Source organism: Bacillus rossius, chromosome 7 (assembly GCF_032445375.1).
Source record: "Bacillus rossius redtenbacheri isolate Brsri chromosome 7, Brsri_v3, whole genome shotgun sequence".
Classification (NCBI taxonomy): domain Eukaryota; kingdom Metazoa; phylum Arthropoda; class Insecta; order Phasmatodea; family Bacillidae; genus Bacillus; species Bacillus rossius.
This window is the reverse complement of record NC_086335.1, coordinates 72,694,203-72,838,381: the sequence shown is the minus strand read 5'-3', so window position 1 is coordinate 72,838,381 and position 144,179 is coordinate 72,694,203. Positions and strand designations below refer to the sequence as shown.

General features: G+C 39.2%; 4 protein-coding genes across 4 annotated transcripts in view; 1 reads left to right on the top strand and 3 right to left on the bottom strand.

The window, feature by feature from the left end:
• LOC134534389 (uncharacterized) overlaps positions 1 to 42,535 on the bottom strand; it is a 72,666-nt gene extending 30,131 nt beyond the window's left edge. The window contains exons 1-4 of the mRNA XM_063372853.1: positions 42,349 to 42,535; positions 20,608 to 20,709; positions 2,726 to 2,829; positions 476 to 627 (exon numbers count right to left, since the gene is read on the bottom strand). Coding sequence (XP_063228923.1) covers positions 476 to 627; positions 2,726 to 2,829; positions 20,608 to 20,709; positions 42,349 to 42,430 — 440 coding nt within the window. The 5' untranslated portion in view covers positions 42,431 to 42,535. The remainder of the gene's footprint in view (positions 1 to 475; positions 628 to 2,725; positions 2,830 to 20,607; positions 20,710 to 42,348) is intronic.
• Positions 42,536 to 50,823: 8,288 nt separating this feature from the next.
• Positions 50,824 to 56,972, top strand: LOC134534634 (uncharacterized). Its single transcript, XM_063373122.1, has 10 exons — positions 50,824 to 50,832; positions 53,261 to 53,595; positions 53,740 to 53,983; positions 54,034 to 54,261; positions 54,336 to 54,529; positions 54,649 to 54,996; positions 55,102 to 55,437; positions 55,555 to 55,869; positions 56,165 to 56,512; positions 56,618 to 56,972. The coding sequence occupies exons 1-10, from the start codon at positions 50,824 to 50,826 to the stop codon at positions 56,970 to 56,972; spliced, it is 2,712 nt and encodes a 903-aa protein (XP_063229192.1).
• LOC134534388 (chaoptin) lies at positions 53,090 to 95,780 on the bottom strand. Its single transcript, XM_063372852.1, has 13 exons — positions 95,600 to 95,780; positions 88,660 to 88,919; positions 85,738 to 85,907; positions 82,796 to 83,151; positions 76,905 to 77,151; positions 75,380 to 75,634; positions 73,086 to 73,700; positions 71,867 to 72,050; positions 70,194 to 70,294; positions 68,524 to 68,719; positions 66,081 to 66,344; positions 61,950 to 62,181; positions 53,090 to 57,398 (listed from the first exon to the last, which is right to left on the bottom strand). The coding sequence occupies exons 2-13, from the start codon at positions 88,910 to 88,912 to the stop codon at positions 57,050 to 57,052; spliced, it is 3,222 nt and encodes a 1,073-aa protein (XP_063228922.1). The 5' UTR covers positions 88,913 to 88,919; positions 95,600 to 95,780; the 3' UTR covers positions 53,090 to 57,049.
• Positions 95,781 to 100,265: 4,485 nt separating this feature from the next.
• Positions 100,266 to 142,010, bottom strand: LOC134534633 (thrombospondin type-1 domain-containing protein 7A-like). The gene is made up of 14 exons (XM_063373121.1): positions 141,851 to 142,010; positions 139,794 to 140,034; positions 136,029 to 136,167; positions 133,532 to 133,707; positions 128,364 to 128,517; positions 124,442 to 124,689; positions 123,712 to 123,836; positions 116,221 to 116,391; positions 115,987 to 116,188; positions 115,672 to 115,928; positions 110,257 to 110,436; positions 106,431 to 106,682; positions 102,262 to 102,352; positions 100,266 to 102,109 (listed from the first exon to the last, which is right to left on the bottom strand). Exons 1-14 carry the CDS (start codon positions 142,008 to 142,010, stop codon positions 102,037 to 102,039), a joined length of 2,469 nt encoding a protein of 822 aa, XP_063229191.1. The 3' UTR covers positions 100,266 to 102,036.
• Positions 142,011 to 144,179: the final 2,169 nt, after the last annotated feature.

The following is a 144,179-nucleotide window of genomic DNA, read 5'->3' as shown; positions in this document are numbered from 1 at the left end:
TACCACAGCTCCACAACAACAAACCTTTCTACACTCACGGGTTTAAGAATCTGTAAGTTGAACATGATGCCCCGACTGTCGCATGCCCTCCCTCAGTACGCGTGGTGGAGCCATCTCCGCCAGCACTGAGGCGATCTCCGGGTCTCTTTAGCGAAACATCTCTCCTTCACACCACATCTCCAGAACATTAACATTTCCACACATGGATTTGAGAAACTTTTAATATGTGACCAACCAAGGAATAAAACAATTAAATGAATTTCATAAAACTTGACGATTCTTCCCTCTAGTAAGAACTGTAGAAAGTATTTGTTACTACTTATAGATTTAACAGTATTTATTTGTGAGACACTTTTTAATGATTTCCCCCATATAATTTAAATTTACGAACCGTGTAAATGCCCATGTTGAATTAAGTTTATGACATCAATTCTATTTAATAATGACTTTCTAATAAACCATTAATTTTACTTACTCTGGCTCCTGGAATCCAGCGGGCAACACATTACGCCTGAGTACTGTATGGTTATGGCTCATGGGTCCCACCACACACTTCACCAGCAGCACCTCTTTGGGCTGTCCCGAGCTGTGTTCCACCACCACTCTGTGGTAGTATATCCTGCGGTTCTGAGAAATTGTCACAAGGCTCATCCTTTTGCTTACATCTTACATCATACTGTTTATTGCACATATTCACTTCACAACACATTTATACTTGTAGTTGCTCTTAAACGTTAGAACCATTACTATTAATTTTTTTACATATACATCAAATTATTATTAAGGTAGAGCTATGGGTTCCATTAGTTATTGCAATATTACTTACTGAGATGTTTTGTAAAGCTCTCTCTTATACATTCCCATATAAATTTACATAAATGTGTACAGCATTTCTATATGTGTAAAAACTAATTGAGTAAATTAATGTTTATTTAAAATGTAAGGATATAAGAGGGATACTGGTTGATAAAATATAGCATTAATGCTTTAATTTCTACTTATAAAATAACTGATTTTATTATTTTAGTTATTTTTATTTGTAACATGCCACACCAACAGCACAAGGCTCCAACGGTGGGCACAACATGTAGTACAAGTACAAAACAAATACAGTAACAGAACAAAAACTAGACCAAAACAATTTTAAGAACACAATAAATAGTAGGACAAAACAAAGACAAGACAATACAACATACAAATATCCATATGAATGCTATATATATATATATATGTTAATTTAACCATGTTACTCTCATGAAACTTTTTGTTAGTTTAAGTAATTATTAGAAGTTAAGCATTCATATGGATATTTGTATGTTGTATTGTCTTGTCTTTGTGTATATATATATATATATATATATAAAATTTTTAGATTAATTAAAAATTACAATTATATAAAATTAATATACTACATGTAACTAAGGTAAGTATGTACCATAAAGATAATCAATCTTTGTATGCCGAAAAAATAATTTTTTTAACAAGTTTTTTCTCTGCGGTAGGTTGTAAGTGATTAACATACATATTGAAATTATTAACAAGTCTATATATAATATAATTTGTATTTAAGAGTGTGCACAAAAAAGGTAGGTTACGGCTATTAAATGAAGGAATTTTAATGCCAGTAACATAAAATATATATGAGGACAGATAAGATTACCATAATAACAATTGAAGACAAAAATAGCATCTAAGATCTTTCTTCTAGTTGATAATGAACCGAGGAGGGAATTTTAATCTATATTATTGATGGTATTTAATTTTTTGTTAATATAGTCAGATACTTTAGATTGAAACCTATCAAGCTTTTCAATGTCAGTGTTATTGATGCTATTCCATATAATAGAACCATATTCAAGTTTCGATCTTATTAGAGCTGTACAGAGAGAGAGAATAGTCGATATTTGAGGTGTTGAAGGTGATAAATTTAATTAGACCAAGTATTTTATTAGATACCGGGATAATGTTTTCAATGTGAAGATGAAAAAATAATTTTTGATCAAGTAAAATTCCTAGGTATTTGACATGTTGAGATTTTGTAATAGACGAGTTATTAAGTTTGTATTCATATTGCAATGGGTGGATTTTTCTAGAGAAGGTAATGATACCTAGCAGTTTTTTTCCATTTTTAGATTGACCAAATTATTTGTGCACCAATTAGAAATTTCTGTAATATCACATTGTAGTAGATAACTGTCATGATATGAAGTGACAACACCCAGAATTTAAGATGACTCCCTCTACCAGACATAGCTGGAACTAAATATGGCGACCCCCTAGCAGATGACACTACAACTATTGCTTCCTATGGCCTTGCATACTTTGAAAAATTATTTAAAAGCATTTATTCCTTATTTATTCCATTATTTCCCAACTGACCTCTTAGCCTTGAGATAGACTTCACAGTTAAACCACTGCAATCAATATTTTTTTACAAAATACATATAAGTGACTCTGGCCAAACCTATGTGTAGTACTCGAAACTAACAGTATCGTCGTACAAAATGGCCGCCTACTACAGAAGACACTAGCATGTTAACAAGGAGAAGGAGGACGACGAAGTGTAGGGAATGGAAAGACTGAACCCATTTGCATTATATGCCTAGGAAGAATTGGGAGGTGTGGAGGAGGTGTCTGGGCCGATTTTATTCTTTTGTGTGGATTTAAAAATATCCCATAACGCCAGAACTGGCGTACTACAGCTCTCGATGCAGCTAGTTCTCACCGTGAGGGCGTTGGAGATTCTGGTCACGCCACAGCGGTACACATCCGTCAGGGACAGTTGGAATGTCACCTTGCTGTCCTCCACAGCTGGATGGCAGGCCTTGTCTGTAACACAGAGCTCAGAGCTGCTGTGTGCCACGTGATACACTTCCTATCAGGCCACTAGTTCATACATTTCATTCATATTGTCACATCTCACTTTCATGGGGGGGTTCTCTCCTTAAATGTGTAGCTCAGATAAATAATAAAATAAAAACTTTAACTAGCCATAGAGCTTCTCGGCACACGAATAATTTTAGTAGGGGTAAATCTGTATTGTACGGATTAGCGCCAAAAAAAATCGTACAAATATGAAATAACTTTCATTATATGCTATCTTACGTCCTCTTTTCAGAACCGCCTGCGGAGATAAAAAATTCCAATTACTTTTGGAGATATCAAATTTTTTAATATTCATTTTTTGGCGATTTTTTTTAAAAAAATTTTAAAAATCCGAAAATACCTTTATTCTGTGCTCTTTAACTTCCTCATTTCATTAAACCCGACGGAGATCAGAAATTCCAAATACTTTAGGAGATATGGAATTTTTTAATTTTCATGTTGTGCACTGACGCGGTGTTTCAGCGGGAAGCCTACGATTCACACATCCTTCGATCCTTCTGGACATACCCGAATACTCACGTTGGCAAGCATTCTTTTCTTAAAATTAGCAAGAAGTAATTAAAAATACTTTAAAACATTGTAGATGGTTGGTTATATTAGGTAAGTATAGCTACATTAAAAAAACTGTAAAATCATTTTATGGTTGCTTAGCAAATAACTTTTTAATATGTAGCTATCCAGCGCTAGGAAACCGTTTTCATGATTTCACAGTATTTTTAATGTAGCTATCCTAACCAAATCAACCATCCACAATGTTTTGAAGTATTTACAATGAAGCTAACATAATCAATTGACCATTAGTTTTCATTAGTTGCATATTTATTTACAATAAACAAAAAAAAACCGAAGATGCACGATCGGGCGTTTGCCTCTCGTCTGTTGAAAGAAGGCTTGCCAACGTGAGTATTCGGGTATGTCCAGAAGGATGAGTGAATCGTAGGCTTCCCGCGTTCACCATTGTTGCTTGTTTACAAGTATGATTTTTTTTTTTTTCGCGACGTAGTTGAACGACTACATCACGTAAAAAGAAAATTACGTGAGTTCCTACTGTTCATCCTTTTTCCCGGTTTGTTGGGTCAGGTCAGCTACATTATAAATACTTTAAAACTAAACAACCATTAAAATTAATTTTTATTATTTTTAATGTCCGTTCAGTTTCAAAGTATTTATACTGTAGCTGACCTGACCTAATCTACCTTTGTCCCGTTTTGTTAGGTCAGGTCAGTTACATTATAATTCTCATCAAGATTCAGTCCCAGTAATTTTGCTGTTTTTACAGTATTAAGAATATTATTGCCAATAGTCACTTCAATATTATTTAATCTCTTTATTTGAGAGTTAAAATATATAATAGAAGATTTTTGAATATTTAGAATCAGTCTATTATCAGCAAACCAAGTTTGCATTTGGTTGAGGGTTATGGAAATTCTTTTTTGTAGTTCCTGTAAAGTCTGGCCTGTTACTATAATGGAGGTATCATCTGCAAACATGATAGTCTGGCCATAATCTAGAAACAAAGGTAAATCATTAATAAAAAGCAAAAACAAAAGTGGACCGAGAATTGAACCTTGGGGAACACCAATACCAATTTTCATAATTTTTGACCTAGAAGTAGTGGTAATATTATTATAAGTCACATTAATACTAGTAATTTGTGAACGATTTGATAAGTAAGATTTTATAATATTGTTTGCAACACCTCTTATACCATATTTACTTAATTTTTCTAATAAAATATCATGACTTACACAATCAAATGCTTTGGTTAAATCTACAAGTATGCAAGCTGTCAAGACTTTATTATCTAAATGAGAATAAATACTATTGAGTAGAGTGAACAATGCTTGTTCCGTTGACTTGCCTTTAACAAAACCATACTGATTACTGGTAATTATATTATAACAATTTAAGAATGAAAGCAACCGTTTTAATATAATCTTTTCAAGAATTTTTGAAAAATTTGGTAATAAAGCAATTGGTCTATAATTATTAATGCAGGTAGTATCACCCTTTTTATGTAGTGGAATAATTTTCGCTATTTTGAGCCTATCAGGAAATATGCCATTTTCTAAGCATTTATTAAATATATAGACAAGGGGCTTTTTAATGTGTTCTGCACATGATTTTATTACAGAAATAGGAACATCATCAAGACCAACAGAATTTTTATTTTTCATACCTCTTATTATTTGAGTAATTTCATTTTCATCTACTGGTGTTAGGTACATTGAATGCAAATGCAAATGAATATCACCTGTATTTATAATGGTTGAATTGTTTTTTATTAAAGAGGCTGCAATTTCCGTAAAATATGCATTAAACTTATTAGCAATTTGGAAACTGTCAGTGATTGTATTATTATCATCATCAATTAAAGAAATGTTATGTTTATTATTGAAACATGTAGGAAAATGATCGTGCTGCAAACGAATTACAGAGTTTATAATTAAAAATAAAAACTTAGTTCTGACCTCATTAAAGTTTGGTAAAACATTGTTCAAAAATTATTTAAGAGCAACTACCACGCCAAAAGTGAATTTTAAAGTTAACTACGAAGAAACATAAGTTGCGGAAGACTCCCATTTCACTCACCTAACCCACTCCTACAACGCACGGCCGGGCAGCATAACAGCCTGTTACAGGATTACAGCCACGAGGAAACATTTCACGTCCCTTTTAACAAAATTACTTGGCCCCAAAACCCCTACGGGGTAAAAAAATTCCTGACGGGAAGTTTTCCTGTGTTTTCCAAACACGTAAAGTTAGTAAAACAAGCCGGCCGCGCGGCAGTGATGCCAACTCCTACAAAATGTTCCCCCTAGGACCAACTTCAAATACCCCTAAATGTCGATCAAAAAACCCTAAAATTTTTGTTGTACACTTGGTTTGAGATTACTAATTTCAAATATGAATTAAAAATACGTTGAAGTAGTAAAACATAGCTGTTGTATTTATGTGAGTACATTTTACATATTTATATATGTTAATCAATGATTGATATATGTTACATAATCAAATTAAATGAGACAGAATTAAAATAAAAAACGAATTGCTTCAATGTCTCCTTTTTTCCTTCTAACACAATATTATTAAATGTCAGTGGGATAAGCTTCTAATATTTCGTTGAAGGCATCGGCCTGGATATCGCGCTGCGTTTTGCTGTTGCTGATATTTTTGAAATCGTACATATTGACGTTAAATGATTTGATCATACGGTCAGAAGGAACAAATTTGAGACATGATCCGCCGTCTCTTTGCAAAGTGAATCTCACCATCATTATGCTTTGCAGCAATTCGAGAGATAATCTATTCCGTAATTTATTTTTAATTACGTTATGAGTTGAAAAAGCACGTTCAACACTTGCGTTTGACGAAGTACGGCATTAGTTTAAACATATTTTCAAGGCAACCGATGATAATTAAGCAAAAAGTGTGTTTTTAGAGAAAAATAATTCTTGAATAAAGTACTCCCTAAAAAATCCCCCAAAATAAATATACCCGCTAAAAAAAACCCTGGACATCTTGTTTCCCCCTAATTTGGGGGGAAAACCCCCAAGTTGGCATCACTGCCGCGCGGCCACGCGCCGTGATCTCCACGTAGTCAGAAACCGGGCCGCTAGATTGCGACACTCGCCTGTGCTCTCAGCGGGGGGAAGCCTTCCTTATGGACATACCCGAATACTCACGTTGGCAAGCCTTCTTTCAACAGACGAGAGAGCCAAACGCCCAATCGTGCACCTTCGGTTTTTTTTCCCATTGTAAATAATAAACAACTCATGAGAACTAATGGTCAATTAGGTTAGGTTACCTACATTAGGGGAGCAGCGGCTAGTATGGCCCACTTAAGTAAAAAAGACAATAACATAATAAATTACAGAAATAATTGTGCAACACTCTGTAACAAGAATACGTGACACATTTACTTTACATCCATGCTGAAACATAAACTCAAATTCATAAAATATTACATATTTTGTGTCATTTCATGAATGTATGCATTCACCATTAAGCGGTTGATGTAGGGTAGTATGGCCCATTACATAAAGCCATACCATATTAATGGAATAAAACACATTTTAAGGTACAGAAGTGCTAAAACACTGTACACTGTTTACAAATGAAGCCATTACTTAAGCAATTAAGTGTTACGTTTACAATAGTCGCTGTAGTAATACAAAGTATTGTCAATATCTGCACAAAGTTCATGTGCCCAACCTTCACATGTAGGACACTGAATCCAATTTTCATCAAAACATTCTCCACAAACAATACAGTCAACATTTTCACCATTCGCTAAGTCCGACGAACCCTCAAAATGAGAGTTATGCTGTTTACTTTTCTTCTTTACCATCATAAACACATTTGATTTAGATTTTGCTCCTTTTTAATGTCCTGGCTGATCTCTGTTCTTTTTCCAATTTTAGTTGTTTCTTTTTTTTTTCTGAGCTTCTTCTTTTCTGATTTCTGTGTTTTTCTTTTCTATAAGTGCATCTTTTATTGGAGTTGAGGTCAATATCTCACTTATTTCTGCCTTCCTCTTACGACTTGTCAGTCTTTTATCACTACACGATGGTAGAGGAGACAATTTTAGGAGGTTTTTCACAAACTCTGAACAGCTAACACTAAGATGTGAATGTGTGTGTAGTTTCAAAGAAGTCTCAACAATTGGTAGATCAGCTGACATGGGCGTAGATCCCGGGGGGGCCAGGGGGGCCCGGGACACCCCTGGAATTAATAGGCCCCTCCTTGGGGGGGGGGGGGCACTTCGTGATTTTAAAGTTAATGGTGTACACAACATATATATCAGATTATTATTTACAACGACGACAGACAATTTGACATGCTTTACATTCCTACCTTCGAGTTCCGTAGTTATTTTCCCCTACCCCTTCTGCGAAAGCCATGGTATGGAGTTTTCCAGTGAGAACTTTGAAACCCTTAATTCCTAGAAACCGTTCATTCCAAAGGACGAAGCTAGGGTAGGGTTCCGTTAGCATTTCCTCCCCATTGTTATCCACACTACCTTGTCCTCTGAAACGACAGTATTATAGGTTTCAGGTAGTCTGTTTTTAAAGTGGTTTTGCTCTCGTGTGCGCCAGTCTTCTGCTTTCTTGGCAAACATCAACATGGATAATTTCGTGACGCGGAAGAAACGGAAAACAGAATCTGATTCTCACCTGGTAAGCTTGATTGTTTTATAAGTAGTGACGATTATTTAGGTAATATATTTTATTTAAGTGATTATGTAACGTTATTTTTTCCAGTAAATAAACAACTTAATACTTTAACAGTAATTATAGCAGAATTTAGTTTATTTACGAACTGAAACTTATATACCATTTTGTGGAATTTTTTTTAGCTCATCTCCATTCTGTAAGGCTAGCTGCTCTGTACGTTACATGTGAATATACAGGGAATAATTTTTTTCCTCGTCAATATGGAATTTAAAATCACTCCCCTTTTATTATCAAACGATAATTTTCACAATTCATGGCTGATAATCACTTTATAACATTTTTTATTTGATAACTGCAACACTGCACGAGTAAACCGAAGTAAGATTGAGAAAGAAGTCTTTAAACGTTACACATCCGTATTTAAGTTAATAAGGAAGCAAACGCGTCTCTTTAATAACTAATCAAGTGGTATATTTTAACTAAATAATATTCACTGCCAAAATACTGATTATACTAAAAATAAGCCGAGAAATGTATGTGGTTCAATTAGCTGTAGGATAAATTTCATAGTTCTATCTCCGAGATTTTTCATTTGTGTCATTAAGTTCTTTTTTTCTTTTTTACCTGGTTGATGCCTTTACTAAATAAAAAAGTCTTTAAGGGTTTTAATATGATTCGATCGTTCATTTGGTGTTGATCCGTTTATTAGCTTTGGAGATTTGGGTTTTTAGGGCGCATCAAAAACTGTGAACAAAGAATTTCACGAACAGCATTTGAATCGCAGTAATTATGTGATGTGGCATAAAAAACCCGACAAAGTGCGAGTCGAACTCGCGCACGAAGGGTTCCGTACCATTATCTATAAAAACGGCAAAAAGAAATCATGTCTGTTGTATGGGATTGGGAGCCCCACTTAAATATTTATTTTATTCTGTTTTAGAATTTCTTGTTATAGCGGCAACAGAAATACATCATTTGTGAAAATTTATTCTGTTTTCACGTTTGTTGTATGGGAGCCCCCTTAAATATTTGTTTTATTTTAATTTAATCATTTATTTTAAAGTGAATATATAACTAAATATTCTGTGAATATTTCAAGCTTCTACCTGTTGCCGTTTTCAATATCGAGCAAAAACGAACAAAAAAATCACGTTGGTTGCATGGGAGCCTCCTTAAATATTTATTTTACTATGTTTTTAGTATTTATAACTAACTATCACGGTTCATGAGATACAGCCTGGTGGCAGACGGACAGACAGACGGACGGACAGCGTTATATTCACGTATATTATTTTAATAGATTTTTTCATGGATATTTTATGTATTTAGGTTAGCAAATTATTCAAACATGTTTGAGAGATCATTTCTTATAGTCATTAATTAATAATTACTAAAACATATGTTGCTCTGCTTTATTGTTAATATCACTTACGTAAAAATAAAGTGTATAACATACGAGCTTATCATCCAGAGAAGACTTGTTTCGGTTGACCTCTAGCGCAAAATTCTTAAACCACATAATTCACGCCCCCCCCCCCCCCCCCCCCAGGAAATCCTACAGATTTGCGCCCATGTCAGCTGATACTTCAGGCACCCTCGATGTATCAGGAGAAAGCACAGCAGACATCGGAACAGCAGCTGCAGCAGAAGTTACAGCAAGCGATGGTACTGCAGCTGGGTTGCCAGGCACCCTTGATGGATAAGGAAAAGACACTGCAGATGTTTGAACTACAACTGTTGCAGAAGTTCCAGTAGTTGGTAGAACAGCTAATAGGCCTACGTCAGTCATCCTCGATGGCTGAGGAGATTTCATGGTAGAGGTTTGGACAGCAACTGCAGCTGAAGTTTCAGGTGTGATTGATTTCGAGTGGCTGAGTGATATGTTGGTTAACTCACTGCCCATGAAGTCCAAATCAGTGAATATTTGTGAATTCAAGGGATATATTCCTGTGCATCTGAAGCCATTTTCTGCTATTTCCAAACGGCTGGCTTGCCTGTATGCATCTGCGACCAATTTTGCGATGTCATATTCGTTTATCCTGAGTCCAGGATTGGCCCTCATCCACAAACGGCAAGCGACTTGGTAGGCACTCTTAAATGGTTTCATGAAGGTCCTGTCCAAGGGCTGAAGTTTGTGAGTGGTATGTGGGGGGATACTTAGCATATGAACATGGTTTTCACGTGCATACATGATGACATCTAGTTCTTTGTGGCTGCTGTGCCCATCCAGGATAAGTAAAACTGGATCATTTACAGTAGGCTTTGTAAATTAAACAAAATGTTTCAGCCATGACAAAAATACTGGACCATTCATCCATCCGGTGGGGGTTGGGAAATGACTACTTTCTGTAGGAGCAACAATCATTTGTCGATCATTTATCCTCTTCCGGGGGAATATAAAAAGAGGTGGTATGAAATTACCTGTTGCACTCATACAAAACATGAGTGTTACTGTGCGACCTTTCTCCCCCGAAGTCATTTTCCCAACTTGGCACTTTCCTTTAACTGAAATCACCATCTCATTTTCGTGAACGCATGTAACCCCTGTTTCATCTGCGTTATACATTTTAAATGGACGAAAAGAATAGTCTTCTTGAAGCTTCGTAAGTTGATCGAAAAATCTTTCAACTTGGGGTTTGTTAAAACCTACTGATCGCATTAAGCTAGTTGATTGTGGTTTTCGATAACTTAGCTCGGAGTGTCGTTTCATGAAACCCATATAAATATCTTTCCCCGCAACGTTACTTTCCCTGTTGAATCTATGAGGCAACTTCAAACTTTCTGCTAGATCGTAGGCAAGCTTTAGGAATTCATGTCTCGATAATGGCATAAGTCGTGCATCCAAGTCTTTCATATGCCTTACAAGCTCGTTTTCATACATCTCATCAAAAGTTACTTTGAAGCTTCCAAGCTGAGGTTTCATTTCCACTTGCGATTTTGTTCTTACAGCCAAATTTTTTCTTCGTAAAGTTGTTCTAGGAACATTATGACGTTCTGCTGCTGCCCGAACCGCTATTTTGTTTTCCAAAACATCTTGCACAGCTGATTTCATCGCATCTTCAGACCATTCTCCTCGCCCTTCTCCAGCGGACTTCTTCTTAAATTTAGGCATCGTCCCTGTAATGAATTAGGCCTTAATGAAATCAGCATGGGCTATGAATAAACACTGCCCGATACTAAAAGTTTAAATTTTCTAACTCTTTCTAACTGCAATAATTTACCGAAAATTAATGTCTTACAAAATTTGTCCCTGAAATATTGAATCATTCTGCATATTATTTTCAGACTTAATAAACCTTCTGAACAAAAAAACTGTTAGGGACAAAAGAAAAACGTAGTCTGAAGTAAACCAAAAGCAAGGTTAAGATTTTCTTAATTCGGAACAGCCTTAATTTTGAAATAAAATACAAACTGCGCTCATCATTTAATGGGGTCAAGAATTTGATATTAACTATTTTTGGTATATCTTGCGACTCTAAAATATGTTTTAATGTCCACAAACTTTGAATATGCACTGCTATTTTAATGGCCCATACTACCCGCACACAGCATGCTCCATACTACCCGATCGACATTACTGGAAGAAAAATAGCGCTTAACTTAAAGGAACAAAAATATCTCTTTAAAAGTCTGGGGATATTCCTTACACATAGTGCACTACAATCACAAGTTAAAGTGATAGTTAAAATCCTTACCTATTTCCACTCAGTTAATCTCAAAACTTATTCGAAACAGCAGCCGAAACGAGTAAAACACACAAAAAAAAGTTTCTTCTGATGCACAGCAATGACAACTACCAACAGTTCGCAAACAGTACACAGGCGTGTGCTCTGCATACACACCTCTGTACCGTGCTGTATCTAGCGGCAAGTGTGTGAACTAATGACTGGGCCATACTACCCGACGGGCCAAACTACCCGACGGGCCGTACTACCCGCCACTCCCCTATAAATACTTCAAAACATTGTGGACGGTTGATTTGGTTAGGATAGCTACATTAAAGATACTGTGAAATCATGTAAACGGTTTCCTAGCCCTGGATAACTACATATTGTTTTATTTCTTGTTCACACCTTTATTTTCTATTCCACACGATACATCTCCACCATCTTTATTCTACCTTCCTCCTCTTGCCTCATTGCCTCTGCACCTCCATGTGGCCATGATGGCCACTACAATATATATTACATCCTTCCACCTTTACAATTACTTCTTTAGCTCTACATAACTTAACATTACATGATACATATAACAATACTCCACTGCATTTACCGATGACAGACACCCTCTCTTACTATTATAGTACATGACATGTTACATCAAACAAACATATAAATACTTTATTAAATGACATGTTACATAACCTCACCATCTCTTACTGCAACAGAAGATACTACTAATATCACTCATTACATAACAATACTCCTCTCACTTCCAGACCTGTGTTTACTCATATTCTGCTAGCCACCTAGGTTTATGTACACATCTCCCCGATCTCGTCCACCTCTCCTTAGGTTGCTCCTTGCTTGGGGTGGTTCCCTGTTCACCCTCTTCAATATTTGGCTCATTTAATTCCCCATTGTTATCCACACCTACACTGGTCTGTTTATCTGACTCATTCATGTCCCCATCGATATCTACATCGACACTGGTCTGTTTCCTTCCCGATTCCTTTAAATCTATCCTATTTCTTCTGAATTCTCATCCCCACCTATCACTCACAACATAGGACCGCGGATATATACTTTCCTTTACTATTCGACCTGGCTGCCATGTACCTGTAACCTGCTCTCTCATCACGACTTCTTGCTCTGGCTTTAGAACTGGCAACCTTTTACTCCCCTTATCATAATACATTTTACTACGATCTGATTGCTCCATTTTTTGCTTGATCACCTCTGCTGGTTTGATTGTGCATGGCTGTACAATCTCTGAGTGGACTGGCATCTTCGTTTTGCAAACTCTTCCCATCAGTAACTGAGCTGGCGAGTGTCCCATATGTTTGAGTGGCGTATTCATGTGCTCCAATAACATGCTCCAGATATCCCCAGAGTGCAGGCCTAGTTTGCGACACATCTGTTTACAGATTCCCACCCCTTTTTCCGCTAGCCCGTTACTCTGCGGGTAATTTGGACTTCTGAGTTTTACTTCAAACTTCCACTGCTCTGCAAACTGCCTGAATGTGTGACTGCCAAATGGTACATTGTCTGCACTTACCACATCTGGAACACCATGTGTTGCAAATATCGACTTGCACTCCCCTATTACGCTAGATGCTGATTTGTCTCTAATTGCCCGCATCTCCACCTAGTTAGAATAAGCATCTATAACTACCAAGTATGACTGTGTCCCGTATGTAAAAAATGTCAGCTCCTACCCTCTCCCACGGTCGTTCTGCTATTGGCCATGGGTGTAGTGGCTCTTTGCAATTCTGCCTACTGACCCTTTCACATGTTGCACAATGTTTCACCCATGTCTCCACATCTGTACTGATTCCTGGCCAGTAATATAATTGCCACGCCCTTGATTTAGTCTTTTCAATACCCATGTGATCCTCATGAATTTGCCTTAATACCTCTGCTCTACACTCTTGTGGTACAACTATCTTGTTTCCCAACAACACTATTCCTTCCCACTCAGATAGAGCCTCCCTGTTTTTCCAATATATCTCCACCTTCTGCTCTACCCCTTTTTTTTATTCTGGCCATCCTTCTCTAATGTAATGGAGCACCTTATTTAACTGCGCATCCGCTAGTGTATTGTGTTGTAATTCTTGTTTTTGTCTGTCTGCTACAAGAATGTTGTCTACTACTACTTGTACTGCATGTGTCACCTCCATATCTTGATTCTGCTCCAGTTGTCCCATGCATGTCCTGGATAATGTGTCTGCTATGTATTGCAACTTCCCAGGGAGATAACAAACATTTACATCATATTCGAGCATTTTTAACCTCAGTCGTTGAAGCCTGGCCGACAGTTTGTTCAGATCCTGCTTGCAGATTGATACAAGAGGCTTATGATCTGTGAACACTGTAACCTTGTGATGGCCATATACAAAGTTGTGAAACTTAGACATTGCAAACTGCACAGCCAACAGCTCCTTTTCAACTTGTGCATAGCGCTCTTCGTGTTCATTAAGACTGCGTGAAGAAAATGCCACAGGGTGGTCTTTCTGCATTAGGCAGGCCCCCAGCCCATCTTTGCTAGCATCCGCAAACACCTGTATAGACTCTTTCGGATCATAAAATGCAAGCACCGGTTTTCTACACAGCAGCACTTTTAGTTTCTCAAAGCTCTCCTTGTGCTCCAACTCCCACCTCCACTCTACCTCTTGCCTCGTTAACATCCTTAAGGGGGCCGACACATGAGACAAGTTGGGGATAAATTTCCCTACATACTTCACCATCCCCAGAAACCTTAATACATCACCCCTACACTGAGGTTCCTTCATCTTCAATACTGCCTGCACATACCCCTCATCTGGTCTAATACCTTCTGCACAAAATGTTTGCCCCATAAACTTCACACTACTACTTTTCATCTGCACTTTCTTTCTGTTAAACTTAACATTGTATCTCCTAGCACGTTATAGCACTGTAACCAGTCTGCTGTCATGTTCCTGTTCAGTTTTTCCCGCTACTATGATATCGTCAAAATATATTTGGACCCCCGGTAAGTCACCAAACAATTCTACATTTTTCCTTTGAAATACTCCCGGGGCCGACTTGATTCCAAATGGCATACGCAAAAATTGGTATCTGCCAAATGGTGTCCCAAACACACATAAATCGGCACTACTCGGATCTAGCGGTACCTGATAATAGCCATTCTTCATGTCCAACACTGTAAAAAAACTGTTGCCTGCCATTTGAGCTGCAATGTCATCCCCTGTTGGTATGACAAAATGTTCCCGTTGCATTGCTGCATTGAGGTGCACTGGATCCAAACATAATCGCAATTCTTTATTGGGTTTTTCTACAATTACCAATGCATTAACCCATTCAGTTGGTTTGTCCAATTTTTTAACTACACCTAACACTTCCAACTCCTCTAACTTGCTTTTCAGCCTCTCAACTAGTCCATATGGTACTCTCCTCGTAGCCTCTATGTGTGGACGTGCACCATCAGCTAGTACAATTTTATATGTGGACGGAAAACATCCTAGACCTGAGAAGACATCTTCATATTCATGAAGTAACTTAGGCATGATTGGCATACTTGTGCTACCATTATTAATTAAATGGACACCTTTAAGTAAATTCAATTTAACACAGTCCCCTAAACCCAGCAATGCTGGCTGACCAGCTTCATCTATAACTAGAAACGACACACCTACATTACTCTCCATACCTTTTGATTTACATTGCAAGACCCCAATTCCTAACACATTTGTCTTAAATTCTGGATTTCCATATGATAGAATGACAGTGTTGGTCTGTTTCAAATCATCAACACTGAATCCTAACTGTGTGTACATTTCCAATGGTAATACAGATACATCAGCACCCGAGTCTAACTTTACTAGTACCCTCTGCTTATCATTAACTAAAATGTGTTCATACCACGCCCTTGATGTTGTACTGCCATCAACTGAGCTTATGCACACGCGCTGCCGATCATCGTCAGTATCCTGCACCTCACGCACGGAGTTGACTGTCTTACCTTCGTTCGTCCTTAGTCCCTCCTTCCCATCACATTGTCTACATACCTTGGCAAAGTGATTTTTCCTGTGACACTTCGCACAAATTTTATTATATGCCGGACATCTTCCCTTCTGATGATTATACCCACAATTACCGCACCATGATTGCATCATGGGCCGCAGCTGTTGTGGATGAAGTGATCTTGTTGAATTAACGGCTGATGTTATCTCCGCACTCTCCTGCAAGATCCTCGTCTGTTGTTTGCTTGTCTCCGCTGCTTTACACAACGCCACAGCTTTCTTCAAATCCAGCGCCGGTTCCCGTAACTGTCGTTCTTGCATCATTTTGTCTCCAATACCTATTACCACACGATCACGAACCATTGCCTCCCCATCTGTATATTCACACGTCTTGACTGCTGTTTTTAACGCCGTTAAGAAACTGTCAAATGACTGTCCTTCCACTTGTATTATCTTTCCGAACTTGAACTGTTCCACTATCACATTTTTCTGTGGCGCACAATACTCTTCAAAGGCATCTACCACTTGCTTATAACTATTGCCAGATGCCTCATCAATGTTAAACGTATTAAAATTTTCCAACCCGTCATCTCCGATGCAGTTCAACAGCAATGCCACTTTCAACCCATCATCTGCTTTGTCCTTGCCAGACGCTCGTATAAATATTTCAAAACGCTATCGGAATCTTTTCCAATTCTCAGCTACATTTGATGACAAGTCCAGCACCTCCGGTAACCTATAAGACCCGTCCGCACTTTGAGTCGCCATGTCTCTCTGCAAATCTACGTTAGGCACAAGCACAATTCACATCTGACGCCATGTTTTATTTCTTGTTCACACCTTTATTCTCTATTCCACACGATACATCTCCTCCATCTTTATTCTACCTTCCTCCTCTTGCCTCATGGCCTCTGCACCTCCATGTGGCCATGATGGCCACTACAATATATATTACACATATTAAAAAGTTATTTGCTATGCAACCCATAAAATGATTTTACATTATTTTTAATGTAGTTATACTTACCTAATATAACCAACCATCCACAATGTATTAAAGTATTTATAATGTAGCTAACATATCCTAATCGACCGCAAAATTTAATGCCACACCTGTTTATACAATAAGACGAGAACAGGTGTGTTCATCGTGATATGGCCGTTGGCAATTATACAATAAGATAGAACGGAATAAAAGTGAGCATGAACTTCGAGGAACTTCGGGTTTGGCTCTCTCGTCTGTGAACAAAAGGCTTGTCAACGTGAGTATTCGGGTATGTCCAGAAGAACGAGTGAATCGTAGGCTTCCCCTCAGCGGGAAGGGGAAGCCTAAATTCCACATTGAGTTGAGGACCTACCCGAACGCGCCCGAAGACATCACCTTCGGCCAACTTCGGGACTGTTTTTATATTCATAACAGTACTCAGTGCAACCACTCACCACCAGGGGCGCTTGCATCCCTGGTCACTAAATCCAGTACTGAACAATTAGCAAGGCGGACCACGAGTCCAAGTGCCCAACCCCCGCATGGTAGACTCTTTTCTACTCTGTCCAACACTTAATCCAGACCATCCTCTGTCTCCTGTAAATTCCTACACATAATGCATGCCAATTTGCATCCCGCATGAATGTGCCCAGGGTTTTCCCTGTGTCTATGCAGGTTTTACATGAGCCCAACCTATCTCTAGTTATAGTCTAGATTTAAGAGTGAGGGGAGTTAGTCATGGCGTCAATCGCTGCCATGGCTGGCCAATCCCCTCCTAGCACACGATGCATGCGACCCTCTTCCTGCATGGCTAATCCCAGCATGACTAGGTGTATAGGCTTCGGCCTGAGACGCACCTAGGTCCCTCCCTAACCCGGACCCCTCCAAAATACATTTAGTTTTACTTAGGTTAGGAAAAAAAATCATAACAGCACGGCCATGTTAGTGGATGTCAAAAACACTTAAATAATAATAATTGTGAGGTTAAGTGTTTAATTCATAGATAGAAAGTGTATATTTAGTAATCATCTTAAAATTATTATTCATGGTTATATCACAAGTATTTGTTATGTTCAGGATGTTTCAACGCACTAAATTAAAACAGCAAGCATCATGTATCTCAGATTCAAGTGAAAAACTTGGATACGTGATACTGAACTTTAACTTGCTCTCAGATTTGCGTTTAAATTAAGTGATATTTATCGTCATTTAGTTCATTTTTTCTCTCTACAGGTTTTAAAGTTTAGCCTAAGTTCACGTAATTTTTTCGTTTCACGTGTCCAAATTTATCCCTTGGTTTTGTGGTACAAAATGTTTGCTGTTTTAATTTGTTACGTCGAAAGAGTATGGACATAACAAATACTAGAACATCACAAGAAAAACAAATTATCTCAGGTGTTGTGAAATAATTTCTTTAGTAACTGTTTTACAGTCATATATAATTGCAATATCACAAGTTAGTTATGCCCATGTTCTTTCAATGTACCAAATTAAAACATCAAGCAACATGTACCACAGGAACAATGTATACAAGATCATGCCATCTGGGTCAAGGGATGAATTTGAATACGTTATACAGAACTTTTACCAATTTCACTTTCGGGACCAGTACGTATCACAATATCATTATCACATTAATGACATCATTAACATGGCATGTTTAGGTCATTACCATATCTGCATTATAATGTGACTAGCACGATTATATGGGGGTTTTAGTTGGGAAATATTCTAATGCTTGTTTTGCACATAATATGTTTGTGTATTAAACTAGCTCTCTGGTTACGTATTTTACGCTATGGCCATGCTTATTCTAGATTTAGAACATACTACAGTATATATTTTACCTGTGGTATCATATTCTATACCTACTTAAGTACAAGCCCTAAGTACCTGTACTAGTATAGAACACCATACTGAAGATATATTACCTACATGTCATTGTTATTTCTCAATATATATATCTGGTGTAAAAGAAGCATATGAATCTCCTCCGTCCAAAAGTGTTTTTTTCCAGTGTTTGTACTTTAAGAACGTAAAAAAGTCTGTTTTCAGGGTAAATTCAGGGCTATGTCTAGTGTCAAAAGAAGGTTTTTGTCTAATATTTTTTAAGTTTGTGGAAAAGCCACAACCTAAGATTATTACCCACCTCTCTCCTAATAGCAAATAAAATGCACAAAGTAATTGTATTGTTTTGCGGCTTTTAAATGAATAAAGAAAAATTCCGCAAACTTTTTTGCACATCCTGACATGCATCAAAATTTTTCCCAAGAGGATGTTGAGGTACTTTAAGTATTTTATCGTTTTTAAAACTGCACAAGATTTTATTAAGTTTGTTTTAATCAACAAAAGTAAGAAGAGTAAAAATTATAACTTGTTTTTTTACTTCCTGATATGTTTTTGAGTCATTACCCAAGAGAGCAATACTTGCAGCAAGAAACTAACATAATTACGTTACACAATACTCTTAATTCATTTAGCTGAAGGCCGCAAGGGGAGCACTCACAAATGTATTAACGTAACTTCACACGTGAGTGACCCGGGCACTCCTACTTCGCACTTCCCTTGGACGGGGTTTTTAATAAAAGGTGACGTTACCATTAAATTGTGTTTGATTTATAATTGACTGGGGTCGAGGTGGCTGGTTAATTAGGGCATGGTCTTTGATTCTACCTGTTCCGGTGCTCGCCTGACTCGGGTGGGCCATGGCTAGGGGTGCGTTCCGTTAGCGGGGTCGGATACTGGCGGTTGCAGGTCGGGCTTTAGGGTGGCCTTCGGTCGGACGACGTCAGTATAAGGTATATTCAAACATGGAGGTTGAATCTGAAGTCAATATACAAACGTCGGCTGCACATTCATCACGACTAATTAAGTTAAAACCAACAATACTATTCATTTATAAAGTGCTGTTCAAGTATACATCTTTGAAATTGGTGCTGAAAAAATATTTTATTGTAAATAATACATCAAGAATCTAAGGTGAAACACTGAGCGTCTGAATTATGTTTAACTAGATGAAGTTCTTCAACAAACAGCAAAATGAGTTGCTTTAATAAAATTAATTCATTAAAATAAATCGGGGATAACACATTTATTTTCCACATACTTTTGAAGCATTCTATTTTCCATTATTTAAATAAAATAATTTTTTGACAGCAACAGTATTCATGGTTTGTTGTAAAACTCGAATTAAACATAGTCCAGACGCTCAGTGTTCCGTACTAGTTTCGATAAAAACTTTGTTCAATTCCATCTTCAAAGACTAAAACCAGCTAGTAAAGCACTTAAGATCATAAGTAACTTAATGTATATGTTTTCAAATTATTTGGTCGCGATAAAACAGAAGTCGAAGTGTATATAAAACCATATGATGGAGTAAGTGGCGATGCCTCAAATATCCGCCCAAACTACAAATATGTAGAGTAAGTTTGGAGGTGAAGTCCTTAATGGTAGTAAAGCTCCCAATGTAGGCCCTGCCCCCAAAGATCGAAGCGAGTAATTAGATACAACTGAAATGAATTTGTTTTAGCAGTTCTTGAAATGTAACTAATATAAAGTACATATATATTAGTCCATAATAATTATTTTTATTTGTAATAAGTAGTTTAGTTGGTCAACCGAAACGAATATTGTAACCGCAGATGATAAATCAAAGGAAGTCACGATTTCACATAGATAGATAATTTATTATAACCCTTTAGCTATTAGGATAGATACGAGATAATAACTTTATATTTTGTTATTGAAAATTACAACTTTGTTACTCTAAAAACAAACACAGTTTAGCCATAATTAGCTCATAATAAAACCTTTTATAGTTGTTAATATTACGACACATAAATTGTTAAGAACTGCGGGAGAATTTGGTCTATGTAGCCAAGCCCATAAAGACTCACCTGGAAAGTTCTTCATGTTCTCCAAGTAGATGTCAGAGAAGTTTCTTTGCCGCATCATCTCCACTTGCATGGTTTCGTCGGAGCACCTCACCTTGAATGGAACTGTAACACATTCACCCAGTGCTACACTACTACTAACTAACCAACAGGAACAATTTTCTTAAAGTGTTGAAGCCCTTACGTTGCTTAGTTTTATGTCTCAGTTAAGCAAACATAAGATAACAAAACAGTGTTTTTTATGACACTCAATGAAAAAAAAAGAACAAATAAAACTGAATACGATTTCTCGATATTGCATAAAAGACACATATTCGGATATTTTTTTCTTAAAATCAAAACTTACCCTATGTTAATATTAAATTCGAAAACATTTTCAGTTAACGTTCCAGCGATTAGAATAAACATTAAAGGTAGTGGAACTTATGCGTCAGAGGAAATAGGGAAAAATTCATCATCAGGTACTAACAGGGTAAAACACCTATGGTTGTAAGCAAGCGGTAGAGTCCAGTATTAAGACACCCAGTGACATCTGAGACTTGCGAATGAGCGGGCAGTCGGACATAATTTGGGCAAGAGGTGTTGAAGGGATGAGATGTTTGTGGTTGTGGACAAGTTGCTGAGTCTACGACTGAGACTACTAATGACATCAGGTACTTGTGAATGAGCAGTTAGCCGAACACTAATTGGAAATGAGGTGCTGACGGACTAAGACGCCAGTGTTTTTGGGCATGCTGAAAGATCTAGGACTTAGACAACTAGTGACGTATTTTACTTATGAGTGAGCAGGTAGCCAAATATAATTTGGAAATGAGGTATTGACAGACTGAGACGCCTGTGGTTAAGGGCAATTCGCAAAGTCCAGGACTAGAACTTCTAATGCCGTCCAGTACTTGTGAGTGAGCAGGCAGCCGAACATAAATTTGAAATGTGGTGCTGACGGAATGAGATGCCTAGGGTTGTGAACAATATGCAGATACCAATACTTAGACTAGTAATGAAGGCTGGTAGGTACTTGTGAAAGAGCATACAGCCGAACCCAAATTGGACATGAAATGCTGGAGGACGGAGATGCCTGTGGTTGTAGGCAAGCTTCGGAGTCGAGAACTGGGACTTATAGTGAGAACTCGTGGGGCGAGAAGTTTTAGTCAGACGTACAAATGTTGAGTCGGATCCTCTGCCTCTTTGAGGGGCATCCATTGAGTACTTTGGTCTTCATATGTCTGTGCTGCTAGATAGCATTGCAACTTGCTCTTAAGATGGTTGATGGCAGTGTTACAATAATTTTAGGATGACTTAGGAGTCAGGCTCTGCCCATGGTTACTTTAGTGTGCACTCTACCATACTTACCACGCAAGTTACATCAATGCAGCTAATTCAAAAAATTAATCTGTCTAGAAAACTACTTCTGGCCTTGTTCAAGCATTCCCTTGCTTCTGGAATTACATATATATATATATATATATATATATATATATATATATTGGACGAGAATTAATGGTATATAATCTTAGATGGTGTACTATGTAGTTAAATAATTTTTATTTATTTTAAGACAACCTTAATAAAAACATCTAAAGAAGTTTGTAATGGTATGTATATAATATAAATTTTAATTTAAAATGTTTTAACCACCAGGAAGCACATTATCGGCGACGTCGTAGCCCGTTCAGAGTAGGCAGCACGCGGCCGACGTTACAAAACCCTGAATCATTCATGTTGTAAAAGATTACATGCTGCACCACTGTTTACTTGCTATCCCATTAAGATTTTTTTAAAAGCTTAGAACTCAGGCAGCAATAAGGCTGACACCGAATTCCACGCCTCTAAGCGCAAGGCACTGAACTGGCGCACTGTGCATGGTCATATTTACAAGGTGAAGTTAGGACCGTGTGCACGGCTGTAGCTTGTGCAGCCCTGGGCGACAGGGTTCACGCCCCGTCAAGCACGACCATGAGCTGACCTCGAGTAAGCCATTCGCGCCCACATCACATGTCACTTCGCCTACAAGCACAGAATCCTTGAAGCGTGCGTCACAGATCACTGCTGCACGCGTACTGCGACGAGATGGTTCAATTGGACGCACCAGAGTTCCCATCGAGTAAAGACCAATTAAAACTGTTGAGAAACACACGATTCACAGCAACAGATTGCAGGCTATCTGTTGAATAAACAATATTCTTTGCTACATACACTATGCAGTTCATTGATCATTGTCACAGTTTCTTTCTTTCTTTTTTTTTTTAATAAAATGTACCACAATGTTGTAGTTCTTCAGCTCCTGCAGCTGCAAGGTAGTCCTACCTTCTCTGAAGAGAAGATTTCAATTCAGTGTTCTAACTGCCCTCCTCTTTTTATCTCCTCATCACCTAAGGCGCAACTGTCGTTTCATGTCTGCCACATTTTGAAAAAATATTAGTACCAGTTCATGTAATTTTTTAAAGTTAGTATTCATAACCTTATCTTTATCTTCAAGTTTTCAATTTTAATATTTATTTATATTTAAATTACTTGTTCTGGTGATTAAATAGGCTTCATGTCTCCAGATATCTTTGTGTATTAAACTTACTTGGAAAGAAATAAGTTTTTAGACTATTTTAATGGCATGACAATTTCATATTAACATTTCTGAAGTTATACTTATTTAGCTGCATTGAGTGTGGAGGTTAAATCCAGATAAGCATAGGCGATCTGCTTCGATAGAAAGTCCCATCACCAAATGTGTTGTCGTTTAGGTGAGCCTATAAGTAATTCATACGTATAATTTTTTGAAACCGTAGCAGGGCAGTTAAAGAAGTACGAAAACAAAAAAATGTTATAGTAAGAGGCTGCTTTTAATTTTTTCTTGACCACAACTTAACATAAAGAAATGACTCCAAAAACATCGAAAAAGTGAAATTTCTAGAGAATAGTATGCGTACTTTTCCTCTGCAAATATTCGTAATTAATAATAATTAAAAAACAACTTAAAAGTTTATCTATAGGTTTCTCATAAAGCGTCCACATTCAAAAATACAATAAAATCATTTTAATGTATTTTACTATAGTGCAGAATTTTATCACAATACGAGGCGGATAACACAGTGAAATATAATAATAACAGATTTGTATTGTAATAAAATTAAACTTTTATTAAATGACAATATTAGAAAAATAATCGTTTCACAAGTGCAAATACTCATCATTATTATCATGTATAACAAATTTAATGTTTTAAACAGGAAGGTTATCAACTGGTTCTTTATAATATTGAAAGGTATATTGCATGTAAAAGGTAATAAACAACTGCTGATAAATGTAAATAACCGCCCACAGTTCGATTGCAAGTGAGGCAATCAGATAAATTTCGATAATTACTTTTATGAAGAGTAGTTTACTTTTGGCAGTCATGGAACCACAGGGCAATTTCTGCAATAGTTGTCCTAAAAATACTTATGAAAATTTCTATAATATTAGATCAAAAGTATATAATTTTCTAAAAATTCATTAGTACCTCCATTTTTTTTATAAACGTAAAGGATTTTTTACTATTGTGGCCATAGGTGGCATGGCCACTTGATTTTATATTTATTTTAATTAATGTTGAATTATGGCTGTGACGTAATTTTAGTTTTAGTATTTGCCCTTTTCCTTTTTTTTATAAGTATTGGTCTTTTATAAGTTTTGTTAATCTTATTTTTAAATATGTTTTTATATTATGTTTTTTTTAATGGTTTAGTTTCTTGATATTTAATTATATCGTTTTGGACTTTGAATCATAATACGGTGTACGACGCTCACCCCCCCCCCCCCCCCCCCCCCCCCGTGAAGATTGAAATGGACTGTTCCAAGGCAATAAGGTGGTGGGGGAAATACGTCAAGAGGGACGGAATGAGCTGTATGAGGGAGTCGTCAGCTGATCGCCGTGGTGGACGTGTATGCGCTTCGGGCGTGACGAGCGCGGTGATGGCTTGTGGTATTGGGCCGGCGCGGACTCGTGAATATTTTTTAACATAAATCAGCTGACGTATATTGAACTTCGGGAAATACTTAGATTGTGGCGGGTGCTGCCAAGAGGATGAAGAGTCCACGCTACATTTTTCGTTAATGAAGCATTTAGCATGTGTGCTAAAGTACAGCCGGCTAAACTCCGGGCCAGGAGGTCCGGGGTGGGATGCGACGTACAACGTTCAATCCAAGTAAGTGATTCCGGCTCCGAACTTTTGCCCCTGTAACCCCGGGGCGTTGATATAAACTTTGCCCACCATAACAGTGAACAATTTAAAAATGACTTTTGCCAAAAGACCCTAATTCCCACGTCGAGTGTATGTTGCGTCCTCGTACTCATTTTTACCGAACCTTCCATCAAGCATGCCATGAAGCGCCGTAAAATAAAATCACCCGGGTGTAATCAAGATTTTTTAGAGAGACATTAATTTTCACTAACTTTTATTTGAATAGCATTGTAATTTATTATTTATACATATATATTTTTAGAACGGTTTTTGTATCAATGTCTGAATTTATTTATGCGTTTATTGCAGTATTTATTATTTATTGGTATATATTAAAACGTGGCTATATTAAAAGCCTCTGTAACTTTATAGGGCAAATGGTTTTAGATATAATTGTAATTTTTTTGATATTTGGTCGTAAATTAAATTCCTTACCATGCTCATGCGCAAATGGTCTCATTAAAGTTTTTCACATTTTGAGTAATTACGTTCTTTTCATTTTAAATACTATTAATCTGATCTCTTCCTTTTCTAAAAACCTTTTGAATAATTTATTTATGAATTTTGGGGCACTCGTTTTTCGGAGCAGCGTGAAAAATAATAATTTAAAAAAGATAAACAAGATTGGAGTGTTGAAGGCTGTTCCCAGACGGGTGTCTAACTTGTGGTGGTGTGACACCGGGAGTGTCAACCGCGACACTATTGAACTTTTAGTCTTTTCTCTTTTTTTTAAACATGAAAAACACTCAAACGATAGATTATTCTCAAACAAGGACAAGCGTGTAAAAAACAACTTCAAAAAAATACAATTTTATATAGCTTTAGCGTCTAATATAACTCAAATATCAATACCATCAAAATCAATTAGAATGCATTTTATTTGCTTAAAGCCAAAATTACCTCTTACACCGTTTAAGAGTAAAAGTTTTGCAAAATGGTAATAAAATAATGTGTAGATTATTATTTTGTTTATTTGTAACAAATTTTTTACGTCTAACATCAGTTATGGAGTAGGTACGATTGTTAAAATAAATAAAAACTTCTTTTTTTCACCCACTAAAAGTCAAACTAAAAAAATAATAATAAACACAATTAGTTAATCTATATTAATGTTGTTCATTCATAGTTACTTACCTCGAGTTTAAATTTATGTACTTTGAATTTTAAAACAATAATATCCTTTTTACACTTCTTAGTGGCTGAATTTTTCAAAATGGTAGAATTGTGGTTGGTTGTTTTGGTATTTATGATGTACATATCTTTCCCTGTGTTTCTTAAGCTTTGGGGGTATAATTTATTATCTGAAAACTATATTAATCCCCTTTTCACCCCCATTCCTCCTTAAGGGTTACAATTTTTCAATTATATACAGCTCAGTGTTTAAGTTTGTCAACTAAAAATTTTTTCATCGAAATCGGGTCAGTGGTTTTCGAGTGATGCTGGAACACACAAACAGAAAAAAAAAAAAAACTAAAACAGACAAACTGATCAAAATTCTAAAAAGTGTATTTTTGAGTTCTCAATAACATAATTAGCCATTAAAAATAGTTTCTTCTCCATAATTTCATTAAATGTACACATTTTTTTTTAAACCTGAAACAGCTCTCATTTAGAATAGATTTTTCCCAAAGTTATAAGTTTCATTTTAGTAGGTGCTTAATTATGATTACAAAATGTTTCAGTCATCGTGTCTGTGATATCAATTTATGTAGTCTGGGGTTTTCAGGATATTACGCTTGTCTGAATGAGATTTTCTGAAGTTCATAGTGCATTCCTTGTCTTTGACTTTCTAGTTGTAGTTCATAATAAGCTAGTTGGAAGAGTCTGCAGAACGGCGGTCAGTCGGAGGCTATGGTCGAGTGGCAGCAGATGGAAGTGGACTGGGACCATCAGGCCCGGAACCTGGTTCGTCTCCTTGAGTACACGTCTCGCAGGGGATGTGCAGCCTGAACACGTTTCATTGATGATTACCTGCTATGGGCGTAGTGTAAGTTCAGTTGTTGCCACATTTCCTTCGTCGAGACCAGCAAGATCGTCTCGTCCACTCGCATTGGCGGTTCGTTTTCTACTGCTGTGTTACGTCAGCCTGCTTGCTCGGTGCGGCGTTGTCATCACGAGATTGCCATCACCTCAAGCTGAGATAGCTGATGGTCCCGTGTAGAGACGAACGTTCGAAAATGTTCTTGAATTGGTTTCCTTTTGTATGTGGTGAAATATTGACGTAGTATGTGGCACCATAATACTGCTCGCTTTTCCTGGTAGATAAAGTGCGTTGATTTTCGCAGAGGATAGCAATCCTCTATTTTATTTTTACTTTGGGGCACGCTTAATGCATGACACATTTGCAAAATTTGAAGTTTGATTGCTTTACAACGGTGTTGGAAATAAGGCAGTCAGTCAATGGGTAGAAAATTAATTCGGTAGAACGATTCTTAAGAGAGTCAAAAAAATCTGTAATAATATAGTGAGAGAGGAGCAGTCCAACGGCTGCAGGATGCAGCATGAGACGTGGCGCGATGAGCGAGCTACAGGAAGTGTGCTGACCCACGCCTGCGCTGCGGTGACCCCCCCCCCCCTCCAACACTGACGGCAATAGCAGTGACGTCACCCCACAGTCCGCGTCTTGAGCTGTTCGACAGGCCATGGCAGTCGCTAGCAGTGTAAATTACTTTCGCTGACAAAAATATTGCTTTGGATCAACAAAATTCTGATTAAGAAAGTCATGAACACTTTTAAGATACTAATTATACGATTAAGTGAATAAATTCAGTTTGATTATAGTGGTTTATTTTGTTCAAAGGACAAATATGAGATTCAGTATGTTTGATTAGTGGTTTTGTTTGAAATAAAACCCTATTTCCAAACAAAATATTTTTATGGCAAAACTTATGTATTGCCAGTCAGTATTCAACAAATACCTCGGAAGAAAAACGTTTTACACAATTCGATCTTTTTTTGTTAAAAGGCGTCTTTTTTTTTTGTTAAAGTTGTGTCCAAATATATATCCTAGATCACATTGGCATCCAATGTGCGTCATTTTTGTTGAAAAGGTATTAAAATATGTGTCATAAATTAATTTACGTATTCCAAGTTAGTAGTTGGATTGAATATTTAATAGTTCAGAAATTCTTGACCTTGCAGCAAGCATAAAACATATTTTAAGGGCGCTTGGTCATATAGTAAGCGTAAACATACCTGTAATAGGTTGTGTCCATACTGTAAGTCTGGCAGTTCAGAGACGCTTGGACTATATGCTTGACATTGCTCATGGCTTGTTTGAAAGGCATTCCAAGTATCAAAGGCCTCGTGGTTCTGAGACGATTGGCCTATATGCCTAAAATTGTATATGGCTTGTTTAAAAGTCATACTATGTATCGAATAAGAAGGCCGCTGTAGTTTGGATATGCTTGGCTTATATGCTTGTATTTGGCACTCTAGTAATCATAAGGTGAAACAAATATGACCTCGTAGTAGGAACAGTGATATTGTGTAATATATTTATTGAGTCAGCCAGTTATCTGGTAGAGATCCTTGTTCATAGTAATGAATATTAATAAACTCGAAAAAAGGTAATGGTAAAAACATATAAATGATTTTAAGCTTTAATTTCTTTAAGCACTAACAAAAGATCCAAATGAGAACGAAAATAAATCGAATCAATCAATTTATTAATAGGTAAAATTTTTAATTGTTTTTAGAATTTTCCCCCGTATTTTTAGGTTAATAATTACAAATTTTAATGGTGGCCGACAATATGACATCAGCTGCTTGGCAGTTGTAAGATGGGGAATTTAAGTAGCTTTTAGAAATTTTAAATATTATACTAATCAAGAATTTTTAGGCCTTAATTACCTTTTCCTCATCAGCCAAGGATCGAACCAAGGACCAGAATCAATGAAATCAATCAATGTATTTTAAAAGGTAAATTTTAAAATTTTTATTTTATTTTATTAAAATATTTAGGCTTATAAATTATGGAATTTAAATATAGTGGCTAAGATTAGCGGATACTACACGAGCTGACGTTCTGGTGAGTCACTACTACACTCTAGCGGGAAGTAAATACACAAACATGGCGATAATGCATTCTAGCAGACGTAGTGTGCTATATGCGACACTAGAAATCCTAATAGCCAGATCTCAAAACGAAAATTATGACTCGATCTCGAAGGAACCTACTCATCTTATGAGAAATAAGCAAGCACTGAATTTGAATATGGGACTGCGTGCGCACCCTACTACCAGCTGCTGGAACTAAAGCTAGCGACCATAGCGAACCCAGCAGACGACAATGAACACACACACACATATATATATATATATAATGAAAGCCTCATATTAAAACTATTTTACACATAATCCTTTCTACATACGTCAAAAATATTTGTTTTGGCTTTGAAGTATGCAAGTAGTAACTATTTTGTCCCTGCATGCCAGTGGCGGATCCAGGATTTTGGTTTGGGAGGGGCTTGACCCAGCTGAGGCTAGGCTTTATCAAGGCAAACACTAAAACAATAGTGGACCCAGATGCTTTTGGAGGGGGCTTGAGCCCCTTAGCCCCCCCTCTGGATCCGCTACTGCTGCATGCTCTTATATAAAGTGCACTTTTCAACTTACTATGTCCCGTTGATTGAGTAGTATAAGATTAGACTACTATATTTACTTCTAGTAAAATTAGCGTGATTAAAAACAGCAATATTTTAAGAAAAAATGGAATTTAACTAACTACGCAAAAGCTACCATAAAGGTCATCACGCAAAGTTTTCTAAAAGCGCATGTGTCTCGAAAACATTAATCTTATAATTTACGAAAATTAATTTCTAAAAAAAAGTTTATAAATAAATTTAACGTGAATAACGAATTGTCCTTCAGTCCAACAAGAAAAAGTGCATGCTTAAGACATCTGGGTGCATTAGAGGCAAATAAATTTATGCAACAAAAGATTTAATTTACTATTATATAGTGTAATACTTAGTTCAGTTAAAATAATCTAAAAATGAGGCACTTATATCGGCAAATATTTGTGCATTTTCAAGAAATATACATAATATGCTTTCAAACTAATTCAGAAATTATCGCCTTTCAATAGTGTCTGAAGATGAGAAGCATTGGGCAGACAGTGGCTTGCCTCGACGCTGTGAAAGCAGCCGTTCCTCTGTTTACGTAACACTTAGCGACAAAGGGAAAGCTGCAGCTCGTGCAGCAAGGCCTGCTACATCTAGGCCACTAGTGAACCGACAGCCTAGCACAGGGCTTCCCAACGTTTCAGCAACTGCGTACCACTTGACATTTTTAGAAAAGTTGGTGTACTTAATCATTTAGTTTGAAATTATTTTTGAAATGTAGGAAAAAATAAAGTGTCTATTGCAAAGATGCAGGTTTTCTTTATAACACATAACTCTAAAAACAGACAATTATAGACATTAAATAAAATTGAACACCATTAAAAAAAAAACAAATTTAGACAATTATTTCAAATTGAGTCCAAAAATCAAGATTCATAAAAAAAAACAGCTATTTTTTAGTGGGAAACTTGTTGCTGTTTGTCCATTATCAAAATTTCAATATCAGGGTCAGTGGAACATAATTTGACTATTTAGTCCTCTCCAACAACAATTATGTTCCTAATTTCATTTTAAATGTATAATTGTTCAGAAAGCCCACTCTCACACAAGTAGCTGGTAACAAATGGCATCAAAAACAGGATAGTTTGCCGGAATATAAAGGGGTATTCAGTTTTAGTTCCTATCCAAAATTAATTAAAGGTTTCTCTCAGAAAGCGTCTTTCATCGAACTATAATTAGTCATATCAATGAAACAATATTTTAGTGTTGAGTCATTTGGTAACGTTAAAAAAACTGATTTCTCATCCAGTCAAATTTGGAAAATTCTTCAGAGGAATATTTATCAAAACTTACTTGAAGCGCTTCCAAGTGAACAGTCAAATAGCTACCACATCTGGCATGGGAGGTATTTCATTGTCTTCAAAAAACGATGATAGAGTAGGAAAATCAGAAAAATAATTTTCCATTGCTTGTGAGCAAAACGATTATGTTTGGTCCTTGAAGTGTAATGTTCAAAGTGTTAGGCCTATCAAAAATATTAGCAAGACATGCCAATTTTAAACATTTCATCACTTAACAAGTTCTACATGTAATATTTTTTTTTACTTAGAAACATAAAAAATTCTGGTCGCAGTTCGAATAACCGGGTTAGAATTTTACCTCGAGATAACCACCTGACTTCAGTTTATACGAGCGGAGTCTTAACTTACCACCCATATCTTCACAGGCCAAAGAGAATAATCTTGAGTGAAGAGCTCTAGCCTTTATAAGGTTAATAACCTTCACAGCATCTGACAAAACGGAGTTTAGATTTTCTGTCATTCCTATAGAAGCTAGTGCCTGTCAGTGGATAATACAATGCGTACTGTGACATTGTGGAGTTAAACTTTATTTATTTTAGCTGCTAGCCTTGTCAAATTTTCCTGATATAGCTTTTGCCCCATTTGTACGCAGACCAAAACACTTGGACCAGGGAATGCCTACTTTCAGCACATACAGATAAATGACGTTAAATATGTGTTCTGGTGTAGTAATTTATTCAAGTGGTTTGCAGAATAAAAACTTTTCTCTTACGTTTTCACGATAATCAAATCGTATGAACAAAAGTAGCTGCGCCATGTTTGTAATCTACTTGGAGTGCAAAATAATTGCATTCTCTCAGTTGTACAGACATTTTCTCTTCAATACTCGAAGACATATAGTATTTTTTGAATTGCACTGGCTGCCTTTTCTCTTCATACTGATTGAATAATTATCCCTAGTGACCGGCAGTAAAAGAGCCTCACCAATTGTGTGAGGCTTTCCATCTTTTGCAATTTATAACTAGCTAGATATGACGAGTTTATCAATTTAGTGTCAGTATGAACACATATTGTCATACATTGATTCTCCTTTTTACATAAAAACTATTTTCTTTTTAAAAATTCAATGGGTTACCATCATAATCACAGTGCTTAGTATTTTGATGCCGCTTCAGTCAGGAAGGCTTCATACTTTGACTTGAAAGTGTTTCTAAACACACAACACATCGAGGAACTGGGTTGTCACTGTATTCTGTGCAAGGTTTCACTATAAATCCGTACTGTAAATAACTTTAATCGTATTTTAGGTTGTGTTGTGGTTTAACTTTTTTGAAGCCATCTTTAGAGGGAGAAGGCATCGTTAAAAATAGCTTCATAATTTACTATAAATGCACAACATTTCAATTTACACAACACAACAAATATATTGCACAATCATGTAAGCTCTTTACGCATAAAAAATGTTGGTGTTTGAGGAAACTGACATACGCCATCCGTTAAGTTCAAGACTACTGCTTACACTGAAGTCAAAACATGACAAAGGGAAGTGGAGTAGTCACTGATCACTAGAACTGAGGAAGTAGATAGCTGAGAGGGCAGGGGTAGGGGCAGAGGTAAGTGCGCGCACCTGCACACACAGTCACCTTGAATACTTATTGCTCATGTCAAAAACATAGACTTGTCATGTAAATTCTCCTGACGATATGTCAGTATGTCAGCATTTAATCGCATTCCACCTGCAAAGTTGCCACATACCACTAGTGTACGCGTGACACCAGTTGGAAAACTCTGATCTAGCAACATCATTCCATACAAATTAGCTACAGCTAAGCTGCAAGTGGCCTGACATATCGGAAACTACACAACATAAAGGTTAGCTACAACCAGAATGCTAGAGAACTAACGTCATAGCAATAACATACCATACAAGCTACATCTAGGCCACTACTGAACCAACAGTCTTGCAACAACATCCCACAAAGGCTAGCTACATTTAGGTCACTAGTGAACCGAATACTCAAAAACAACGAACTAGCTACAACAAACAAAATGCTAGCTACATCTGGTCCTCTAGTGAACCGAGAGGAAAGCAACAAACCTCGTAAAGGCGAGCTCAATCTAGGTCACTAGTGAATCCAGCCTAGCAACAACACAACATATATCTAGCTTCATCTAAGCTGCAAGAAAGTAGACTGCATAGCAACAACATCCTATAAAGTCAACTATGTCTAGGCCACTAGCAAACGGACTTCCCAACAACAACAAAACATACTGCAAGCAACATTAAAGCCACTTAAGCCAACAGTCTAGCAAACAATATTGTTGCGGGTCGAAATTTTCCATGGTTCTTGAAAACAAATTTCAGGACTTTACTGATGGAACTCTGTCTGGCTACTATGTTTACTCGCCGCGCGATAATTGTGGCATGGGGCTGACGCGGTGAGACCCTTAGCCGTGGGCTGTGTTTCAGACAGGGAGGCCATAGCCCCCTTCCTCCTTGTGGAGGTGCTCAGGCTCAGATAAAACGAGCGCATTTTATTAGTTGTATGTGTTGTCATGTCGTATTAGAGATTTGGGTTATCTAAATTGAGGAATGTTGTGTTATGTAAATATTTTAAGTGTGTATTTTTTAAAAACATTTTTGGCAATAAAAATTATTAGTGCAGTCGCTTCCTTTATGGTTAGAATAAATATCCAAAGGGAAAATGTAATTATATGTTTATACTAAAACACTGGGAACAAAAAAATTATCTTAATATTTTTGGTAAATATTTACTTGGGCGGTATTTCTGAAAAAAAATGTTAAAAATACGAAAATACCTTTTTTTTTATGCTCTTCAACTTCCTCTTTTCATTAAAAGTGGCGGAGGTAAGAAATTCCAAATACTTTAGGAGATATCGAATTTTTAAATTTAATCATATGTAGTTGAGCGGTATTTGCGAAAATAAATGTTAAAAATCCGAAAATACCTTTATCATATGCTCTTCAACTTCCTCTTTTCATTAAAAGCGGCGGAGATAAGAAATTCGAAATACTTTAGGAGATATCGAATTTTTTAATTTTGCAATACAAGACCTGTGGAACCATTCGAGCGGCGCCATTTTTGTTATTTTGCCGTGTGTTCGTGAATACGTGAATCGTGAATGCGTAATTAATAAAATGGTTGATTAGGTCAGGTCAGTTACATTATTAATACTTTCAAACTAAGCCGACATTAAAAATTATTTTGTGAATTAATTTTAATGGCTGTTTAGTTTTAAAATATTTATAATGTAACTGACCTGACCAAACAAACCCGGACAGAGGGTGAACAGTAAACTAAAATGGTCGATTAGGTCAGGTCAGTTACATTATAAATACTTTCAAACTAAGGTGATATTAAAAATAATGTGAATTAATTTTAATTATTCTTTAGTTTTAAATTATTTATAATGTAACTGACCTTACCTAACAAACCCGTAACAAAGGATGTACAGTAACAACTCACGTAAATTTTTTTGTTACTTATTACTTGCGCAACAATATCAAAATAACAAATAAGACTTTAAAATTAGAAACGTTAAAAACTCACCTAAGTTGGAGGCGGTAATTAAACACCGTTTTAAACAATTATTCAACTAAATAATCACGTATTAGTTCATTTAAATTCTGGCCTATCACGAACAATCACGTGACATCATTATCCAATAAAAAAATAGATACTCGTACGTAAACAAGAAACAATGGTGCACGCACGCCACAGGAATGCGCTGGTTTTGTGCTGAAATTTAAAAATTCGATATCTCCTAAAGTATTTGGAATTTCTAATCTCCGCCGCTTTTAATGAAAAGAGGAATTTGAAGAGCATATAATAAAGGTATTTTCGGATTTTTAACATTTTTTTCCGCAAATACCGCTCAACTACATATGAAGAAATTTAAAAATTCGATATCTCCTAAAGTATTTGGAATTTATAATCTCCGCCGATTTTAATGAAAAGAGGAAGTTGAAGAGCATAAAATAAAGGTATTTTCGTATTTTTAACATTTTTTTTTTTTTCAGAAATACCGCCCAAGTAAATATTTACCATATTTTTTATATCTTTTTCACGAGTTAATTTAAGTAATTGCTAATATTTTTGACGTGACGTCTAATAAAGCGATGAACGCGGACTGCACGCACGAAAAAGTGTCCCGTAACGCACATTGTCCCACTACGGATGTGTCCTGATATGCTCATTGTACGCATGCGTGGCCTCTCTCTTCCACTCGATTGGAACAACCTTCAATATGACTTTTCAATTATATTTTCGTCGTTTGAATTATTAATATTATGTAATTTAACGATCGTCCACCGATTTTCAGCACAATCGGTACGGTTATTTAAAAGTAATGTTGAATATTCAAATACGTTTTTAACGAACAATGGTGTTTTACAGTTACACATAATAATTCAAATTACACCCGGGATCTTTTGCACAATGTTTTAAAAAATATTGTAACACATTATAAATAAGTGTGGTGTATTTGGGATGCGTATTTGTTATAAAATCGTGTTATAAAAATGAAATAATATTATTCCCCTACCGTGAACAAAATTTTTATAAATATATGTATATAACATCTGAAACTATTATTTCTAATATGGCCTCGTGGCCATGCGGTTAGCATAGCTAACTACTGATTTAAATATTGACGGATCGAATCCCCGCCGCCGCTATACTTTCATTTTTATACTTGTAAAAATAAATATGGCGCACGCGACACTACAAAAGTAATAAACATATTTGAATTAATGAGTGCAAACAAAAGTAAATTTATCAATTAAATTGTAGATTTAATTTCACTCCTTCTTTGTATCCATACAAAATAGTGATTATTCAATAAAAATGATTCAATTTTATTCATAAAAGTATGCAGAGATAGCTTTTATCATACAAAAGATAGAAAAATTAAAAAAAATTACTTCCTCAAAGAATAACATATTTTTAATGCCTAAATGGTTTGGTTGCAAAAACCTATTACGGCTCAGTCTCAGGCCGAATTGGATATTTAATTTTCTTCTGGATCAATAATTTCATCAATGTTTTGTTATGACGTTGTCAAGATAAACTATCGTCCGTAAACTGACTTTACAGACAACCATTTTTTTTAAAATAGGAATTGTACAGAGTAAGGTAAAATTAATTTTAGAGATAACTATTCTATATACCTAATTGAAATTAACTGGGTCATTATATAAGTATTACAACTATGTCTTTTACGAAACAAAATAATAAAGTTCACTTACTGTAATAAACAAATGAGTTTTCGTAAAACATTAAATTCTTGTATAACTGCTTTATTAACAAATACCTATTATAAACAATAAATTGAAAATATTTTTTGAGTACATTATATATTTTAAAGTATCAAATTGTTTCTGTATTAAAAAAATAATAATTTTTATTTTACATTTTTATTAAATTTCCAACGCAGAAAAAAATGGCGATGGCACGTGGTCTTAGCACAAACTCTATTTTTAATATAAATATAAAGAAATAAAAAAATAATTGTAGCTAAGGAGTCGAGACTAATTTTTAAGAAAACATATTTTCTTAAAAAATACATTTTTTAATATATTTAGGATATATTGTATCATCTTACTCGTCGTAAAAAAACAAACAATTTGAGTTAAAAAGTTTAATTTAAACTTTTGGTATCTGAATAAATAACTAATTAAAGAGTTATTTGTTCGACACACACTAATCACAAATCCAGAATTATATTTTGGCAAGATATGCCATTCATATAAAAATTGCTTCCTCTCCTTTTCCACTTGAGTGAAGGTCTAGATACGCAACTGCTCTCAGTGCGAATTTTTTTCCTTTATCAGCTTAAAAACCCGTATAACTAGATATTAATATCTAAAAATTTATTCATATTAAAATAAAATAATTAAATTAACTGTTGCCACACCTCCTAAAAATGTAATTGACTGACCCACTTCTTGAGGGCAGACGGTTCTAGCCACCCGCCTCAGCATGAAGACAACGACTCTGGAAGAAAATGAACTTCTGTGTGTTCTTTGGCGGTAGCATTACAGCCCGCCAACTTTCCTTCAAGAAAATTTTCGTGCCTGCTCTGTCAGTTCAATTCAAATATGGATGAAGTAATGCTAAAACTGTGATGGTATGCATATTTCCCCTTAAACTTACTTTTTTTTTCTCCAAATATGTTACTAACGACGTTTCTACGACCACTATAACAGCAAATACTAATTTACATAGGCAATCTGTGTGTGTGTATGTATGTAGATGATCACTGACTGTCTAAGATAAGATGTCGATAAACCACCAACATTCTAATTTCCCACTCCTTAATCCAGAATTTCGGTACTTCTTGATGAAATTTTGTACAATTGACATTCAGTCTAATATGAATGTTACTGTCTACATCTACAGACGTTTTGGACAGACAACTTAAAAACACCGTGTACCCTCAGGCTTTGTAATCAAGGAATATAAATATACATCTCTAGTTATATTCAAGCTTGGTAAAATTTTTCACTATTGACCTTGAACCAAAATAAAAGCAAATCACTCTCTACCTAAGATTGTGAAAAATATACCTCCATCCCCTTAATTAAGCTTAGTTACTTTGCGTTAAAGCCTGGCAACACCGAGTATTTTAGCTATTTAATAAATTAAATAATGCTAAAATTGTGATATGTATTAATGGCATTTGTCTATTAGAAGCTTAATAGGTACTTTAATTGCATTTTATTAAGTTCTCAGAATTCTGAGGTATTTCTCCGTATGTACTTTGCTAGCGTATCCACAATATATGTAAGCTGTAAACTCGAAATAGGAATCTGTTAGAACAACTGAAAACTCATTGGGATTTCACCGGAAGTCGGTTTGAAAGTTTAAAAAGAGATTAAGAAAGAGCATTTTATTAATTTTCCAGGTTTATGGCACTGAATCGCAGTAGTTGAAACTGTTTCATGTTTAGAGTATATTGACGGTTGTTTAAATTTATTGTAGTCTGCCTTGAACGTGTGGGAATTTAATTGTTTTATTTATACTTACATTAAATTAATTATAAGGCATCATGATTTTAGATAATAAAAGTTCATTGATATATAATAAGGCAGTTCAGCTGACAATAATATTTTTAACAGTCAGAACTCGTAACTACGCGTGACACCACTCCCCCTTTTGTAAGTCATGTTCTATGTTCAATGAAAGAATATTGCAGTGACTGTATAAAACTGATTTCTAGACTTTTGAGATTCACCAATGCAGAGTCCTGTTACAAATAAATGTCAGGTGTTACTAGGTTCCTAGTGAAATGCGGCAATTTTATCTAGCTTGATGTCGGATGGTATCTTGGCCAGAGATCACGTGTTCGGCTAAATATATTATCTTTGAAAGATTTGTGCAATGGGAGTGCATGACTTGATGTAAGTTTTTGGACATACGCCATTGCTAAGAACTTTTTCTGTTGAAGAAAAACTAAAAAAATAAAAAATAAAGAAATAAATAAATAAAACCCTAAAAAGACAAAAAAAAACACAATTAAGAAAAAAATTGCTGTTGTCAACAAGGATATAAACACCACAAAATATTCCGTAACAGGAATATGGTCAACAAAACAAATAAAAACAAAGAAATTGTTGACCATATTCCTGTTACGGAATATTTAGTGGTGTTTATATCCTTGTTGACTACAGCAATTTTTTGTTTAATTGTGTGTTTTTTGTCTTTTTGTGGTTTTATTTATTTATTTCTTTATTTTTTAGTTTATAGTTTTTCTTCAACAGAAAAAGTTCTTAGCAATGGCGTATGTCCAAAAACTTACATCAAGACTTCGGCTAAAGAGTTACCACCTCCAAAGGACAAAGCCGCTACCCAGTCTTCTCGAGGAAATAAACGTGCGGTGGAACTCTCAAGTGAAAAAAGTAAAAGTTCTTAAGCTACCACCAATTTCCAGTATCATTACTTGATATTAGTTACCTGTTAGAAACTGTGTAAAATAAGTGTATTATTTCCCGTACCAAACAAACATTTGCTTATAGTAATGCTGCTCATGATTTGAGCGGCGGTGAAAGAACTGCGCCTAGCTTCGTCGACCTTTGCCCGGTCGTGAGAGTGCAGTGTTTTGTTCTCCTCACAGTTTGTTTCTCTTACTTGTTTCTCTGCGAGCGTCCGGCACTATCATTCGGGCGACTATGAGAATAGTTACATGTCCTTGACTAGCTGGTCTGATCAGGTTTGACTCTACTGGGTGCCTTGTGGCTGATGCACGAGGCAGCGAGCCACTTAAATCAAATAATTTCTTAACTACCCTTTTTCGTAATTAAGTTTTCGCTCCACCTTTTAAAATTTCTGGCTTTACCACTGCCTACTTTAGCAGTTCGTAAATATTAGCTCAAGAGTCTTCATGTTGCGAGGGCAATCCTCGAAGTGGATATGATTGTCTCGATACTTGCTTTTAAATTTAGCGTATTGATTTACAAGCTCAAATTAAGTTTGTGATTTTCGTCAGGCTATAGTAAGGTTCGTTGTCTGGTGTGTGGAATGAGCTGTCACAGTTGGTCATAGCCTCCAGGTTAAAGGCACCATGCGTGCGAGTCCTATTTACTTGTTGCGTTGTGCTGCAAACCTACATTTCATTATGTTTAGTATACCTTTGTGCCCTTGAATTTTATAATTTAAGCTATTTGCAATAACCTTAAAATATATTCTAATGTTAAATTTTTGAGAACTATTGTTTGGGTGCTATAAGCTAAGTTAACTAAATATTGTGTGTGCCCTTTAGTTATTAATGGAGTATTTGTTTAGGCAACATAGCCTTGTATTTTGCATGAGATGTAAGAGCTCTTGGAGATTTCTGAAACCGCTTTCATTGTAATAAAGACGCTTGTGTATTCTTCGATAATGAGATGTAAAATTTTCTGGTAAGCTCAGTGCAGGTATTTTCTGATTAACTTAACGTAATAAGTGCGGGAGTGCTATCACTGTTGTAAATTTTCGGTTAAATTGTATTTACATATTTTGCATTGTTGTTTTAATATTTTTTTTTGTTATAATAAGTATTCCCTAACGCCTATGTGATAAAAATCGAAATTTTGGCTGCTTTTCTGTTATAAAATAAAGTTTTCACCAAACAAATGTACATATGTTAAAGTCTAACCGAAAACCTCATAGCAATTGTTCGTCTAATGGTTTGTTGGATCACTTCATATTGGTTACTCACACGTACTTACTAATATTGATGCATTCCCGGATATTGACTTATAGCTATGTAAAAAAATGAAAATTAGCATGAATAACTCCAAAAAAATCTTAATTGTATGCAAATCATAATATTGCAGAACATTTTGTGAGTTTAGTAATATCTAATCATTTGAATGTTTCACCACGCCCGAGGAGAACAATACCAGGAGAAGAAAAGCGTAATGTCTCGGTAGATGTGTGGGAGGTGACAGCCGGTGGGCGGATATGACGTCAGGTCGGCGCGGAGACCGCCAGACGTGGGCGCTAGAGGCGGTTATGGGCATGGCGACCAGCACGAGTCGTGTCCGTTATGTCCATACCGGCGCAGCCAGCTTCGCGCCTCGCCGCTTCAACACAGACCCGCACTCGCAAGCAGACCTCACTGGTCTCTGGTGGCGCCGTGCCACACGACTCATGAGCCCGCGCCGTGCCACACGACTCATGAGACCGCTCCGTGCCACACGACTCAAGAGCCCGCGCTGTGCCACACGACTCATGAGCCCGCGCCGTGCCACACGACTCATGAGCGTGGCGCCGTGCCACACGACTCATGAGCCCGCGCCGTGCCACACGACTCATGAGCCCGCGCCGTGCCACACGACTCATGAGCCCGCGCCGTGCCACACGACTCATGAGCCCGCGCCGTGCCACACGACTCATGAGCGTGGCGCCGTGCCACACGACTCATGAGCGTGGCGCCGTGCCACACGACTCATGAGCCCGCGCCGTGCCACACGACTCATGAGCCCGCGCCGTGCCACACGACTCATGGGCGTGGCGCCGTGCCACACGACTCATGAGCGTGGCGCCGTGCCACACGACTCATGAGCGTGGCGCCGTGCCACACGACTCATGAGCGTGGCGCCGTGCCACACGACTCATGAGCGTGGCGCCGTGCCACACGACTCATGAGCGTGGCGCCGTGCCACACGACTCATGAGCGTGGCGCCGTGCCACACGACTCATGAGCCCGCGCCGTGCCACACGACTCATGAGCGTGGCGCCGTGCCACACGACTCATGAGCGTGGCGCCGTGCCACACGACTCATGAGCGTGGCGCCGTGCCACACGACTCATGAGCGTGGCGCCGTGCCACACGACTCATGAGCGTGGCGCCGTGCCACACGACTCATGAGCCCGCGCCGTGCCACACGACTCATGAGCGTGGCGCCGTGCCACACGACTCATGAGCGTGGCGCCGTGCCACACGACTCATGAGCGTGGCGCCGTGCCACACGACTCATGAGCGTGGCGCCGTGCCACACGACTCATGAGCGTGGCGCCGTGTCACACGACTCATGAGCGTGGCGCCGTGCCACACGACTCATGAGCGTGGCGCCGTGCCACACGACTCATGAGCGTGGCGCCGTGCCACACGACTCATGAGCCCGCGCCGTGCCACACGACTCATGAGCGTGGCGCCGTGCCACTGGAGCGATACCCGCCCGCACATCGTGTGGCTTGCCGAGATCACTCCAGGCAACTAGTCCGGAACTATCTCCAATGTCCTAGTCTACAAGCCGTAAAGCCTCGTACCTATACGTACTCCATCGCCTCTACGCACTCCCGATTTAGGGTGCATTACTATGGTCGTATGAGTACAGCTACGAGACTTAAAGCGCTAAAGGCACGATTCTAAGATTTTAAGGTGACAGTACTACCGCGATTATAGTTAGCTCAGGACGACTTGGAACATAATCAGTGTTCAGGTATTCTGTATGAAGCACGCTGGGAAGTTGTTCGTATTTTCATTTTATCATACACTTGAAAAATTAAATCAATATCATCACAAACGTACTACATTACCAACTGTTTTCATTTTTTATTTATTAAAGAAACACAACAAATGACTAATTACAAGATTAACTTAAATGTGTGATTTTGTTATTTGTATTTGAAAATGTACATGCTAATGAGAATTGGTGTCGGCGTTAGTGTAGACGTGTGTGTATATATTTGTGTGATTATCATATTAACTTTGTTCCCACTCACTCGATTTAGATAGATAAATCGCTTTAAGATGAGGCTTTTAGGGTATTTTAAATAAAAAAAATAATCTTATGTACCAATAACTATATTTTAAGCAAGCCCTTAAAAAATTAAAAAAAAAACACAAAAAATTGAAAAGCTAAACGACATACTACTACTGGCACGCCGCCGGGCAATCTGCGGTTCTGGACAGGGCGTGGTAACATATCGAAAGAATAAGAACATATGGCAACATTATTAGGCGCGCTTAGCAACGATAAACATGATGCTTGTCTAGCTCATTCACTATGTAGCTCGAAGTGAGAATTTTTTAATCTCGTCTTTAAGAACACAATTACAGTATTCTCTCTCAAACATGATATATGTTACGTGACCATTCTTTATCACTGAAACTTGTAATAAATCTCGCAACATCAACTCGGTACTGGGTACTCACCCTTGGCCATGCAGTGTTGGTTAAGTGTGCACAGGACGAGAGCGCACACTATGGCTGTCCTCCAGACGACACCCACTGCCATCTCGCCTCAAGTACCAGCGCACACGCTCGACGAACTGCGCGGTTGGCAGCAGGGAGCTCACTGGCACGACCACGTCTGTCGGCCTTCCCCTCCCACCTTCTCCTCCCCCCCCCCCCCCCCTGAGTGGGGCCGCAGGTAGGCCGGAGGTGGGAGGCCGCAGATACTGTATACTGGTTACTCCACTCGCGCCAACTCGGGCCAGCCTCCCAGCTCTCCACACGTCGCCTTGGCACACGGTTCATCGACTCTCGACTGCCGAGTCTCCAGTGGTTCGCCAGCAGCTGAGTCGCCAGGCCTGCTTCTCAAGTAGGCGGTCAGTCCCGGCAGGGGCCATGTTGACGCCCCATCAAGCCACTGTTCCAGGTGACGGCGAGGCTCTGGCAGCGTGGTATCCCCATGGGCAGTTCATGTCTTCAGCCCATGCGCGGGTCGTGCACGAGGACCTGCCAGCACAGACTTGGCTGCTGGGCCAATCAAAGCCCTGAGCCCATTTACTTCTGAGGGACCTAATATCTAACCAGGAGGGGCCTAACCGGGGTCTGGGATGACGAAAGAATCAGCCCCCAAAGAAAAGACGTTCAGGGGCTCGACCTTAAAAAATTTGAAAATCAAACTCTTTGAAACAACAATTTAAGCCAACTTGGAATATTCTTTTCTGATAAATAATACCAAGGAGGTTTTTAAAAATTCTAACAATCAAACTCTGTTGAAAACACGTCATTACACGAGGCAGTAAAATCTCTGAAATTTTCTTCTAATACGAATTCATGAAAACCAAACTGAAATTGAAAGATAATGAATGACAAGCACTTCAAATTACATGCTAGTTACAATTTAATTTTTATTTTTTCCATTTATTTTCATTTCTTATCACGCAAGACTAGACAAACATGGAATGTTGAAATAAAACAAGTCGTCGCGGGGCCCTGCTAGGCGTGGGGCCCTGCTAGGCTCGAAGCCCTGCTAGGTGCGGGAACCTGCTAAGCGCGTGGTCCTGCTAGGAGCGGGGTTGAGCTAGGTGAGTGGTTCTGCTAGGCGCAAGAGAAAGGTTCACAAAAATCACCTAAATTTTTTTTACAACACCTATATTAAGCACAAGAGACAACAATCACCATTTACAATTAAATTACACAAAACTTAATACTGGCCTTTCAACTTGTATACTTGGCTCTCAAATCAACATCTATAATTTCCTTTTCACCTGTCTTTCTTTCTCTAGAAAAAATCGATGGCATTACGTCTGCTTGGCCGGTCGTTCCCAGTGTGTCACTAGCAACTCTAAACTTGAGGGATAAATACTCTGATGAATACTCTGATTTTCTTTGAAACGTATGTCCGCCACCGAAAATGGAAGGTTTAAAAGCACTGGAAACAACTGACTTGTTCTCTCCCTGTTTCCGCCATGCGGTAGTCAATAAACATCATAGGTTTTCTAATGCAATAAGTCTGCAATTGAGATGCCTTTACTTCCTAGCTGGCTGCGGGATGCTGAAGTAGTTGCGAGGCTAGATGAGCTCTACAGTTGCGTACCAACCAGGACGCTTGCTTCTCAGGGAACCCACGACTGGCAATTAGCTGTAACGACGGCCGCGTGGAGCGGTGACATGGGTGACTCCAGGACGGCGGTGACAATGCCGTCTTCCCACGAGCCACGACGCCGGTCTTCGGCGCTCCCACAGGCGTGTCACTGCCCTCCCCGGCACGTGCCGAGTGGCGTGGCTGATGGTTTTCCCGGGACTAAGCGATACATACACGTGGAAGTAGACAGTTACAGAGTTTACTTCTATCTGCCAGCTTGTGAACTTCTCCTTTGTTCAGCAAGGATAGAGTTCTAACACAAGACGGCATTTTTGTATTATTTAAAATGTTTTCCATAATTTTTGTAATATTTTTTATTTATTTTTATTATTTTTGATTTATTATTTGTTTAATTGATATTTATTTAGGAAAAAGTTCGCTAATTTTCTCCGTGTGCACCTGATTATTTCTGCCAATATTTTGATGGTTTTCACCGAGTGCATCTGATTTTTTCTTTCAATATTTTGTTGATTTTCTCCGTGTGCTCCTGATCATTCCCGGCGAGACTTCTGCTCATGTTTTCTGAGTGCTCTGGTTATTTCTGAGAAATTAATCTCTGCATGAAATTTTTTTTTACTTAATGAGACATGCAATTTTATTCGGAGTAACATTTAATTAGTGAATGTATGTTACTAAATCAGCATTTACAATATTTTTATCAGGTGGAATTCAAGCAAACTGTCCTTGAGACAGTGAAGAATCACTATCATGCAAGACGAACTTCCTTCTCCTTGATGTCTAGCAAATATCTCCTTCTCTTGTGATCGTGAGTGAGCATCCCGCATCCCACATGAAAAATAAATATTATTTACCTCCACGCAACATGTGGCGATGGTGTTGATGAGCAGATCTATTGGCCATGTGTCTATCAAAATTGAATATTCATCTCGTCGATGATTATTAAAATTCGTATTTAAGTATTTGTTTCTAATTAAAAATCTCAATTTGCATCTATCATTAGTTGTAGAAGCTAACATGGATCCTGGTTCGTTGTATGCAGCTGCATCAGGACACCATTGTAGATACTGCAGCAACGATTTTGTCCTGAAAAGGAATGCTAGACGTCACGAGAAGAATAACTGTGTTAAAAACCCACTACGCAAAATATTAGCTGTGATCGGTGTAGCAGGTTGTTTACACGAATCGATATCTTAAAAAGACTCGGCACATCTATAAATTCGGAAAAAATTCCCAAATTCATAAAAAAATTAATTATTAATTTACTGATTGATTTAATTGATTTCCGTCCTTGTTCGATAATTGTTCGTTACAAAAAAAGTTTATTTTAGGCAAAAAAATGCTTGTTTAATAAAATATGGTGAAAAATCCTAAAAGAGGCATAAATTAATCATCGAACAGCCTAGAATGTGTTTCCTTTTCTTTTATTTGTTTCCAAATGTGCTTACTTTTCGTTGATTGTGCTTCCTCTTTGACGAATGTGCTTCCGATTGTGCTTACAAATGTGCTTTCTTTTCATTGGTGGTGGATTGTTAAGTTGTACTCAGGACATAATTGTTCTCGTGGTTCGGAGATGTCTGGTCAAAACGCCTGATCTACTTAGGCCCTAACTATTGTTGAGTAGCCACAAAGGTTTGAGGGGTGGGAGGAAGTGGAGGGGACGGAATAAGACCAATATATGTTGCTGTTCCTAAACACTTTGATTGGGGATAGGGATAGGGATAGGGGAAGGACTGCTTTGGTAAGAAAGTTAGCCTCATAGGGTGAGGCTAAAGTAGGCCTACAGAATGGCAAAAAAAAAAAAAACTTGTAGCAAAATTGTGTAACTGAGACTTTCACTGTAACTAAACTCTAGTGCCATATTCTCTTTAACACTAATCTAAACACAACTTATGTTGCTGCTATATGTATGAATTCCTAGAGAAACATTTTTTAGCATACCACTATAAATGACAACATTATATAATTATAGCCCATTTGTACGATGAACAGGAATAACAATGTTTACATATTACCTATAAATACCCCTCTCTCTGCAGCAGTCGAGCAGTCTGGCAACAACAGCACCGGCGAAATGAAATTTGTAAGAAATTTACTGTTTTCTCGAGATGCATCGATGTTCTCCAACTCCACTTCCTGTCACTTCACTTGTATGCTCTTTGCTACTAGCCCTCCCCTGTTTCTGCTGTTCATCGGGTTGGCGCATGCATGACTTGCATGCTAGAATGCTTAAAAGGGCTTGAAATACCCTCAGTGTCGTCAGTTTTAAACCAGTGGCTAGTTGTTCAGGTACCGCAGCACGCGTGTCGTCTTGAGTTATGGCCAAACCTGATATTTAATGTTTGTTTTTAACATTTGACATGCCTTGGCCATACTATGTAGATTTTAGAGTTGCTTGGCTTCTGGGTTGTAGCCGCGTCCAAGGCGGAGATATCACCGACGTTTCGGACTCAATTATCAGGGAGCAGTTACCTACTCAATAGGTACTCAGTAGTGGCTCCCTGATGATGGCACTACAAGGTCGACCGAAACTTCGGTTATATCTTCGCCTTCGACACAACCCAGAAGCCAAGCCACTCCATACAATAATCGCGAAAGCCTGCGATTTTTATGCAGGTTTTAGCTGATTGTCTTAATTCATGTAAGGTTTTCCACCTTCAAAAATATAGATTTAGTTCAATTGCATCTGTTTAATCTTGCTGTTAATTAGATTCATGTTAGTTATTATTTTTTTGCCATGATAACCCTGCGTGTCGTCTTGCGTGACTCCTTTCTTTGCCACTAAGGTTTCTCCGCTTTATGTAGGCCTATATGGATTTTTGCTGAATGATACCTTAAAGACAGACTTTTTATCCATTTGGACTTGGAATTTTCCCTTTTTACACGCTTTATATTAGCTTCACCTGTATGTTTGTTTGTATGTATGTATGTATGTTTGTAACCGACTCCTTTGGGTGCGATTTTGACCCACTTTAAACGGTCAGATTTCATTCAAACTTCGTAGATTTATCGAGGACCGATGACAATACACTAATTTGATAGATTATTCCATTAATCAATTTGCAAAATAAGATTTTTGTCAATTTATATAAGTGGTAAAATTAAGCAAAGACGTATTTGTAAAGAAAACAATTTCGCTCATGAGCGAACTCTTTTCTTTCAGTTTGTCTTTGGCGCGATAACAAAGCCTACTAAATATTGTGACATTTAATAAAATGAAAAAATGAGAGTGGGTTATGATTATTGTTAACACTATACTTTCTTGACGAAAATATTATCTATATTTGTAAAAATTTGAAAAAAAAAACCCTGAAATAAGGGCTTTAAATGTTGTTTCTTTCGTTAAATAGAAAAACACAATTATGTCAGTAGTATAGGAATGTATGTCCGGGCACAGGCTCCAGGCGCAAAGTTGCTGGTGCCGGGTCAATGACCGATTGCTCTGACGTCACGGCGGCCATCTTGGATGGATGTGACCTTGACCTTGACCTTTCACCCTCAAACTTGTCAAATTTTGCCAAAATTGGGCAAATTTTGCCAAAATTGGGCAAATTTTGCCCAAAATTCCTCAAAATTCGCCAAAATTTCCATTTTTGTGGAAAAAATTCCACAATTCAAAAATTAGGATTTCGAAAATCCTCAAAAGTCGTTTTACCTTAGAAACCACGAAAATTCCTAAAAGCGGCTTAAAAGTCCTAAGAGCTAGCCGCTTTAAGCCACCGAGGTCATGACCTTGAAAATTAGGATGTCATGCCAGCCATCTTCGATTATGACGTCACCATTGCAATTATCGTTACGCCCGCCATCTTTAAAATCTTTATTTATTATCCGATTTTAATGGAAAAAATTTAAAAATTATAAAAAATTCATTCAATAAAACTTTAATAAAAAATATTTAAAAAACTAACATTAACGACATAGAGCTCGAAGTCCTCGGTTCGAACCCGGTGTGGGCAAAAAAATAAAAATGGCGAACGATCCTTCCCCCGTGGTGGCTGCAGGCAGACTGACCCCCACCACTTATGTCAAAGTATATATCGTCACCTTGTTTGACGTCATGTCCGCCATCTTTAAAATCCGTAATTTTGATGTTAGAAAATCGGGAAAAATTTTAAAAATCATTAAAAAAAATAATCAATTGAATTAAATAATAAAAAATTAATAAAATATTACTTATAAACTACTGTTGCACATATCATTACGGTCGCCATCTTGGATTATATAAATGTTGCATGTTTCGTTACGCCCACCATTTTGGTTGAGTACGATGTTATCGTTACACTTTACGTTATGAACGCCATGTTGGATCATATTATTGTTGCATGTTTCGTTATGTTCGCCAACTTGGAATCGTGTTATTATTTAGCTATAAATTCGGGAAAAATTCCAAAATTCACCGAAAAAATCATACATTACTTTTCATGTTGAATCGATATTTGGTTCGACCCCTGGGCGATACAAAAAAATATATATGTAAAAATACCTCAAAAATTACAGATTCGAAAATAAAACACTGTAAGTTCTTTCTCAAACATAATATTTATTACATAATTTCTATTCTACTACAGGATCAGTTGCGAAAGTCAGCAATCTTATAATCATTAGTTCCGCATCGGTGTGAAATGATTAATTCTTAGCTTCAATCGGTTTACACTAGACAGAGACCAACCAGATCCTTTACTAACATAGTCCTCCTCTTCTTGGCAGAGTTTCTGGATACCATGTTTAACAGATTGCTTCACATCGTCAGAACTGTAGAATTATAACGGTCTATGTCTTGAGAGGACTTCTTCTCTAGGTCCTCGAACGGAAAAGATTTACCATATAAACAGTCAAGCCACAAGTTATAATTTAAAGGTCCGTACGTTGTTACTTCATCAGTAAGCTGATTTATTATTTTCTACTTGATATCATCAATAAAAATAAAAATGTGTGAAGCTCCATCAGGCTCCAAAAGCTCCAAAAGGCTCCAAAAGGTGCCAAAGGCTCCAAAAGGCTCCAAATGGCTCCAAAAGGCTCCAAATGCTCCAAAAGGCTCCAAAAGGCTCCAAAAGGCTCCAAAGGCTCCAAATGGCTCCAACAGCTCCAATTGCGCCCAAAGCTCCATCAGTCACTGACGCCGACTGATTTCAATTACTTTTTTTTATCGAACTTGGCATGATTACTTACATGTATTTATTAGTATACATTACTGACAGTAACTGTACAGTACTGTACTGAAGCACCTAAAGCAGGCAAGATCAAATACTGTGATGGTGGTCTGAGACCAAAACGATGGAAACGACGTAATAAAATATATTATCCTGATCAAGCTTGTGATGCTGACATGATTGAAGACTGTGGTGACACATCTGAAGCTGACATGATCGATGACTGTGCTGACACATCTAAGGTTGACAAGATTGAGTACTGTGCTGAAGCACCAAAAGCATGCCAGAGCGAAGACTGTGATGGTGGCTTGAGACCAAAACGATGGAAACGTCGTAATAAAATAAATTATCCTGATCAAGCTTGTGATAATCACTGGCATGATGACGAAAGTGACCTTGTGGTTGGTGTTAAAACGAAAAACACCAGAGATAATAATATTTATTATAAACATGCAAGGATGACGAACGTAGCATAAGAGATTGATTATACCTCATGGGAAGATCCTAACATATTGGTTGACAGGCTAAGACTACTACATGGTTCGCTATGTGCAGGAAACTATTCTAACATTAAAGAAATATCCTTCATACTCAAAGAACTGAGGGAAGCTGGCTACATACAATAATGGCTTAAATTAAATTTATGTGTATAAACTTGAAGATAAATTAATATATATATTTTTCAAGATAGTATCTACCATTTCTCGAAATCTGATTTCTAAATAAAACTTATAACTTAAAGGTGTAAAAAGTGTCACCAATGCCAGTCAAAATGTAGGCTATACTAATAAATACATGTAAGTAATAATGCCAAGTTCGATAAAAAAAAGTAATTGAAATCAGTTGGCGTCAGTGACTGATAGAGCTTTGGGCGCATTTGGAGCTTTTGGAGCCTTTTGGAGCATTTGGAACCTTTTGGAGCTGTTGGAGCCATTTGGAGCCTTTGGCACCTTTTGGAGCCTTTTGGAGCTTTTGGAGCCTTTTGGAGCTTAATACATTTTTATTTTTCTTGAGGATATCAAGTAGAACATAATCATACAGCTTACTGATGAAGTAACAACGTTTAAATTATAACTTGTGGCTTGACTGTTTATATGGTAAATCTTTTCCGTTCGAGGACCTAGAGAAGAAGTCCTCTCAAGACATAGACCGTTACAATTTTACAGTTCTGACGATGTGAAGCAATCTGTTAAACATGGTATCCAGAAACTCTGCCAAGAAGAGGAGGACTATGTAAGTAAAGGATCTGGTTGGTCTCTGTCTAGTATAAACCGATTGAATCTAAGAATTAATCATTTCACACCGATGCGGAACTAATGATTATAAGATTGCTGGCTTTCGCAACTGATCCTGTAGTAGAATAGAAATTATGTAATGAATATTATGTTTGAGAAAGAACTTACAGTGTTTTATTTTCTAATCTGTAATTTTTGAGGTATTTTTACATATATATTTTTTTGTATCGCCCAGTGGTCGAACCAAATATCGATTCAATATAAAAAGTAATGTATGATTTTTTCGGTGAATTTTGGAATTTTTCCCGAATTTCTAGCTAAATAATTGCACGATTCAAAGATGGCGAACATAACGAAACATGCAACAATAATATGATCCAACATGGCGTTCATAACGTAAAGTGTAACGATAACATCGTACTCAACCAAAATGGTGGGCGTAACGAAACATGCAACATTTATATAATCCAAGATGGCGACCGTAATGATGTGTGCAACAATGGTTTATAAGTAATATTTTATTACATTTTTATTATTTAATTCAATTGATTAATTTTTTTAATGATTTTTAAAAATTTTCCCGATTTTCTAACATAAAAATTACGGATTTTAAAGATGGCGGACATGACGTCAAACTAGGTGACGATATATACTTTGACATAAGTGGTGGGGGTCAGTCTGCCTGCAGCTACCACGTGGGAAGGATCGTTCGTCATTTTTAATTTTGCCCTTGCCGGGTTCGAACCGAGGACTTCGAGCTCCATGTCATAAATGTTTGTTTTTTAAATATTGTTTTATTAAAATTTTATTGATTGAATTTTTTTATAATTTTTAATTTTTTTCCATTAAAATCGGATAATAAATAAAGATTTTAAAGATGGCGGGAGTAACGATAATTGCAATGGTGACGTCATAATCGAAGATGGCTGGCATGACATCCTAATTTTCAAGGTCATGACCTCGGTGGCTTAAAGCGGGTAGTTCTTAGGACTTTTAAGCCGCTTTTAGGAATTTTCGTGGTTTCTAAGATAAAACAACTTTTGAGGATTTTCGAAATCCTAATTTTTGAATTGTGGAATTTTTTTGTGATTTTTTGGCGGAAGTTTTTCCACAAAAATGGAAAGTTTGGCGAATTTTGAGGAATTTTGGGCAAATTTTGCCCAATTTTGGCAAATTTTACAAGTTTGAGGGTGAAAGGTCAAGGTCAAAGGTCAAGGTCACAAACATCCAAGATGGCCACCGTGACGTCAGAGCAATCGGTCATTAGCCCGGCACCAGCACCTCGCGCCTGGTGCCTGTGCCCGGACATACATTCCTATACTACTGACGTCTTTGTTTTATTTTACCAATTAACTAATAGTGAAACATTATTATAAAACATTTTATGCAAATATTTCACGAAACATGGAAAAATTGAGGTTTGATTTTGCTGTGAAACCAACAGCAGATGGGATATCAAACACCATATACATAACCTAAATAGCTACACCTGATAAGCAGATGAAATTGAGCGGAAAAAAAAAAAAAAAAAAAAAAAACAGTTTTATAAATAAACCAAAATAAAAAGTAGAAAATAAATAATAGTTTGAAAATCTAAAAAAAAACACGCTTTATATAGAAAACCAAACTAAAAAATAGAAAATAAATTTTAATAAATTTTAATTAAGAATAGTGTAAATTTTTTTATAAATATAAATTAATAATAGCGTGGAAAAAAAAGTATTTTATTTAAAAAAAGCGTGGGGTGCTTTTTAAGATATTATCGAAATAATAATCCTTCTTCTCATATATGTCAATAAAATATTTATAACTATTGACACCATGCACCCCACCCTTTTTTTAAAATAAAATACATTATTTTCTTATTCACGCTATTATTAATTTATATTTATAAAAAAATTTTACACTATTCTTAATTCAAATTTATTAAAATTTATTTTATATTTTTTAGTTTGGTTTTCTATACAAAGCCTGTTTTTTTTTTTTTAGTTTTTAAACTATTATTTATTTATTCTTGAAAGTTGGCGCTCCCTCAAGTTGTAACTTACCTCTTGTAAAATACGCTTACTGTCGTATAATCTCTTTTTTTTTTTAGAATCTTAAGCAAGAATTTTTTTTCTGTCTTATTAATAATATTCAAACTAAATATATGTACCTAAGTATTTTTTTAATTATGCAAGTAATGTATTGTCTTCTAATTAATTTTATCATCAATATTGTGAGCATTCTGCTTTGTTGCCCCAATGCACATGTAACATTAAAATTAACAATTGTTTTGAACTAATATATTCATTCCTGGCTTATACGAGACTCACCTCCTTACTCCTATTTTAGCATAGGCCCTTTTTACTTAGTTGTATTCCTTCTGTTTTTTTCTGTGTTCTTGGCACAGTTTTAAATTTATTGGAGACCCTAGTCCTATTCTTTCCTAGTACATTTCACTATATTTGTCTGATATCTGGGGAATGGTGACATTGCGATGTGCATAAACTGAAGAAATAAATTGTGATGAAAGCATTTTCGGTATAGTTTAAATTGTACCTACTAGGATATGGATGCTGTTCAGATCCTCCTCATACACATATGTCTTATAAAATAAAACTATTCTTGAAGAGAACATATTACAAATTATAATTTTTTATAAACAATAATGATAAATTAATAAAATTAATGAATTAATTAAATTTTATGGGAAAAATAATTACGCTACATAATTAAAGATACGAGAATATGAATTATTTCCAATCCTCATTTGTTTATTTATTGCACATTACTTACATTTAACAACAACTTTACAAAAATCAACGTCAAGTTTTTTTCTGATAGAAAAAATGATTGTTGGTATAAAATATAAATAAATAATTAGCAGACGTGATATTGCCCCGAGGAGACTGGCGACTGGCGGCTAGCATGTGGACCAGCTGCCCAGCAGAGCGAGGGTGCAGAGCAGCGCGCAGCCAGGCAGTGTCTGCGCCGCGGTAGACACGGCCTCGCCCAGGGAGCGGCACTGGCCGGGCCGCCAGCGAGACGCCCCTGTGCTGTCCTGTGCCAGGAGACTAGCATGTGGACCAGCTGCCCAGCAGAGCGAGGGTGCAGAGCAGCGCGCAGCCAGGCAGTGTCTGCGCCGCGGTAGACACGGCCTCGCCCAGGGAGCGGCACTGGCCGGGCCGCCAGCGGCGAGACGCCCCTGTGCTGTCCTGTGCCAGGAGACTAGCATGTGGACCAGCTGCCCAGCAGAGCGAGGGTGCAGAGCAGCGCGCAGCCGGGCAGTGTCTGCGCCGCGGTAGACACGGCCTCGCCCAGGCAGCGGCACTGGCCGGGCCGCCAGCGAGACGCGCCTGTGCTGTCCTGTGCCAGGAGACTAGCATGTGGACCAGCTGCCCAGCAGAGCGAGGGTGCAGAGCAGCGCGCAGCCAGGCAGTGTCTGCGCCGCGGTAGACACGGCCTCGCCCAGGGAGCGGCACTGGCCGGGCCGCCAGCGAGACGCCCCTGTGCTGTCCTGTGCCAGGAGACTAGCATGTGGACCAGCTGCCCAGCAGAGCGAGGGCGCAGAGCAGCGCGCAGCCAGGCAGTGTCTGCGCCGCGGTAGACACGGCCTCGCCCAGGGAGCGGCACTGGCCGGGCCGCCAGCGGCGAGACGCCCCTGTGCTGTCCTGTGCCAGGAGACTAGCATGTGGACCAGCTGCCCAGCAGAGCGAGGGTGCAGAGCAGCGCGCAGCCGGGCAGTGTCTGCGCCGCGGTAGACACGGCCTCGCCCAGGCAGCGGCACTGGCCGGGCCGCCAGCGAGACGCGCCTGTGCTGTCCTGTGCCAGGAGACTAGCATGTGGACCAGCTGCCCAGCAGAGCGAGGGTGCAGAGCAGCGCGCAGCCGGGCAGTGTCTGCGCCGCGGTAGACACGGCCTCGCCCAGGCAGCGGCACTGGCCGGGCCGCCAGCGAGACGCGCCTGTGCTGTCCTGTGCCAGGAGACTAGCATGTGGACCAGCTGCCCAGCAGAGCGAGGGCGCAGAGCAGCGCGCAGCCGGGCAGTGTCTGCGCCGCGGTAGACACGGCCTCGCCCAGGGAGCGGCACTGGCCGGGCCGCCAGCGAGACGCCCCTGTGCTGTCCTGTGCCAGGAGACTAGCATGTGGACCAGCTGCCCAGCAGAGCGAGGGCGCAGAGCAGCGCGCAGCCGGGCAGTGTGCGCGCCGCGGTAGACACGGCCTCTCCCAGGGAGCGGCACTGGCCGGGCCGCCAGCGAGACGCCCCTGTGCTGTCCTGTGCCAGGAGACTAGCATGTGGACCAGCTGCCCAGCAGAGCGAGGGCGCAGAGCAGCGCGCAGCCAGGCAGTGTCTGCGCCGCGGTAGACACGGCCTCGCCCAGGCAGCGGCACTGGCCGGGCCGCCAGCGAGACGCCCCTGTGCTGTCCTGCGCCAGGAGACTAGCATGTGGACCAGCTGCCCAGCAGAGCGAGGGTGCAGAGCAGCGCGCAGCCAGGCAGTGTCTGCGCCGCGGTAGACACGGCCTCGCCCAGGGAGCGGCACTGGCCGGGCCGCCAGCGAGACGCCCCTGTGCTGTCCTGTGCCAGGAGACTAGCATGTGGACCAGCTGCCCAGCAGAGCGAGGGCGCAGAGCAGCGCGCAGCCAGGCAGTGTCTGCGCCGCGGTAGACACGGCCTCTCCCAGGGAGCGGCACTGGCCGGGCCGCCAGCGAGACGCCCCTGTGCTGTCCTGTGCCAGGAGACTAGCATGTGGACCAGCTGCCCAGCAGAGCGAGGGCGCAGAGCAGCGCGCAGCCAGGCAGTGTCTGCGCCGCGGTAGACACGGCCTCGCCCAGGGAGCGGCACTGGCCGGGCCGCCAGCGAGACGCCCCTGTGCTGTCCTGTGCCAGGAGACTAGCATGTGGACCAGCTGCCCAGCAGAGCGAGGGCGCAGAGCAGCGCGCAGCCAGGCAGTGTCTGCGCCGCGGTAGACACGGCCTCGCCCAGGCAGCGGCACTGGCCGGGCCGCCAGCGAGACGCCCCTGTGCTGTCCTGTGCCAGGAGACTAGCATGTGGACCAGCTGCCCAGCAGAGCGAGGGTGCAGAGCAGCGCGCAGCCAGGCAGTGTGCGCGCCGCGGTAGACACGGCCTCGCCCAGGCAGCGGCACTGGCCGGGCCGCCAGCGAGACGCCCCTGTGCTGTCCTGTGCCAGGAGACTAGCATGTGGACCAGCTGCCCAGCAGAGCGAGGGCGCAGAGCAGCGCGCAGCCGGGCAGTGTCTGCGCCGCGGTAGACACGGCCTCTCCCAGGGAGCGGCACTGGCCGGGCAGCCAGCGGCGAGACGCGCCTGTGCTGTCCTGCGCCAGGAGACTAGCATGTGGACCAGCTGCCCAGCAGAGCGAGGGCGCAGAGCAGCGCGCAGCCGGGCAGTGTCTGCGCCGCGGTAGACACGGCCTCTCCCAGGGAGCGGCACTGGCCGGGCAGCCAGCGGCGAGACGCGCCTGTGCTGTCCTGCGCCAGGAGACTAGCATGTGGACCAGCTGCCCAGCAGAGCGAGGGTGCAGAGCAGCGCGCAGCCAGGCAGTGTCTGCGCCGCGGTAGACACGGCCTCGCCCAGGGAGCGGCACTGGCCGGGCCGCCAGCGAGACGCCCCTGTGCTGTCCTGTGCCAGGAGACTAGCATGTGGACCAGCTGCCCAGCAGAGCGAGGGTGCAGAGCAGCGCGCAGCCAGGCAGTGTCTGCGCCGCGGTAGACACGGCCTCGCCCAGGGAGCGGCACTGGCCGGGCCGCCAGCGAGACGCCCCTGTGCTGTCCTGTGCCAGGAGACTAGCATGTGGACCAGCTGCCCAGCAGAGCGAGGGTGCAGAGCAGCGCGCAGCCAGGCAGTGTCTGCGCCGCGGTAGACACGGCCTCGCCCAGGGAGCGGCACTGGCCGGCCCGCCAGCGAGACGCGCCTGTGCTGTCCTGTGCCAGGAGACTAGCATGTGGACCAGCTGCCCAGCAGAGCGAGGGTGCAGAGCAGCGCGCAGCCAGGCAGTGTCTGCGCCGCGGTAGACACGGCCTCGCCCAGGGAGCGGCACTGGCCGGCCCGCCAGCGAGACGCGCCTGTGCTGTCCTGTGCCAGGAGACTAGCATGTGGACCAGCTGCCCAGCAGAGCGAGGGTGCAGAGCAGCGCGCAGCCAGGCAGTGTCTGCGCCGCGGTAGACACGGCCTCGCCCAGGGAGCGGCACTGGCCGGCCCGCCAGCGAGACGCGCCTGTGCTGTCCTGTGCCAGGAGACTAGCATGTGGACCAGCTGCCCAGCAGAGCGAGGGTGCAGAGCAGCGCGCAGCCAGGCAGTGTCTGCGCCGCGGTAGACACGGCCTCTCCCAGGGAGCGGCACTGGCCGGGCCGCCAGCGAGACGCCCCTGTGCTGTCCTGTGCCAGGAGACTAGCATGTGGACCAGCTGCCCAGCAGAGCGAGGGCGCAGAGCAGCGCGCAGCCAGGCAGTGTCTGCGCCGCGGTAGACACGGCCTCGCCCAGGGAGCGGCACTGGCCGGCCCGCCAGCGGCGAGACGCGCCTGTGCTGTCCTGTGCCAGGAGACTAGCATGTGGACCAGCTGCCCAGCAGAGCGAGGGCGCAGAGCAGCGCGCAGCCAGGCAGTGTCTGCGCCGCGGTAGACACGGCCTCGCCCAGGGAGCGGCACTGGCCGGCCCGCCAGCGGCGAGACGCGCCTGTGCTGTCCTGCGCCAGGAGACTAGCATGTGGACCAGCTGCCCAGCAGAGCGAGGGCGCAGAGCAGCGCGCAGCCGGGCAGTGTCTGCGCCGCGGTAGACACGGCCTCGCCCAGGGAGCGGCACTGGCCGGCCCGCCAGCGGCGAGACGCGCCTGTGCTGTCCTGCGCCAGGACACAGAGCTCCAGAGGCGCGCCAGCTTGCACGGCGGACAGCCTGGGAACCACGTGGCTGCGGGCCGAATAAGGCAGGTCCTGCTCGTACACAGGCGGAGCGCCGCGGGAGGCCGTGTCACGCACCAGCAGGTGGAAGGCGCCCACATCGTCCCGAGTCGTCACAAACCACGTGGCCGAGATCTCACCGCCGGCAGACCTGCAGCACAGCACACAGGCAGGCTTGTAATAAACATCTGTAACTATTTTAAATAGCTTTAAACAGCTTGTAAAAATATGTAAAAACTAAAGCCTTCTTTTTCTCAAAATGGCTTTACTCTTTTTGTTGGATTTACAACTTCAGTTAAAATATTATTTTTTTTCGTCTTGTTTTAGTTTACTAATTTTTGTTAAATTATTTTGTTAATTTTTAATAACTTCTGTAGATCAATATTTTAGTGTTCTTTAAATTTGTTATCGGTAAAGTTAATAACCACCACACAAATAGAGAGACTGAACCCCGCGCTAGGAATTGTGTTTGAGACGACTGCGCCGCGGAGAGCAACCACGCGGCCGTCGCGTGGCAGGGCCACGGAGCTGCGCTCGTGTCTGCCCTGATGTGCTACCACAAGGTCTTCTTTGGCTAAGCCTAACTATTTACCAAACTGCATAGAGTAAGTCTTATCGTCGCCCAGGTGAAAATAAATAGGCCTTGCCGGCGAAGACATAAATGTCGACCTCGAACTGTAATAATAATAATAATTTATTTCCCATTTTTTTTACACTTTGTTGACAATATTCACTTAATTAACCAGGAAATTTAGCACTCACGAAAGCAAGCTTGTATGTGAGTGCATCTAGTCACTTTAAATTACATGCGGTATTTTGACGATTGTAAACTGTTTAATGGTGTATTCACAATAATTGCGATACTTATAGAAAAAATGTTTTGGTTAGTTATAAAATATCTTAAATGACGCAGGGGTAACCAATAAGTGATATAAACATCATTTTTAACTCTTATTATTCACAAATAATTCTAACTGTTTGCAATCATAACATCATAACCGATAACAAAACTTCATCCGATGGGTGGACTACTTTTCGTTGCTTAAGATTCTGTTGATTAAATAAACAAACTAATATTGAACATTAACTGTAACACTTGGTGTCATGATAATTATACTTGAGCACACTTCTTTTGTAACACAACAAAAAATCATTATCCTTTAAATACCCTCTTTAAAAATGACTTGAAATTATTAATAAACTAAAATAAAACATTAGCATTTTGAATACATGTTATTTCCAACATTAGTATGTTTGCTAAAATGGTTAAATTAAAAACATTGCATTTAACCTTGAGGTTTTATAGAGAACTAGCTCAAATTGTATACTTTTAGCAGGAAGAGTTACCTTCGTAGACCCCAAGACGAATCCTTTAATATTTGGTAACTCACCACCGACAGCTGTGGCTGGTGTAGGGAGTCCACCATACCCGCAGTGTGCTAGGGCCTCCTGGACTCCAGTGCTCCTGGTCCACACCTCTGGGTCTATCAGCTCGTCCAGTGCTCGTCACATGCATCTCTGCCTGAAGAAATCAACTCGCAGGATGCGAGTATCTCTCCCACTTGCTCGTAGCCACGACGTCACCCAACAGCTGCGAAGAGTAGTCTTCTCTGGTCCTCACCAGCGGGGTAACTCTTCCAACGAGTCACCAAGGCAGTCCAAGCTGTTCTGTTCGGCATATTGCCAATCGGAATGTTGCAGTAGCGACGGACATTTGCGGGTAGCGTGTCGTTCTTCCACAGGCTCAACGTGACGGCGAGTTGAGACAACCACGGCGAGTTTCTTGTAATCTTCGCCTGGCGAGTCTTGGACTTGCTAGTGTTACGGACGAATGTTCGACTCGCTGATTCACAGGCCGTGGATCAGCTGTACCGCGAGTATCAAACTGCTAACTCGCAGACGACCACCGTACTCGTCTCGCTGCTTTCTGGGGCTCCAGATGCTGGTTCATAATTCCCAACTTCTCGGTGTCGTATCCTTGGTCTCCATCCCCTCGTAACTGACTGCTTGCATTGAACTCCTCGTAGCCACAGCTTGTGCGGACTCCCGTAAGCAGCTCGTTACGAGGTCCGACTGCTTCTGCCTTTGGAACCAGGCCGGCGCCCCTCTTTAAACTTCCCCTCCGGCTGATATTACTTCGTTATGGAAGCTATTTCCCTGTTATTGCTTCTTACCTTCTTACGCCAGGTTTTCGGCCTCAGGCCATGTACTCCTTTATTCCAGAATGTAGCAAGCCCTGCTTCCCACGCGCGGCTAGGTTAGACTGTAGGTTTTCGGATGAAAAGGGGTGTGACAGGAAAACGCCTCATACAACTTTCATTTCTTGTCATTGTGAAATTGTGTTTTTTTTTTTTGCCTAGAGTCTTGATTTAAGATATTAGATATTTAAAGGGCGGAGCAGAACGTTGTAACTCCCATTTTCGCGGAATACTCGTCATGCATGGAAAAACGCATTTACTATGTTTATAAGAGATGTCACTGCATTTTGCAAATCAAAGGTGATTACTGTGTGGTAAAAATTTACTACCTAGGAATAACGTTGTATCATCACTATGGTGACAATACCTGCTGATAGCAAGTTGTCTGTAGCTATGTCGAATCACATAAATAGAGGCAAAAAGTGGCGCAGCAGGATTTTAGGATATAAATGTTTTGCAGGAACGTACATAGTTGGAATAGAACAAACGAGTAAAAGGAATGCCATTATTACTAAATTAACTGTCCCTTTTGAGGTACGTAGAATAAGGTTGTAACTTCACAAACACATTTGTATTTAGTAGAAGTATTTGTGAATGTGTAATTTAACATATTTGTGCAGGTGTTTCAAACCTTTATTATTCATAATGCCATAAAATTATAAAATCGCTAAGCATGCACTCATCTCGTTTTCCCTTATTGCAATTGTGGAGGTAAGATGTAGGTTTTTAGGTTATATCAGTGTTTGTTTCACATTAACATATATTTACAATGGGTTAAAAACTTTATTATGTGAATATGTTAGGTTCCAATTAATATTGGATTTCGAACAGCAATAAATTAACTTTCCTAATGAAAAATTTGTTTGTAAAGGTTTTGCATTTCTATAAAATTTTCCTGCAGTAAGGTTGTTTATAAGATCTGCTCAAGCACAGTTTTGAGTAATAACTTTGCTTACAAAATTTGTTGGTATTGTAAAGGCAATTACAGATTCATCTATGTTGTGAAAATAAAAACTTTGACCTAACTTTTTTCATACCTGCCTTATGAGCACAACTTCATTCAATTGTTGGGTACATGATTAAAATCAAAAAAACAGTACATTCCAAAATTTCAATTATATGAAAGGCAAGGAAACAATTTAGTTCTGGCAGTTATCTATACTATTATTAAATTATTGTGGATAAAATGTCTGTACATTGGACGAAATGATTTTAAAAAAATGTAAATGGCTATTTATGTTATTGAGAACTGAAAAATATAGTTTTAAAACTTTTTGTCTGTTTGTTCCAGCATCAATCAAGAAATACTTGACGCTTTTAATAGGAAAAGACTCTGGCAAACTTAAAAACTAGGCTATAAATAATTTCGAAATTCCACCCCTAAGGAAGTGAAAGGGGTGAATACCATTTTAAGATAGTTAAATATATATCTAAAATTAAAAAAGCATAAGGAAAGATAGTGGGTACCAATAGTAGACAAAAATTACCAAACCCAGTTTAACATATTGGAAAATTTAACCCCTAAGGGGTGAAAAAGGGGTAAATTTGGTTTTAAAATAAATAATATCTCCGAATATAACAGCCCAATAAAAGTTATTTGGTAAAAAATATAAACATACCAATTCTACCAACTACAAGTTAACTATTTTACACAATTCAACCCCGAAGGGGTGAAAAAGATGTTAAATAGGTTTTTAAATAAATAATTATGTCACTGAATCAAATCCAGCATTAGAATAAAAATTGGTACTAATAACAAACAACACTAATATTACCAACCTCAATTTTACGATTTTGAAAAATTTAACCCATATGGGGTGGAAAAGGAGTTTATTAGTTTTTAAAATAAATAATTATATCCCCGAATATAATCAAGCGTAAAAATAGAAATTGATATAAATAATAATAAACATACCAATACTACCAACCACAAATTTTTATTTTTTACGAAATTCAACCCCTAAGAGGTGAAAAATTTATGTAGGTATTGGGTTTTAAAAAAATAATTAAATCTCCGAATTTAACTAAGCATAATAAGATATACTGGTGTTCAATTATAAACATATATAAACTACTACCCACAAAGTTACCATTTTACAAAATTCAACCCTGAGGGGTGAAATAAACTTGACACTTGAGCTGCTATAACGACGACTTCCTGGTTACTCCACATCAAGTGGCGGTGCTCTGGGAGATTGCAGAACCCTCCAACACGCCGGAAGAATGGTCTCAAGGAGAAGGGGTGTGGCTGTCAGAAGAAAGTGGCCTGCTAATGAAAGATCCTTGAAGTTGTAAAGGCAGGGAGAGTGCCGTATGTGTTGTGCCCCGTATCAAGAGGAGGCTGCGTTTTCCCTATAAATCCATCATACCTTCACGCCGGTTTGGCTGTCTGGACGTTGTCTCCAACAGCCTCGTAACAATATCAAGTTGCCGTACATAATAATATCCCACCCATTCAAACGTATAGTTAGAGTTAGTAGTAAATATCAGGAACACGGACTTACCGACTGATGTCTCTGAACTTGATGTCGGGATTGACAGCCAGCTGGGCATCGCTACTGGCGGGGTCCTTGTCCGGGCAGGTCATGCGGTCCTCAGACACCTCGGCCAGCAGGCGACCGGCCAGGAAGTCAGGCGCCGAGCAGGTCAGGTTGGCGTACGTGTCGCTCGGGCTGGTCTGCGCCGACAGCCACTGCTTCAAGGGCCGCACCGTGCAGCTGCACTCCAGAGGGTTGCCTGCGGACAACACAGCTCGGACATACTCTCCGCGGCGTCTGCCCAGTTGCCCTGCAGCATGTTGCCTGCGGACAACACAGCTCGGACATACTCTCCGCGGCGTCTGCCCAGTTGCCCTGCAGCATGTTGCCTGCGGACAACACAGCTCGGACATACTCTCCGCGGCGTCTGCCCAGTTGCCCTGCAGCATGTTGCCTGCGGACAACACAGCTCGGATATACTCTCCGCGGCGTCTGCCCAGTTGCCCTGCAGCATGTTGCCTGCGGACAACACAGCTCGGACATACTCTCCGCGGCGTCTGCCCAGTTGCCCTGCAGCATGTTGCCTGCGGACAACACAGCTCGGACATACTCTCCGCGGCGTCTGCCCAGTTGCCCTGCAGCATGTTGCCTGCGGACAACACAGCTCGGACATACTCTCCGCGGCGTCTGCCCAGTTGCCCTGCAGCATGTTGCCTGCGGACAACACAGCTCGGACATACTCTCCGCGGCGTCTGCCCAGTTGCCCTGCAGCATGTTGCCTGCGGACAACACAGCTCGGATATACTCTCCGCGGCGTCTGCCCAGTTGCCCTGCAGCATGTTGCCTGCGGACAACACAGCTCGGACATACTCTCCGCGGCGTCTGCCCAGTTGCCCTGCAGCATGTTGCCTGCGGACAACACAGCTCGGACATACTCTCCGCGGCGTCTGCCCAGTTGCCCTGCAGCATGTTGCCTGCGGACAACACAGCTCGGACATACTCTCCGCGGCGTCTGCCCAGTTGCCCTGCAGCATGTTGCCTGCGGACAACACAGCTCGGACATACTCTCCGCGGCGTCTGCCCAGTTGCCCTGCAGCATGTTGCCTGCGGACAACACAGCTCGGACATACTCTCCGCGGCGTCTGCCCAGTTGCCCTGCAGCATGTTGCCTGCGGACAACACAGGTAGCTACACTGATTTTGTAAATATCTTGCATTGCGTTTCATAATCATGAACTAATTACATCTGCGAATACTTACTCAAATTATGTGAAACAGGAAATTAAAAAAAAATTATTAACCTTACAAAACCACTATAAAACGATCTTTAAGTACAGAACGGAGTACTAAAAACGAATATTATAATTTGCCTCTAAGAGCGTGACTAAGTAAATGCCACAGTGCACCTTAGAATAAAGAAAAATAAATTGAAGGTGTTCAGTCACAGTCTACCTATCATTGTAGAACGCCAAGTCTAGTGATACGACAAACCGAAATTATAAATGTAATAAAAATTGTTAAGGTTTAGGAAAAAAATATTTTTTTTTCAATTCAATCATATTATTTGTATAGAATAAAATATAATTCAGCCTGCTTTGTGTTTGTTCAAACTAAAATGTAATCAGTTGCTGCTTTAAAGTTATATAAATTATTATTGGGGTCTACCGGTACACTTTATAAACATAAAGATCCTTCAAGTGGACAATGTCATACAGGTACATACAAAATTTTATATTATGAAAGATTTCATCCCAGATATTGCGACCTGTAAGACAATGAGAATTATTACAAAAATTGGATTTGAGATGTAGAAAAGATTATGTGATTTGGATCAAACCAAATGTAATTATGACACCATTGAAGTGGTTGATGGGTTCGCGAGCAGCAAGGAATACTTCGCATACTAAAGTGATACTCTCCAATTTAGAGGAACTGAAGGAAGCAGGATACATACTATGAGTTAAATTGTAATCACACTGGAACTTCTCATCCTGGCAAGCGAAACTATCTTCGCCGCAAAGTCATAGTACGTGGCAAGAGTGATTTATTCCAGACAGACCTTGTTGAGGTGATACTATATTCCCGAATGAATAAAGGCTTAAGGCCATAAAAGGGTTGACAGTCATCGATATGTATAGTAAGTTTGCTTGGGCCATGCATGTAAAAAAAGGGGGAGGGGTTGTCTGTAAAGTCGGTTTACAGACCATAATTTTACGTGAAAACATCATAAGAAAACATTGATGAAAAATTGCATACTTTTTAAATTTCAAATATAATTTGCAGTTTTTGCAAATTTAGTTTAAATATTTGTTTAAATATAATCACGAACAATTAGTTATAGAGATAAACGGAAATAAAATCAATGTCAATAAATTTTTAATTTGAAATGACGAAATAGGACAAATAAATCAAATTTTTAAAATTACTGCTTTTAAAAAGCCCGCCTTAACCTGTTTGATATTATAGAAGATTTTCTCACACGGTGGTTGGCCGGTTCTTGCACGCTCGGCTCAGGCGGAACGTGACAATGAGTCATGCTTTTTCGTGCGTACAGCCGGCGTTCATCGATTTATAAGACGTTATCACGTCAAAAACTAAAGAAAACGACTGATGTATCTAAGCAGGTACTTTGTGCGATGGACGCATCCCGTCGACCATTGAAAAAGGATCTCTGTATATAATTCTACAATGCCACCTTCAAGGCTTTGTTGAATAATGTATGACATCTATTACTACTCCAAATTTAATAAATTCAAAGTTTCCATAGTACGTAATTTTATCAGACCTTTGTGCCCAACGATTTTGTGATAGATCAATGCTTTAAAAATTATAAGTGGTTGGATAAATTATTTAACTTCAACACGATTACAATTCTACAGTGCACTTACACACACACATGAAGCCCAAAGTCATAAAGGACGATGACCTACTTCGGGCAGAATTTTCCTGCAAGAAGAAAAATATATTAAAGGTGGAAAGTGCATTAATTGTAACTGTAATGGCGGACACTAGCTAGCACGCTGCCTTGTTTACCCTGAATAAGTGTCTCGATAGGCGATATTAAAAGTGTAATGAAGATTATCTTTTTCCTATATGTGGAACATGTTAGTTAGTTTCATTTGGTGTTGAAGAAGTGTTTCCAGGAGAGTTATTCACTGGAATATTTAATAAAACGTGTCCCAGCACTCCAGCACGTCGGGTGAGAATGTAGCGAGGGGTGAAAAAAGTGCGGAGATTTCGCGCAGCAAACGGGCGGTCATTGAGTTTGCATCTTGACAAACAATTTTGCGTTTCTCTTGAACTCGCCGACATTGACCGCAGTCATCGCATCGGACAAAAGAAAACACGATCAGCAAGAAAAATCATCGTGAAGTTCACAAGGTACAGAAAGCAAAGTGAAATGTTCTATAGTAAGAAGGCTTCGAAGGCAACAGGAACAACGATAAGAGAACATCAGACTTCTTCAAGAATGTCTGTACTCCAAGAAGATAACAAAAGGTCCGGTGTAAAAAGCGAATGGACGATAGACGGCTTGGTTCCGGTGAAGCGCGGTGCACAAAAAATACTGCTTTCTTGCAGGAACTCCAAGAACTCCGCATCCAATCCCAAGTGAACCGCAAGGACTGAGCTCTACAAACTGTCTCTTAAAGTACGCTTTTATGTTCTTTATGTTTAAGATGTTATCCAATTCAGAATATTGTGCTATGCATCTTATAATTTCATAATTATAACTTTACTCTATATTCTTTTAAACAGGAGCTAAAATTATAAATTGCCATTTAATATATACATAACAAGTCTAGTATGTGGATGCACAACCACTAGTTTACCAGAGACACTTCTCTCTTCTTCTACGATTATTTCTATTTTTTAGTTTTTGTGTCGTTTTTAATTTTATATATAATAATCCATAAAACAAAATAAATAATAATCCCCATAGACTTTATTCCTTTAAGTTTATGTTTCTGTAGTGATATTTAGTATTTTTGTTTAGTTAATATATATTTTTTTAGCTTAACACATCAAATTTGCTATTATTATTTCTGTTATTAAGTGTAAGTATTCGTATTATTTTTATACGACACAAATGTACCTGTGTGCTGTTGGATTCACCGATACAAGCGAGCCCTAGCCAGTCAGGCCACGGAGGCGCACTCACCGCGCAGGCACACGACGGTGCTGTTCTGCGCCAGCGGCATGAGCTCGTGCTGGAAGCGCCGCAGCAGGTTGTGGCTGGCGTCCAGCAGGGAGAGACGCCCTCGCAGCGACAGCAGCGCCTCTGACGGCAGGCGCGAGAGGCTGTTGTGCGCCAGGCGGAGCTCGGAGAGGTTGCGAGGGGGACCCAGCGCCCAGTCGGGCAGGTCTTGTAGCTGGTTGTGCGACATGTCGAGCACACGCAGCGCCGTCATGTTGCCGAGGACATCTGCAACACACGTCGCGCCTCGCTCACTCCACGAATTGTTTTAGAAAACTCTGTGGAATCTCGGTTTGTTTTTCCAGAGTAAGTAGGAACATTATCAAGCCATATTTTTTTCTTTTCCTGGGTGATGTAATGCCTGTCGCGGATGATGTGACTATCGAGTGTTCAACACGTTTTCCCCGAGACTCGAAGACGGATTTATCTTACTATCACTTGCCAGTGCTTGACTGTGATTGGAGTCTGCAGTCGCCCGGTTCCTGGTCATGCTTGTCGTTTCATCATTTTGTATTTCCTTCTCAACTTCTACCATTCTTAATTCTAACGAATTTATTCCTCTACCAATCCTATCAGTAGTTTCACGAAACTTTTGGTCTTGACTACTTTCTACAGTCGTAATTCGATCGTGAACTTTCGCGAAATCCTGCTGCATTTATTGGTTTATATGGGTTATTTTTAACATTAATTGTTCAATGTCGGCTGTTAATTTCTCTACCGATGAATTTACGACTTGTATTATGTTCGCTAAGAACTCGTCTTTCTTCTGTTCGTGGTTTTTTTCTTCTCTGTTCGAGCTCCCTTCTATCGTGTTCAATTTGTTTGCGCTCGTTCTTCTGTTTGCGTTCAACCCTTTCACGTTCTTTATCCTATTCACTTTTTCTCTCTTTTTCATGGAACAATTTGGTCAACTGTTCCAAACCTAACGCTTGAGGGTGTGACATTGTAGCTATCTCTTGCCTACATGGTAATATCATATCTACACCTCGTTCTACCTCATCTTCCTCCGCTGTTTACTCCTACCTATTGTTATTATTTTCATTCTGCCTTTTTTATATTTTACTATTATCTATCGTTTCTGAATTTGGCCTTAAAGTATTCCTATTGCCCCTCAGAAAATATCCTTCCATAGAATGTTCCACGCTAACTTTACCCTCAGTTCGTTCTCTTTAACATTTACATCGGGCCCCACTTTGGTTACGACAACTATAATGGACCGGGATAATTGCACCTCTTAAGTGTATCCACTATAATAAATCCTTCTAATATACGTTTAATTGTTAAATTGTCTTGTTAGACAGTAGTTATGCCCATCAGAAAGACAATTATGTTCATGAAATGTTACAAATAGCATTTCATACGGAGTAATTGCTTTATAGGTTTTTGCCTTGGCACCACTAGTACTGCTAATCTGATTCAGGATACTTAAGATTATTTTATCTACAGTTATATCCAATAATAACACGTGACTTGTAGCAATCTTGAACTGTAATTCGTGCAAGTCAACGAGAAGCTGCTCTGGCATGAGAAACATGACAGTATTCACAACACTCTCAAGTTTTAAATATATTCAGAACGGTGAGAGGCCCAATATGGTTCAAACCCACAACCTGAGATCAACTATTTTGTGTTAATCGTAACAGCAATAATAGTGTCACCCACATCTGACATCATCCAATATGGTGACTGATGGGAGACACCAATAAGATGGTGGAACCTAATACAGCTGCAATTATATCGCAATGTTTTGTTATTGGTGGTGGGTTTTTGAGCGATAGTGAATAATAATAACAACATATCAAGGGGAGTGTGTCAGTCTGCTTGAACATGGAGGAAGTAATTAAAAAAAAATTCTGGACGGGTTCTAAATGGGAATTTCTAGTTCGGTTGCATAATCTCCGTTTAAATTTAATTTTTTGTTTTCTTAATCCAAGATGACAGCTGTATAAGATTAATGAAAGAGCATGAAGTAATGGGAATTTATTTACTTTGTTGTTTTTATGGCAAATAATGATTACCCCTGTTATGTTTGCCTCAAAGGAAGTAGAATAGGCCTATATTTGTTACAACCTTATTTTCAAAACATGTAATTGTAAAACGTGTTTTATTAAATAATAATCAAAATGGTAGAAAACAAGATAATTTTGTTACTGGATACTATTCCTCAGCGACCTTCAAGTTTTTTTTTGTTTAACCACAACAACTCAAACAAAATTTTAGAAATGTAGGACAACTGCTCAACATCAAATGAAACTGACAGCGTGAGACAATTAATTAAAAAATAAAAGAAATATGGAGGAATACAATAAATTAATTATACGATTTTTGTAAAGCTTAGTTTATATGCCTAAGGCAAAAGTCAGTATAAAAATATCAACATTAATTCTCGGTGAGCGAGTATACTTACATCTTCTGATCTCATTTATCGCATTGTAGCTGACATTGAGGACCTCCAGTTTGGCCGTGCCCACTGTCAGGTCAAAGGTCAGCACCGGCATGGTGTTGTGACTCAGATCAACCTGGCGCAGGCGGTACGGGATCCAAGGACTGCTGGGGAAAGTCTTCCTTGTTACGAAGGAAATGCGGTTGTGGCTGAGGTTAACCTGCAACCACACGCTCAGTCAGCCGCCGCCTCTAAATTACTCAGAGCACACTCAGTCAGCTTCTGCCTCGACACTTATCAAAGCACACTTTAAAGCAGTAAGTCCCTAACTCGAAAATACATAGAGCACACTCAGCAGCAGTCAGATTCTACCTCTACAATACTTAAAGCACACTCAGCAGCACTTTCATTCTTCCTCAACACTACAGGATGAACACAAATGATCTGTACACATTAAAAAAAAAATATATATATATATATATAAACTAAACCATGCAGCGGATTTACATGAAACTTCTTTCAGTCAACAGAAAATCTTTGAAAGTTTTTTTTTTCTTTTTCACGGTTACAGTGAAACAATATGCGCTCTTAGAGCTACGTGGAAAATATCGAAGCGGTATTGAAACTCGTCCCGCACTCAGCAGCAGTCAGTACCTGTCTTGACACTGCTCAAAGCACATTAATAGCAAAAGTTAGCCATTTGTTTGGACTCTACTCACAGCACACTTAGCACCCTACACTACTCAGAGAACACTCAGTATTATGATTTTTACATTTAGAATACTATTCCTGCACAAAACTTGGAATGTTAAATAGACAAAGAAAGTATTCAAAATGTACTTGGAGGTGAACAAGGGAAGACTTAACGGTAAGAAATTATGAACTCACGTCGTTGAAGAGCATTCGTTTGTTGCAAAGAGATCAAGGCTGACAATATTTATTAGAAAAAAGAAAACCAGCCAATGTTAAATAAATCTTGTCTAACATAGATATAAGTCTGAAGAAGAATGAAGTTAGCTAAACAATAGAATGCGACAAAAAGGAAAATACACTTGGGTACATAGCCACCATTCGTTTTCAAAGTTGAACTTCACAGATGGTGGAATCAGAACGTGTGCATATATGCGGGTAAGCCAGTGTGCGAGTGACGCTATTCTACTCTTGAGCCCCAAAACCTCTCATTCGCCCTTCATCCCATCCCCTACTGATCCCTGCAACTTTTCTTGCCGTCTAAGCGTTACACTTTCGTTATGCTTTGATAACGTCATCGTCTGGACATATCCAAACCCACTGTCAGGAAGTTTCACTTAAAAGACACAACATATGGTTGTGATGAGACAATTATAACAAAATTACTTACAATTAACATATTCGGCTTTTCACAACTGTGTTCGTTTGTTTTTTGCTGCTCATTTGTGTTCATACCAACTCTTTCTCTACTGCATTCGTCGGTCCTCTTTCCATGGTGTCGTCAAGAGCTGTTTGCTCACTGTCATAATTACTGTCTTTCTTTGTTTCGTCATTTAATTAATTTTTCAAATTTTCTTCATGATTTTAGTAGAGGTAAGTATTACACCGTATTTAACATTTCATAAAATAAAACCCACAAAATTTTGTTAACAAAGATATTACAGCTATTAAAAAACTTAAAAATAATTTTTTAAAAATTAGGAAAAACAAACTTTTCAACTTACATTTTCTAACGAGAGACAGTCTTCTAGTAAACTGTTTGTTTTATTGTCCAGCTTTTCTAATTTGTTATAAGACAAGTCCAACGTTCGAAGAGATACCAACCCTACAAACAAGATTAACAAATAGATAAAGCATATGTAACTTTGTTCTTATAATTATTTATTTTAATTTTTGTTTAGTTTACACAGATTTCATTTAAGACAGCAACACTCATTACAAATCAAATAGTGAGAAAGTAATTGGCCATGGTCGCAGTTAGTAACCATTCCAGAACGTTTAATGAATTGTATTGTATCGTGGCAATACGTCATGTCAACACTGGAGTCAACAGAGACAATGAGGACTGAATGGAATGAGAATAATGTTTTACCAAACTGCGTTGGTGAGGAAACAAGTGTAGCCTACTATGATAAAAGTTATCGGCTCGGGGAAAAGCACACCACTGACAAAATGTTTGACACACGCCGTTGCTGGTACACGCTGGTTACCATAGGAAAACCGAGCATACCGTGAAAGGAATTTAGTCACAAAAATGACAACACCACTGCTGTTCGGAGTATTTTTGTTGTTGTATTTACTGTTCTTGTGGCAGCCATCTAGTTGTTGTGAGCCTATTGTATTCTTTGTGCGATGATTTATTTTCTGAATAAATTCCTCCTAACCAATTCTTTATTTTTGCCCAAGCATATAAGATCCCACTCAGCTGATATTGTGTATACAACAATGGGGAGTCTCATCAGAGGCGCGTGGCTGCTGCTGCTGCAAGCCCTCACCGCCCAGCGCTGCTGCCTCGAGACTTGGCTGCAGCGACGGAGTGCCACGGGCGCCATGGATCACCAGGCATGGCTTGGACTAGCACCATGGGTAGATAAGCACGATACATCAGTTAATTTAATATTTGACTTTTATATAACATTTAGTAATTTTATTATTGAATTAGTACTCAACTTGAACTCAGTCGGTTTGCTAGAGGCCTATAATCCCTTTCCTCTGGTTTATGGAGGTCAGTGACTAGTTCTATTTCTTTCTGTGATAAGATTAAATGTTCAGCTAAATCAACAAAAACTTATTTGAGTTAAAAGTTAAAAAAATAGAATTTTAATCTGAGTTAAATTTCACAACAGAGCCTATATAGCTTAAAGTGTAAAATATTAAGGTAGCTTTTCTTGACAGAAAACGTATCTCACCAACTATTTCAAGGTGGCTTGAAGAAACATAATGTTAATTTTCACTGTAAGTAAACTTTATTGCAAAAGCCATAATTTAAAGAATTATATATTTATATATAGCTTTGTGGTGTCCATACAGAATCAAAGGAAAAATTATACTGTCTATGAAATTCATGAATAAAGAAAGTAATAAATATTTTTTACTGTCCCTCACAATAAAGGTAATTATACTGCTGTATTTATACTTTCTCTAACACGATAACAAAATTTTCCTTCCCCAAAATTCTTTCTTAGGCCAATATGGAAAAGTGAATAAAAGTTGTTAGTTAAAAGAACGGTTTTATTTAGTTGCTTTTCAGTAAAGCAACTAAAGCTTAAAGAGGCGTGTTTATTTTGTGGCTTTCCGGATATATCAATCCTCTTTATGAGCAAATATGATTACTTGCTTGGTTACATATTTTATTTTGCATTCTTATAGAATTGCTTGAATATATTTTAACTCTTACCCTGGAATGCTCCGTTGGGAATGCTGAATAAATTGTTCCCAGTGAGATTTAGTGTAAGGAGTTGCAGGAGACCTTCAAAAGCCCTTGTGCTTATGTTGTTAATGTTATTATTTGCGAGGTTCAGTTCGAACACCACTGGTAGTCGACCAAATGCTCCCTTAGATAGGAAAGTAAGGTTATTTTCCTGAAACACATAAAAACCATTAAATATTATACGAATATAAGCTTCAGAGTGTTTGAGAAAATATTAAAAAAATATATTTATTTATAAGTTTTTGACTGAATATGAAAGGAAATATTAATACCTTAAAGTACAATGTTATTTATTCAATAAATAAAATATTTTACCCCACAAACACTGTACAATATATTTTAATTAGGTCGTATAACATAAAATGTATTCTATATTTTTGACACGTGTGCTACATAACAATATTTCGAATTGCTTGCGATTTGCTGATATGATCTCTTCAGACGGGCAAGATAAGAGACAAACAGAGTCTCGGGAGACGGCACGGAATGAGTGCCCGGTGTTGCAAACATACGAACAGTAACAGACTCGTTCGGCCGCGGTGGGGCGAGGCTCGGCACTCACCTGCAGGTACAGGTACTGCAGAGTGGACATGTCGGCGAGGCTCGGCACTCACCTGCAGGTACAGGTACTGCAGAGTGGACATGTCGGCGAGGCTCGGCACTCACCTGCAGGTACAGGTACTGCAGAGTGGACATGTCGGCGAGGCTCGGCACTCACCTGCAGGTACAGGTACTGCAGAGTGGACATGTCGGCGAGGCTCGGGACTCACCTGCAGGTACAGGTACTGCAGAGTGGACATGTCGGCGAGGCTCGGCACTCACCTGCAGGTACAGGTACTGCAGAGTGGACATGTCGGCGAGGCTCGGCACTCACCTGCAGGTACAGGTACTGCAGAGTGGACATGTCGGCGAGGCTCGGGACTCACCTGCAGGTACAGGTACTGCAGAGTGGACATGTCGGCGAGGCTCGGCACTCACCTGCAGGTACAGGTACTGCAGAGTGGACATGTCGGCGAGGCTCGGGACTCACCTGCAGGTACAGGTACTGCAGAGTGGACATGTCGGCGAGGCTCGGCACTCACCTGCAGGTACAGGTACTGCAGAGTGGACATGTCGGCGAGGCTCGGCACTCACCTGCAGGTACAGGTACTGCAGAGTGGACATGTCGGCGAGGCTCGGCACTCACCTGCAGGTACAGGTACTGCAGAGTGGACATGTCGGCGAGGCTCTCCCAGGGAGGCGCGCTCAGCCCGTTGCCTGCCAGGTCCAGGGTCTGCAGGGTCAGCAGGTTGGCGAACGAGCCCCTCTGCAGAGAGTCGCCGAGTCGGTTGTAGCCGAGGTCAAGCAGCAGCAGGGAGTTCATGACGGGCCACGTGGTGAGAGGCTCTATCCTCTGCAGGGAGTTGTGGCTGAGGAAGAGGCTGGACAGCGAGATTGGCAGCTGGAACACTCGCGACAAGGCGTTCCTCTGCAGCTGTAGCATCCTGAGAGACGACAGCCGGGCCAGCGCCACCTTGTTCATGTCGGAGATGTTGTTGTGGCTGAGGTCGAGCTCGAGAAGAGTGTGCAGCGCGCCGAACGTGGAGCCCTTCACCGCCTGCAGGGAGTTGTGGCTCATGTTGAGCGAGCGGAGGCTGAACAAGGTCTGGAACACGCCGTTCCACACTTCCCTGAGGCGGTTGTGGCTCAGGTCGATGGTGTGCAGCTCGTACAGCTTGGGGAAGGTGTTGCGTGGGATCGTCTCGATGGCATTGTGGCTCGCATTCAGGATCTTCAAGCCGGTCATGTTGTGCAGTGGAACCTGCAACAAACATCTCCTTGAACAAGCCTATATGATTGTATTTGTCTCATATTAGAAGGACATTTCTCAAAATTCATAAAAAAAAAGGCAGTAACATTTAATAAAATTCAAATTTTTAATAGTATCATGTATCACAAATATGTAACACAAAATACTAAATAACAGTTTTAAATTGCAATACTTGGTCAAATTATGGTCAGCCTACATTTCTTTAAATTACTTAAACTAATGCCATAATAATAAAGTAAATCATGTGGTTCGTGAGATTATGAATCAGACGAAAAATTTCTAAATGTACTTCTTGATAATCAAAAATAGTAAATTGGTAAAATTATTAAAATATAAAATGATTTACCCCATTCCAATAATTTGAATATTACAGAACTCTACTGGAAGTCATTCCTGTCAAAAAATTTACTATAATTATTTTCTAAATAAATATAGTTTAAAAAACTAAAAAAACATGCTTTTAAAGAATATCAAACTAAAAAGTTAAAAATAAATATAGTTTAAAAAACTAAAGAAACATGCTTTTAAAGATTATCAAACTAAAAAGGAAAAAATAATTTTAAAATTTAATTTATGACAATAGTATATAAGCAATACTAGTATAAATGAGAAAAAAGCTTGAGGCGCTTTGCGCCATATTTTTTGTATATTAAGCGCCCCATGCTTTTTTCTCATTTATACTAGTATTGCTTATATACTATTGTCATAAATTAAATTTTAAAATTATTTTTTCCTTTTTAGTTTGATAATCTTTAAAAGCATGTTTCTTTAGTTTTTTAAACTATATTTATTTTTAACTTTTTAGTTTGATATTCTTTAAAAGCATGTTTTTTTAGTTTTTTAAACTATATTTATTTTTAACTTTTTAGTTTGATATTCTTTAAAAGCATGTTTTTTTTTGTTTTTAAACTATATTTATGTATAATTATCATAGGGAAATGAGTTACCGACACTACCTATTACCATCTGAGATAACTATTTGGAGTTGCAACGTCACAAAGAAATAGTAAAGTCGCTGAATCCGAAAGCTGACTCCACAGAAATCGCGCGCCTTAGACCATTCTGCTAACGAACGTAATGAAATTGGTGGGACACTTTACAGTGATGGGCCACTCACTCTTAGTCGAAAGAGTTACAGACGGACAGACAAACAACATACAGGTGAAGCTAATATAAAGCATGTAACATGTAACATGTAAAAATAGTTAAGCAAGCTGAAAGGCTAGCACAGAGGAAGGAACAATTGAAACTGGTAAAAGTATGTGCTTTGCAAGAAAAGAAAACTTAGTCGAAAGAGTTACAGACGGACAGACAGAGTTACAGACGGACAGACAAACATACAGGTGAAGCTAATATAAAGCATGTAAAAAGGTTTGCTTATAAGGGGAGGGTTGTCAAGGTGACATTTATTTAAGATATTTCGCTCTAAAATTGTTAGTTAACAAGATGTTGCACACATAATTTATGCACGAGGGCATAAAGGGAAAAATTAGCTTTATTATCTTTATATAAAAATACAATAAATCCAACACTGCGTGAGTAATTCACAATAAATTAATTTATTGATCAGATATATAGTTGTATACCTTATAGGCAAGAACATAAAGCTCAAAATAGCTTCAAGTGATGATGAAGAACATGGTTGCTACCAGGTCACGAGGCTGGCTTACCTGAGACAGGTCAGTGAACTGGTTGTGCGACAGCAGCAGCTCAGTGGCGTACGTGGAGCTGTCGAAGGCGGTCCGTGGAAGAGCCTGCAGCTTGTTGTGTGACAGATCCAGCACCGTTATGTTGGCGCAGTTCTCGAAGGCTCCCGGCTCAATCTTGCTGATGAGGTTGTGCGATATGTTTATACTGACCAAGAACAGGTCCTTGAAAGCTAGCTTCTGGACCTCCGTCACCTCGTTGCCAGACACGTCAATCACCTGCCGACGAACACACATCACAGCTGCATGGTCGGATTGGACCATGTCGTTTTTGCTTTGCAATAGTGCAATATCTTGTTCCTCTGACGAGACACCACAAATGCCAAAACCAGCTGAAAGGTTTTTTTTTAAAAACACAATTAAAATATTCAAAATGTCATTAAATTGTGTAAAATACTTTCCGATATCTGGAATGCACTTGCAGTTGAGTCCAAAAAATAAAGTGGTAATAATGATCAAATAAGTGCATTTAATAAATGTGCAGATTTCAAAACTTCAGTATAAATAATATAATCACGCTCATCACTGACTCACTGACTGACTCTGTAGCGCTGTATGAATTCTGTTTTCATGTGCTTACCGTGTAACATTTCATTGCTCTTTGCTTACATGTTCCTCCTAGCATTGCTGCCGAGTCCGAGGCGCAAATATAATATTTTGAATGGTGTTTTAAATTAACATTTTTTGAAAATTGCTAAATTACTGGGAGAGACTTCTTGGCTTGCAAGGGGGCATAGCGCAATCAACGAGCGTCTTGGGCGCCATATTCCTAACTAATTTTTAATAAAAATAAAGGACCACACTTGGTTTAAAATAAAAATATATAACCTAAAATGCCTGGTAAACAATCCAAAAGTAGTATGTTTTGGTAGGTTCGAGCGCAGGTTAAGGGTTGTCTGAAAAGTTTCCTACCTTAACATGAAGATGGCAGCACTTGTCAACAAAATTTGGGAAGTGTGTTTGCGCATGTTTTGAAATGTATTATCTAAAATTTCAGCTAATTTGGACATGCATTCGTGAATGTAGTGAAAGTCGTACGGAACGGAAATGAGTAACCATGGTGCTGACATCTGTGGTAGATGACACAAACCTAAAATCACAAAACCAAAGGGAAACTTTAAAGTATTAGCTGTTTAATTAATTTTAATATAAGGGGCAGTATTTTAGTAAAATTGTGTAATATCAGGTCCAAAGCTGGGGTTTAGTATTTTTACAAGTCTTTATCACTTTTATAGGAATAGTTTCATTTCATAGTTCAACATTTCGCTCTGCAAATCGAATGATTCGATAGTCGAAGTAGCTGCCCCAGCAACGAATACTAGTGGCGGATGCCGCGTGACGTCAGCGGGTCGCTCCTGCAGGGAGTACCTGGCATAGTACCACTGGTATAGCGCCACTGGTATAGTACCACTGGTATAGTACCACTGGTATAGTACCACTGGCATAGCGCCACTGGCATAGCGCCACTGGCATAGCGCTACGGGCTCACCTCCACGAAGTTCAGCTGGTGGAACATCTGGTAGTCGATGGTACGCAGTCGATTGCGTGCCAGGTCGATGGTGCCGATGCGCGTGACCGCGCCGAACGTTCCACGACCCACGTTTGCGATCGAGTTGTCGCTGAAGTACAGGCGCCGGATAAAGCGCATGCCACGAAAAGTGTTGGCGTCTAGCTTGCGAAGCTTGTTTCCGCTCAGGTTGAGCACACGCAACACCGTGTTGCGCGCAAAGGTGCCCCTGGGAGCAAGAAACAACATAGCAAAGGTATAGGCCTAAGTATGTATTATATCATTTGTACAGTAATTGCATACTTTTTTTTATGGAGGATGCCGTTATAAAAATTATATCTTATGTGTTAATGGGTTAGTAGTTTAATGTAATCAAAATAAAACTAAGTTAACAAAAATTTTATCCGTCGGCTTTTCAAAATTAATTGAGAACTAAGAATAAGGCTGTTATAAGATTTTAATGTAAATATTTATGCCTTCTGTGGAACTTAAAATTTTAAAGTAAACATTGCAATGGCCTTTAACCTCACGAAACCAAACCCAATCCGTTTTAACAAAACTCGGGTATGAAATAAAAATCTTTTACGTGTTACAATATAAATTTTTATGTTCTGAGTGAAAGGATTTCAATTTTTTTTTATATATTTTGTAATACCAAACCAACATCTTTTTTATTTAATTAGAAATTCTCACCTTGGTCTTTAGTAAATCAGGAGATGTAATTTTCAATTGCAACACACATACATACAAATTTTAAAATCCCTGAGAGATGGAATATAACATTGTTTTATATAATGTGAACTTAAATGTGTGTTATTTATGCCAAGGTTACTAATTTATTTTTCGAGAAATACCTCCACATTAGCAATGGTATTTAAAAAAAAAACATATACATTTCATATCAAAACAGTTTTTTTAATTTGACATGTTTTATTAAAAAACATTTTTTTAGTTATAATTATTCATACACAATATCTTAACATCTGCTTGATAACATTAGCAATAGGAAATAGGTTTTTATTTGCACATGCTTGTTGATTGTGGAGTTGGCCTTCATCTTGGATGTCCTTGATCTCCTTAATTTTGATTTTGAGTTAATTTGATTTTTGTCTCAGTCGCCATTTTGAAGTCTGTTATCAACCGCCATCTTGGTTCCGAAGCTTAAAGTTATTTATCGTCAGTGTTGCCGATGAATTTTATTCTGAAACTGTGTTTAACCTAAGACTTTGGTGTGCACGTATTAAATTTTTTAGCGTCTGCAACACCCGGGCATGTGTGAGGCCTATTTGTACAGCCCTGGCAGTCATGTTGTGCGCGGTGCGCAAGGGTAAAGTTAGCGGCCATGCCGCTATTGATTAGTTTTCAGCACGGACTTATTTAAAGTAATGTTCTGCCATTTACATAGCCCCATGATCTGGGAAATTTTTTCCCCGCAGTTAGGCAAAGTTTGGCAGAATTATTGTATTACTGAGATTCTATTGAGAGGCTTAGAACTCGTTGCAGTTTTTCGTAGGAAGTAACCGCACGTCGATTAGGATTTTCAGTACTGTATGCAGAAACTTGGTAGTGGCAAGTTAACTGTTGCAAGGGCGCCCATATGATAATTTGTAGGGGGGGGCCAGACTTAGGGGTATGAAGTATTTTTAATATTTTGGAAGACTTAACTGCGGCTTGTTACTAGCCATAAAATAGTTCCAGTTCTGACCCTGTTAAAATTTTTTGTCCTGTTACTAAAATAATAGACCACAGTACTCATTCGCCATAAAAAAATCTTTATTGGCTACTTTATTAATTAAATATTAACTATTTTATTGAAACAAATGAATTTTTAGAAACACAAATGCAGGAATAGAGTCCTTATACTTTTGAAGCGTCTCGGGTACACGGATATCAAGAATACAGTCCTTCAACTAATTGCTCTCTTTACCCCTAAATAAATGTCGCGTACAAATTAAATTAAAATAATTATAAAGTTTAAAACGTGTTGATCAAAAGATTCAACTTTGGGAGAGAAACGATTTGAGTATGTTATCACAGTCAGAAAACAGTTGTTTTTAAATGTAACACCTGAACTACGCTTATAATTACAGTCAAAAATTGTTTCACAATTAAATGAATATTACTATGTTTCGATATGAATCATAATTGCTTATCATTTAAAATTAGCACAGATGGATTCAGTAGTAAAGCACAGAAAAAATTAGTTTATTATTAAACTAGACTATTTAACCAAACAGTATTTAGATGTTAAGGAATTAAGTGACACCAAAACCAATGAAAATAATCGAAAATTTCTAAATGCTGACATAACTCATATATCAGCTTTCCACAGAAGAGTTTAGTTCGGCGCAATTAATCCACACAAAACAACTGGACATACTATGTCGACGCGTATTTTAAGAATATAAGAAGATCCACATCGCAGTATAATTTTTTTTTTTCGTGTCGTGTGGTGCGGGCCCCCATTTGTGGTGCGGGCCCATAGGCTACAGCCTAGATAGCCTGCGCGTAAATACGGCATTGATAAACCCTTAAATAACATGTTCAGAACTTAACTTCAGAATTAAGAGTACATTAGAACCTCGATTTTACGGAGCCCGGACTGAACGAAGCCGCGATTTTACGAATACATTTTTTTCAGGAACCATCTAAAATTCGGAAAATTTGACACCAAAATATATTTTTAAAAAAATTAAAAAAACACTATGAAAACATATAAAGATATTAATTTTTAATGCACAGCGTATTCATATTTTAAAGCTAATACAACAGCCATTTACCGTTAGTGAATATTGTATAAGTTATTGCGGCATCAAACTCAAAATCGAAAAGAAAAAATGGACTAGGTACACTTTATTTGTCGCAAAGTTCGAAATTTCTTAGATTGAAAAATTATGCCAAGGCTGTAAAAATATTTATTTTACCGCAAATGAACTATACTCAACATTCCTTACCCATTCCAACATTTCCAGCTCGTGAACATAGCAACTGAGCTTGAAACCTTGAGAAGCGTGAGAGAAAGAAACGATATTGAGTAGCTACTTCCTCTCCTTTCCGCTAATATCCAGCAACCCAAGCCATTAGGCATTATCTTGACAATTTTCGCATTAATTACCTTCGCTGCATCGGTTTCCCAGTAAAAAACGCTCAAAAATGGTATAAGTGACGCAGCAAGTAGACGTGACGAGCGGATTTTCAACTAAGCTTTTTTTTAACTTACTATACAAACAAATAATTCCCTATGGCTATCACAAATTCAAGGGCTTCTCGCACTAAAATGTACTGTGTTTTTAATGAATGTCTGTCGTTAAAGAGCAGCGTTTTTTTTCACCAAATAAGCCTATGATTAAAGACCGTAAAAATTCGCGGATTCCTTTCGAGACAGGCTGGAATCCAAACTCGTTTAGCTTAATGCTGCGTCAGTGATTGGACCGCAATTTACCTGAAGGACTCTGAGCCAATGGCAAACACTCAACAAAAGAAGTATCGAATCATAAGAATCGCAGTAAACAGTTTCCCCGAGTCGGTAGCCAATGACCATGTGATAGTTGCCAGAGTACATAGGAGAATCGTTTAGTCTATCCTAGTGGTCATTGAAACCGCGAATTTTTCCAGTCCCTACCTATGATCACTTTTATGAAACAGTACAGGTGTACACTGAACTGTGTGCTTGTTCTCCTCGATTATGTTACTAAAAGTGCGTTCATTAATATTTTTCAAGCTGATTTGTTAAAGATTAACTGATAAATATGATAAGGTGAAGTCCATAAAAATGCAAGGCAGGGAATTCTTCCAGCTCATCAACCCGACCCTGGATAGTCTCGTCTGTGTTCAGTCGTCTCTGGCAAGGAGTGGACAAGTTTGCAAACTCAAATATAAATTTATTTTAGTAACACGCGTCTTACGAAAAGGAAAGATATCCAAGAAAGGCATGTCGGACAACCTACTGTCACCACACAAAAGTTAACATGATGCAATGCGTGGTGCAACTGTGTTTAGTCGCTGTGATGTCGCTTTTATATCACTCGTGCAATGAAGCAAGTTGTGGAATGTTAAAAAAAAAAATAAGGGGAGGGCAGAGGGCAGACAGCAGTCATTGTTTTTACTATTTAATATTATATATATTCCGTTCAATAAATTATAACATGTATCTTCACAGGGTGGGGTGTTTGAAATTTTATGAAGATAACGATTTTACGAATGCAATCCAAGCGACTGTGAGCATACGTAAAATCGAGATTCCAGTGTAAATTGCTTTCGAGTCTACTGAAGGTAGCGGAATCCTTATCCCTTTAAACACTTTTGAAGGGAAAAAGTGATATCCTCTAAATTAAAAATTCCAACATAAATTTTACGTTGTAGACTTTTCTGAACAATAATTCTTATTTGAGTAACTTTAAAGGTGTTAGCTTACCTTAAAAATTGTGAATATTCTGAGCGGATGTGACGAATGAGGAAAACTAAGAAACACTACATAATAACAATGGTTTTTATCTTTACACTTTTCACTTATTTATTTGCACTTAAGTTATTTATACTGACTGAATACACTAAACTAAATCTAGACCAGATGCATAAAACTGTAGGTAGACCTAAAGACTATTGAAAAATCTCTGTTTTGAGATGTTATTTGTGAACATACACATTATTATGACAAAAAGTAGCAAAACATTTCGCCGTCTACAAGCACATGTCAACTGTCGCGTCGTCTAACTCTGACTGGTCTAAATCTGTTCTGTTGTGTTATCGCGCGAGCTTGGGTAGGAATACGAAGGGGAATGACTCGCCACGGGCGTTGCGCTTGAACAGCGTTTTCTCCCTGTACACAACACCTTATATCGCAGCAGCAGAAACTAATGCTTGAACTAACATAACAAATGAAATAGACATGCAAAAAACGATATACAATAATATCTACGTGTTGAATCACTTCTACATAATACCGAATTTAAATAATTTTCTTTAAAGTAAAACACCTGACTACACTATATTTTTTTCCTTCCCTGAAAGCTAGGGGGGGGCCACGGCCCCCCCCTGCCCCCGGGTATGGGCGCCCTTGAACTGTTGCGAGAATGCTAAATGTTTGAGGCGCAGTTAAAGAAAATTATTTTTTTTATGTTGGGCAAATTAATTTTAGGCTCTTTTCAAGATAGTTTCCGACCACAGACATTTTCTTTATTTCAGACGAATTATGTGAGATATTAACTCGGTGGCAAGTAGATATTCCCTATACAATATAACTCAACTTTGTTTGGAAATATAATCTTCTCATAGTTCTGTAGTCAAATCGCAGTTATAACCGGGAAAGCTTTTTGAAAATATAGCCCTTTATTTTTGGGTACAACTCAAAGAAATTTTGGGAACTCGTGGAGTGTAAGAGTAGTCATAATAATTAAGTCTTGATTATTAGTAGAACCTTTCTGAACACAAATGAAGCATGCTTTCTATCTATTATTGGACACTATTAAAGGACTAGCTAAGTTATGAAAGGCATATTTTCCAACCACATTATTTCATTGATTTAATATAAATATGTATGTACTAATATTTATATCGTATTGCATTATAATGTTCTTATTAACTTTATTGTTCGTATTTATGAGAGTATTTTTTTTTTTGGTAGTAAAACTTGTTATTACGAATATAAAGGAATATATGCCTGGGTGTAAGGAGATTTTCAAAGTGGTTAAAAGGTTGAATTTGTCATATTTAAAAAGAAATTTTTTGTTGTAATTTGTTTACTTTTGGCTTTAATGACTCAACACATTTTCAGTTTATTTTTTGGTTTAGATTTTTTGCATTTTGCTATGATGGCGGTAGGGACAAAGTTCGCTGGAACCCAACATGCACCATCACACCAGGGCAGCGGGTACCTGGGAAGGTCAGCGATGGCGTTGTGGGACAGGTTACACCACGACATCTTGTTCAGGTCGGCGAAGTGTGAGGCATCGATCTTGGAGAGGTTGTTGAAAGACAGGTCTACCACCTCCGCATCACGCAGGCCCTTGAACTGGTTCTTGCGAAGCTGCGTGAGGTTGTTGGCGTGCAAGTCCAGGACCTTGAGGCGGCGCAACGGTGCCAGCGCTTCTGGGGGCAGCTCTGACAGCGACCCCCCCACCAGCGAGAGCCGCTCCAGGCGGCCCGGCAGGGACCCGCCGCCGAACGCATTCCTCGGCATTGCGCGCAGCCGGTGACCCTCCAGCCGCAGCCACGTCACATTGCCCAGTATCTGCGGGTAGTCGCACTGTGCGGTACCCAGCTCTACAGCCTTGCACTGTGCGGTACCCAGCTCTACAGCCTCGCACTGTGCGGTACCCAGCTCTACATCACTCGCACTGTGCGGTACCCAGCTCTACAGCCTTGCACTGTGCGGTACCCAGCTCTACAGCCTCGCACTGTGCGGTACCCAGCTCTACAGCCTCGCACTGTGCGGTACCCAGCTCTACAGCCTCGCACTGTGCGGTACCCAGCTCTACAGCCTTGCACTGTGCGGTACCCAGCTCTACAGCCTTGCACTGTGCGGTACCCAGCTCTACAGCCTCGCACTGTGCGGTACCCAGCTCTACAGCCTTGCACTGTGCGGTACCCAGCTCTACAGCCTTGCACTGTGCGGTACCCAGCTCTACAGCCTTGCACTGTGCGGTACCCAGCTCTACATCACTCGCACTGTGCGGTACCCAGCTCTACAGCCTTGCACTGTGCGGTACCCAGCTCTACAGCCTCGCACTGTGCGGTACCCAGCTCTACAGCCTTGCACTGTGCGGTACCCAGCTCTACAGCCTTGCACTGTGCGGTACCCAGCTCTACAGCCTTGCACTGTGCGGTACCCAGCTCTACATCACTCGCACTGTGCGGTACCCAGCTCTACAGCCTTGCACTGTGCGGTACCCAGCTCTACAGCCTTGCACTGTGCGGTACCCAGCTCTACAGCCTTGCACTGTGCGGTACCCAGCTCTACATCACTCGCACTGTGCGGTACCCAGCTCTACAGCCTTGCACTGTGCGGTACCCAGCTCTACAGCCTTGCACTGTGCGGTACCCAGCTCTACAGCCTTGCACTGTGCGGTACCCAGCTCTACAGCCTTGCACTGTGCGGTACCCAGCTCTACAGCCTTGCACTGTGCGGTACCCAGCTCTACAGCCTTGCACTGTGCGGTACCCAGCTCTACATCACTCGCACTGTGCGGTACCCAGCTCTACAGCCTTGCACTGTGCGGTACCCAGCTCTACAGCCTCGCACTGTGCGGTACCCAGCTCTACAGCCTCGCACTGTGCGGTACCCAGCTCTACAGCCTCGCACTGTGCGGTACCCAGCTCTACAGCCTTGCACTGTGCGGTACCCAGCTCTACAGCCTCGCACTGTGCGGTACCCAGCTCTACAGCCTCGCACTGTGCGGTACCCAGCTCTACAGCCTTGCACTGTGCGGTACCCAGCTCTACAGCCTCGCACTGTGCGGTACCCAGCTCTACAGCCTTGCAACAGCACGGCACCTCTCACGTCCTCGACTGTTACGAACCAGGGTTGAAAATCTCTTTACTATTCATCTCATGCATGGCCAGACACAAATTTTAAATAAAAAGATCTAAATTAAAACATTTTATCTGTTCACTTATTAAAAAAAAAAAACTATTCTTTCGTAAAATTTGTTCGCATACTCTTAAAAGTACAATGAAGTACAATATATGTACGAATTTATCTTTACCACTGGAGGTTAAGAGGTCGCTTGAAAGCTGGTAGTTTGAGTATGTGCTTGCAATTGTGCAGCTTGTAAACACCATATGTAATATTAATTCAAGGATATATATCATGCACGTAATTAAACAAGTGTAGAAATTAAATGCTGATGAATGTAGCCTTATCCATCATACAGAATGTGATAAAGTTCTATTTAGACTAATGGAAGACAATACTTGTGGGATGGGTTCCAGTAATCCCGTGTCTTAAACTAGAGCCGAGGTATTTGGTGTTGAGGTGTATGATAGAACATTATTTTTCTATGAGACGATTTTACTATGTGACGATATTTATATCATATTTTATTTTCGTTTGTAAGGTTTTAATTTCTCAAAATTCTAGAAAATAAATCGTTAAATTGAATAGTTTAAATTAGGTCGTTCTCCATTTAAGATTAGAGAGATCTTTTTAATACTGTTAATACTGCTGAGCGCTGATTGCCTAGTGCAAGATTGAAAGTACTCCATTTAGTTATTGGGGAAAATGAATTTTCATATGGTATTTTAACTTAGGATAACATACATTAAATTACCTACTTGAACTGTTGTACTGATTCTCTTAATTTCGTTAATGAGTTGGCTGGGCATATGGGAATGTTGTTGCAATTGTGGCTTCTGAGTGCTTGAATCAAATAAATCGAGAGCAACCTTGGATCTGGTCATATAATCGAAATCCGAGTAAAATTTCTGCCCTTTTCTAATCAGATTCATTGCTTCGCTAAAGACAGGTCGGCACTTAGAGAGGGCTCCAAATACATGGTTTGGGCCAAGCAAACCTTCCACAGAAAATGGCTTGGTTTCCAAACTCAAACTCTAACAAGGCTCTAACAAGGATCTGATTTAATTAACAAAAAAAAAACATTTATCGAGCTCTCTGCAGCTCCCAATCAGTGCTAGACATTTTTTTGTGTTAAAAATTTTCGTTTCCGTTACCAATCGGCCACTCTCTTTGGCTCTGACATAGTTTAGCATTTAATCAGATATTTTGAAGGGTAGGAGGTTCTGAAAGAAGACGTAACACTACCAGAGCCACAGTGTAGAAACAGAGGGCTCGAAGGTCACTAAAACACTCGGAGCGCACCTGGAATGCTTCTGAGGGGAACTCCTGCAGTTGTGACCGCAGGATGTGTAGCTCCTGCAGGGTTCTGTTGATGCCGTGGAAGGTGTGAGGTGCGATGGACGTGATTGGCGTGTCCTCAATCCTCAGCACTCTGGCTCTCAGCTGATACAGGAGGCTGCCGTACAGCTTGCCTGCCAACACACATGTCTGCTCTGCTGCCAGCAGCTCCAGCTTAGTTGCCACACGAGCATTTGAACCGCACATTTATCTGCTGTAAAGTCCACAGTGACAGGTCTCAAGCCGTAGGTGTTAGAGTGATAGAGTGCCTATTGTTTCACCAACTATGCGTGGCACCTTAGCACATCCGGTCACTGAGGATCCTCAGTAGAATGATAAACACCTCATGGCATGTTCCAGAAGCTGTAACATTAGCTGGAGGGAAACAAACCACTCATTTCACTGTAACAGGCTTTAGTAAAAAAAAAGTTGTTAATAATAAGCTGTACGACCAGTTTGTTGTTTTCAAATTTTATACCAACTCTTGGTTAGAATATTCTTTCTTATATTCAATATATATTTTTCTGAAACCAGGTTCATTTTTGTTCTGTTGAAACAGAAACTTTATAAATGTTACATTTCACATACGTATTAAATTCAATCCTGCAAAAAATGCAGTTAAATAACGAATACAGTTACTTGTGGCTGTGAGTATTATCTATTTTTATGGAATAGTGACCACGATAGCTGTTTAATTTCTTCTGGCCTTGACTTATGACTCCAGTGAGACGTCCTATGTTTCGCAGCAGTCAGAGGTTGAAGACTCTGGGCTCTTGAACTCTGACTGCAAATGGGTGGTGATGATTGAATAGTTGGCAGGTTGAATGAATGTTCATAACACCTCCCATCGTGGCAGGAGGCACATAGTCGTGCCGAACTTACAGCGAACACCCGGCAAGAAGACCAACTTCGATTGCTTTTTGTGAGGAGTTGAATTACTCATTGTTATAAAATTAACTTATTTAATTAGTCTTACGAAACGATACCACAGAACTTATTCAACGTCCTATAGCCAAAAAATTCATAAATACTGAACTACGCAATGTTTAAACTATATTTGTGCTCTACATAAAAATCAGTATAGAACAAATAAAATATTACTGTGTGACGATATTGATTATATGTATTATTTTCGATTCTATAATTTTAATTTCTCATAATACTAGAAAATAAATCGTGAAAATGGAATAATCCGTGTACAAATATGTCCGCTTGTTGTGGCTAAAAGAGAGCATGAGTAATGCCACCTAGCTTTGAGCGAGTTGCCATAGCAAATGAGACTTCAGCTGAAAAACATCCAGGCAGTGACGCGAGTCTCTTCAAGCTGTAGAAATGAAGGTTAAATGCGAGCGCAAGTCGCATTCATCGGATGAAGGGAATAAAAAAGTAACTTTTTCCCCCAGTTATCACATGCCTCCGGAAACCAATATCTGCGGTGGCGCGCAGAAGCAGAGACAGGATGACGCTTCATTCACTTAGAACACAAGGTCCTCAACAGCGTGTTGGGAGCCACCGCTTCTCCCTATATTTTAGGTAAAATTTGGTTACCTCTGTACCATTTTTTATATCTTTAAGAAAAAATAGTCCTTTTTACTATGTAACTAGATCTAGTAGTATTGAGCCTTAACCACCCATGTGCGAAAGCGATACGTCTGCGTTTCGTACGGGCAACGAAGCACCGATGACCAATCATCGACCAACAAGGTAACAACCTCAGCTCCGATTTTATTTTACCTAGTAACCTATATTTCAAGCATAAACCAAAGTACTGGGATGGTATTTTTATTTGGAAAACGGAACTTTGCACCTTACGTTTTCCTTGCAGATTGTTCCGAGTTTATGGATTTGTTTTCTAACTTCCTGGGTATGCAAAATTTACTATGCATTGTGGTTTCAAAATGAACTGGCACAAAATAGTGTAAATTCATATTTGAATGACTTGGCCAAGTTAGTACCTACACGAAAACCTGTCAACGTATGAGTAACTTTCATGGTACGCAATTACGTAAGGATTTTTCAGAAGTTTGCGTATACTTTATGAACCTGAACCCAAGGAATGCATTGTATTTAAAGCAGACATAAAATTTTTTTCAGTGTGTTATAGTAATGTTGTCAGAGCTCTGAACTTGCATGACACAATTCCGCCCAAAGTACATTGCCCACATTAAACATTTATCGGCATTTAAGGGTGCCGCCTGGACGCTGTAAGAAAGACACTGTAGGCATTTACCTCTATGACTCTCATTCAAAAAGTACTTGAGATTTTTAATTTTTGTTTGTGCAGGAAAGGAATAAAAAGTACATTCGACGTCAGTCTGGCGGATTTAAGTTGTCCTGTACCCGCATTTACACTTTCCTGACCTCCACCAATATCACGGAATTCGCCTTTTTTAACCTAAAAAAAACAGCCAGAATTTAAGGAACTCATCAATCGGACATGCCTTAGACCTTCTTGGTTGGTTCCTGCAGTTCAACAGGCATGTCACCACGGAAAATTCTTAATAGCAATACTAGAGGTAAAGTCTACATCGCGAACTGCTCGCTGTCTTGTGGCGCCCTCTGTAAAGGCCTGCCGCATGCTTCCCCTCCCACCGCGCCCAACTCTCCCCCTTAAGAATATTTTGTTCTCTTGTACTCATTACCATCCCACTGTATCGAAGCAGCGTCAAAATAAAGTTGGATGGAAAGACTAATAGGGTATGAATAATAATGTGAACTTTATTTACAATGCTCAATTTATATGAGTTCTGCAAGAAATATTTGTAGATATATTTTAATTTTTACTTACCCGGGGTGTGAGATGGTGCATTAACTATCACACACCTTCAGTATTCATAAATAAAGTGGTAAAAAGAGTAACTGCAAACAGATTTGTGCATCACTTACCCATGTTGCACTTGTAGAAGGTCAGGTCATGGATGGGCAACTTGAGGCTGGCAAGGTTGGCGAGACCCACGGACACTGAGGCGAGGTTGGTGTTCTCGCAAAGCACACCAATGCCCTCGTCACCACTCCTTATGCACTTGCAAGGGTAGAGCAGTAGTGGCTTGTCGGGGCAGCGGTACCTGGGTCCTGGCGGGATGTACTCTCCAGCCACCAGCTGCACCGCAGCCAGCAGCCATAATGCACTTACGTCCATGCTGTTACTGAAACAAGCAATACTCATAAGCTTACACTCTAAAAGTGTTTTTGTATTTTTACAATGATAGGCCTTGGAAACCCTGTTGCCAAAGATATCACTTGTAAAATTTCGAGGCAAGACTTTGTACTATATGCAATTTTACTGCCTTGTAGTTTTACAAGTGATATCGTTGGTAACAGAGTTTCAAAGATTTTCCTTGTAAAAAGTACAACATTTTTTTTACAGTGCACGAGGGTAAAACAGTAGAGGCTGGTCTGGGCAGTAGTACCTGGTAAAATGGATTCCCTCCGTTTTGAACGTCGCGCCAGGCAAGTGACTTGAAGCATTGCGCATGGTGGCGGCTGGCTAGAGCGCATGCGCGGCCAGGTGGAGGCCGGGCTGAAGTGTGGATGCGAGTGGACTGGGTGGAGGGGAGACTCGGCTGTGATTGGGCGGTCACCGCCACACGTGGCGACATGCAGGGAGACAAGAGGCAAGGCTCGTGCTGACCGGAGAGCAAGCACATGGGTAGCCAGGTAGGTACATATCCACGTGAGGAGCTACGACTGGAGTGAGAGCCAAGACGAGCCTCCTCACTGAAGAGGAGCGACACAGTTGCCCTTCGTCGCGGTGGCCAGGAACATAGCAGTACTGAGGTGGCATCGACGATTCATTGTAGTTACCAGCGGTGGACCCTTAGTCCTAATAATGATAGTTATATAACTTCATGTCGAATGTGTTGCTATACAGGTGTAATATAAAAAGGCCCGCATATATATTTTACTTCATAAGTTTAATGGTTAATTTTAATATTTATTAAATCTAAAAGTGAATTAAATATTAATATTTATTAAGTCGTTAAGGCTTATTATGGGCTTAAGATAGGTGCTCTTTCAGAGCAAAGTGGAAGCATCGAGTCACCACGGGCCAAGGATCGAGAGCTCCATCGCCGGATGGCGACAAAGATCCATTGGGTGAGTTCGGGCCAGCAAGCAAACATTTACAGTAGAGTCATGCCATTGATATATAAAACACTAGTCTTATAAAGCATGGAAGTAGACCATGTTGAATAAAATGTTAACGCTACGCATAAGAACGCATGAAATGTAATACAGTGGAATAATCGCTTACGTTCTGGAAACATTCCGGAAAATATTTGCCAAGCTACTTTAGAAGTTTAGCCCTCTGATAAATTGTTAAAATTGTGTCACAGTACGGTTTGCTTGGATTGTAAGTTAACAAAGGTGCGTCTAAGGTACTTAGAAAGGACTCAAAGAGCAGCAGACAGTTGGTCGGATTATGTTGCCTACATTATTCTTTATAGCGAGATATTCGGCATGCGGAAGAAAAATATACTGTTTTTGAAATATATAAAAAGCCTAAGGAACACGTGGATTATTTTGTAGGAGTAGCTAGCACGACCAGTTACGTTGGCAGCATTACAAAAGTTTGCGAAGGTTAAGAGCATGGAAAAATTGGACAGTCCAAGTGGCACACGCAACACAAGGTAGAAGCAGTTCCATGTTAAACTAGAGCACCATGTAGCATTTGTCGCCATGGTAATAACACGACCACAGAATGTTACTATAATTGTAAGGAGGAAAGTAAACGTAAACGTGATGTAGACTTTTCAAAAATAAAGAGCCACGAAAATAGAAAGTTTGAATGTTTGAAGTGTGGGAGATTAGGTCACTGGAGAAGTGAATGAAAATCGAAGGGAAAACCCAAATATGAGGGGGAAAATAAATTACAGGCAGTGGAAAGTAATGTAAAACGTTTAATAAGGCTTAAAAACAGCAAACTGAAAAGATATAAGAATTGCAGGTCAGCCGTGAGTCACGGAGTGACGTCATAGACGGACACTGAAGTAGACGAGAATGTTGGGCGTGCGGTTAATACAGGTCACGTGCAAGATAGGATTAATTAGCGAGAATTATATTGATATTATAATGGAGAGGAAAATACCTCGGGTAAATTTTACCACTTCTCATGGAGTTTGGTTTTCATCGGAATCACAGCGAATGTACCAATTAGGATCGGGGAATTAATACGGAAATAATTGTTATGTGCTAGTTGACATTAACTATCCTGTAATAATAGGAATTGATTTTTCTCCAATTAATAATTTGAATACCCACATGAACCTTCCTGCCCCATTTCCTACTATCCCCCTCCACTTCCTTCAAAATACTCATATTTATAACATTTACTTTCTATGTGGCACATGAGAGCTTGAGCAACTTTGCAGTCACATAGTCCTACTCCTACACTCAAGTGCATCACGCTCACATATCCCCAGGAGGGAACACTTCTCCAGCACCACCAACAGGACTAATCGCTCCAGAGACATTCTGGGAAGACCTGAAGGGTTGCAAGGGGGCGAGGTGAGGGAAGGGCTTCCTTATGCATTCTGCGATGTAGTGTCGGTGGGGGGAGGAGAGGTGAAGGGCTCAGAACGAAGCTGAAGTACTTATTACACTAAACACATACTCGCAGTAAAATGTACCTTCTACCCATGCGTTTTAGGTCATTTAAGTGCTTTTATAATGTTCAAAACCATTATTAAATTGCATTTCAATTGTTTATGATTTTTTAATCGGTTGAATGTTTTTAACAAACTCCTTTTGGCGACATACAGACGTTGATCGCTTTGTGAGTTGGCTTAGACTTCTTAAATTCACTACATTAACTAAATAGGGTACCAATTAAAAAAACCTTTCGTTACAGCTTACACGTGGATTTCGAAGTACCTACATATTCTGGAATTGTTCTGGAAAATTCTATAAACTTCTTGAACATTTAAAAAACTTAATTTTCTTTTTTGCATATTCCATACAGCGAAAATATTTCGAATCCAGCATTGAACAGCTTAGAACGATTTTTATATTATGCCTATTAGTTTTTTTTATCATCAAACACTATTTTCTATCCAATGTTCTAATATGTGGATGTATAAAAAATTGCTTTGAACTAAGACTTAGAACAATATTAACACAGTTTAAAATGTTTTTGAACATATTTAATGGCAAGGAAGTTGAAAATTTGTTTATTTACAACTCTACCTGTTATTGCTATCATAGTTCGTCTTTTCAAAAATTGTTTCAGCCAATATTTGATGAAAATATTTTATTACGGATTTGATAGTGAGGCCACTTGTGGCGGCCTCAGTCGGCTTGGATATTATTATTTTTATTTTGCGTAAAGTTAATTCTAAGATGATTTAATTTTTATAACACTATTTATGTCCTTATATTATTTAATGGTGTATTTTAATATTTATTTATTGTAACTTTTTAATAGTATACTTGGTTTATTTTACGTTAAGTACTCTTACTCTGTAGTGGGACGTTTGAGAAGTAACGAGAACGATCTAGCGGAGTGAGGGGTGGTAGCAGAGGAGAGGGGTGATGTCAGCTGACGTGACGAGTTGGAGGCGGCTGTCTGTTTTCGAGGGAGTGTGTTTTTGACCGCCGGCCGCGGATCTGCTCGTGAATGTAGGAATCGCATCCCAGCCATGGGGAAGTTGTGTTACGTTACGTGAGCAAGAATTAACGGCAATATGACGGTAATGCCATGGCACGTTTGGCGAAGCGAAAAACGTGGTACACGAGCGCGCGATGGTGTGGGGCTAGTGCACGGGCCACAGAAGCATTGCACTGCTAGAGGCGCAAATAGTGAGTGGGGTTTACGCCCGACCCCGGGAGTCTCCGGCTTCAGAGGTATGCTTCAGTACCAAGTAAGTGTGAGAACTGGATTTTAGTACTTTATTTTCCCGGCTGGTACGATTTACAGAAGATGTGTATTGAAAACAGAGTGCGGCGACGGGATTTAGTGGTTGGGTTATATAGGCTGAAGAACGTCATAATTTCGGTTCCTCCCCCCTCCTCCGTAATAGACTTTTTTGGGACTTTGAATTAGAATTAATTATACTGCAAGAGTGTCTGTAAACCAATGTCGTTACACTGTGAATGTAATTATACCAATTTAAATTATACCCAGAATTTACCTTTTAAGTCCCTTTGCCTTTTTACGGTATTTAAGTTTGAGCATCTTTGGTTTGGTAATTCATTATTATACCTATCACGATAGAGTTTCCAGGACTGTCGGTAAATTTAGTATGCTAATATATTTTTTTGCGCACTTGCCAAATGTTAGACCAGTCGATGCGCGTCTGTTAAACTTAATTTCTTTACACTCTCAGTATCAGTATGTCAGTGGTGACGCGTACACGGGACTGGCGTGGTGAGTGCGGGCGTGTGCAACTACCCCGGTCTAAGGGGAGTTGGCCACAATAACGTACCCAATAAAAAAGTAATATTTCTTTTTGTCTTGCAAACCTTGTTATTTTTACCCCTTGCAGTAATGATTGATTACATCAAAAATTACTTTAGACAAAAGTTTTAGACCAAATTTAGGAAGTTAAAATAAGTATGAACGGATTAAGTAATGTTTAGTGACCTATATACCAACCTTTACAGTGTGTCTGTGATCTGGGCTATAAATCAGCTATTACCTAGTGTCAATGCTCAAGCATATAAAAGGGCCTTTGTACTGTGTCTTTTCTTTGACCTACAGACCAGCTATTGCATGATGTACGTGCTTTGAACTATATATAAGCCTTCGTACTGTGTTTGTGCTCTGGCCTTTGAATCAGAATTTGTACTGTGTCTGTGCTGTGGCCTTTATACAAGCCTTTAGCTTTCCGTATGTAATCGGGTCTATATTTTAGTATTATCTTTGAAAGATTTGTGCAATGGGAGTGCATGACTTGATGTAGGCTTTTGGACATACGCCATTGCTAAGCACATGTATGTCTGCAGAAGAAAACTACAAAAAAATACAAATGACAAAAAACACAAATTAAGCAAAAATTGCTGTTGTCAGGATTTAACGCCACACAATATTCCACAACAGGAATATGGTCAACAAACAAGGAAAAAACAAAGAAAAATGGACTAACAGAACGAAAAAACCCCCACAAATGATGACAGCACAAAAATTCCGAACCCAAAAAAAATTCAACACAACAGTTGAAACGAGACAAAAAAACACAGCAAAACGAAAAGACGAAACAAACACAACAGTTTTCCAAAAAACAAAAAACAAAAAGAGAAACGGAAAAAAAAACACAAATGATGACAGCACAAAAAATATTGAACCCAAAAAATTCAGCACAACAGTCAAAACGAGACAAAAACACGACCAAACGAAAAGACGAAACAAACACAACAGTTTTCTAAAACAGAAACAAGCGACGTTTCGGGAACTGCTATCTGCTCCCGTCCTCAGGCAGAGACGCACATGGTACGAAAACACAGGTGCGACTGAGAAGGGGCTGAGTCGCACCTGTGTTTCCGTACCATGTGCGTCTCTGCCTGAGGACGGGAGCAGATAGCAGTTCCCGAAACGTCGCTTGTTTCTGTTTTAGAAAACTGTTGTGTTTGTTTCGTCTTTTCGTTTGGTCGTGTTTTTGTCTCGTTTTGACTGTTGTGCTGAATTTTTTGGGTTCAATATTTTTTGTGCTGTCATCATTTGTGGTTTTTTTTTCTCGTTTCTCTTTTTGTTTTTTGTTTTTTGGAAAACTATTGTGTTTGTTTCGTCTTTTCGTTTTGCTGTGTTTTTTGTCTCGTTTCAACTGTTGTGTTGCATTTTTTTTGGGTTCGGAATTTTTGTGCTGTCATCATTTGTGGGGGTTTTTTCGTTCTGTTAGTCCATTTTTCTTTGTTTTTTCCTTGTTTGTTGACCATATTCCTGTTGTGGAATATTGTGTGGCGTTAAATCCTGACAACAGCAATTTTTGCTTAATTTGTGTTTTTTGTCATTTGTGTTTTTTGTAGTTTTCTTCTGCAGACATACATGTGCTTAGCAATGGCGTATGTCCAAAAGCCTACATCAAGTCTATATTTTAGTCATTGAACTTGGTTTGTGCTTAGACCTATATACCAGTCCTTGTCATGTGTCTGTGCTCTAGAATATATACCAGTAATGGGATTGTGTCTGTGCTCTGGCCTATGTACTTGCTATTGTGTAGTTGATATGCCCTGGCCTTTATACCTACCATTACACTTTATCTGTGCTCAGGCCTATATACCACCTTATAACCTACGTCTGTGTTCTGGCCTAAATATCAATTATTTCAAAGTGTTTGTGATCTGGTTTATAAACTGGCTCTTGCACTGTGACTGTTCTCCTGCCTTTACTAAATCTAAATGTGCGTGTGTGTGTTCTAAAGTGGATATATTTTAATGGATTTTTACAACTTCATGCATATTATTTAGTCACGCATCTCTAAGTATATATAGTAATTATTATCTTAAAACTTGAACCATTTTAGATCTATGAAAATGTGTGATTATTGTTGAGGTCACAATTTACTATCTGCGCAGTTTACGCGCACATGTCTGGTTCTCTAATTCGTTTGATTTATAATCAAATATGGATAACCACATTTTAACAAAAGTTTATCGGAAAATAAACATTGTATATACATTTGTCACACCTGAATAGTTGAAATATGTTACATTCAGCATATAAGCAATTGGTCATAAAACTAACCTGTTGTTACGAATGCTTCTGCAAGTAATATAGGCCTACATCTAAGCTTCGAAACGCAAGTGCGAAATGGAAGTTTAAATCGTCCACATATAGAAATATACCACATTCAAATAAACAAGTGACTAATATCTTTGCAATGAGAATACTCACATGTGGGTTACACGAGATGTATTTTGACACTCGGCCACCAATGCGCTTGGAGAAGGTTCGGGAGTGTGCGCTACTGCCCTACTCGTGCGTTGAGATCACTGATGGCGCCCAGCTGTGCCTGCATGTCGCCGTACACTCCGCTGGAACAGCTAGCCGCTCGCCTCGACAACACAGAACATGGCCTCGGAGCGCACTACTGCCGCGACCGGCGGGCTGGAGAAAGTCTCGCCGACACACTTGGCGCTGCAGCTTCCTGATTGGTCCGCGGTTGTGCTGAGGGGGAGGAGGCGGAGGTCTCGGCCGGTGGGTGGGGAACTGGCGGACACGCGGCAGTCGTGTTACATGACTCTCGTCGCTGCTACTGCCAGTTGCCACTTTCAGCATCACTGTTTGCAAACAAAATCACTTTAAGTTGTCTTGCAATCTCTCCTTCTTCCAGTTTTCTTTCCTTGAATTTTGGTAGAAAAAAATATATTTATATGCTGTTAACCATTCCCAAATACGTTTTTTTAAGAACTGTTATTGTTGAATATGTTGATTTATGATTATTCCTATCTTACCTGTTTTCAACAACATTTACAAGAAACAACAACAACAATGCACTTTCTTGAACAATTACGAGACTGCAGTTTACTTGGTTGTGGTGTAGGTACTTCCAGCGAGCACAGCTTTATATAATTTTTGGAAAAGTTGTAAATTTCATGATATTAATCAAAACCAACTATCAGTTCTATACAGCAATATAAATTTATATTTTTTAGCAGTTATTCAAGGACTATACATACCTACACACACTTGTGTGTGTGTGTGTGTGTGTGTGTGTGTGAAAGTATGTATTTATATCCTAACATAGTTTAAAGTATTCATTAATTTTTGTTGCCAAATGTTTGCGGTCAATTTTAAACGTACAGTAAATTATATAGTTTACATTAACAAATGCACATCTAACAAGATTAATTTCTGCCTGGAATTTTCCGAGCCCAATGAGGTGGCACAACGGTAAAACTATAGAGGCCAGAAGTTAGGGAGTTGGTGTGTGCAATATTTTTTTTTTGTTAATTATGGAAGTCGAAATGAGAAAGACCCTCCGTCCCCATTTTCCACACGGGAAGCAAAATATTTTTATTTTTAATGAAATTAACTGCTAATTATTTGCTAATGTGTTGTTAAAATACTTGTTAGGATTAATTATTCGCTTAATGAATTTTTTTTTACGATTCTTCGTTATGAGTAGGTTATCTTTAAAGAAATTGAAGGGAAAAAATCAAAGCAAGGTATATTTTGGTTTATTTTGCTAACTGCTAACCAAAGTGACTTGAACATTATAACGGACACCCTACTTCATAGGCTAAATCTTTATAGGTAAAACATTGGACATGCACCATTGCATATAATCTCTTATAGAAGACGTCCTGTATCGCAGTTAAACATTAGTACCGTGGTCCAACACAAGATGACATTGTAGTTGCCTTGTCAAGTCGTCGTGTGGCGCATGGAGCTAGGAATTGTCAGGAGACGGCATGCTGTGACGTAACCTCGCCATCGCCATATATTTCCGCCCAAACCGTTGCGTAAACGCATGTTGATAACTTTGCGTCTAAGTTTCGTATTAAAAGAGTAGTATGTATTGGTATGTCCGGGCACAGGGTTCAGGGTGCGGTGCCGGTGCCGACCGCCATCTTTGTTGATGACGTTACCGTTGCACTTTTCGTTACGGTCGCCATATTGAATTGTGACGTAACAGCGGCCATTTTGAATAACTTTGACCTTTGACCCTTTAACTCAAAATTTTCCATAAATGGTTTAAAAAAAAACAAATTAGCAACAAAAAAATGCAGAAATTTTGTCAAAATTAACCAAAATTTAAAAACAAATTCTGCCAAAAAATCTAAAAAAAAAAAAAAAAAAAAAAAAAAAAAATCATAATTCTACATTTTCCTATTTTTGGGAGGAAAATTCCCTTAAGGAGTGAAAATACCCCGTTTTAGTGCTCAAAAATATCAACTGATTAGTTAGGGTACTATATGTTGAGTGCTGGAAAACGGTAAACATTCAGAACAACCATAAACTGAGTAGATTCTGCCCCACACAAAGGATATACAAATTAGGTAATTAATTACAGTCACCTTCCCCCTCCCCTATTCAGTAATCAATCAATGAAAGGCAATTATGAAAATTACTGTCTTTATTAAATATGTATAATTTTTGTTAAATGTTGAATATTATTTTTTCCCCATAATTTTGAAATCTGGTGCAGACAATCTCTTCTTCTCGTTTGGTTGGATGATTCTCAGCAGTGTATGAAATAGTAATTTAGTATTAAATGTGATTACTTAAAAAATGTTTAACTTGTAAAATCATTTTTTCAAAATGTGAAACATGTTTAAATGAATTTGATTTTTTTGAAGAAAATACAAAACATGTTACAGTAAATGTGTCACATCAGAATAAAATCTCACCTCGTTTTTTGCATTAATAATCACTTTTCATAAATAAAAAAAAAACACACTGCAAGTATATTTTGAATAGTATTTAATTAAAAAAGACAATAAAAACACACACTTCAAACACCATCCTTCTCTCGCACAAACACAATGCCCATAATTAGAGATCTTCCTATGGCACGCGATATCGTCCGTTCTGCAGTACTTTTCATCACACTCGTGAGGTGTTCTGTACGCTCGAAAACGAGAGCACACAAGTTTGGGGTGGACACCCTTAGTGCCGTGTGAGGAGTCTGCAATGTCACTGCCATCAGGTGACACATGCCAGCTGTCACCTCCTCGGCGTCACTGCGACGATGCTGCCCTTGTGCATGCTATCGCTGTCCACTACATACGGCACGCAACACATCTTCGTAGCTTCAAGAGTTAACTGAGAATGCAAGTCCACCCAGCGCAGCAGTCCTCCCCTCCTCCCACCACCATCTTGAACGAACCGCATAACATCTCACGGTATCCCAGCTAACGAAGCCCACAATTCCGTAATCACCACTGTCCGCCCCTCGCCCCTCCTCCTGTGAGGTAACCCACACTCCTCGCGGTGAGGTTGGCCTTCGTGTGGTGAGGGCATCTGACCGTGCCTGTTTTCACCGCCCCTCTCACACATTATTTAATCGCCAACGCAATTGTAAGCCACACTAAAAAAAATAGTTCCCATCCAGCAATCGTTTCCCAGCGCTGACTGAGGTTCAGTCATTAATGGAAAATTCCATCCGACTTATCCAGGTCTTTAACTTGCTTGGAAATCATAACCATCTTAAATCAAGGAAACTTCCGCGCGGTTTATATTCCGTTTATTAATTTTGTCAACCAAATATGTGTCTGAAATTTGTATGACATGAATAGCTCACATAAAGACGTGTCTGGTCACAGACTGGATGTGTCTGGTCACAGACTGGAGGTGTCTAGTCACAGACTGGAGGTGTCTGGCCACATACTGGAGGTGTCTAGTCACAGACTGGATGTGACTTGTCACAGACTGGATGTGTCTGGCCACTGACTGGATGTGTCTGGTCACAGACTGGATGTGCAATGTTAATCGTGTGTCATGAAGAATTGTCCTGAAAAAACATGTCAAGGCATGTAAAGATTTCGCTCAGCCTTCTAAGAAGACTGTAGAAAACTAGAAATTCTTGTAATTTGCTTGTTTTTAAATTACATAATATTTTTTTGTAATTTTGTTATTTTATTTCTTTAAACTGTAACGTTATTAGTAATTTGATGTGATTTTTTATAAATAAAATATAAATAATGTTTTTGATACTCTATTCACTTTTTTTTTTACATTGAATAAGGATCGAACAGGGAACAGAAATCCATCTATTCCATAAATAAATTAATGAGTGATTTATGATGATTTTTTAAATTTTATTTATAATTTCTAGCTTAATAATTACGAATTTTTAGAGTGGGTAGTCAATATGTCATCATTGGCTTACTAGAGGCTGGTAGACTAAAAATTTAAGCTTCTTTTGGATTTTTTATCATATTTTTAATAAGTGATTTTCTTAAAATTACGTTTTCGAATCGTCCAGTAATTGAACCAAGGACAGAAATCGATCGAATAAATCACTGTTCAATCTTTTTTGATTTTTTAAAAATATTTTCCCAAATTTTTCAAAATGGCGTCGAAAATGGCATCGAGAGCTTACTGACGTCTGGTGGATGACGAATTGAAGTCGTTGTTTTAGGATTTTTTTTACCATATTTTATTAATTTTTTTTTTTTTCCCCGAAATAAACCTTTGGCTTTTACCAAGGATGAGATAGAACCTATTAGTCTTGTTAAAAGTCTAATAACGATCAGATCTAGTCATTGAGATACTTTATACTTTCACATTCTGTACTCGAACATATTTTTTTTTGTTTTTTGTAAGTACTTTTATTTTTCCCCTGGTTACATTAAACTTGGAATGCTCTGAGTAAAACTAATTCTATATTTTGAAATTCTTTTAGAGGGACTTTAGAGACGGCGTATTTCATCTTTAACATTTCTCAGTTGTTTGAAGTTCGAGCTTAACAACGAGCTACGCAAGTACGGCGAGACAAGCTTGGCCCGAGCTTCTCTGCGAACTGAACTGCCTCAAGTGGAAATGTTTACATCATTCATACGGATGCTACTGGTTGACTTTGAAAACGTAGAATAACTTTATGAAGTAGGTAATATTTACATATTTTTACGTATTTATTTATTACAACTTCAATTTTTTACATTTATCGAACAGTCATACACATTTTCGTATCTTTGACATATGAAATATTAAAGAATAACAACATTACTAACACATGAATGCTGTTAATATATGTACATTGCAACATTATTCTTACATAAAAAAGTGGTTTAAATGCCATACAGTTACAGCGTGAGATAAACAGTACTTCAAATTATTTTATAATGACATTTAGTCATTTATATATTTATGTTTGCTTAGTAAAGTAAACCTGCAATTATCTCTAGATAATATTTATAAATTAACATAAAAGGGGGGGATGTTCCTACATTCACAATTGATTAATATCAATGTCATGTTGAACAACAGAATAACAATTTTTTTAAATAAATTTTGTAATTACCCTCTTGAGATATGAATACAAATCTAAATAGGGATAATATCAATAGTAACAAAGGTAAGTAGAGGCAAATGTTTTTTTTTTAATAACCTTGGTATTATTTAAACACTAACAGTAAGCGTTTTCAAATAATTAGTAATATTTTACGATACTAAATAATAATTATTAAACTGAAATGATGCTTAGCATTAGGAACAGTTAGCGGTATAGAATTGTAGCAATGGCTAAAAAATTAAAATAGTTTAATGAATAATTTTCACTTGGAATGATATTAATATTTTTATCATCTTTTTCGGATACAGTAAAATCTTTAAGATGTTTTCGGTACTCTCTTCATATCATTAGCCATTTACTAAGAGCTTAAAAGCGTTATTTCAATACATCTACATCATAACATCAGTTATTTGCGTGTTAACATTTAATCCCCACAAATTAAGGAGTTTGTTATAATCGTTTTGACTACAAATAGTAAAACATAAAATTTTTGTTTTCCAATGGTGAGACCATTTTTATCTTAAAGTAATCAATGCACGAAAATTCATGTTCTTAAAGCTAACGTTACCGTTTATACTTTGAGAAATCAGTAATACATAAAACAAATTCACGCACTTCAGAAAGTCCCACACTAAACTACGTAGCTCCTCTTCTACAAGTCAGTCTTCTTTGTACACGTTTGTTCTTCTTCAGGTTATCCATCCCAATGAATAATTTAGTAGGAACAAAACACATCAAACACCAAACGACAAAGTTCAGTCAGACAGTTATATCAATTAGTAAAAGTTATGGTCAACACAGACAACGCACCCATACACACACACAAAACACATAAATAAGGATGAAATCTTATTAAAATTTGTGCAAGTGTATGTAAATAAGCATCATGGCAGGAAATTTTCACACTAATATTCTATTGTCTTCAAGACACAACCACCGTTACCAAACTTTACTCCGTTCCGAACGGAAAGCTAATATTTACACCAAAAAGTAAATAATTTAATTTCTGCAAACTTAACAAATTTTATCGTATATAACATAGGTGGATGCTTAGGTAAAACAATTATGTATTTATAAAAATTTCCATACTAATGAAATAAATGAATTTTATATAGCATTTTGTAAAATTATTTAAATGTAAAAATAGTATTTATTGCAGTAAAAGGGCAATCATTGCGTAAGAAAACCGAATTATCCTTGTCACGAGAAGCTGAATACAAGGAAGGTATGATGGCTACTACATATCAACAACTCCAACGAGTGTTACAAATCTTCACTGACAGCATGCCTCTCTATTGCTGTAGGTGTACTGATTTCACGAAGAACTGCCTGCAGAACTGTGAGTAGCGGGTCCGACGGAGATCGTGACGCATCAAGGCTTTGTGCTTTGTCGCGATGACAACATTGGCTCGTGCTGCCCGCCAAGACCTCCGGCAGAACTGTGGCTGTGCAATCAGTCATGAACAACAATCAAACTTTAAAACCAATTATATCATTGATGAAGCTTACAGTAGAAAACAACTATATCTATATATTCTATGTCAAACATATACATTTTTTTTCCATGAAATTGAACTTGAGTTAAGAATTTACTTACCACATAAGATATATGGAAACTGCAACGAATACAATAAATACACAGCCAATGCCAATCATCGCGAACATCCATACATTTATATCTTCATCTTCTGTGGGAAAAAAAAAACCTTATTAACAAACACTATAAACAGATAAAATATTACCAAGTTAAATATTGTTGATAATGTAAGAAAGAGTGGAGGTGATACATTTAATTACTGAACGATGCAATGCAGAATGCCAATTAAAAACAAAAAGTAACATAAAAGAACTCGTAAGTAATCGTAACTCATTGAAATTAACCCGTATCCAAGTATTGCAAAAACAAAAAATATATTAAGAGATAAAAAACGTTTTATTTATAACAAGAAATATATAGTAACTTAAAAATCGAACAAAGTATTGATAACATGAAAATTAAAAGAACACAAAACTAACTTTAAGAATTAATTAATTTTTAGTTCAGCTATCAACTGAGTGGCAATGCACTTAAGGATTAAAACCAGTCCCACGTCAGGTATACAGAGTGGAGGTCCCCTTCCTCACTCCACCACTCCATGGCATACTAATTACTAGCATACAAATTATTACAGATATCTCTGTAGGAGTAGGTGATCTCAGGCACTCGCTATGCAATGATAAATCGCTGCAAATGAAAGCTATTAGAACCCTATTCAGTCGTATTGAACAGCTGTGCACAATTAATAATAACTGAAATTTTTCTACTTCATAATTCCGTCAGTGATATTTAATTGTCCATAAAAAATTACAATGATTTTCACTAGTCACACAGACTTTTAGAGCTATACATAATATCAAACACTGTCTGAAACACCTATCATAAGTGACACAATAACATATTTAAGAAATATTAGTAATTCTTTGTGTTGTAAAAGCAATCATGGTTTTATGTGGGATGACTCTCTCAGGTTGCATGATAAGGAAGGCTTCGCTAGGTAAAAAATAAAAAAAGAACTCGACTTGTGTAGTATTTCGTGGCCGAAGTAAGACAAGTTTAGTATGCTCGCAAGACAGCCCTTCTTTGTATGTTTATAATTCCATTTTTTTCTTCATAAAACAGGAACTGCTTTTGCAACAAAACCGATTATAAATTTTTAATGTGTTATTTTATACGTGCTTGTACTTTACTGAATACAGAAAAAGTTTGAGAATATTTATAGATCGAAGACTTATTAAGAAATAAAATGAGGCTATATTTGTAGGTGAATGCTGAACAACTGGGATTTTTTTTTAAGGTAAAGTTAACTACTGATGATGATATTTTTAAATATTCGCATTTTAAGACAACCAATTTAGAAAACATTCAGTGGGAATTATGACTGTGATAAAAGCCCTTCATCCAAATGTAACGTTTTGATATTTTGATAGGTAAGGCAGATGTTTTACTCAGAAAGACAAAAATAAAGTCTTGACTAGCATGTTTACTAACAATATAAATAGAGAAAAACGATGGCGCCACAATGCTATAGTTGAATATGTTTTATAATGAAAATGATCTACATTGTCTTGAATGTCACGGCAATAAACTTTACTTTATAGATGTTAACATTAAAACGTTAAAAAGTGAGGATACGTTCAAAGCCGATTACTAGTAGACTCCCAAACCTAAGAAAAAGGATTGACACTTTGCAAGGATGCACCGAGACTATGATGAAGCATCAATGTCTAAGAAAGCGAAATATTGTGGTAATCTAGATTAAGACGGAAATTTCTATTATGGCAATGCCGATATAAAAAAACAGAATTGGAAGCGTCCAATGATTAAATTTAAGAACTACTATCATATAGACAAGCTTCCCATTGACGCCTACTATGACTTCACCCGGTGGATACTTGTGAGCCGAGTGTAGGAGAGTTCTTATACTTACGTCTAACAAAAGCATGTACCATATAGTTTTTGTATATTTTTAAAAGTGGACTTCTAACAATACCCCCAATTCTGACAAGTTTGCTGCCTCAGAAAACCTTTTTAAATTTAGGTCTTAATGGAGATGAAAAGTTTATTGTTGACATTGGAAAACATGTAAAGGATATATATTCCATCTCCGAGGTTATGACTTCACTTACACCAGCTGAACATGCAGGCTACTTCCAGGCCAATAAATACTGCTATTGTGGTTCTGAATGCACCCAAACCATTGGAACAGTGTGGGACCAAAAACCATTTACTGGTCAGTATCTTGGCTCGGCCTGCAAATCATGCAATATTCTTTGCAGACAAGCGAAGAAGCTAGTGGTAGTTTTCCACAATTTGATTTACGACAAATATTTTATAGTGAAACAGCTTTGGTGCGACATGAAAGAGGTATTCGTCATCCTGCATACCCAGGAATAACTGGCACCTTTTCAAAAAAAATATGGGTAATGCATTCTCCATCCATTATGTTTATATGATTTGGTTCATTGATTAGATCTTTGGCTTCGCACTTGCCTGAGTAGCGATTTCACAATACTTCGGTTATTTAACCCTGACCGCCTACATATGGTCATAGTCCCCGGACATACCAAAGTACACTACTGATGTATTACTTGTCAAATGTTACAATAATGCATAATAGTTAGAACCTTGGCCACATGGTGAATTACCATTACGTGAACAGTGGGGAAAGACTGGTTGAGCCGCTGCTGCCAGGAATCGAGGCCTTCAACAATCGTCTGTTGGATTCTCGTATCACAGAAGCCTTTTTCATTCTCGCACAGGAAGTATGGAACACTTTTTCATATATCAAAATTAAGTGAATACAGTGAGCTGTATTAAAAAACCTATTATTGATTCTGGCTGATGTTTTTGAAGAGTTAGTACTTTGTGTTTCTCTACACACAGTCTTGATTGAGTACACTGTGTCAGCGCACCAGGTTTCACCTTGGATTCTATACTGCAGATAACTGATGTCCTTTTAGAACTACCCTCAGACTGTTTGGAGGAAGCGGGCAGCCGTGGTGGCGTATCGCAATGCATAAAACAATACTGACATGCTAATAATAAGTACATGTCCAAAATGTATGATGGGATTCATCTAGACACGTACATACATTATTTGGATACGAACGATTTATGTGGCTGGACTATGAGTTTACTACTACTTATTTTCAAATATTAAATGAGGTGACACAGATGATGTTGTCTGATGAATGTCCAACAGTTAACATACTGAATGTTGTTGTTAAATACACAAGAGAATTCCATCATGTGAACAAAGACCTACCCTTCCTCCCTGTTAACCAGTTTCGATTCATGAAAGACCAAGCTACTGAATATTTTACATAAGTGTAAGATTAAACAAGCAATATATCATTAGTAGTATACTTCGGTATGTTCGGGGACAGACTCCGGTTTGAGGAGCGAGGAACCGATCAACCTCTGACATCCCAGCCGTCATTTTTTTAGCATCGATGAAGATTAATTTGCATTGAATTGTCATATGTTATCAATGTTTGTCATAATGTGTGTTGATATTATTTAATATGCATCGATTTGTGAGCCAAATTTGGTGAATGTGCGTCGGATTGTGTGCCTTGCGAATCTTGGCACCTCTCCATTCGCTTTTTAAGTCATGAGCGACCATTGGCAGCAATAATAACTTCTTGTATCTTATTTATTTGTTATAATAATAAATATATAAAAATTTGACATAAATTACTTTGTAAAACCTAAAATACAAAACAATGAAGCAAGCCAAAAGCTTTCTTACGTTTTTATCCCAAAATAATAATTAGCTAGATATTTCCATAATAGGCACCATAAAACACCTTATCTTTTTATTACTATAGCCCACATTAAACGTTCCAACGACTGCAGTACCATATATACAAACAAAAAGTATGTTTGTAACCACAAAAACAAAACTTAATGAACTGGTGATTTTTTTCCTCACAAATTACACTACTGTAAATAACAAAAATGTTTTGTAATATACATTTGTAATTTAAATGAATTTTAATAGAAATACATAAAAAAGCATTATTTTGCTAATAAATATTTAACAATTTAAAAAATATTTTTTAATTACCTAAATGCTTCGGAATTTTTTTCCTCCAAAAAGTATTAATGATCACAGAATCAAAAAAAGTAGCCAACAACAGGCATGTACCTAGTGGTTAAACATAAAGACTGTAAATACAAAATTGTGAGAAGGTATCGACGAGTAATCCCTAGTAGAGACTCACTTGGGTAGTAGTATCTGGACTGGATCTCATCAGGCGCAGCTGTAAACTCTGTGGCACTGTGGCCTACTCTGTGACGCAGCGCGGGGTCGGTGATGGCTAGCGGCGTGCACGTGGTCACATGACCTCTGTGGTCATAGCCGAGTGCAAGGTATCCCGGTGCGCATGTGCACAAGCCAGCCTGAGGGTCGCACATGGAGTGGTCAACAGCGTCGCAGCTCAGTGGGCACGGCTTTGGCTTCCCGTCACAGCCACCTGCACAGAGACCCAATCGCCTGCATGGAGACCCAATCACCTGCACGGATACCCAATCACCTGCACAGAGACCCAATCACCTGCACAGAGACCCAATAACCTGCACATAGACCCAATCACCTGCACGGATACCCAATCACCTGCACATAGACCCAATCACCTGCACAGAGACCCAATCACCTGTACAGAGACCCAATCACCTGCACGGAGACCCAATCACCTGCACAGAGACCCAATAACCTGCACGGAGACCCAATCACTTGCAAGGGAGACCCAATCACTTGCAAGGGAGACCGAATCACCTGCACAGAGACCCAATCACCTGCACGGACACCCAATAACCTGCACATAGACCCAATCACCTGCACGGAGACCCAATCACCTGCACGGAGACCCAATCACCTGCACAGAGACCCAATCACCTACACGAAGACCTAATCACTTGCACAGAGACCCAATCACCTTCACAGAGACCCAATCACCTGCACGGAGACCCAATCACCTGCACAGAGACCCAATCACCTGCACGGAGACCCCATCACTTGCAAGGGAGACCCAATCACTTGCAAGGGAGACCCAATCACCTGCACAGAGACCCAATCACCTTCACGGAGACCCAATACCCTGCACATAGACCCAATCACCTGCACAGAGACCCAATCAACTGCACGGAGACCCAATCACCTGCACGGAGACCCAATCACCTGCACGGAGACCCAATCACCTGCAAGGAGACCCAATCACCTGCACGGAGACCCAATCACCTGCACGGAGACCCAATCACCGGCACAGAGACCCAGAAACCTGCACAGAGATCCAGCCCCCTTTAAATTAAGATTGAGATGTAATTTAAATAACTTCAAGTGTTATCATAAATAACGTGTTGCAAGAGTCAGCGCACAAAAATACTACAGTTTTAAATGTATACGGGGAGAAAAATAACCTACGACCTACTGTAAAACTGTAGTAGTTTATTGTTTTGTTTCGTATGTAAAAATTACTTGAATAATTTAAAACTATACATCCTGAAAATGAAAAATAAAATTTTTTAAAGACAACGTGAATAATTTACAGTTTAAATAAAATTACGAGGAAATTGTGATACGAACTTGTGTTAAATAATTATGATCCAGTTATATGTTTTATAAGAAAGTTTATATGTACTAAATTACAACCATTTACGCGATATATCGACAATATGGTGTCCAACTTGACTAAGTTTCGAATTCTGCTGACCTCTGTACTGATACCATAAACAAGACAGTAGTAGTTACGTCCAAAGATGTTGCATTGCAGAATACCTAACTTCACCGTCGTCCCGGAACTCTGGAGCAGAAATCGTCCTTCCTGCCTTCAGTGGGGGGACTGGGTACCCAAAATTACCACTTCGCAACAGCAGCCATTCTTCTTTCGACAGAGATTATAGTATTCATGTTGGTGTCGACAGTTTTGGTACTTGGGATCCGATGTCGTTTTTCTTCCTTCGTCGTGGTTCGGAATCTCGGAAAATTAGTTATACGGTATTTTCTTCTTATTGTAATGCAGTAGTAATTCTGATGGAGTCAGTATCATTCCTTTGAATTAGGTTCGGCATACTTCACAGGACCTATTATAGTTCATTTCAAACGCAGAATATTAGTTTGACAAAAACATATCCTTATAGCCTAATCATCTAAATTTCTTCTGAATTATTATCTTCCACCTATAGTTCAATATTTAAGATCAATCATTATGCTGTTTTCGTATATCCATTAAGTATTACGTTATCAAAACTGGATCGCAGAACGATAGCATCTATCATTTAGCTCGTCCAGATTAATACTAATTCCTTCTATAAAGTTTTTTTCTAGTTTTCTTTACAAAACATATGCTGAGCCATTCTAATCGATATGAACAAAACATAACGACCAATCACATTAGTTTTTACAAATTCGCATTAATGCACAACTGAAATATTTTTTTTGAAAAAAATACTAGTTTCTGTAAAACTATTAAGCAACACTCATAGTAAAATCATCAAACATTGTTACAAAAATCATATACAACTGTCTGAAGCCAAAAGAAGCTGATTTTTGTTTTTAACGGCTGCTTGAAAAATTTGGAAAGTAAAATCTGAATTTTTCATTCTAATGTGGAGCTGAGCCAAACGAATAAAGTGTGCAGTACCGTAGGTTGTTGCCAGCAGGTGCACCACAGCGCTGGGAAACACCCGGTGGCAAGAGGTGCAACACTGCTTGCTGGCCCGCCGCGCGCTGGGAAACACCCGGTGACTACAGATCTGTCAGTCCTCTCCGCCTGGCGCTGCACCAGCCAGGTATTGATCCCTCAGGCCAGCTGCTGCCGTGCTTCATGCGACGAAGGGCCGCTTGCGTTCGCCTTCCTGTGTTCGTCAACTGCAGCTTTCCGCACAGAGATATTTGTGTGAAATAACATTACTTTAGTTGATTTTGGCCTGTACACCGTGTGTTTATGCGTTCATCTTTGTTGCCCATTCTGGAGATTTTCCTATGACATCTAGGGTAAACCAGCAATGACGTATATCTATAAAGTCGTGTTTAATAAAAACATTGGCGTTTAATTTTTGCAAAACAGGTATTTGAACAAAAAAAAATATTTTAATGCTTCCTGTGGGTCACGTTATATATATATATATATATATATATATATATATATATATATATATATATATATATATATATATATATATATATATATAAACATAATGGAAGAATGGGGTATCCATCCTTTTGTGACACAAATTTGGGGTTAGATAGGGTACTGATCATCAACTTAAGTAGAGAGAACAAATAACTGTTTTTTTTACATTTTTTGTGTATGTTGTGAAAACAGTACAGTGTTCTGGTTAAAAAAAAATTAAAAACTAAATTTTTATGGCCAATTTGCAAATATTTATTACCATTTTTATTACTTTGAATAAAACATTTATTTGTTAAAATAAATAATAATGATTTATTCATATTGTTTTTATGTATGCAAAAACAACAAAGGCATATTTTAAATATAGTTTTTCAGCTTCCTTTTAGTTTGCCCTACCTCGTTGTAATATGGAATTACTAGTCAGCTTTATTGTGTACCCCTTGGCAATATACTTTAAACACACACCCTTTATTTAACACACCGCAGTTTAAACGTTGACTTATTTCATTCATTGTAGTTTTCCTTGTTGAACCCTTTAAATGCTAATCATAACCAGATTAAAATTGTCAGCAGAAATTCATATTGAGTTTTGTTTATTAAAATTATAAACATTTAATTTTATGAACAATAAGAGTGTTGATAGTGAAGTCGCAGGATAATTTGCGTTTTCTCAACGGGTTCATTGTCTTAAAAAAGACTTAGCTGAGTTAATATGCAATGGTTTAATAGTAAAACAAAAACCATAATCACAATATTATCTGTATAAAGGAAGATAATATTCATATTCTAGTACATACAAAATTTCCTGTTTGGACAAAAAGAGTTTCCAAAACTAATAAACACACAATAAGAGCATAATAGGCTACAGTAAAGACATAGTGGGCGCTGGGAACGCCATTGTTGGGACGACACTCACCCACCACCATGACGCCGTCTGAGCGCTGACAAGTAATGTGACCATCCTCCGTGAGCGCCCAGTCGAAGATGAGACACGGACCCGTGAAGCAAGGCCTCGTTTCCCACAGCGCTGTGGGACACGGCTCACCGCCATCTGCCGGCGGTCTCAGCACGGCGCGCGACCGTGTTTGGTACCCACCTGCACCACAACAACCCACCTGTACCACAGCAACACACATGCACCACAACAACCCACCTGCACCACAACAACCCACCTGTACCACAACAACCCACCTGCACCACAACAACCCACCTGCACCACAACAACCCACCTGTACCACAACAACCCACCTGTACCACAATAACCCACCTGCACCACAACAACCCACCTGCACCACAACAACCCACCTGTACCACAACAACCCACCTGCACCACAACAACCCACCTGTACCACAACAATCCCACCTGCACCACAACAACCCACCTGCAACACAACAACCCACCTGTACCACAACAATCCCACCTGCACCACAACAACCCACCTGCACCACAACAACCCACCTGCACCACAACAACCCACCTGCACCACAACAACCCACCTGCACCACAACAACCCACCTGCACCACAACAACCCACTTGCACCACAACAACCCACCTGCACCACAACAACCCACATGCACCACAACAACCCACCTGCACCACAACAACCCACCTGCACCACAACAACCCACCTGCACCACAACAACCCACATGCACCACAACAACCCACCTGCACCACAACAACCTACCTGCACCACAACAACCCACCTGCACCACAACAACCCACCTGTACCACAGCAACACACATGCACCACAACAACCCACCTGCACCACAACAACCCACCTGCACCACAACAACCCACATGCACCACAACAACCCACCTGCACCACAACAACCCACCTGCACCACAACAACCCACCTGTACCACAGCAACACACATGCACCACAACAACCCACCTGCACCACAACAACCCACCTGCACCACAACAACCCACCTGCACCACAACAACCCACCTGCACCACAACAACCCACCTGTACCACAGCAACACACATGCACCACAACAACCCACCTGCACCACAACAACCCACCTGCACCACAACAACCCACCTGCACCACAACAACCCACCTGCACCACAGCAACCCACCTGCACCACAACAACCCACCTGCACCACAACAACCCACCTGCACCACAACAACCCACCTGCACCACAACAACCCACCTGCACCACAACAACCCACCTGCACCACAACAACCCACCTGCACCACAACAACCCACCTGCACCACAACAACCCACCTGCACCACAACAACCCACCAGCACCACAACAACCCACCTGCACCACAACAACCCACATGCACCACAGCAACCCACCTGCACCACAACAACCCACCTGCACCACAACAACCCACCTGCACCACAACAACCCACCTGCACCACAACAACCCACCTGTACCACAGCAACACACATGCACCACAACAACCCACCTGCACCACAACAACCTACCTGCACCACAACAACCCACCTGCACCACAACAACCCACCTGTACCACAGCAACACACATGCACCACAACAACCCACCTGCACCACAACAACCCACATGCACCACAACAACCCACCTGCACCACAACAACCCACATGCACCACAACAACCCACCTGCACCACAACAACCCACCTGCACCACAACAACCCACCTGTACCACAGCAACACACATGCACCACAACAACCCACCTGCACCACAACAACCCACCTGCACCACAACAACCCACCTGCACCACAACAACCCACCTGTACCACAGCAACACACATGCACCACAACAACCCACCTGCACCACAACAACCCACCTGCACCACAACAACCCACCTGCACCACAACAACCCACCTGCACCACAGCAACCCACCTGCACCACAACAACCCACCTGCACCACAACAACCCACATGCACCACAACAACCCACCTGCACCACAACAACCCACCTGCACCACAACAACCCACCTGCACCACAACAACCCACCTGCACCACAACAACCCACCTGTACCACAACAACCCACCTGTACCACAACAACCCACCTGCACCACAACAACCCACCTGCACCACAACAACCCACCTGCACCACAACAACCCACCTGTACCACAACAACACACCTGCACAACAACCCACCTGCACCACAACAACCCACCTGCACCACAACAATTCCCAAGCTCCCGCTACAACTAATTTGGTGTATTCCAGTAAACATAGCCCTAAAAAATTAAAAGCAATCGACACCAAACTATAGGTATGAGATAAGCTGTATACTAGCTTATATAATTAAACATAGGATGGATATATTTTAGTGACCAAATGAAAAGCGACAAGAAAAATAAAGTGTTATATATTATGGTAACAAAGAAGTAATTTACAAAATGTATAGATTTAAAATTTGTCGACTCTGGGTGACACCACAAAGATAGAGCAGTCGTACACGGTACTAATAAACATACTATGAATTTTATACCATGCTAAGGTATTGTGTACTATGTACGAAGGTAAAGCCTCAATGTATTTGTTTATTATTTGAGTTTTATGTCCCATCTGCCACGGTGAAGAATTATGTTACTTGTATCTTTTTTCCTGATACTTTTACGATGTTTGAATATTGTGTACGATAAACCATATTGAAGCATAATATTACTCGTACCATGTTTGATAACAGTGAAGAAAATAGTATGGTGAAGCATCAACATAATTGTACCGTGTTTGAATATTTAGGACTATGCATTATAGTGTGGTCACATGAAAATTTTACTATGTTTCATTATTGTGCAACATTATATATGATGAAGCATTATTTTTCTTGTACCATTTTTAAGTATTGTGTATATGTAATCTGGTATAGCATCATAGACCTTGCTTTTTTGTTGAGTTTTATATCCGATGCACTAGGTTGATGGAAGTAGTACTTGCACTGTATTTGAGCACTGCTTACAATGTACGATGGTAAAGCTTTTTGGTAATTGCACCATGTTTAAGTATTGTATACCACATACAATGGTGAAGCATCTTTGTACTTATAATATTTTTGAGTCTTCTTTACCACGCATAATGAAGAAAAAAATGTTTTGGTATTTGAACATTTTTGAGTCTTTGAGTGTTATGCAACATAGTAACGTGTCACTCTTCTGAAACATTAACTAGGGTATATTATTGTTACGAACGCAGACAGGACCGCGACACGCACCAGGTACGGAGTAGGCTGATGGCCCTGCACGGCCACTGGCATCACGTGTCATGTCACGTGCCGTCCACTGACGTAATGCATGCCATCCCTCTCCCCCTTCCCCAACTCGCGCATCGTCATGCCTCGGGCTATTGCCACCTTTAGCGGCCTGGGAATTCCGAGCTTACAGTGGCCGCCGCGTGGAGTGGCGTGAATAAACGTCGTCATTCACGATGTTTCGGGCGTCGGGTAGGCCCGGAATGACGCGACTCGTTACAGCTGCTCTCGTCGGTTCGAGAAGGAAGCCACAAGTATATAAGCAGCGACGCCGGCCTCCATGGGAGTTCCGAGAGTTTGGAGAGTTCCGCGAGTAAAGGGAAGTGCGATATCGGCGAAGAGATCGAGAGACCCCCTCGAGAGTGGCGCGACGCGGAGCGACGGGATCGAGAGAGTGCGAGTGAGTGGCGCGAGAATGTTTGTGGACAGGCACGTGGTATGGGGCGAGCCAATGTTGAGCCTAGGTTCAGTGAGGAGCGCGAACTGTGAAACTTTATAGACATTGAGTGACTTGTGAATAAACATTTTTAAGTGCCAGTGATTGATGATCAGATATTATTTAAGTACAATTATTTATTAGTAATGTAAGTACTAGTAATTAATAAAACAGTACTAAAACTTAATTGGTCTATGAACAATGAACCATGGCGAAGTTATGTTTCAGAGTTTTGTTACATGGAAAATGGTAAAACATCATTGTAAGAGTACAAAGTTTGGGTATTGAGAAGAATTCACCGGAATTAATAATTATAATAATGTTTTCACTAACATGCTCTGTTGTGAAGGAAGCTAGTTATAGCACTGTGTTTAAGTATTGTGTACCATATACCATGTTGAAGCATCATGGTGTTTGTACGATGTTTAAATCTTGTACGTTGCACCATAGTGAAGCCTTGTGTACCACATATAATGTTCAAGAGGTCATGGTAGTTGATTAAATGTTGTGTACCATATTAATGTTATTTTGATGGCCTGAAAACGGAGTCCAACATAATGTTTCGTCTGAGAAACTTAACCGAAATACGCAGGTAACACACAACCATACAGCACAACATTACAGCCTAGAAAACAATTTTTTATTTATTTTTAACTTTACGAGGGACTTTAAACCATGTCTGAAAATGCATGAGTAATCCAAAATATAAATTAATTAAACTTTATGCAAAAAGACCCAAATTTCTATTACATTTGTGAGCATTATTTAGATGCTTAATGTGATATTCTTGTATAACTTCTTAGTAAAATATTCAAAATACAACCATGCACTTCCACCACATTTGATGTTGAAGCACAATGATCCTTGCTCCATGACTGAACATTATGTACCATAAATGTTGGATGGTGGAGCATAATGGTACTTGTAGCATTTTTAAGGCTTGTAGCTCATGTTCTTTGGTTAAGCATTACTGTCAACAAGTATACGATTATTTCACTTGAAAGAAAATAAAAAGGGATAGCATAGTGTTTAAAGTACTGTAGTTTAACTTGTGTACATATGATTGTTAATTGTATTTTATCTTTCAAAGCCAGCAATTTTTTAAACTAAATTTCAAAAACGGTAATAATTGTTAGGATATTTTAATATTGAAGTTAGTTAACAATAATTTATATAAATATATATTTTTATGATGTTCCTTTCTATTTATAAAAAAGGTCGTCTCCTGAAGATTTGTATTATTATGTCATTTTGAAATCAATTTACTTGAAACTTTGTTGTGTTCTAAATGATTAAGTGTCGTTAATTTCTACATTTTTTCCCCTGGTTTTCCTATTTTTGTAACATAATGCAGAGTATAATTGTAGTCATTTTGGATATTTATTATTTCTTAAAAATCATAATTAAATATTTTACCTTTTAAAATAAAAATACGTGGGATTTAAATTAACATGTCAAATAAAAAATTAACAAAATTTTGTCTCATGATTTTATTTTAGTATAAAATAGTATTCCAACCAGTCTATATTTGGATGTAATACACATCTATATTTACAAATAAAATGCATTTTTGTAATTTAATATAAATCAATTGAAATGTGGCAAAACAAATAGTTTTATGTTCTTCTAAAATTGCAGAACCATGTAAGTGAAGTTATTGCATAGAGATGGTGTTATAGTGCTGGCTCACCGACGTCAGGGCCCTGGCAGTTGCGGTGGCAGTGCGACCAGTGGCTCCACTCCGACACCTGGCAGTCGCCGCGGCACGGCACGTAGCACGAGTCGCTGGCGCGCAGGTCTGCGCCGGGGCCGCAGAGCCGCTCCTCCACGCGCTCCGCACCGCGCAGACAGCTCACGTTGCGCGAGACGGCCCCGTGGCCGCACCACGCGCCCTGCGCACACAGCACGTAGCACGTAGCACGTAGCACGAGTCGCTGGCGCGCAGGTCTGCGCCGGGGCCGCAGAGCCGCTCCTCCACGCGCTCCGCGCCGCGCAGACAGCTCACGTTGCGCGAGACGGCCCCGTGGCCGCACCACGCGCCCTGCGCACACAGCACGTAGCACGTAGCACGTAGCACGAGTCGCTGGTGCGCAGGTCTGCGCCGGGGCCGCAGAGCCGCTCCTCCACGCGCTCCGCGCCGCGCAGACAGCTCACGGTGCGCAAGACTGCCCCGTGGCCGCACCACGCGCCCTGCGCAGGACCCGGGGCTGCTGGCACACCGCGGCACACCGCGACACACCTCGGCACACCTCGGCACTCACCTGCAGGTCGCAGGCGGCCCAGGCGCCGCGCGCCCACGAGTAGCACGGCGTGGCGGCGCACGGCTTGCGCTGCGCCAGCGGCCTGGGGCAAGGCCGACCCTTCTCGCTGGGGTTCGTCACGACGTGCCGCACCCGCGTCATCACGGAACCTGCGAGAACCCGTCCTTCCTGGCTGCACTGCGAGTACCCGACACAACATGGGGTCTTTGGTTCGCAAATAAAGTTTTCTTAAGGCGATTGGTGCACGGTAAAAAACTGTCACAGGCCCGAAAACAATGAATTTTGTATCATATGACCACTTAAGAGTCTAGATGCCTATATGGGTGACCGTTACTATGTAGGGAGGTCAGGAGCTTAGTTCCAGCTCGTCAGTGGCGAGATGGCCTTCATACGGGAAGGCTGTTGCTGGTGGTCGCTCTGCGGCCTGCCATCTAGCGGTTACTAACAAAACCTCGAAATTGGATCTCGCTCTCCCTCTAACACACAGCCGATACGGTTCTATCGTGCCCGGAGGAGGGGAAGGTTTAGCAGGTTTCTCTTTCACTCATCCTTCGCCATGGGGAGGCGGAATGGATTATTTTTTTGTCCGTAACTGCGCACATGTGGCTGAGAGCTAACGCCCCTCCTGCACATCTTCTCACTCAACTCGCTCGTTCTCTCACACTATTTCAATAAATCTTTTCTAATCTTCAAGATAAATACTTTAAACCATTGCGCTTCCTACGGATTAATTATATTTCATGCACGTGCCCGAATTCAGCTGCAAAAAAATAAAACGGGTAGTCAATTTTTTTCTTCAAAAACCTTCCGAAACACTGTGTGTTAAAAAAATTCTGAAAGCTCATTTTTCTAGATAAATGGAAATTCTAAATCACCTACGCCACAAGGAAACATTGTGCTTTAATATTATGTAAAGAAAACACCTCTTAGTTTAATAGTTATGTAAAGGTGGTGTGATATGTTTTAGATGTCGCACCATCTTATCATCCATGTAAAAGAGTTACCCGAAATGCTAACAAAACTATTGCCATGGAAATGGAAATATGGTTGAGGAAATATTTTTCAAATGTTTGTAAACAGTAAACAACATATAAAAAATCTTATAACTGTAAAATTAAAATACAAACAACCCTATAGCAAATTTAATTTCAATATGAAAGAGTCTAAAATAATGTTTACAAGAAACGAAATTGCAATAGCAATACAAAAATATCGCAATTTTGTTACATTGTTAACGTATATATTATTTTTAATAAAGGCAATAAAAATGACATACTCAATATTTGGAATACAATAAATACCTTAAGCCCTACATAATTTCTGCGATATTCTAAATAAATGCTTTTCTTAAATATAGTAATTAAAAAACATCGTAAACAAATTATGAGCATAAATATTATGGTGAAGGAAAGTGGACACTATCACACTGAAAAATCTAAGAGGGTAGTTTTCCTCATCTTATTTCTTTCTTTGCGTTTTTGGTCTTGTTCGTTAAAATATTTCATGTTCAAATACTTGATACGCATATACGTTCTTGTCCTGACTAAACAGTATATACCTTCTTCTGGATATTTATTTTCAGTAGTTCCGCAAATAATTTTATTCAGTGATTCAAAAGTCCGCTCTTTTTTGCACAAATTGTTGCCATGAACATTATCAAAACACATTTCAGCGATCTTTATTAATTCAAAAAATTCATTTGTGGGAAATTTTAAGTTACCCTTTGATTGTACATGTATCCAGCTATCGTCCTCCGAATTGAAATCCGTAGTGCCAAGGTCAGGATATTTATTTCTGAAACGATGAGCTATATAGCCAGAAACATATTTCAGCCCTTCAAGAGAAATTTCGTCACTTGAAAGGGGCCTGGCCTCTAAATCTAAGTCTATTTCTTCCATGTCAGCAAGATCTATTTCATTTAAAGGTGATTTCTCTTGAAATGTCTTTGTAAAATACATTTCCTTGCACAAAAGTAGTTCTGTACTTTCATTCTGATAAGCACTATCCTGTTCTATTTCATTTGACGAAAAATCACTTACCAAACACATTTCGTCTGTCTTCTCATCCGTGTTTTTCCGTTCAGCAAAAACTGTTGCAGGATGTTTTCACAATATGTAGTTTATAATTCTGTATTTAAAGTAAATGGGCGACAGATGCGTATTTTGATGTCCCATACCTCAAATATACGGAGAGAGAAAAAACCACTCTAACACATCTTAGTTCAGTTTAACTGTTAACAAATATTTAGGTTAACAGGTCCTATTCATATTTCCGAATGTTTTACTGACTGAGTTATACTGGACATTAATTAAATTGATCGCTGATATTTATACTTTTAAACGAAATTTTGGATTTATCATTTTATGTGAACTCTAATGCGTTAAAAAGTGTAACGCAACACTACACATAGGTAGTGATGTCTAGTGCACTGCCCTATGCACATTAGTTAACAAAAAAATAAAATGAAATATTAATTACTGATAAATAATACCTTGATGTCGTGATACAAGTAACACATGCTTATCTGATATTTATCTCAATTAGAATACGAAATAGGAAGACAAAATAATTAACTGATTTTAAGACAGATTTATTACTTACACACGAATAAACAAATACCACGTATCCCTCAATACAGTAATTCCATTTGACCAAAATATTACTCCGATTTTTTTTAACTATCGTTGCCAGGTACATGGGCACGACTTCGCAAATGTCAATGTTTCACGTAGAGTTAAAATATGGATTTACGGTTCGAAAAATTCACTAACTCATAAATTAAATCAATTGTCCGATAAAACATAAGACCTATAGACTCAAGACCACTAAGATAGTTCTGCATTGTATGTTCATATGATCGTGCCATTAATAATACTGAGGGGCTAATTAATTTAGTAAATATAATATTAATAGCGCCTGGTTTTAGTTTATCCCAGCAACATCAACAAAGTCATAATATCAATCGGCAATGTTAAAAAGTTGCAGGGCGTCAGTACAGCGTTAGTGATAGAGTAATAACAAAATGGCCATACCTGGACTAATGATATCTTCTGACGTTAATAACTTTAAAATCGCGTATTCCCGTTCGCAACTTAACATACAATCAGCAGTCTGATGATAACCTTTTTATACATACTATTATTACCGCACACGTAACATAACTTATGGTAGGCCCGCGTCAGGAACGTCCTGACGCGGAGCTGCACGCACCAAAACGGCCAAAACCAAGCTTCTTTTTAGTAGCGTAACTTTTACAACAATAGGCTCGAGGCACTTTTTGAAAGTTCCGCCGAAACCTCGGGCAATTTCTGGCCGTGAAAAACGTAATTCCAAAAGCCGCAATTACTTAATAATTACATAGAGAAAAGCCCAAACGTCTGTAACAATGTCAGAAATATAGTTCAAAACCCAAAATAAATTAAACATATATATTTAAATAATGTAGCACAGAATAATAAAACTGTAAACAAACACTTGAAGTATTAGGGTTTCAGTGTTCTGTGCAATGTAATATTACAGAAGGGCATTTGTAATTAGTGTGCCCGACATTCTGGCATCGCTAGCTAAAATTTCCAATTTTTTTTTAAATTTCATATAACTGGAATAGCCTAGTGTTGTTTTGATGTTCTAAATAAATTTTAATAAATATAAAATCTATTTTTTGGTTAAATTTAGATCTGTAATTCTAGTGTGCATATAGCATACCCTAACTAACCGGAATACACGACTGATTTTCTATGCTGTCAAAACATATTAATCTGGAGGGTAAAAATTTATTCATATGTGTAAACAACCACCACAAAGAATAATCACCGTGTCAATATTCAACTTCAAGTCAAAACATAACCACTAAAAAGAATTTCGCTGTACGAAGTTTTCTGTACAGAGACAATTTCCTTGCTTGAGCGAAGATAGACTCCACTATGAAGCGCGACCAAGGAGCATATAAGAAGATCTGGAGTGGACATGTGTAGGGCGAGAGCGAAGCCAGCCCGTTGCGAAGAAGGGATGAAAAGAAAGAGGAAGAGAGCGTATTTCTACTGGAAAAACAGCCCCAGCCCACTTGTCCTTGAGGTGGAGGCGCTGTTGTGCGGCTACGATGGTGATTTCCTGTAGTGCATTTGGCTGTACAAAGCGATGGAATTCCAAGCCGGATAGCGTTGCTTTTCATAAGTAATAACGATTTTTTTTTTCATTTGTTAACTAAATTAATTCCCATAACTTTTGAAGCATTAGAAAAAAGTGGCAAATGTTTTAAACTGAAGTAACTAATCTTCGAACTTTTCGACGAACCTAAGAAAACTAATTAACAAAGAGAAGTTGTTTCAGTTGTAAGTACAATTCTTTACTTTTTTCATAGATTTCCAAAACGTGACGATCAACGGCAGCTCTGGGAAAAAGCGACAAAGCGGAAAAATTGGACTGCGTCTCCGAACCATGCATTGTGTACAGTGCATTTTGAAGACAAATGGGTCTTAAGAAGCGAAAATCGTACTCGATTAAAGGATGGTATGGTGTTCGGTATATTAAGGTTTCCCTCAAAGTAACGGTTTCACAATGCTTTTAAGATATTAGTTACATCCCTACATAAGTTTAAAACATTTCTCTTAAGAGTGTGCTTCGTAGCATTAAAAGATGTGCCTTAATTATTTTGCAAATTTATCATTGTTATGGTGACGATGTCAGGGGTTTTTGTAATTTTTTTAGAAATATAGTACAGTATTAGCAACTACGTTAAGAACTGTTATTTTATTCACACAGAGAAAAGAAATACAAAATGCTAAAATTTGGCGTTTGTCTTTTTATGTACTATATTGGTTTGTTATTATATGTGTGTTGTAACATGTATAAAAATGTTAAATATATTCAACAATATTTGGTAATTATATATATTTAAAAAACTTTTATGTACGCGACTTGAAACTACGTGAAAGGTTTTCAGTATATAAAGGCCTATTCTATGATTTTTTTTTTATTAATTCTTATGCAAACAATTAATAAAATTGAAAGTTTCTTACATTGTCAGTATATGCATAGCATTACAGTTATTCCAAACAATTCTCTACCAGTGTTTACCTAAGGTTTGCATGTTACGTTGGTTGAGTAAGTAGACTGGAACATGAACATGTTATTGAAAAGACTTCTAACTTCTACTAATACACGTATATTACAAGAGGTTTGTAATATATTAAATGAGGCAAGTAATAATTCGTTTTTATAAACGTTGTGTATGAAATTATAAATTTTGAGATGTATAATAACAAAAAGAAGTGCGTTCCGAAGACATATGTCGGTAGTGTTACCCACTGAAACATTATTCCCACTTCAACACTCTGTAAAAATAAAAGTATGGGGTTGAATGCATCAAAAGGGGTATATAAATAAAATTTGAGGCTTCTTCCTTATTTCATACGCTGGTGTCCCCCACTTATAATTGCAAACAAAAATTTTTCCTCGATGTTGTAATTTACTCTGCGTATTCACAACAATGTTTGGCAGTAAATAGGTATTTAATTTTTAAAAATGAATGCATTCATGTTTCGAAAAAAATATTAAAGCGGTGTGGGGAAAAATGTTTACAGATACTCCAGTAAAATTTTCAGTTTGATTGTTTTGATAGTTTCGGAGCTGTTGCGAGTTAGGTTGGAGGATTTTTCGGTTGCGCGAGGCAATTTTGGCTCGTTTTCGTTTTCTTCCAGCGTAGGAAGCAGGGAACAAACGCCGATACCTGGCTTCACCTCGCATCCTCTGCTGGCCTTCCCTTGTCCTCTCCAGATGTATTACTGTATATTAGCTCCATGAGCGCGACCTTGACAGACCCTTCGTTTCTTCGGCCTCCTCTCTCGTCCTCCCTATACACCCCATTCTTCCCCCTCCCCTCCTGCAGGCAGGAGGCAGGGCCAGCCGGCTGGAGCTCCGCCGGACTACCTGGTTCCGACAAGCGCCGCCCTCAGCGCCACGTCGTGGGGACATTCTTCCCGGCGGCGAGAGTTTTACACGCAGCACTAGAACTGTCACTCCAGAGGGCGTGTTTTGAGTCGGATTGTATCAAAAACAAAATGATATGAAAATATATACATAACTCAATAGTGTTCTGCCAATTATGTTTTCATTTTCATTTAAATTTATTCTTTAAATCGCTCCTGAAGTAGTCCAGCAGTGATCAATGGAAATTGTCAATATTAAACTGTAATTTTGACGATGAAAATTTTTTTCTTACTTTTATAGGTGCAGAAACCTATTCGTACACTCGTTTCTTGAACTATAATTAAGTTTAACATAATTATGTGTTTTCTAAATAATTCTGGCTTGGAATAAAAATAAATGCATTTAAAATGACATAACTCAGTAAAAAATGTTTATTAAAAATATCCTAGGTATATTATGTCTTAAAAAGAAGCATCAAAAATAAATATGTACAGTTAAATTAGTTTTGTCGTAATATTTTTCATGCACCAATCGCCTTAAAGCCAGTTAATTGTTGACACAAGAAATCATTCCAAAGGATGGCCTTAAATTAAGCAACTATATTAACACACTTATACGCACATACTTTAGCTGCTACTGTTATCAGTTTATTTATTTTTAATAAAAACACGTAACCACAAAAAAAACCTAACACAAATTTTTGAAACATTAAAATTATGAGAATTTTCATTTTGGAGTCAAACTGAGTAATTAATATAATATATAAAAAATTTTTTTAAAATAAACGCTCTGCAAGATTGACGTTCTCCTCTCTGTTTTATAAATAATATTATAAGTATAACAAAATGGTATAGTGTCATTTTTTAATAAAACTTATTTTATTTTGAGTTTCGTATTTATGTCGATGGTTGTGTTGTCAAAGGCGCACTTTTCCATGCCAGAGGTTCGACCTGTAATTGTTCGAATCGAATAACTTTCGATATATTATGTAATATTAAATACTGTGTACCCATAAGGTTTATAACAACACTGTATGTTATTGAATAATCTACCTTACGTCCAGTAGTCACAGAGACACTAGCACACTCCAGTTATAAACACCAGATAAGAAGGTGGCGCCCTCCAGCAGAATAAAATAAAATGTGGCGGCCTCCAGCACCTAAAAAATATAGTGACCAAGATTTTGGCTGTTACATCATCCATAATGGCGGTAAGTTTTTGAGTTAAAAAATTGCAGAACCTTCTAGAATTTAAAGTGGTGCATTTAAAAATGGCGGAATTTTCAAGATTTAAAGATAGCTGCCGGGGTCAATATCATACAAGATGGTTGCTGGGTTGAATGCCATCAGTGGTCAAGGTATAGATAGGTCAAGGTGAAAGGACAATGTAATATCACAATCCAATATGGCTGACTTCTGGCTCAAGCTCCACGCACTGGCACTAGAGCAAGACTGTTAGGGTAGGTGGCCCTTTGCCACTTGGCCGGAGAGACTCCTGTGTTCTGTTTGAGGTGTCCCTTGCTGTGTGGCCGCCGGCAATACCTGTACTGCCACACTGGCACTCTGAGCTGTTCCAAGCCGTCCACTGCGACACCTCGCAGTCCACAGGGCAGTCCACGTAACACCACTTCTCTGTAGGAGCTGGCCGCGTCTGGTCCTCACACAAGCTGTAACATAGTCGTTACAAGCTTAGCAAGACATGCTATCATGGTATTTCCCAAATTTATATCACTTATAATAAAAAAAATTAATAAGTTTTTATTTACAAATCATAGAAATCGTTATCAAACCAGTGAGTGAAATGTGGTAAGAGTCAAAAAAGCCTATAAGATATAAAGATTAGGTGAAAAGGAGTAGTCCAAGTAAACACACACCAGCGAACGGAAACATCTGTCTTGTTTACCAATTATGAAAAATGAGGGTCTACTCCCTCAGAAATCCAAACCCGATCGCATTGGTGGTAGACGAATCATATGAAACCTTTTTTTTTAATTTTTTTTTTGTAATGTTTGGTTCTTTGATAATTTTTCACTGCCAAATCTCTAAAAGTAGCTACACTCCCGTATAACATGACATGTTCGCTGACATTTTTGACTTCTAAAATTCAAACGTATGCCTTATTAGGGGCTCGAACCAGGTACTGGCGTGTATTCAGCTGTGCAAGAACATTGGCGGAGTGTATCAAGTGCTTGGTTGAGAATCTTCGTCCAGTTGACACTCGACCTATGGGCTGCTCTGCCCAGACGGAAGCAGGCGAGACGACGAGACGCACCTGTCAGGCACAGAGCGACCGTCGCTGCGCAGACAAGTCACAGTGCGCGACTGCACACCCTCGCCGCAGGGACTGCCTCCCAGCGGCAGGCAGGACGAGTAGTCGCTCCAGTGCCAGGAGTAGGAGAAGCAGGTGAGGTTGAGGCGGCAGGACTGCACCTCTATCTGCGGCGGACAGGTCGCCTCACTGCTGGCCGGAGCGCGCAGCACAGAGCGAGTGCGCTGCCTCTCTGCGCTGCGGGCGCAGGGCTGTGGCGACACGGTCCACACTCGCCACTCTGCGTTACTCCACGCTTCTCATTACACACTTCATTCATTCATGAGAACCTGCGGACCTAACTTAGACTCTTATGTTCTCTTTTATTTAGCTAATAACTAAATAGTTTTCCTTTATTTAGACGATTATAGTTTAAATGCCTGCAATTAAATGTGAAATGATATTTATTGTATATAATGTGCTATTGCTGTACTGTTTAAAACTTTACTATTCTAAAGTAATGTAAGATTATTAGTAGAAATTTTTAAGTACATTATTTTTTGTTCATACTTGGCTCATTAATATTTGCCACTCAAGTAAGCTGTTATGTATGTTTTTAAGAATTTAATTATGCGTAATAAATTATGCTGGGTACCAATAATAAACATACAAAAACAACCAATCACAATTTTTATTTTTTGCTAAATTCTACCCCTAAAGGATGAAAAGGTGTAAGTATTTTTTTAATATTAATAATTATATCTCCGAATATAATTAAGCGTGATAAATGATTTTAGGTACCAATAATAACAGTACGAAACTAACAATAATATATTTTATATTTTGCGAAATCCATAGTTAAAATTTTTTATGGAATCGGGTCCCAGTGTGTTCAGCAAGTAGGTATATGAGGCTTTATTTTGGGCGTGAAGAGGAGAGATTACTGATACTTTAAAATAACACGAACATCAAAAGTGTAAAAATAATTTATTTCCTCTGTTTAACTTTAAGTTAGAATTAAATTATTTAAACTAATAATGGTCTAGGCCTAATTTTAAAATTTTAAAAAAAGATAGATTTGTTTTATTGTATTTTATATCAAAATTTTATTTTCAACTAGTAAAAATTTTTGAAAGTTCTTAAAAGCATTTTAATTTGAAAATTAATTTTTAGTTGTATAGGTATTATTTTAAAATTCAGATTAAGGAATGCAATTTTTGGCATTTAAAAAACTTCCATTAAATAATTCAAGTTTATTTAAACAAGAAAGTTACTTCAACATACAAACTGATATTATATGTACCTAAATATGGAGAAAAAAAAAACGAAAAAATCATAGATACGCTAGTGTAAGAAGAAAATGTTGAAAACACAAAAAAATCGGAAGTAGAAATTTTATTAATAAAATATTAACATGAAAACTCAAAATCCAATTACTAATTATATAAGATAACAATGAGTGACACAATAAACCCCTAATTTCGTACTGGTTTTGACATGAAATTATTTTGTTTACTTACATTAGTATTTTTTGCACTTGTTTAACTATCATTTTTGGCCCGTTTAATTAATTTAGTTTTATAACATTAAAAGGTTAAATTCATAATTTATTTTTTGTAATCGGCGAACCTTTTGGAAACATACCTAAAGGAAATGAGTGTTAATTTTGTAAGACCTAAAATGGCCTAGAAAATCGGAGTTTATTCAGGTTTATTGTAATATTATATTCAATATGTTGAATTTATTTTTGGAGTCATTTATCATTTTATTTTTTTTAGTTAGGTAATTTTTATAGCTTAATATTTTAGTATGGCTACCTTAGTAAGACGTAGCTAACTGTAAACGTGAGCTAGATATATTTTCTTTTGTGTGTGTCTTGGCCGGAAGATGGTTCGTGTGCTTCATGAAGGGGGGGGGGGGGGGGCGGAGGAGGGGAGGTGTTTTGAAGTGTTATTCTGGATGTCAGTTTGCATGTTCAAGCAAGCAAGTAAACGGAGAATGCTGTTTTATTACATGCTTTATATTAGCTTCACCTGTATGTTTGTCTGTCCGTCTGTAACTCTGTCTGTCCGTCTGTAACTCTTTCGACTAAGTTTTCTTTTCTTGCAAAGCACATACTTTTACCAGTTTCAATTGTTCCTTCCTCTGTGCTAGCCTTTCAGCTTGCTTAACTATTTTTACATGTTACATGTTACATGCTTTATATTAGCTTCACCTGTATGTTGTTTGTCTGTCCGTCTGTAACTCTTTCGACTAAGAGTGAGTGGCCCATCACTGTAAAGTGTCCCACCAATTTCATTACGTTCGTTAGCAGAGTGGTCTAAGGCGCGCGATTTCTGTGGAGTCAGCTTTCGGATTCAGCGACTTTACTATTTCTTTGTGACGTTGCAACTCCAAATAGTTATCTCAGATGGTAATAGGTAGTGTCGGTAACTCATTTCCCTATGATAATTATACATAAATATAGTTTAAAAACAAAAAAAACATGCTTTTAAAGAATATCAAACTAAAAAGTTAAAAATAAATATAGTTTAAAAAACTAAAGAAACATGCTTTTAAATATTATCAAACTAAAAAGGAAAAAATAATTTTAAAATTTAATTTATGACAATAGTATATAAGCAATACTAGTATAAATGAGAAAAAAGCATGGGGCGCTTAATATACAAAAAATATGGCACAAAGCGCCTCAAGCTTTTTTCTCATTTATACTAGTATTGCTTATATACTATTGTCATAAATTAAATTTTAAAATTATTTTTTCCTTTTAAGTTTGATAATCTTTAAAAGCATGTTTCTTTAGTTTTTTAAACTATATTTATTTCTCTTGGCTTCGTGTGACTGTAAAGAAAAATGTTTAACCTCCTGAACTATATTTTACGTGGATTTATACGCAAATTGCCACTGTCATTCTGCGTACCTTTTTTACATAGGTTTTTTTTTAAATCTAGTGCTAGCACACACGAACATTTGGTATAAACTGTGATGGCATTTATTAATGTAAGCTCGGGCTTTAATATTTGTGAAAAATATGTACAAGATACGGTACCCATAATTTTTGTAGTCTGTAATTTTTTAACATATTTTTAAAGGATTTTTAGGATACATTTTAATAATATTTTGTAGTGGTAATGTCTTTAATAGTGTTTGTTTTGCTAATCAACTCTAGGCCATGCATAGTTTGTCTTGTAAGAGATGTTTAATAGCCTTTTTGATCTTTATAGTAAATTGTTAAAAATTATTTTGGTGTTACTATTTTAATGCTAGCTTCTAACTCTACTCCTCGATTTTGCGGCTAAAGTTTTTACAGATTTAATCACTGTTTGGAATAATTGTACTTGCACCCTTTTTGGGTGGAGAGCTAGTCCCTTGATTGCCGTGGCATTAAAATTTGTTTTGTGTGAATGCACTGCATACATAGCTCCCCGCAGGGTGTTGGGATTGTATCACTGATCCAGAGTCAGGGTAGTGGTGACAACGTTAACGAAAGCACCGAAAAAGACACTATTAAAAATGGATATGGCACCCCTACAAATAATAACAAAACGAGGACATAATAGGGGCACACAGAAGCCTTCATACGAAATAATGTTTTTATGTTTGGGAAACTGTGAGATATTTCCAGCTTTAGACAACTCAATAAATTTTTATTTATTTATAATCTAAGAATTCTTATTGCGTAATTGTTTATTTAGTTTTTTAAAATGATATTATGGCAACATATTTTTCTTTCTGTGATAGACAGGTGCCTGGCGGTGGCATATGTCCACGATATATCAGCGGAATGTTTAGATACTAATTTCCATAACATGTGTACCATTCAAAATATAATTTAAAATAGCAAAAAAAAACCTTCAGAGGTAACAAATTTCTAAAATCAATAGACACTTATTATATATGTAATCAATAAATTAAATGTCATATTTCTGCTAAGTGGTCACACCACCTGCGAGCACTCAGACCAGTCCGACCACGGCCCCAGCACGCACTCTCCGGGACATGCCACGTGGCAGGCGTTGATGTCAGGTGGCTGAGTCACCCGGTCGCAGTACTGGTCCGCCTTCTCCAGGGGCAGGTCGTGTAGGCGCCGCTGCATGCACCTGTGTGAGGTGACCAGCTATAGCTGTCACTTAGCGCCATCACTGGTGCGATGTCGCCACAAACCTACATGTGTGACTACATTACACTAAGATGTAGGCGCCGCTGCATGCACCTGTGTAAGGTGACCAGCTATAGCTGTCACTTAGCGCCATCACTGGTGCAATATCGCCACAAACCTGCATGTGTGACTACATTACACTAAGATGTAGGCGCCGCTGCATGCACCTGTGTAGCGATGATCTAACAGATGCTGCCATTGAAATAACATATTATTAACAATCTCATTATGTAGGTTGAAGCATTATGCAACTCATTTTCAAACAAAATAATTTTAAAAATTATGTTCTAAAACTTATTTTGTACTATGTTGTTGTTTATGAATGAATTCATTAGATTTTTTTAAATCATTGTTTTGTAACATATATCCCACCTTTGGCAATAGATGTAAAAGAAAAACCACATATTTTAAGAGATTGTGCTTTTGTGAATTCACAACAGTGCATTGCGGTAGTCAACAGGAGTGCATCAGTGCGATGAGTTGAGCAATCGCTGTGGAGACTGGAATTGTTGAAAGAAGAGGTGTGTGCGGCATACTGGTGAACAACAGCTCGCCGCGGGGACTTCAACTATATTGCTATTCACATGAGGAGAGTTGACCGGTGTTGCGGTCAACTGGAGGGCGCTGGTGCGATGAGGCGAGTTGTCGCCGCATTGACTGTAACTATAAGGCAAATCGCTTAACATGTGTACATGGTGTGCTGGTCAACTAGAGCATGACGGTCAATGAGGTGATATCTCGCTTCGAGGACTGAACTATATAGTTCTAATCGTGTAGGAAGATGTTTGTGGCATAGTAGTGAACTAGAGCATGCCTGTGATGTAGATATATGCTTTCATATTTTATATAATAATATGCCTGCCATATATATTGTTATCATATTTGCAGTAGATACTATTTTGCATGTGGTATTGTTACAAAAGCTAATATGGATCTCGGTTTGATGATTGTAGTGTTATCGAAAGGACAAAGTTGTAATTTCTGCAGAAAGGAGTTTATCCTGAGAAACAATGCTAAACGTCATGAGAGTATCGAGTGTATTTTGGGTCCTTGCAAAAAAATCATTTAGACTTAATAACAGTTTAAAACATATATAGATACAAATCTACACGAAAAAATTAGATTTAAATTTAAAACTGTATTTTGATTCAAAATATTATAGTATTACACAACTTCACATTATACACTAATTAATGTCTATTTTTCAACTGAACACACACAATTAAGAATAATATTTTTTTTAGTTATATAACAGATTTTGATTCTCTCGAAAATAGCAACACTATTAACTTAGGTGATCCAATAGATGAAACAGATATTAATAAAATATTTTTAGATGAGAGATTACAAATACTTGATATAATCATTTAAAACACTATAAAAATTAAAATATTTTTCAGTTGAAAAGTAGATAAATGTTTATACTTTTAACCAATCAGTTTCGAATAGTTGTGAAACACCTATTAACTAAAATGTTGAATAATGTATGGAATCAATGTTTCACATATTTCATTTACTAGCAAAGTGGGATTAAATTAGTAATATATTTTTTTATTTAATAATGATGGTGTACGGTTACATGGTACCGCGTACAGCAACTTAAGACTACTTATTAATTGTTTTATTATCATATATGTATTTCTTTATTAGTAATGATACTATGTTGTTGTTTAACCCTCTTATATAATATGTCTGACCTGCAAACTACGGAACTGTCATGCTACAGCTTAGCATTCATAAACATTGAACTGACTATACTGCCATCAAACCTAACCTGATTCAATATTTAACTCATTGTTGTAACTTCACTTCTGTTATTTATTGTAATTTTTGTCTCACCACAGATATCTTATATTTAATTGTGTTTACATATTGTTTTGATGTGATTGTTAATCACCAACATTTAGATTACCTGTTCTTGGCTGCAGTGTTTACAGCCGCAGGCTATCTTGTGTAATAGCATACCGCCGTGGGCGGAAATGCGTCCGTGAATTATGTCATGTAGAAAAAAAAGTAAGAATAGGCGTCTCTTCGTCAGGGCCTATCCCGACGCCGGCCTTATCTAAATTAGCATATTTTTCATAATATTATAAAATAAAGTAAATTCAGTGTCTTTATATTAATTTGTATTGTGGTAGCTACGAACGTGAGTGTTTGCAGCAAGATCCGGCGGCAAAGAGATAAGTTACCTACAAATTAAATTGAGGCTTATGCTCTAAGCCAAAAGTAGCCATTTTTGCGCTTGGTAGCGTCCCTAGTACAGACTTTTTCTGCGATTGTAATTGGGAATCTTTTAATTATTGCAAAGTTAATCACCCTTATGATGTACTATTTAACATCTGATTGAACATTTATTACAAATTGATATTATTATTTCAGTGTCATTGACAGATGATTCTACTCAGTGGTCTTAGAGCAGAACTCCTGCAAACCCTGAGCTATAGCCGAGGTGAAAACATTATATATTGAATAAATTCTACGATATTTATTTATTTCACTTAGATTTTACCGACACTGAGCTACGGTAATTTTAAGTAAGTTGAAGAGTTTGAACACTAAACTGTTTCTCGTACATGAATTTTTGAGTGATGATAATTTTAAATTAACGAACTTTTGCTTGAATATAAATCTGTGCCTACATATATCCGGAATATTAAACAACATAAAAATAACCAGGAAAGCCACATTAAACCATATAAACTCATAATTTTGTTACTATCAACCTACACCATATCTATTTCCCCTTAACAAAATAGTTAATTACAGATTATTTGCAGTTGAAGGGTTATGTTTTTGTGTAGTTATTTGTTTATAGTTAGGATTGTTAAGTGCATGTGTTATCGTTGTGTGTCGTTCTTTATTTATTAAAATGTGTTATGTTTCTGTCACAAGCCACATACATCTGGATCATTAAACATAATTATTACTCATTAATTCATATTTTTTTTATGTACGTGTTCAATTACTCACAATCAACATAATAGACCCTTTTGGCTAGTATAGCAACGGCGCCCAATTCACTACAGTCATATGTATTTAGCTATACTACTACCATAAGGAAACTAACTACTATATACTATAGTTACTACTATAATGGAATTTTTTTAATTTTGAAGGATTGTATTATTTATAAAATATTTACTGTTCATTTCAATTTATCTAATAACACTTAACTGTTATTCATGGAACTAGAATATTATATTGTTTTATGCTTTTTACAGTTCAAATTAAAAATTTCCCAGCTATGATGACGAGTTGGTGACTAAAATAGGAGCATTCATCAGCACCTAAAAAAGACATTCAAGTTCATTAAACGGCAAGATCTCGAAATGAATATAAAGTATTCTGCTACAGTTTGAAATTTACGATTCCAACTTTAGTGAAAGGGTATTCTCGATGGCAAGTATAAAATTTAATTAACAAATAGTTTTGTAAAGAAATTAAAAAAAATAATTAAAAACGATAATTTAAATGTGTTTGTTTATTTATAAAAGGTTAAAAGGAAAGAAAAAGGGGAAAACGAAACATGATATTAAATATAACACTTATGATATTTATTTTAAAATTTAGTTATTTATTTTCTTACTTTTTATCAACGTTACTTTTGATTCCATTGCTTTTTTATTCTTCAAATTTAAAGAGTTAAAATGTATGAAAAAATTTAGCGCTGTTGGACCCTCGGAAATTTATTATAAACTTACAAAGCATTTTCTTCATGGGATGAAGAGATCAATAAATGTTCTCCTCAAGATCCTAGCAGTTTTGTTCATTTCAAATTTTTTATTAGAGTTAGAAAAAACTGATTTAAATAGAGAAAATATTCTTATTTTACTCTAAAGAATAAATATTTTATTTTGTTCTACCTAACACACTCGTAAATTCGTTTGTGTTTTGCTACTATTGTAATTTAATCCCAGAGGAAACATTTTGGAATGAAGAGTCTTAATTAAATACTCATAGATATTGACTAGCCGATGCAATATTAGATTTATTTATTTAAGTAGATTTATATTATCATATAAATGTGTAATAAATGATGTTTATATTCGCATGACAATGTATTAAGGGAATATTTGAATGCTAGTATCGGTAACCATTTTCAATTTGTATACCAACATTGAGTACACTATTTGTTAAAACTTGAGTACATAACTCTAAATGGGTGAGTTTTTATGTCCCACCGGATGATTTTATTTGCTTATATAATCTTTGAATAATGGCATCAAATAAGTTTTCAATAATTTTTTCCATACTAAATAATTTCAAATTTAAACTTAATTTTAATTTTTGGTAATATATACTTAAACGCTGCATTGGTACCCTGGTAATTCAATATTAACATGTCTTCTTGAGTCAGCTGATAAAGCTAAAATCTTAGGCAAAACATTGGCACCTGTACATGGTGTAACGAAAATGTACATATATTACATCATGTCATTGTATATTATTTATTCTTACTTTTAAATTATTGCAAGTGTGGCCTGCATCGATTTCAGCATAAAGTTGTTTGCTTTACCATTTTTAATTTATATCGAATATTAATTTCTGTCTGCTACACTAAAATTATAAAATTTAAAATAATTAATTTTGAAGTCTTACAAAAGGAATAAAAATAATTAACATATAAATGATTCTACGTGACACTAATTGCTAGTTTCAAAATATATAGTAACAATAATAAGTGGAAACAATGAGAATATAAATACTGAATTATAAATTATAATAAGGTTGTAAGCAAAATCTTGAATATGTAGTATTTGGTTTTTCAGAGTAATAAGGGTCATAAAAACATCGCAAGAAAAATATTTGTAGCAAACTATTTTGTACTTCCAAAAAAAAAAATACTTGTTGTTCTCCAGTCTTTATAAGAAAAAATATGCTCTGAGAAAGGTTGTAAATTATTGAAAGGCGAAAATGAGTTTAGCATCGCCAGCAGTGTTACACGCCGTGCGCACCTGACATGTCTGAACTGGTCTCCCGTGCCACACCCTCTGTTCTGGTCGGCTCCAATCAGCTGGCACTCGCTCCAGCCGCCAGCGAACCACTGGAAGTTGTGGCACGGCTCGTGGCACACCTTGTGCTGGATCGTCTCCTCGCAGGGCCGGCCCGAGCTGGCGGTGGCTCGAAGCACCTGCTCAAGCCACAGTCGCCGAGTACCTGCCAGTTCCTGACTCGAACTATGTGTCACTTATTTATGGTAACTGAAAATGTAACATGTACAGTTTCAATTGATTTGTATGACCTCTCAATGAAAGTTTACTGCAAAATTTAAATACTTTTTTTTAAATAAAACGTATAGTATTTATAAATAAATGTTTTATAAGTTTGCTTGGCAAAATAACTTATGTATTTTAGGAAGATGGCTTTAAATACAATTAAATAGTTTTAAATAGTTTCTTTGTCTAAAATAAGGCTTCACAACAATTGTATAAAAGAAGGTTTCGAGAGAAGGACCAAACTAAAGGCGTTTATAATGATGTGCCTAGAAGTGCATAAACTCATGTTAATATTTTTTATTAAATGTCTTCATCAACACTGAGATGTATGAAATATGTTGGTTTTTTTTAGTTTTTTTTTTAAGTATTTTCAAGCAATTTTTTTCTCATGTGACCAAGACACAATTAAATAATTTGTAGAAGATCAAACTGTTTGATGCTATTTTTATTGCAGAGCCCTTGTTCATCACACAAAATAAAAAAATAAAAAATTCATAGTTGTTTCGGGTCAAATAAAGCACCAACAGAGAAGTTTATCTCTTCCACTCATCGTTTAGTACAAATAAATAGTTAAAATATATTATTTTTTATTTAAGTATAATCATGTACTGTCTAACTAATGTACTAACTAAGGTGCTGGTACGTGAGCTATAATCAGGGTAATTGTTTCTTTTAACAATATTTAATTGACTTCGTAAAGAACTTAGTTAGTTGGTTTCACAAGTTATTTCCAGTGACGTTAATTTGAGACACCAGCGCCTTTACTAAGTAACTAAAGTAATTTCAGTGAGTAATTATTCAGTAAGTAATTCACAATTAGTATGCGATGTGAAATGTGCTGCCACCTAACATGATATCATGTGTTAAAACTAAGATGGTATTCGACCATTTAGACCACAGTCCACGAAAAAAATTTATTTTTACGATACGCGTGCACTATGCAACAAAATTTTTCCAGGATAAAAACGGCTACATAAAAAATTATATATTTGCTTTTAAATCTTATATTTTAGTGATTGATATTGAATACGGGTCCATATAATAAAAACATTTATTTATTGTGAATGTTAGTAATTGAAATTGAGTTTATAAACTTTTTAAAGTATATTTTTAAGTGTATTTACACAAATGAGACTATGTTCCGAGTAAATAATTTTTTGCATTAAAAACTGTATTATTATTTAATAAATAATAAAAATTAATAAATAAAACTAACATTTAACATATTTAATGTTTTTAATTATTAATTAAAATTTGTTCTTAATATTTTACTAAATTAAATAATAAATTGAATACACATGTGTATATTAACATTTAATACCGAGTATTATAAACAAATGGATTGAATTTATACTTTACCAAACGTATTTATAAAATTACTCCAGTTCTTTTAAATTTTTATATCTATTAATTATTTGCATGCATAATTAAGTTAGCTTTTATTACATCAAGTAAGTACATTTATAACTCCTAACGCGCGTAAATAAGATCACGCATCCTTTTATTCGTCATGTTTCCTGCTGGCGAATTATAAATGTTTGATTGTGCCGAGACATGTATCTCGTTAGTGTGAATCAGTGATCAGACCACTTAATCACCGAGGCTCCTACAACACACAAATATGTCAAGAATTTCAGTTTTGTAAATTAATAAAATTATGTTAATCCGCTGATATATTTTTCTTCAAAATTATAGGTTAAAAATTTTTTAAAAAATTTTGAAACAAGAGTGAATACATTAATTGATCTCTAACGTTTCAGAAGCTTATACTCATTTTATTTTATTTTTGTAGATTTTAGTTTGAAAAAAGTATCAAATTAAAGTTTTTTTTGTCAATTTAAATACCTATTTTGGTGATATTGTCACCAGTATTTGTGAATGGATAAATGTACCAAGCTCAATAGTAATCAAAATATTATAGCTTTCAGATTTTACTAATTAAAAAAAAGCTATTGTAGAGAATACCAATTTTTAGAAGCAAACAAAATTTTATACTTTATCAAAATGCAATTTGTTTTTAATAAATACTTAAAAAATAAATTTCATCTAGTAAACCATTTAACTAATAAAATCAATTATTTATGTAGGTTTATGTTAACCAATAAAACTAAATATAAATTTTTTACCATCATTAATATTAAATTAATATAATTGAAAACCATTCAAACAAAAAATAAATTAGCCAAAAATTAAAATTATTTGTTTTGCACCTAGTGTTAAGAGCGGGACACTATACCTTCCTTGTCCTGTTCTGCATCCCTGGGCCGCAGAGGGCAGAACACTCGCCCCAGGCCGTCCACTCACTCAAGACACAGTCGACAGGGCATGGCACAAGGCATGGTTCCTCCTCCAGCCCACTCTGTCTGCCACAGAGCCTGCGCCACACACACAAGTCTGTACTGTCACTGTGCAACTGCCTACCTCCAGCCCACTCTGACTGCCACAGAGCCTGCACCACACACACAAGTCTGTACTGTCACTGTGCAACTGCCTACCTCCAGCCCACTCTGACTGCCACAGAGCCTGCACCACACACACAAGTCTGTACTGACACTGTGCAACTGCCTACCTCCAGCCCACTCTGACTGCCACAGAGCCTGCACCACACACACAAGTCTGTACTGTCACTGTGCAACTGCCTACCTCCAGCCCACTCTGACTGCCACAGAGCCTGCACCACACACACAAGTCTGTACTGTCACTGTGCAACTGCCTACCTCCAGCCCACTCTGTCTGCCACAGAGCCTGCACCACACACACAAGTCTGTACTGTCACTGTGCAACTGCCTACCTCCAGCCCACTCTGACTGCCACAGAGCCTGCACCACACACACAAGTCTGTACTGTCACTGTGCAACTGCCTACCTCCAGCCCACTCTGTCTGCCACAGAGCCTGCGCCACACACACAAGTCTGTACTGTCACTGTGCAACTGCCTACCTCCAGCCCACTCTGTCTGCCACAGAGCCTGCGCCACACACACAAGTCTGTACTGTCACTGTGCAACTGCCTACCTCCAGCCCACTTTGACTGCCACAGAGCCTGCACCACACACACAAGTCTGTACTGTCACTGTGCAACTGCCTACCTCCAGCCCACTCTGTCTGCCACAGAGCCTGCGCCACACACACAAGTCTGTACTGTCACTGTGCAACTGCCTACCTCCAGCCCACTCTGACTGCCACAGAGCCTGCACCACACACACAAGTCTGTACTGACACTGTGCAACTGCCTACCTCCAGCCCACTCTGACTGCCACAGAGCCTGCACCACACACACAAGTCTGTACTGTCACTGTGCAACTGCCTACCTCCAGCCCACTCTGACTGCCACAGAGCCTGCACCACACACACAAGTCTGTACTGTCACTGTGCAACTGCCTACCTCCAGCCCACTCTGTCTGCCACAGAGCCTGCACCACACACACAAGTCTGTACTGTCACTGTGCAACTGCCTACCTCCAGCCCACTCTGACTGCCACAGAGCCTGCACCACACACACAAGTCTGTACTGTCACTGTGCAACTGCCTACCTCCAGCCCACTCTGTCTGCCACAGAGCCTGCGCCACACACACAAGTCTGTACTGTCACTGTGCAACTGCCTACCTCCAGCCCACTCTGTCTGCCACAGAGCCTGCGCCACACACACAAGTCTGTACTGTCACTGTGCAACTGCCTACCTCCAGCCCACTTTGACTGCCACAGAGCCTGCACCACACACACAAGTCTGTACTGTCACTGTGCAACTGCCTACCTCCAGCCCACTCTGTCTGCCACAGAGCCTGCGCCACACACACAAGTCTGTACTGTCACTGTGCAACTGCCTACCTCCAGCCCACTCTGTCTGCCACAGAGCCTGCACCACACACACAAGTCTGTACTGTCACTGTGCAACTGCCTACCTCCAGCCCACTTTGACTGCCACAGAGCCTGCACCACACACACAAGTCTGTACTGTCACTGTGCAACTGCCTACCTCCAGCCCACTCTGTCTGCCACAGAGCCTGCGCCACACACACAAGTCTGTACTGTCACTGTGCAACTGCCTACCTCCAGCCCACTCTGTCTGCCACAGAGCCTGCGCCACACACACAAGTCTGTACTGTCACTGTGCAACTGCCTCCCTCCAGCCCACTCTGTCTGCCACAGAGCCTGCGCCACACACACAAGTCTGTACTGTCACTGTGCAACTGCCTACCTCCAGCCCACTCTGTCTGCCACAGAGCCTGCGCCACACACACAAGTCTGTACTGTCACTGTGCAACTGCCTACCTCCAGCCCACTTTGACTGCCACAGAGCCTGCACCACACACACAAGTCTGTACTGTCACTGTGCAACTGCCTACCTCCAGCCCACTCTGTCTGCCACAGAGCCTGCGCCACACACACAAGTCTGTACTGTCACTGTGCAACTGCCTACCTCCAGCCCACTTTGACTGCCACAGAGCCTGCACCACACACACAAGTCTGTACTGTCACTGTGCAACTGCCTACCTCCAGCCCACTCTGTCTGCCACAGAGCCTGCGCCACACACACAAGTCTGTACTGTCACTGTGCTACTGCCTACCTCCAGCCCACTTTGACTGCCACAGAGCCTGCACCACACACACAAGTCTGTACTGTCACTGTGCAACTGCCTACCTCCAGCCCACTCTGTCTGCCACAGAGCCTGCGCCACACACACAAGTCTGTACTGTCACTGTGCAACTGCCTACCTCCAGCCCACTTTGACTGCCACAGAGCCTGCACCACACACACAAGTCTGTACTGTCACTGTTTCTTTTTTAGTTGTACTCCTAATGTGTACACATTGTCGCTTCTCCAGCCCACACTGTGCGCTACAAATGTTCTTCCAAACACACACATCTCTGCGCTGTGTTTGTATAAACCTGTACTGCTAAGGGCTATACATTGTTCCCACTCCAGCTAGTCCTGTCTGCCCCACAGATTTGAACGTCACAGATTTGCCTCACGATTATGCCAAATACTTATTTTTTCAATACTTGATTTCAGGTCCTTTTCGCTACACCACACACGTGTATACACACATGTGGCTGAATTGACTACAGCTTCTTTGTTCCAGTGATTATTTTGTTTAATTAGTTACCTTAACTTTTTTTCTATGCTAATGTTTTGTGGCATTCTTAAGCACAAAAATCTCATTTATATCTATTTACTTCTTAATGAAGTGTTTATTTTTTTATTTATTTAAAGAACGCTATATTGACAACGAACTTGGAATATTTGCCGCTATCACATTTAGTATTTTCCATCTCGTTTTCGAATCTGATTTGACACTCCGCATGGAGGAGATTCAATATAGGTACCTACATTTCCAGCGAAGGGAAATGGTTAAGTTCTTTTGGCAATTCTCACTGTTTGTTCGTGGAGTTTAATTTTTTTTCTGTGTTACAAACCTAACTGTAATGAGGTAACTGATCTGAATTCTATGAGAACACTTTTAATTAATGAATATAATAATACGTATTTTGTTATTATTTACACAAACTTCACTGAACTTTCTTGAAGCTACTAACAGTAACAAATTAATAAGTGTTTGGAAAAAAGAAAACACACATTTTACAATATGAAACATTCATGCAGCCATATCATATTAAAGAGGGTTTTTTAAGGTTTGTGAGAGTGTAAATAATACTGTTACAAAGTGTAATATATATTTTTATGTAACCAGTTTGCTTTTTTTATGTCTAGTTTTAAGGCAATTCAATAATTATTTGCCTGCAATTTAGAGAAAAACAATGACTTCATTAATTTAACGTAGATTTTATAATAAATCAATTTTTTCGTATGTAACTATTCAAGAATAATTTGGTCGTAATATGTTATTAGAAATACATTTTTTCCTTTTGCCTTTAATATGTATGTTACTTTGTGGTAGAAAAATCCATTAAACAAGAAACAAACAAATTTTCGCCGTTGTGAGATTTGAGACTGTGTTCGCAGTGTCGGTGCGGCAGGTAATGCAGAGTGCTGGACCCACCTCGGATCGACCAGGGCGCCATCTCTGTTGTAGCAGCCGTGTCTCCTGTATCTGGCGCCGGAGCCGCACACGCCCAGCGCCGGCCGCCCATTGGCCGACACGGCCACTATGTCGTGCTCCAGGATGCAGTCGGACCAGTCTCCGATTGGTCGCAGCACGTAGCGGTCGCAAGGACACGGCTGCGACTCGACCAGCGGGAAGCGGCTGGGGTCTCTGCAGACGGGGCGGGTCGCCGACAGGCCTGAGGGCAGTGCAGGGGTGGCTGAAGACTGTCGCCTTCCTACTGAACAGCTACCACATTCACACCATTCAAATACATGGGGAATATAACATAACGTCTTGATATTATCGAAGTATGGTTTCAAAGGTAGTTCACTGAGCTGCCAGCGTTACTTACATTTAAAAATTTCTATATTTAAGATAATATGATAACAGTATAGAAAGAAAGAAATATTTTACTGGTAAAAATCTGAAGAAAAAAGATAAATCATTGATCAGATAAAACGCCCTTAAGATTTCTTATAATTGAATGTGACAATCTAAATGTCACATTTCCTTAAAATTTCTTAAAAAAATGACTCAAAATGACTCATAATTCCTAGAAATTTCTCTATTTCGAGGAAAAATTTCCCGCTTTTTATAAAAATATCCCACTTTATCCTCAAAACTTAAGAAATTCGGAATTCGAAAAACCCCTCAAAGACTTTTGCCTTAGAAAGAACCAACATTCCACATATAGGCTTAAAGTCCGCATCTACAAGTCTCCAATAAACCTCTGACGGCCATCTTGGATGACCTTGACCTTGACAGTAAACTTGAAATACTTTATTTTTGAACCAACAATTTCGAAAAACTTTAAAAAAATTAAAAATTGCTTACTTTAAATGTTTAGTTACTTTATCGATTTAGGTCCTCGGTTCGATCACTAACAAGAGTAAACATGTAAAAATAAATAAAAAATAATAATTTTATTTAAAATTCAATTAAAATTAGAACAAATCTTGGTTGCGTTACACCCGCCATCTTAGATTCTGTAACGATGCACTTTCCGTTACGACAACCATCTTGTAATTATATTTTTTATGCTAGTAAATCAGGAAAAAAATTAATAAATTAAATAAAATTAATAAAAACTTTTAATAAAAACATTCCTCCATCTTGGATCATGACGTCACGGCCATGTAAGCTTGTAAGCCATTTAAGCCATCAAAGCTTGGCCATGTAAGCACGGTCATGTAAGTTTATTGATTATGTTCTGCTTAATATCATAAAGAAAAGTACAAATGTATTTTGACTCACTAAATGTATTTAGAAAATAGTATAGTCTTTCAACGTTCCACGAAATGCAGATTTCGCGGAATGGAATCCATTATCATTTACCTGTAATGCACCAAGCACATTTGTCATCATAAAGTTTTGTTCAATTCAACAGTATGTGGACTGGTTTGAGGCTTTACTATTTTACTCTTAACATAAAAATTTTCTTTAACTAACGCTCTTTATACATATGATATTACCAATTAAATGCAATAATATATTATAACATTTAGTCTATACCAACGGCCGTTAACAACATTAATAAAATACCAATCCTCGCGGATGACGGAAAATATTTCAAATATAGTACCTATACGTCATATTTTAACTATAATATCACAACATAATTCAGATATGCGAATCATTCTGTGTGTTATTTTATCACTCAATAAACATATCTAAATGAATACATCGCTAAAACATGGAAGCTAAAGAACTTGTACATTTAAAACATCACATTTATACTGTTAGAAAACATTTTTGAAATCATTTTAAAAATGCTATAAAAGGTTCGCTAAATATTTTTCAGATTTTGTAAAACATAACTATCAGAATACTGAGTGCGAAAAAAATATATATTTAATATTTTTGGAAACGTAAATAGTTACAATTATTTGTGTTAGTAAAGAATGTTATATTGTAGTAATTTTCTGATCCAAAAACACAACAGTGGCATTATTGTAATCGTTGAAAGGCCTAGCATTTTCCAGGGAGGTTCAGAAGAAGCTAGCATGACTTACCAATGAGCTCTCTGGTCCTCGTCCTCGCAGAACACGCGTGGTCGCAGGCCGACCAGCGAGACCACTGCGACACCACGCACGGCAGCTCGCAGCTCACCAGACACGGCTCCGACTGCTCAGGGATGGAGCTGTTACCTCGGTGGCAATGAGCAGCTAGCATGACTTACCAATGAGCTCTCTAGTCCTCGCCCTCGCAGAACACGCGTGGTCGCAGGCCGACCAGCGAGACCACTGCGACACCACGCACGGCAGCTCGCAGCTCACCAGACACGGCTCCGACTGCTCAGGGATGGAGCTGTTGCCCTCAGTGACTGGCAATGAGCAGCTAGCATGACTTACCAATGAGCTCTCTAGTCCTCGCCCTCGCAGAACACGCGTGGTCGCAGGCCGACCAGCGAGACCACTGCGACACCACGCACGGCAGATCGCAGCTCACCAGACAGGGCTCCGACTGCTCAGGGATGGAGATGTTGCCCTCAGTGACTGGCAATGAGCAGCTAGCATGACTTACCAATGAGCTCTCTGGTCCTCGTCCTCGCAGAACACGCGTGGTCGCAGGCCGACCAGCGAGACCACTGCGACACCACGCACGGCAGATCGCAGCTCACCAGACAGGGCTCCGACTGCTCAGGGATGGAGCTGTTGCCCTCAGTGACTGGCAATGAGCAGCTAGCATGACTTACCAATGAGCTCTCTGGTCCTCGTCCTCGCAGAACACGCGTGGTCGCAGGCCGACCAGCGAGACCACTGCGACACCACGCACGGCAGATCGCAGCTCACCAGACAGGGCTCCGACTGCTCAGGGATGGAGCTGTTGCCCTCAGTGACTGGCAATGAGCAGCTAGCATGACTTACCAATGAGCTCTCTGGTCCTCGTCCTCGCAGAACACGCGTGGTCGCAGGCCGACCAGCGAGACCACTGCGACACCACGCACGGCAGCTCGCAGCTCACCAGACAGGGCTCCGACTGCTCAGGGATGGAGCTGTTACCTCGGTGGCAATGAGCAGCTAGCATGACTTACCAATGAGCTCTCTAGTCCTCGCCCTCGCAGAACACGCGTGGTCGCAGGCCGACCAGCGAGACCACTGCGACACCACGCACGGCAGCTCGCAGCTCACCAGACACGGCTCCGACTGCTCAGGGATGGAGCTGTTACCTCGGTGGCAATGAGCAGCTAGCATGACTTACCAATGAGCTCTCTGGTCCTCGTCCTCACAGAACACACGTGGTCGCAAGCCGACCAGCGAGACCACTGCGACACCACGCACGGCAGCTCGCAACTCACCAGACAGGGCTCCGACTGCTCAGGGATGGAGCTGTTACCTCGGTGGCAATGAGCAGCTAGCATGACTTACCAATGAGATCTCTGGTCCTCGTCCTCACAGAACACGCGTGGTCGCAGGCCGACCAGCGAGACCACTGCGACACCACGCACGGCAGCTCGCAGCTCACCAGACACGGCTCCGACTGCTCAGGGATGGAGCTGTTACCTCGGTGGCAATGAGCAGCTAGCATGACTTACCAATGAGCTCTCTGGTCCTCGTCCTCGCAGAACACGCGTGGTCGCAGGCCGACCAGCGAGACCGCTGCGACACCACGCACGGCAGCTCGCAGCTCACCAGACAGGGCTCCGACTGCTCAGGGATGGAGCTGTTACCTCGGTGGCAATGAGCAGCTAGCATGACTTACCAATGAGCTCTCTGGTCCTCGTCCTCGCAGAACACGCGTGGTCGCAGGCCGACCAGCGAGACCACTGCGACACCACGCTCGGCAGCTCGCAGCTCACCAGACACGGCTCCGACTGCTCAGGGATGGAGCTGTTGCCCTCAGTGACTGGCAATGAGCAGCTAGCATGACTTACCAATGAGCTCTCTGGTCCTCGTCCTCGCAGAACACGCGTGGTCGCAGGCCGACCAGCGAGACCACTGCGACACCACGCACGGCAGCTCGCAGCTCACCAGACACGGCTCCGACTGCTCAGGGATGGAGCTGTTGCCCTCAGTGACTGGCAATGAGCAGCTAGCATGACTTACCAATGAGCTCTCTGGTCCTCGTCCTCGCAGAACACGCGTGGTCGCAGGCCGACCAGCGCGACCACTGCGACACCACGCACGGCAGCTCGCAGCTCACCAGACAGGGCTCCAACTGCTCAGGGATGGAGCTGTTACCTCGGTGGCAATGAGCAGCTAGCATGACTTACCAATGAGCTCTCTGGTCCTCGTCCTCGCAGAACACGCGTGGTCGCAGGCCGACCAGCGAGACCACTGCGACACCACGCTCGGCAGCTCGCAGCTCACCAGACACGGCTCCGACTGCTCAGGGATGGAG

Bases quoted from the DNA above. Each gene is read 5' to 3' on its own strand.
- LOC134534633 (XM_063373121.1), bottom strand. From the start codon at position 142,010: ATGCTAGCTGCTCATTGCCACCGAGGTAACAGCTCCATCCCTGAGCAG. The intron at 136,168-139,793 runs GTGGGTCCAGCA...TGTGTGGCGCAG, and splicing joins GGCGCCCTGGTCGATCCGAG to GCTCTGTGGCAGACAGAGTG. The intron at 106,683-110,256 runs GTGAGTGTCGTC...GTCTCTGTGCAG, and splicing joins AGACGGCGTCATGGTGGTGG to GTGGCTGTGACGGGAAGCCA.
- LOC134534388 (XM_063372852.1), bottom strand. From the start codon at position 88,912: ATGGACGTAAGTGCATTATGGCTGCTGGCTGCGGTGCAGCTGGTGGCT. The intron at 83,152-85,737 runs GTGCGCTCCGAG...GACTACCCGCAG, and splicing joins TCCCCTCAGAAGCATTCCAG to ATACTGGGCAATGTGACGTG. The intron at 75,635-76,904 runs GTGAGCCCGTAG...GTTCGTCGGCAG, and splicing joins ACCAGCTGAACTTCGTGGAG to GTGATTGACGTGTCTGGCAA.
- LOC134534634 (XM_063373122.1), top strand. The intron at 53,984-54,033 runs GCGAGACGCCCC...CATGTGGACCAG, and splicing joins CACTGGCCGGGCCGCCAGCG to CTGCCCAGCAGAGCGAGGGT. The intron at 54,530-54,648 runs GTGTGCGCGCCG...GCTGCCCAGCAG, and splicing joins GAGCAGCGCGCAGCCGGGCA to AGCGAGGGCGCAGAGCAGCG.